Source organism: Vigna umbellata, chromosome 10 (assembly GCF_029865625.1).
Source record: "Vigna umbellata cultivar VRB3 chromosome 10, Vumbellata_1.0, whole genome shotgun sequence".
Lineage (NCBI taxonomy): Eukaryota > Viridiplantae > Streptophyta > Magnoliopsida > Fabales > Fabaceae > Vigna > Vigna umbellata.
The window spans coordinates 12,071,575-12,197,468 of NC_142174.1; the positions used below are offsets into that span (position 1 = coordinate 12,071,575).

General features: G+C 32.8%; 18 protein-coding genes, 1 long non-coding RNA gene and 1 pseudogene across 39 annotated transcripts in view; 10 read left to right on the plus strand and 10 right to left on the minus strand.

The window, feature by feature from the left end:
• LOC124839754 (RGPR-like protein) overlaps positions 1–1,130 on the minus strand; it is a 7,335-nt gene extending 6,205 nt beyond the window's left edge. Inside the window, exon 1 of the mRNA XM_047315665.2 lies at positions 1–1,130. This exon is cut by the window's left edge and continues 1,067 nt beyond it. Coding sequence (XP_047171621.1) covers positions 1–709 — 709 coding nt within the window. The 5' untranslated portion in view covers positions 710–1,130.
• A 6,230-nt stretch (positions 1,131–7,360) lies between these two features.
• Positions 7,361–12,375, plus strand: LOC124839730 (AP-5 complex subunit beta-like protein). Its single transcript, XM_047315632.2, has 5 exons — positions 7,361–9,048; positions 9,206–9,645; positions 9,794–11,331; positions 11,903–11,964; positions 12,060–12,375. Exons 1-3 carry the CDS (start codon positions 7,639–7,641, stop codon positions 11,262–11,264), a joined length of 3,321 nt encoding a protein of 1,106 aa, XP_047171588.1. The 5' UTR covers positions 7,361–7,638; the 3' UTR covers positions 11,265–11,331; positions 11,903–11,964; positions 12,060–12,375.
• Positions 12,376–13,237: 862 nt separating this feature from the next.
• Positions 13,238–14,147, minus strand: LOC148191920 (uncharacterized). The gene is made up of 2 exons (XR_015782593.1): positions 13,639–14,147; positions 13,238–13,529 (listed from the first exon to the last, which is right to left on the minus strand). It is a non-coding gene; the product is annotated as an uncharacterized LOC148191920 (long non-coding RNA).
• Positions 14,148–15,706: 1,559 nt separating this feature from the next.
• Positions 15,707–16,435, plus strand: LOC124839735 (small ribosomal subunit protein eS30z/eS30y/eS30x). The gene is made up of 3 exons (XM_047315642.2): positions 15,707–15,866; positions 15,956–16,093; positions 16,225–16,435. Exons 1-3 carry the CDS (start codon positions 15,863–15,865, stop codon positions 16,269–16,271), a joined length of 189 nt encoding a protein of 62 aa, XP_047171598.1. The 5' UTR covers positions 15,707–15,862; the 3' UTR covers positions 16,272–16,435.
• A 1,337-nt stretch (positions 16,436–17,772) lies between these two features.
• LOC124839732 (Pentatricopeptide repeat (PPR-like) superfamily protein) lies at positions 17,773–25,470 on the minus strand. 2 transcript variants are annotated; one of them, XM_047315635.2, is made up of 4 exons: positions 25,145–25,470; positions 21,006–21,182; positions 19,914–20,017; positions 17,773–19,603 (listed from the first exon to the last, which is right to left on the minus strand). In XM_047315635.2, exons 3-4 carry the CDS (start codon positions 19,945–19,947, stop codon positions 17,886–17,888), a joined length of 1,752 nt encoding a protein of 583 aa, XP_047171591.2. In that variant the 5' UTR covers positions 19,948–20,017; positions 21,006–21,182; positions 25,145–25,470; the 3' UTR covers positions 17,773–17,885. The 2 variants fall into 2 exon arrangements, with proteins under 2 accessions (XP_047171591.2, XP_087957177.1); XM_088101051.1 differs by having other exon boundaries at positions 19,914–20,027.
• Positions 25,471–25,516: 46 nt separating this feature from the next.
• Positions 25,517–26,021, plus strand: LOC124839753 (small ribosomal subunit protein eS30z/eS30y/eS30x pseudogene; annotated as a pseudogene). The gene is made up of 2 exons (XR_015782717.1): positions 25,517–25,702; positions 25,834–26,021. The product of XR_015782717.1 is annotated as a small ribosomal subunit protein eS30z/eS30y/eS30x pseudogene (transcript).
• Positions 25,993–31,370, plus strand: LOC124839733 (Ubiquitin-like superfamily protein). Of its 7 annotated transcripts, XR_015782716.1 has the most exons (7): positions 25,993–26,134; positions 28,985–29,219; positions 29,305–29,410; positions 29,649–29,748; positions 30,245–30,380; positions 30,459–30,543; positions 30,932–31,370. XR_015782716.1 is itself a non-coding variant. In XM_047315637.2 (6 exons), the coding sequence occupies exons 2-5, from the start codon at positions 29,030–29,032 to the stop codon at positions 30,338–30,340; spliced, it is 492 nt and encodes a 163-aa protein (XP_047171593.1). In that variant the 5' UTR covers positions 25,993–26,134; positions 28,985–29,029; the 3' UTR covers positions 30,341–30,380; positions 30,459–30,822. The 7 variants fall into 7 exon arrangements, 5 of the variants coding, with proteins under 5 accessions (XP_047171593.1, XP_087957179.1, XP_087957180.1 ...); XR_015782715.1 differs by having other exon boundaries at positions 30,245–30,543; XM_047315637.2 differs by lacking the exon at positions 30,932–31,370 and having other exon boundaries at positions 30,459–30,822.
• Positions 26,061–28,978, plus strand: LOC124839736 (pentatricopeptide repeat-containing protein At5g15300-like). 2 transcript variants are annotated; one of them, XM_088101052.1, is made up of 3 exons: positions 26,061–26,134; positions 26,476–26,522; positions 26,622–28,978. In XM_088101052.1, the coding sequence occupies exons 2-3, from the start codon at positions 26,497–26,499 to the stop codon at positions 28,099–28,101; spliced, it is 1,506 nt and encodes a 501-aa protein (XP_087957178.1). In that variant the 5' UTR covers positions 26,061–26,134; positions 26,476–26,496; the 3' UTR covers positions 28,102–28,978. The 2 variants fall into 2 exon arrangements, with proteins under 2 accessions (XP_087957178.1, XP_047171599.1); XM_047315643.2 differs by lacking the exon at positions 26,061–26,134 and having other exon boundaries at positions 26,497–28,978.
• A 3,637-nt stretch (positions 31,371–35,007) lies between the features above and the next one.
• LOC124839764 (zinc finger protein ZAT9-like) lies at positions 35,008–36,151 on the minus strand. The gene has a single exon (XM_047315679.2). The coding sequence runs from the start codon at positions 36,128–36,130 to the stop codon at positions 35,156–35,158; it is 975 nt and encodes a 324-aa protein (XP_047171635.1). The 5' UTR covers positions 36,131–36,151; the 3' UTR covers positions 35,008–35,155.
• A 13,692-nt stretch (positions 36,152–49,843) lies between these two features.
• On the minus strand, positions 49,844–51,841 carry LOC124839755 (WAT1-related protein At5g47470-like). Its single transcript, XM_047315667.2, has 7 exons — positions 51,647–51,841; positions 51,476–51,541; positions 51,243–51,356; positions 50,798–51,020; positions 50,557–50,718; positions 50,183–50,334; positions 49,844–50,074 (listed from the first exon to the last, which is right to left on the minus strand). Exons 1-7 carry the CDS (start codon positions 51,832–51,834, stop codon positions 49,948–49,950), a joined length of 1,032 nt encoding a protein of 343 aa, XP_047171623.1. The 5' UTR covers positions 51,835–51,841; the 3' UTR covers positions 49,844–49,947.
• A 1,018-nt stretch (positions 51,842–52,859) lies between these two features.
• Positions 52,860–54,944, plus strand: LOC124839746 (Pentatricopeptide repeat (PPR) superfamily protein). Its single transcript, XM_047315656.2, has one exon. It carries the CDS (start codon positions 52,940–52,942, stop codon positions 54,683–54,685), a length of 1,746 nt encoding a protein of 581 aa, XP_047171612.1. The 5' UTR covers positions 52,860–52,939; the 3' UTR covers positions 54,686–54,944.
• A 1,195-nt stretch (positions 54,945–56,139) lies between these two features.
• LOC124839729 (Matrixin family protein) lies at positions 56,140–57,771 on the minus strand. Its single transcript, XM_047315631.2, has one exon. It carries the CDS (start codon positions 57,339–57,341, stop codon positions 56,256–56,258), a length of 1,086 nt encoding a protein of 361 aa, XP_047171587.1. The 5' UTR covers positions 57,342–57,771; the 3' UTR covers positions 56,140–56,255.
• An 8,075-nt stretch (positions 57,772–65,846) lies between these two features.
• LOC124839744 (O-fucosyltransferase 29-like) lies at positions 65,847–70,825 on the plus strand. The gene is made up of 9 exons (XM_047315654.2): positions 65,847–66,545; positions 66,629–66,719; positions 67,032–67,108; positions 67,317–67,405; positions 67,489–67,678; positions 67,836–68,017; positions 68,253–68,355; positions 68,586–68,914; positions 70,281–70,825. The coding sequence occupies exons 1-9, from the start codon at positions 66,282–66,284 to the stop codon at positions 70,564–70,566; spliced, it is 1,611 nt and encodes a 536-aa protein (XP_047171610.1). The 5' UTR covers positions 65,847–66,281; the 3' UTR covers positions 70,567–70,825.
• A 673-nt stretch (positions 70,826–71,498) lies between these two features.
• LOC124839741 (protein SWOLLEN 1) lies at positions 71,499–84,076 on the minus strand. 7 transcript variants are annotated; one of them, XM_088100975.1, is made up of 17 exons: positions 83,887–84,076; positions 83,725–83,789; positions 83,613–83,644; positions 80,575–82,688; positions 79,698–80,201; positions 77,612–78,015; positions 76,907–77,382; positions 76,508–76,560; positions 76,312–76,419; positions 74,536–76,235; positions 74,205–74,313; positions 73,754–73,934; positions 73,311–73,378; positions 73,077–73,192; positions 72,147–72,992; positions 71,915–71,987; positions 71,499–71,833 (listed from the first exon to the last, which is right to left on the minus strand). In XM_088100975.1, exons 4-17 carry the CDS (start codon positions 82,676–82,678, stop codon positions 71,826–71,828), a joined length of 6,750 nt encoding a protein of 2,249 aa, XP_087957101.1. In that variant the 5' UTR covers positions 82,679–82,688; positions 83,613–83,644; positions 83,725–83,789; positions 83,887–84,076; the 3' UTR covers positions 71,499–71,825. The 7 variants fall into 7 exon arrangements, with proteins under 7 accessions (XP_087957101.1, XP_087957098.1, XP_087957103.1 ...); XM_088100972.1 differs by having other exon boundaries at positions 83,725–83,796; XM_088100977.1 differs by lacking the exon at positions 83,613–83,644 and having other exon boundaries at positions 72,147–72,460; positions 72,554–72,992; positions 83,698–83,796; positions 83,887–84,074.
• Positions 84,077–86,013: 1,937 nt separating this feature from the next.
• On the plus strand, positions 86,014–92,587 carry LOC124839757 (SNARE-like superfamily protein). Of its 4 annotated transcripts, XM_088100418.1 has the most exons (6): positions 86,034–86,172; positions 86,312–86,447; positions 88,134–88,409; positions 89,305–89,422; positions 90,493–90,611; positions 92,137–92,587. In XM_088100418.1, the coding sequence occupies exons 3-6, from the start codon at positions 88,186–88,188 to the stop codon at positions 92,186–92,188; spliced, it is 513 nt and encodes a 170-aa protein (XP_087956544.1). In that variant the 5' UTR covers positions 86,034–86,172; positions 86,312–86,447; positions 88,134–88,185; the 3' UTR covers positions 92,189–92,587. The 4 variants fall into 4 exon arrangements, with proteins under 4 accessions (XP_047171626.1, XP_087956544.1, XP_047171625.1 ...); XM_047315670.2 differs by lacking the exon at positions 86,312–86,447 and having other exon boundaries at positions 86,014–86,172; XM_047315669.2 differs by lacking the exons at positions 86,034–86,172; positions 86,312–86,447 and adding an exon at positions 86,799–86,955.
• A 1,249-nt stretch (positions 92,588–93,836) lies between these two features.
• Positions 93,837–100,956, minus strand: LOC124839737 (uncharacterized). Its single transcript, XM_088100417.1, has 11 exons — positions 100,568–100,956; positions 100,062–100,140; positions 99,822–99,929; positions 98,978–99,094; positions 98,153–98,500; positions 97,699–98,006; positions 96,692–96,791; positions 96,554–96,613; positions 95,879–95,965; positions 94,670–94,810; positions 93,837–94,396 (listed from the first exon to the last, which is right to left on the minus strand). Exons 1-11 carry the CDS (start codon positions 100,678–100,680, stop codon positions 94,067–94,069), a joined length of 1,791 nt encoding a protein of 596 aa, XP_087956543.1. The 5' UTR covers positions 100,681–100,956; the 3' UTR covers positions 93,837–94,066.
• A 3,325-nt stretch (positions 100,957–104,281) lies between these two features.
• On the plus strand, positions 104,282–106,466 carry LOC124839752 (putative aquaporin TIP2-2). The gene is made up of 3 exons (XM_047315664.2): positions 104,282–104,486; positions 105,608–105,855; positions 105,948–106,466. The coding sequence occupies exons 1-3, from the start codon at positions 104,360–104,362 to the stop codon at positions 106,320–106,322; spliced, it is 750 nt and encodes a 249-aa protein (XP_047171620.1). The 5' UTR covers positions 104,282–104,359; the 3' UTR covers positions 106,323–106,466.
• Positions 106,467–107,247: 781 nt separating this feature from the next.
• LOC124839759 (ATP binding/leucine-tRNA ligases/aminoacyl-tRNA ligase) lies at positions 107,248–113,233 on the minus strand. 2 transcript variants are annotated; one of them, XM_047315671.2, is made up of 4 exons: positions 113,077–113,233; positions 111,450–112,981; positions 107,945–109,693; positions 107,248–107,581 (listed from the first exon to the last, which is right to left on the minus strand). In XM_047315671.2, exons 1-3 carry the CDS (start codon positions 113,148–113,150, stop codon positions 107,952–107,954), a joined length of 3,348 nt encoding a protein of 1,115 aa, XP_047171627.2. In that variant the 5' UTR covers positions 113,151–113,233; the 3' UTR covers positions 107,248–107,581; positions 107,945–107,951. The 2 variants fall into 2 exon arrangements, with proteins under 2 accessions (XP_047171627.2, XP_087956618.1); XM_088100492.1 differs by having other exon boundaries at positions 111,450–112,964; positions 113,077–113,155.
• Positions 113,234–115,248: 2,015 nt separating this feature from the next.
• Positions 115,249–117,362, plus strand: LOC124839738 (formyltetrahydrofolate deformylase 1, mitochondrial-like). Its single transcript, XM_088100737.1, has 8 exons — positions 115,249–115,472; positions 115,581–115,693; positions 115,777–115,927; positions 116,027–116,100; positions 116,180–116,339; positions 116,528–116,626; positions 116,716–116,802; positions 117,115–117,362. The coding sequence occupies exons 1-8, from the start codon at positions 115,296–115,298 to the stop codon at positions 117,259–117,261; spliced, it is 1,008 nt and encodes a 335-aa protein (XP_087956863.1). The 5' UTR covers positions 115,249–115,295; the 3' UTR covers positions 117,262–117,362.
• Positions 117,363–118,068: 706 nt separating this feature from the next.
• Positions 118,069–121,007, minus strand: LOC124839760 (VAN3-binding protein-like). Of its 2 annotated transcripts, XM_047315673.2 has the most exons (8): positions 120,875–121,007; positions 120,657–120,787; positions 120,242–120,535; positions 119,578–119,965; positions 119,272–119,448; positions 118,917–118,963; positions 118,761–118,818; positions 118,069–118,535 (listed from the first exon to the last, which is right to left on the minus strand). In XM_047315673.2, the coding sequence occupies exons 3-8, from the start codon at positions 120,512–120,514 to the stop codon at positions 118,297–118,299; spliced, it is 1,182 nt and encodes a 393-aa protein (XP_047171629.1). In that variant the 5' UTR covers positions 120,515–120,535; positions 120,657–120,787; positions 120,875–121,007; the 3' UTR covers positions 118,069–118,296. The 2 variants fall into 2 exon arrangements, with proteins under 2 accessions (XP_047171629.1, XP_047171628.1); XM_047315672.2 differs by lacking the exon at positions 120,875–121,007 and having other exon boundaries at positions 120,657–120,856.
• Positions 121,008–125,894: the final 4,887 nt, after the last annotated feature.

Sequence of the window (125,894 nt, forward strand, 5' to 3'; positions counted from 1 at the left end):
GATTCTGATCCTCTTGATATTGTACATGATTTACTGAAGCATTTAAGTCATCACCTTGCCTATTTGAGTGGCTTTCTAAGGATGCTTCATAACCTTCACCCTCCTGATATTGCACATAATTACCTGAGGAATTTAAGCCAACATTTTGAACTTCATTACCTGGCTTCACCTCACTACTTAAATTATCATACACGCTCCCTTGAAAATTTCCAGACTGATCTCCCAACTCACTGAAAAAGTCAGAATACGATCCAAACCCATCACCTCCATTCAAATCAGCATGAAAAGAATTCCAACCCACCTCCTTAACCCCAGAACTACCAACGTTATCACTTGTGCCAACAGCTGAAGAAGACGTAATTTCCGATCTCACCCCAATCCCATCATGACTGGGATCCACCTTACTATCAAATCCAGCTGAACTAGAGGAGGGTACAGAATTCCCCTCCTGTTCAAGTCTCACATCGGATTCCACAGTACCCAATTCCCCTTTGACTTCTACCCCACTCTCACCAACATCAGAACTCTCAAATACAGTAGTAGCATCAACATCACTGATTCCCAGATTTGCAAATGCTTTAGCCTCATCCGAATCATCATCCCCTTCATCATGGACAGAATTAATAGGCTCCATGTCATCCTCAACCAGTTTATCAAAGAAATCCTCATCCGTCTGATCCTCCAAGTGAAATGGAGGATTCGAAGCCATCGACCTAAAACCCTAACCCTTCACAGATTATCCTCGATCCCACACAAACACGCTCAATCAACCTCAGATTTCACCTCTCGCAATTCCTAACCTCAACGCCAAGCTAAACCTCGAGATCCAGAACAAAAACTCTCGAAGCTACTACTCCCTTGAAAGCTAAACCTCCAGTACAAGGTTCAATAACCAAAACAGAAAACAAGATCTGGGAATTCTGAAACGCACGCAATCCAATGACGATAAATCGATGAAAACGTACCCGGAAACTGCAAAAACCTACGAGCCTCAATACAACAATACAACTCCGCGATCCATGTTTTCAATCTTGCAGGAAACCGTATAGAGAGTATTTGGAGAGAGAGGAAAAGCCCTCGATTTCGCAATTCCCACTCACCACCAAGAACACAATACAACTATGTTTTTTCAATTTTAGATTATTTATTTTTTATCTATGATAAACAGTTTATACTCTATTCTCTAATATAAAATTTTATCTGTCTACTTAACAGATTTTTATAGGGTATCAAGAGATAATATAAAGTTTTAAAAAACGTCATTACTGAAAATTTATCCAGTAAAAATTGTTATTTAATTTATATATACAATTAGAGAATAGGAAATGTGTATCTGTATTTTAAAAAAAAATCGTAACACGATAATTATTTTTATTTTTTAATTTTAAATTATAGTTAAAAGTAAAATAAATATATGAAATGTGTAAAGTACATGGGATCATTTTTTATATATTGCTATATAAAAAAACAAAAGATTGTTGAGTTAATTTTTTATAATATTTGACTCACCTCACGTAATTCTTCTGCTCGTTCTTTTTCTTTCTTTTTTTTTTTAATTTGGGGAACAGACTTTTTGTGTATGAATTTAAACAAATTATAACTTTTGGGTAATTTACAAAACAATGTTGGTGACAAATTCTCTGTGTACCGTTGTTGAAAAAAAAAAGAAGATAATGACAAAAAGTGGCATGAAAAATGTGCAAATCTACCCCCACGTACTATTTTGTCACTTCACTTCTGTCTTGAGGGTGTGTGGTGGAGTCAAAAGGCCTTCTCCTGTGCCATGTATTATCCAAAGGCAATGATCAGAAAATCAAACTTTGGAAAGATATAGCCAGATAACTCTTCGAAAATTTCTGCAATAGGTTTCAACAGAAAGGAGTATTTAATTTTAATTTCAAGATAGCCATATAAAAATTACAATCGTAAATTATAATTTCACTCTCTTTAAATTTAACAACCATTGTTATATAAATATATAACAATAAAATATTTAAATGAAATTTAAAACTGTAATATTGTGATTGTTTCTATATATTTATTGAATACGCATGTGGACAAATGAGTGTAGTGCATTTGTTTATAGTGACGGGCATGGATAGATAAATTTGAAGGAGATATTGAAAATGTGATCATTGCTTTGACGAGAAGATTTGAAGAGAAAGTTGTATCATTATATATTTATTTATCTAATTATTTTTTGTTTTTTTCTTTTTCCAATTTCAAATGTTTCCACTTTAGTGTTCATCTATATATTTGTGCATGTAAAGATTTCTTCGCACAATTATCCATATTAGTTTATAGGTTTTGATGCAAATTGTGTTTGTTGGTGAGATAAATTGTTGGGAATCTAAGTGTAAGTCTAAGTTTCACCTTGGATAGAAATGTGTTAATAAAAACTGATTTTATATTAAGTGAGAAAAATACTGAAAAAATAATTCCGATGGTTGAGAATATCATTTCTATTGTATTGCATGAAACTAGTTACAAGATCCATGAAAATCAATTTTTCTAGGATTTTGAATAAACTTTCATTACATTATAATAAGAATAATTATTATTATTATATTAATGATCATTATAATTATTATTATTAAATAATAATTACCCCTATTAATTTTTTTATTTAAGTTAATCATTTATATTTTATGTTAAATTAAATTAAATTTATTTTATATTAATCTTAATCATAAGGACAAAATTATAATAATGAATTTTAATTTATTAAAGCATTTATTATTTATCACATTCATCAAATTATTCATAAACATCCACGATTTTTTCTACACATTTTTACACTTTCATTTTTTATATTCCTTAAAACAAACAATCACATTTTATTCTCTCCATTCCATTAAATTAATCCATTCACTATTTTTTACACACATCTTCAAAACCAAGCAAACAAAATAACTTGTATAATGACTTTTATTGTTGATAAGTTATAATCTGACTTTTATTCACTTAGAATGATATAAGTGATTTAATGTTTTATTTTTATATATTTATTTGTGTTTTTCTTTTCATAATAAGCAAAGTGTGAAATGTAATTTTCATCATGTGTTTGATGTGATCATCTATACTTTGTATTGATTTTTTAACAAATTTTCATGCGGACAGATGCGTTTTAAGGCATTAACATAGTTAGGATGATGAAATTCATACTAATAACTAACATATTTATTAAAAAAATGATTATTTTGATTATTTGTGAATATTTTAAAGTTTCCAATGTTGTAATTACTATATGATTAATGTAATCGATAACTTATTTAAATAGTAATTTGAACAATTGAAAAAACTGAGTTGATGTGATGCATGAACAATAATTTAGATATGTAATATAAATATTGAACATGTAAAGATAAAAGATACCACAGTGTCTCGCCAAGTACTATTACAACTTATTATTGAAAGAAGATACATTTATGTAATTTAAATCACAATTTAAAACACTAAAAAAAATAGAAAATTTAAGTATATTATTTATGCAATTAACTTATTATAATATGTAGACAAATAATTTATAACGAAAAATATAATAAGTTTTGTTTTATACATATTTAATATGGTGGCATGATTGTAATTATGATAATAACTTTGGTTGATATTTGAACTAATGTAATAAAAAAATATTTTAAATGTTGTTTCTCATACTGATTTTAAATATTCTTTCTTTTAGAAAAATATAAAAAAAAAGTTATAAATACTACATCGTTTGGTACGGGGAATTGATGTAGTATGTTTTTTAAGATTTAAAAATTAAAGAAAAATATACCATTGAAACTATGAATCAGTGTAGTATAATTTATTTTCATATTGTGATTATATATATATATAAATTTTTTTTTTTTTTGCATTTTCTATTCTTTTTGTTTTGTCTTTGCTATTATCATATTAAAGTTTATTACACTCCTTTAGTATATTTGTTTCTTTTATCTTTCAATTTGAACTTAGATTTATATAGGTTTTAGGATTTACACCGTTGTTAAGCTGTCAAGTTTGGGGTGTCATGTTGTCAAGTTATCAAGTTCGGAGTATTGTGTTCCTAAGCTCTCGAGTTCAAGTGTGATGCTGCTAAGTTGCCTAATTATCGAGTTTGAGGTGTTGTATTACTAAGCTACCAAGTTCGGGGTGTCGTGTTGTTAAGTTATTGAGTTTCAGTTGTCGTGTTCCTAAATTGTTGATATTGGTTTGTCAGGTTCACTTGAAATTGTTGAAGAAGGTCGGCCTTGAGAGTTTAGTAGGCAGCCAAGATAAAGTCCGAGAAGGACGAAGTGTCAAACTTGTGTAAGAAGGTAAGCCAAAAGTTGTCAATTAAATACTAGGAGCTGATACAAATTTCAAATCATGTTGTTTTGTTGTCTTCTAAGCTCAGGCAACTAAGAGAAGCTTGACCGTCAAAAGAGAAACTCAGTCAATAGAAAAGAAATCTAGCCACCTGGGGAAAAGCTCGGTCTAGACAAAGATTTTTACTCAACTTTCGGTGCAAGTGCCCAAACAGAATTAAAATAGGGTTTTGCAATGTCATATTAGCAGATAAAACATAAACCAATTATGTTATGACAACAACACACACTCTCATGCAAAAAGAGGACAAAATAACTTTTTTTTTGCAGTTTTTTAGATTTTTGTTGAGAAGAATTGTGATTTTAAGGCGAGTGATATTAATTATGAGATGCAAAAGTTTTTTTTTTCTTTGCATATTGAATGAATGTAATAGTCAAGGAAGATTAGCTTTAATTTTTGTAAGTGTTGAGAGGAGGAGACGTATGAGACTCCTCTATTTTGGCATGTTTTATTTTCCAAGTTTAACAATGTTATCGTATTGATTTGAGATTAGTTTTTGGATTCCATACGTTTTAAGTTTTTCTTTTTACTGTTCTATTTCTTCTTATTTTATATTTCCTTCCATCGGTTTTAGTTTTTGGTTTATAAATGACATGTTTTAGTTAGGAGGATTTATTTGGTGCAAGTATGTCTAGTTTTACGCACCCACTGAACTTCCCATCTGGCTTTTGATCACAAGTATGTCTAGTTTTAAGCACCAACTAAACCATTTATTCCATTTTAGCTTTTGTTCCTTACTTTGATAGTCAGTTTACTTGCTTTGGTTTATAGTTTTTAAAGATCTCTTTCATTTCCAAGTTTCATAATCATTAGTTCATTTTCCCTTTTTAATTAACCTTATTGTATATTAGTTTAGTTAATACTCCTTTAATTTATGTTCCATGGTTTTAATTTAAGTTTAACACATTGCATTTTACTAGTTGTTTACTCCATCCCATTTTTACAATTGCTGTGTACTTCTAAAAACAAAAAGAAAATGTTTTTTTTTTTGCATTCAATCCAACTTTAGAGTGACTTGAGTAGAACCTTATGTTACACTAATAAGAGTGATTAATTCAGATTTTTTTGGGATAGTTTTGGCGACAAAGGACTGTCTACCACTTACCCCCAGGATAGTTTTGACACCGACGTTGAGCATTTCACCAAGTAATTTTTCTGCCTTACTTGATTCATTGTCTTTGCAACATCCATCTATTAAGATGTTATATGCTATAACATAAGCTTTCAGGCCATAGGTCAGCATTTCATTAAGAAGATCCTTTGCAGCTCTCCCGTTCTGGTTCCTGCACAAACCTGCAATTAAGGTATTATAGGTTGAAACATTTGGAATAATCCCTTCTTCTAGCATCGATTTATGCATTGCAAATGCCTCTTCCACCATCCCGTCTTTGCAGAATGCATCAATCAATGTATTAAATATTAAATGTTGTCAAGTTAGGCAGAATTCTCCTCTTTACCATTTCCTTGTACACGTATTCCATTTCTCCTGTTTCATTCTCCTTCTCCAGACCACTCAGCAACGAATTGCATGAAATCAGTGATAACTTATATCCATAATCATGAGATCGCCTAAATGTTTCACTGGCAGCACGAATTTGCAAATTTCTTTCATATGCTAGGATCAACATATCAATTATTAGATCATTTGTACACGGAAGGTTTAAAAAAAATAATCAAATCCTAAGCATCACAAGGATTATTTACTATTTTATAGATATATGTTGAAGCACAGTTACAACTTATGGATGGAAAAAGTTTTCTTACCTTTAACAGATCCAGTAAATTTGTCTATAACCATTGCTCACTGAATCCTTCCCTTGAAGGTCAGTTAATAAATACTAGAGATCATCATTGATGGCAAACATAAACTGCAATGAGCTGTGTTTGTATTAGAAACAGAATAATACATCAGACAGAACTAATAAAAAAAGCATAGTTAATTGGTATATGTCGTCACAAATCAAATTATGCATATTTTTTATTCACTAGAAATGATTGAATTTGTTTTCTATGATCAGTGTTTCATTAATGTTTTCTTGTTTAATGGTTTAGTACACTTTGTATAGAGTTGAACCTTTATCAGTATTGCCAAGGTTGTCAAACACCATAATTTACATAAACTCTTAACTAAAAGTAAAGGAAATTACATCATACTGTGTCATACACGTATAACACACCATGAATAATATGGCATTGAGGTTATATAATAATTTAAAGCCCGTTACTCATACAGCAAAACACGGATTATATCTCATAATCGTTTAAAGACGTAATATAAAACCAAATTGTACCAAAAACAACGATACGTGAATGGAGGAGAATGACATCACATAGCCAAAAAAAAATAGAAAATATAAATTATTATAGCATCACACAACAAATGAAAGAAGATAAATTTAAAAAAAAAAAAATTATATCAGAGCGCACACACCCAAGAGGATGAAACTGTGAACAGTCTGCAGTGGCTTGCCCTGGTACCGAGAATGGATAGTTTTGAACATCGCTCCTAGTGGCTTTGAGGAACAAAGCAATTGTGTGCCCTAATTTTCTCTGATTTAGTGTGCCTCAAAACGGAGCTACAGGTGTTGTTTTGGACAACAAAAAATGGTGTCCATAATTTATAAGACAAGCACACAAGTTGTTGAATATAACAAAAACCAGAATATAACAAAAACCATGATATCTTAAAAACTTTTGTTAATAACTTTTTGACAATACACTCTTCGTATATTTAAAATGGACCATCGAGCTGTAAAAAAGTTATTATTGTTAAAAAATTATTTTCCATAACAAAAATGGTTAGTAACTAAGGTTTTTTCTGGACTATAACATGTTAACAATATTTTTTAACAACTTTTTCACATATTTTATTTGCTCGAATATTTGACAATCACATACTAACACTCGTAAAAAAATTGTTATTTCTTTTCCTGCATGCCTGCCCAGAGAGTTTTTTTTTTTCTTTTTTTAAAATTACTTGACTAACCTTGCGTTATGTGTGATTTGGTGTGCACGAGAAAGAAACACTGTCATACCTCATTTTCAAAAGGAGCCATAACTAAACTCACCCATCACAGCGACGATGAATTTCTCTTCTGATTACTCTATTTTCGCTTCGATCACTTGCTGCGGCAGACCCGAATGCTGAGGGAGTTATGGTATTAGTATTGTTAGGATTTAGGATTGGGTCGCGGGTTCAAATATCCAAAGTAACCAGAGTCCAGGTCCAGTTTTTCTTTTTAATGGGTAAAGTGACGAGATAAGCAGCTACGCCGAAGCGTGAACGGCATGGCGGAGAAAGCGGCAGCGCCACCACCACCGTCGAAGCCTCTGACATCTCAAGAGTGGGAAACCCTAATCGAGGACTTCCAGAATGGCGTCCAGCACAAATGGACCTCTCTGGATCCTCTCTTCGATCTTCTCCTCTCCTCTCTTCTCCGCAAGGACTTCCCTCTCTTTCTCAAGCTCCAACTCCTTGTCTTCCTCGACGAATTCTCTCTCTCCTTCCTCACATCCCACCACCATCTCCATCGCCTCGTCGAAGCGCTCAAAGCCGTTGTCCATGCGCCGCTCGACGTTGCCGCTTCCGCTTTCAAAGACCAGTTCATGGTCTCCGCTACCTCGATTCTCATCTGCACATCGGAAAACGTTGCCGTCGAGGCCGAAACGGAGACTAACCTGGTCGAGCTGCTGCTGACAGTTGTAAACCGGCCTAATTTCGGTTCGGACCGGCAAACGCGCGGCGTGGCGTGCGAATGCCTGAGGGAATTGGAGCGATGGAAACCGGGATTGCTCTCCGATGTGGTTGGACACCTGTGGAGTTTGTGCCAGAGCGAACGAACTCACGCTTCGCAGTGTTACCTCTTGCTCTTTACATCGGTGATTCACAGCATCGTCGCTCGGAAACTCAGTGTTTCGATTCTCAACACATCGGTTCCGATGATCCCTTTCTACGCGCCGAACTGTGTGACGGATTCGGGTTCAGGTTCGGAGTCAGGTTCGGGATTGAATGTGAAGGAGTTGAGGAGGGCGTTGTCATTTTTGCTGGAGTGGCCGCATGTGATGACTCCTTTCGGGATTATGGAGTTTGTGTCTATGATAGTTCCCGTGGCCTTGGCATTGGAATTGCAACCTTCCATGCTGAAGGTGCAGGTGTTCGGGATGATTCATTCCTTTGACCCTGTTCTGTGCCATGCTGTTTTGAGCATGTATGTGCATTTCTTGGAGGCCTTTGAAGGTCAAGAGGGAGAGGTTTCTCGCAGGATCTTGTTGATTTCGAGAGAATCTCAGCATTTTTTGGTGTTTCGCTTGTTGGCTATCCACTGGTTGTTGGGTCTCAATCAGTTCATTTTCGAGAAGACGAAGCCCACCATCGAATTGTGCTCCACTTTTTATCCCGCTTTGTTTGATCCTCTGGCTTTGAAAGCCTTGAAGCTTGACCTTCTTGCGTTTTCCTCGGTTTGTGCTAATGTGTTGAGGCTGAAAAGTGGTTCTGATGAGTTGATTGATCCAGTGAAGCTGTTTGAAAATGGTCTTGTTTGTGTCTCTTCTTTCAAATGGCTGCCTCCCACGAGCACCGAGACTGCTGTTGCATTCCGCACCTTCCATAAGTTTCTGATTGCTTCTTCTTCTCATTCTGACAATGATCCTTCCACAGCCAGAAATCTGTTGGACTCTGCCATTTTTCGCACTTTGCAGGTGCTAATAATGTTTCTATTTTAGAAGTTGCGTCCACGTGTATGTTAGTAACTGAAAAGTTCAGATTCCATGGTTAATTGCTGATGCTGACTCATTTCTTTTATCACTGCTGTGGTTTAGGCATGATGTATTCAAGTTTCTTTGTTTTGTTTTCCAGGGGTTTCTTGTGAACATGATGTTGGAAAGTAGAAGACTGGTTCCTGTTGTCGTAGCATTTGTTGACCGGTTACTCTCCTGTCAAAAGCATTCTTGGTTGGGTGAGTGCTTACTTCAGAAATTTGATGAGCACTTGCTTCCCAAAGTGAGAATGGATTATAAGTTGGTTTATTGCTTCCCCATATTTGATAGAATTGCTGAAAATCAGACTATACCCCCTCGTGGATTGTTAGAGCTGCTTACGAATTTCATGATTTTCCTTGTGGAGAAACATGGCCCAGATACAGGGATGAAATCTTGGTCCCAGGGAAGCAGAGCTCTTGGAATTTGCCGAACTATGCTTATGCGCCACCATAGCTCTAGATTGTTCCTTAGATTGTCTCGGCTGCTTGCATTTACATGTCTATGTTTTCCTGATCTGGAGGTCCGTGATAATTCAAGGTATTGCATAGTGCTGCCTTTGACATAACATATTTTCTAGTTTTCTCCTCTGGCTTATGAATTATATCTTGAAATTGAAGATAACTGGAAGGTTTAGAGGGTCTGTAAAAGTTATTGCCTGCCTGTGCTGATGTACGGTATTTTTCAGGATTTACTTGCGTATGCTGGTCTGTATTCCAGGGAAGAAGCTTAGAGACATCCTGAACCTCGGGGACATGATTCTTGGAATTTCGCCATCTTCACATCCAACCTCATTTTTTAACGTTCAGTCTCCTCGACCTTCTCAGAAATTCAAGTCATTTAAAAACTTATCATCCTGCATTCACCTTGAGCGTTTGCGCCCATTGCTAGTCAAACAATTTTGGTCTCTGTCGTTGTCAAATTTAGTTGTTAGTAACTCCAATCCTACTTATCTGGAGAGCATCAGAGATTTCAAAGCTCCTGGTGAGGAAAAGGAAATTTCTGACAGTTCCAATACACAGATCATTCAGGAAACTAGAAGGATAAATCAGCCACAAGAGCCACTCCGTGTTATGGATTCTAAAGTCGCAGAAATTTTGAATACATTAAGGAAGTATTTTTCCTGCATTCCCGACTTCAGATATATGCCAGGTCTCAAAGTCAGAATATCATGCAGTTTGAGATTTGAATCTGATACTTTTAATCGCATGTTGGGAATTGATAAAACTGTCCCATCCTCGGAAGAGATAGACACACTTCCAGCTATATATGCTACTGTGTTAAATTTCTCGTCATCTGCACCATATGGATCAATTCCATCCTGTCGTATACCTTTTCTTCTTGGTGAACCTTACAATAAAGATTCTGCATCTCAAAATGTCTCCCTAAGTATTGTTCCTGTTGGTGTCAACGATTCCAGAGAAGAGGAAAAATATAGAGCTACTGTTGTAGTTGATTTGGAACCCAGGGAACCCACACCAGGTATAGTTGATGTTCACATTGAAACAAATGCAGAAAATGGTCAAATCATCCAAGGTCAACTTCAAGGAATCACAGTAGGCATAGAAGACATGTTTCTCAAGGCTATTGTCCCATCAGATATTCCAGAAGATGAAACACCTCGATACAACTTTAACCTGTTCAATACTTTGTGGGAGGCATGTGGCTCATCCTCCAGCACTGGCCGGGAGACCTTTCAGTTGAAAGGGGGTAAAGGGATTGCTGCCATCGGTGGAACTCAATCTGTCAAGCTTCTTGATGTCCCTGCAGCATCTTTGATCCAGGCAACTGAGCGCCATTTGGCACGCTTTGTTGTGGGTGTGAGTGGGGAGCCACTTATTGATGCTGTATGGGAAGGGGGAATCATTCAAAATGTCATTTTGGAAGATGCTTCTCCTGATGCTAGTTCTGTTTCTCATCAGGATACAGGTCCACTCCGTCTTACTTACAATGATGAAGAGTATGAGAAGGGGGTTATTAGCAATACTAGGAAAAGAAACCTAGGTTGTTTTTATGTTCTAATATTCCTTCCACCGCGGTTCCATCTCCTTTTCCAAATGGAAGTTGGAGATGTTTCAACTTTAGTTCGTATGCGTACAGATCATTGGCCGAGCTTAGCGTACATTGATGATTATTTAGAAGCTTTGTATCTATCATAAGAGGTCATGTCTCACCCTCATGGACGAATGCAGAAAGATGAGTAATCATGAATCAGCTTGTCGTAATGTATGTTCTTTTATCTTTTGCTTTGCAAAACACAGTTTGTTTATCAGTGGACTGTAGCTATGCTGTACGATAAGAAACCATTTTTGCTTCTATTCATTTTAAGAATCCATATTGGGTGATTTTTGTTCTCATGAGACAAATATATAATTGTATCATCAAGATTTGTTTTTCCCATGATGACAATTGGGAACATGTTTTTCGCATGATGACAATTGAAAACAATTTTTCACCTGATATGGAATTACTATTACACTCCAACTTGGTTTTCTATGTGTAATATGCTAGCAAACTGGACCTTTGGAGCTATAGCATATATTCCTTGTACAAAATAAATGAGTTTGCAGTTCTATAAAAATAAAGCTTTTTTATTCATGAAGCCAAACCCACCTGGTAGAAAAAAGGCATTTGTTGTGCTTAAACTCTATTTTAGCTTCATATCTTGCAGTTCAAAAAATACAGTCACTTGAGTAATATTATTATTATATTGGAAAGCTTTAAATCCGCATAGACTGAAACTAGAATTTCTAAGATTGCTTTGAAATTCAATGATAACATACAATTTTTCTTGCAGGTTTTGTGAAGATTTTTTCCAGCCTTTGCAAGGGTCTTCCTCGTTTCAAACTTTGCCTGAAGGTACTCTCTCCTTTTCCCTCTGTTTGATGTTTGTTGCCATTTCTGTTATGCCTTGCACCACTTGTTGCATAAATCATGCTTTATTTCTTGTACAGGTAGCACACTGTTTGGTAATTTCCTTGCCACAGACATATAATCGATAAAGTTGTGGTTCATTTCTTCTTGGGGAACAATATCAGAGTTTTTAGATGGTATGGATTTGTTAGTTGTACATGGTCTTGTAACTCTTCTTAATGGTACCGGTATTTTTGGGTATGCAAAGGATAGGACAACTCTCCTACAGCATTCCATTCTTTTCCTCCTCTTTTTGTATTATCTTTGTTGAGGCTTGAGGGTTGCTTATCCTTCAATCATTTGTACTATAATACTTTTTTTTCTGTAATAAAATTATTTTTTCTGTTCAAAGAAAAACCATTACTTTGAAAGTAGAAGTCGTTGCTGTTTAATATTTCTTCAAATTTTTGTCGCAGACCAGTACTTCGAAAACACAAGAAACTCTAACCTTGTTCTGTTACTTGGAAGTAATGAATTGTTATTATAACATTGTAAATGTAATTTTTTTAATAAAATTGTTCTTATGCAATGACATGATATTATTTAATAAGCATCATGTTAAAACTTAGTCTTTAGTATGGTGTAAAGAAACCTAATCTCTAGCAAAGGATAGGAGATCAATGATAAAAAAAATTATCTCGTCTCGAGCGACGACTTGAATCCAATGGAAGTTTTATATGGACTCCATTTTACTACTCTTCTCTTCGACCCTGAGGCCGTCCTTGAGTATTTTCTATGCATACTGGATTGCAGCCCAGGCTTCTCTTTCTGTTATTGGAACCATGTTCTTGGTCATTTCATTTTCTTGTATGCACGCTTTTCCATCCGCTATCGTGCTAAGAGAACCCTAAATCGTGAGCACCGAGTGTTATTCAGAAATTATGACTCGGCAAGATGGGCTGGTGTCATTAGATTCGAAGGATAGGGAAAGTGAGGTTAAAAAGGCACCCGTTTAAGGTGAGAGAAAATGAAGAAATATATGGTAAAGTGGATAACAGAAAACTACGGTAAAATATTTTGTAGTATCTTTTGTCTTCGGAGTGCCTTTGGGAGCTTTCTCTTTTCATAGTCTTCATTAGAAATTTCCTTATGTGCTACCAGCATATCTTGGAATATTGATTGTATTGTTTTGTTTTTTACGTAATACAATTTATTTGTGATTTTCACTAAACCCATTTTATGTCCATTACTGTTAGTTTTTTAAGATCAAACACCGTGCTGGCCAAATCACACACAATACTCATGCTGTTATTGAACCCTCTCCGTATTCAATTGTCATTGTTACAATTATCAGTTAAGAACATAATTATAAAGCACAAGTAACACTAGCAAAAGAAAATATCCCAGAAGTTATTTATCTCTTAGCACTTATTGACAACACACATACCCTGTATCAACGCGAGTTAAAAGATATATCTCCCAGCTCTCAAAGCAGTGACTTAAAACTGGCTGCTGCAGCTGCACGCATTGCCTGAATCTTTTCTTCAGCAGCTTTCTTCAAAGGAATCACTCTGAAACATAAATAGGAACCACATCAACAAGCATTTTGTAAACACCGGATCTGATAAAAAAAAGAAACCGAAATGCGACAAGCATGTCTTGATTCCTTCGTCTTTATACCTATTTGTCATAAAGAAACTGAGCTGCAGTAAAATATATTTCCCACCCTTGGCCATCATCCTTGGAAGAGAAGGTAGAATGTCAAGAGGGTTAGCAGAAAAGGTTGTAGGGTCAACGCCAAGAGGGTGGGACTTACGACATTTATGGGTGCTATTATTATCTGTGTAACAAAAATCCAGTTTCCTTGTTTGAATAATGCTTTGACTTGTAGGTAGAAAAAGTTGTAGCTGATGCCATGCAGAATTATCTCCTATTTTAACATCCTTCTACAAGTTCATGGAGCATGTTCATCCAAGATTGTTAAGTTATATTAATCTTATCCATATCTATTTCCCATCGATTCATTACATGTTTTGTCCTTCATTACATCTCTTATATAAATCATCATTTTCTATATTTAACTAAAATAATAAAAATTATAAAACTCAAAATTACATTGACTCTGAAGATCATATCATTATCTAGCTCAATGGATAATCAAGCATCCCAGCTTGATGTTAATAATTTGATTCTCAGTATAATGTTGTTTCTTGATGTTGTAATTCCAGGAAAGAACCCTGGTATAGCGCAAGAAGTTGGTGGAGAGAATTCCAAAGCGTGACCAAAATTGACGTAAAAGGATAGATCATTATGCATCTTTCGTTTTGACGACTTAGTGGGTGATCCGTTTCATTTTCTTGAAAATATGGTTTTTCTGTATACCTTGAAAATTATGACACTGCTGACCATGTTAGAAGGGTTCAGAAGATATTGCTGTTTTAAGATTTTTAGTATTAATGATGATTTTTGCAATTTGAAACTTAATTTTGAAACTTTGTATTGTCAAATATTCACTAGTTTTTCAAGCATCTCCTTATCACTTTCACCTTAAGAAGCCGTGTTTACTTCCAATTTAGGATGAATTTAGTCAAAAATCTCTAAAATTTCATAACATGGTTTATTTTTTTAATCTTGAAGAGACATCAATACAAACACTTCAAATAGGTAACATAAGAGAGGACTTTCAACCTTTATCAATAATGCTATTGTCGTTACAGAAGAACTTATTACCATAAAGTTTGAGGTGATGATAGAATCTTTGGTTAAAAACTGACTTCGTTTTACTAACCTAAGACCTTTTTTTAATCTGAAAGTTGTATCTTACAAACATATGGAAATGTTGCTTAATCAGAATTAGAAAAAGTAATAAATGCATTGATAAACTAGTTAAAATTATAGACTCTAAGGTTTACATAGTTTTCCTACCAACATCTTACTTGCCAAAAAGACTTCTTTAAAAATATATTTAAATTATTGAAATATAGATCTATTTAGGAATAAAAAAATACAAGTACATGCAAGTAAGTATTTGTGAATTAAATTCCCGATAGTTGATACCCTGTGTATATATTGTCTACAAATAAGAGATATTTTAATATATGTTTATAAACAAGTTGGATGCATACTACTCGTAATCATTACCTACAAAAAGTTAAAATAATTTATATTTTATTAGTTTTAATTTAATTAAAATTAAAATTATATTTACATTTTATTTAATTATATTATATATGTATATATTTATTTATGTATTTTTAATTTATTTAGTTTTTATTTTAAAATTTTTATAAAATATAATTTTTTGAATGAATAACTTTTTTTTGTTATGAATGAGATCTTTGTCCGATCAGATTTATTGTCATAGATAATTTTTGTTATTTGTTCTTTTCTAATATTATTACATGAATTTTAATCTAATATTTCTATATGTCTTTCTTTATATATAACTCTAAATTCAAAAGATAAATTTTTTTAAAAACATTGCCTATATTTATTAATACTAAAACAAATTCAAAGATTTAGTCAAACATTACCCATATCAATTTATTTAACACGGATAAAATAGAATCGATTAACCCATAGATTAAAGTGGGTGACAAGCAGTTTGATAGTCCCAAGTATATGAAACCTATCTATGGAGAATTAAAAATATACATTTATTTACCAGTATTAAATAATTAATATAAAATCAGGCCCTCTCTTTTTTGTCTCTCTGTTTTTTTTTTATTAATTGGACCAATGAACAAGCAAGGGCCAGGCCCATCTACTTTAGATATTTGAACCCGCGACCCAACCCTAAATCCTAACAATACTAATAGCATAACTCCCTCAGGATTCGGGTCTGCCGCAGCAAGTGATCAAAGCGAAAATAGAGTAATCAGAAGAGAAATTCATCGTCGCTGTGATGGGTGAGTTTAGTTATGGCTCCTTTTTGAAAATGAGGTATGATTGTGTTTCTTTCTCGTGCACAACGAATCACACATAACGCAATTTGCAGGTAAGGTTCACGGATCACTTGCACGTGCCGGCAAAGTCAGAGGCCAAACCCCCAAAGTAGCTAAGCAGGACAAAAAGAAGAAGCCACGTGGACGCGCCCACAAGAGGATGCAATACAATCGCCGATTCGTCACCGCCGGTATTTTCTCAAACCCTAATTTTCGTTTCAATTCCCATTTCGTACTATTGAGTGGTATTTTGTGTGCTACGAAAGTAGAAGATGGATAATTGTGCGTTCTCTGACGAGGGGTTCGATTTATGTTGTTGTAGTGGTGGGATTTGGCAAGAAGAGGGGTCCCAACTCGTCTGAGAAGTGAGGTTGAGGCTTGAAGAATATGTGACTACTTTCTTATTTGATTTATCTTTGTTTTCCTTTTTGTTTTATGTTTTTTTATCATGTTGTGTGAACAGTTCTATTGTTAGCTTATCAAACTTCAAGCCAGATTTTTCGTATACAATTTTAATATTCTATTTTAGTTTATTGATCCTTCATGGTGGAAGCAAATAACTGCTTTTGGGTTGGGCTTTAGCAATCAATCACATTGATGCTCTACAGCGAAAGCCTTTGAACTTGCATTACCTGTTAATTTTTCTGCCTTAAGATTTTTGCACCAATGTGGTAACAAGTTTGAGAATTTTTATCAAGTTGGAATTTACATGGTAAATAAGCATGGAGTAACCCTATAATTAGAGTAAAAACCCGAGAATTTTGATCGATATTTTTCATTTATGCGCTTAAGCCTCTGTATCTCATTTGATTCTCCTCTGCCTTTTCTATTTGGAAGTTCGTAAATATGACTATTCTATTTAGGCTTTCAGCAGTATAATTGGATGCCTAAAATGTTGATGTCCATTGGTGTGTTTCGATTCATATTAAGTAATGTTCTGTAGAGGCCTAAAAAGATGTCTTGGTTATATTGTATGAACGGTTCTATTTTTAAATGAATTGAAAAAAACTATTTTGTAACCCGACGTTCTCTGGTATAACGATTTAACAACTCCAACGAATAATAAAATATTGAGTTAAGTTATTTAATTAAAATGTTAATTAAATTATTAAATAAAAAATTAACGAAAAATGATTGTAAGATGGGAGTATAAATCTTGAAAGGTTTCATGTATTACTTCTCAATTGTCAGTGGTTGGTGCATGGATGTATGAGATGTCATAGTGCTAGAAGTGGAAACTAGGGAACTTACGTGGGTGTCAAGTTGTGGTTTCTCTTGTGGGTTATGTCAAACGAGGGTGTGGTTTCTCAGACGTGGGAGTGGGAGCTGAGCTGTTGAAATCCTTACCTCAATAAAAATCATTAAAGTAAATTATAATATTTTTTTTTTCTGTTAATGCAGTAACAGAAATATCTTTTACATAGAGGTATTTTGTAACTCCAATACGTTACTAACAAAATATGTTGCTAACCAAACACATTTTAATTATTCTGGAAATAAAAAAACATCCGCAAATACTTTATTTTTTCAATAGAGCATCTTTTAAATTTTTTTATAAAGTTATTCCTAATGTTCTACATAGGAATAAAATTAGATAACTTGAAACAAACCCTCTAACGCCTTCTTCCATTATGTGGCCGAACGATTGATGTTCTACCCAGGAAGTTGTTCACATCATAGTTAAAGTTACAGGTCTAACTATAACATTATTTCACCGTTCAAACAAACATTACTAACAAAAATCAGTCTTTTTCAATGTAAATGATGTAAATGCATGTCCATTCATGCTGTCAAAATCGTAACATTAACGCCAAGTTGCCAACATTCAACTTTATTACTGGACAAGGTAACGCGGTATAACACTTATCCAAGAGAGAAAAAGGCCGAAAATAAGATTTGTAAACTTTCTAAATATATACCAATTCAGTAAATTTTTTTCATGAAGCCCAACTCTAATAGACTAAAAATGAAATTTCTTTCATGTCAAGACATGCTAGAAATATTATATAAATGCCCTTCTATGTCTGGAATAAAACCTTTATCCAACATTTCCAATCTTACAATATCGTAGGTAACTCGATTCGGATTCAAACCTTTTTCCAACATCTCATTAAGAAGCCTGTTTGCATCCTCTAGCTTACCTGTTCTACAAAATCCTTTAATCAGTACATTATAAGTAACAACATTTGCCCACTTCCCTTCTTTCTCCATCTGGGTCCTGACCTTCAATGCTGCCTTCACATTTCCCTCAATGCAATATCCATCCATCAAAGTATTATACGTTATATGATTAGGTTTGACACCGACGTTGAGCATTTCACCAAGTAATTTTTCTGCCTTACTTGATTCATTGTCTTTGCAACATCCATCTATTAAGATGTTATATGTTATAACATCAGCTTTCAGGCCACAGGTCAGCATTTCATTAAGAAGATCCTTTGCAGCTCTCCCGTTCTGGTTCCTGCACAAACCTGCAATTAAGGTATTATAGGTTGAAACATTTGGAATAATCCCTTCTTCTAGCATCGATTTATGCAGAGCAAATGCCTCTTCCACCATCCCGTCTTTGCAGAATGCATCAATCAATGTATTAAATGTTATTGCATTGGGTACCAAACCTTGTTTAGCTATATCATCAAAGAGTTTTCTTGCTTCCCACGTCATCTTCCTCTTACAAAGCCCGTTAATAAGAACATTATAAGTAACAATATTTGGCTTCAAACCTAGGTCATCCATCTTATCCCACAAAGCAATGGCCTCATCTAGCTTCCCGTTATTAGATAAACCATTTATCAGCGAATTATAAGTAACTAAATTAGGTTTCAGTCCCAGTCTTTGCATCTCTTCTAAAGCCTTTTTTGCAGCCAACACATTCTCATCCTTACAAAAACCATCAATAAGAGAATTAAAGGATCTCTCATTTGGGGAAATTTTGTTAGCAAGCATTTCCTTCAAAATGGCATCAGCTCTGTACATTTTTCCAGCACTGCCCTTCTTGCAATGCCCATGAATCAGAGTATTATAAGTAACTACATTTGGAGAAAATCCCCAGGCTTTAATGTCTTCAATGACATCCTCTGCCTTATTCAACTTACCAGCTTTACAGAGACCATTGATATAAATATTAAATGTTGTCAAGTTAGGCAGAATTCTCCTCTTTACCATTTCCTTGTACACGTATTCCATTTCTCCTGTTTCATTCTCCTTCACCAGACCACTCAACAACGAATTGCATGAAATCAGTGATAACTTATATCCATAATCATGAGATCGCCTAAATGTTTCACAGGCAGCACGAATTTTCAAATTTCTTGCATATGCTAGGATCAACATATCAATTATTAGAGCATTTGTATACGGCCGGACACTGACAGACAAGATAGAGTGAAAAATAGAAGAAACTGCATGTTTCTCGTTCTTCACAAATTTATCCAAAAAGGACCTGACTTTAGAGTACCTTTTTGAATTTGCTAGAAGATGTAAAATTTTGGCAGTAGTTTCAAGACCATATGAAATTCTAAACTCTTTCTGAGACCACTGAAAGAACCTTAAAACAAGCTCTGAATCAACCCCCGCATTGAACAATTGGTCAATGCATATTGCAGGTTTAGTTGTTCTAAAAAGGGGTCTGAGCTCTGACCAGTGTTGTTTACTCAACAGCTCGGAAATTGTAGATATGTTCAACGACTGAAAGGCTAAACCTGTGAGTTAAAAAAGAATATAGAGCACAAGATGGATAACTAAATTATATGCTGATGAGGAGAGATATTGAGTAGTTAATGATATTGAGTAATTAATGATATTGTCAGTTATCAAGAGTTGATGGAAACAAAGAGAGCACAGTCAAAAGAAAACGTCAAGCAGATAAAATTTTGATGTAATAATAACAATAAAAAAATATGAAGGTTTAAAAAAATAAATCAAATCCTAAGCATCACAAGGATTATTTACTATTTTATAGATATATGTTGAAGCACAGTTACAACTTATGGATGGAAAAAGTTTTCTTACCTTTAACAGATCCAGTAAATTTGTCTATAACCATTGCTCACTGAATCCTTCCCTTGAAGGTCAGTTAATAAATACTAGAGATCATCATTGATGGCAAACATAAACTGCAATGAGCTGTGTTGTATTAGAAACAGAATAATACATCAGACAGAACTAATAAAAAAAGCACAGTTAATTGGTATATATCGTCAGAGCAAATCAAATTATGCATATTTTTTATTCACTAGAAATGATTGAATTTGTTTTCGATAATCAGTGTTTCATTAATGTTTTCTTGTTTAGTACACTTTGAATAGTTGAACCTTTATCAGTATTGCCAAGGTTGTCAAACACCATAATTTACATAAACTCGTAACTAAAATTAAAGGAAATTACATCATACTGTGTCATACACGTATAACACACCATCAATAATATGGCATTGAGGTTATATAATAATTTAAAGCCCATTACTCATACAACAAAACACATTATATCTCATAATCGTTTCAAGACGCAATATAAAACCAAATTGTACCAAAAACAAAGATACGTGAATGGAGGAGAATGACATAACATATCCAACAAATTAGAAAATATAAATTATTATAGCATCACACAACAAATGAAAGAAGATAAATTTAGAAAAAACAAATTATATCAGAGCACACACACCCAAGAGGATGAAATTGTGAACCGTCTGCAGTGGCTTGCCTTGGTACCAAGAATTAGGGGTGGGCAAAGTGCACTATACTGCACTGTAAAAATTTATAGTTAACTATAAAATAGTTTAGGTAACCAAAAAGTAGTTTAGATGAACTGAACTGAACTATTTTTTAGTTCACTTATAGTGCAGTGTAGTTTAGTGAACTAATTTTTAGTTTACTATAGTACAGTTCAGTGAACTACATGATAACATGTGGTTTAATATCATGTACAAGCTTAAACCCACAACTACAATAGATCATGCTTTCTTGGTAACAGTTTTTCTCATCCAACCAGTTTCACAGACATATAAGTATTAAGTAAGGTAATTAACATTGTAGCAAACCAGAAATTTACGATTACATCAAGTCAAAAGTAAGGTTTTTCTTAAATCTGGACACACAATACCTTCCATAAAGTCTGGCCCAAGCAAATATTTGGCTATGTCCGGTGAAATCACCCTACCAAACCATATAATGAACCGAAACGGTCATCATACAAATAAAGGCCCCTAGAATCTAAGCTCTCCCCTGTCAAAGGGAAACTTCTCTCAAAACTCTTTAAGTCATCAGCCTGCACAGATGCCTGAAACATGAAGAAATAATTCATGCGTTTTCAGTTGAACCATATTATTTGTAACATTTCAAGATAAGCAACGTATACCTTCATAAGATATTGATCAAGTCGAATCAAACTAGGATAGCATAATAAAATGTCAATTGAAAAAAATTATGCAGTAAACCCGAATTTATCAGAGATAACATAACAACTCTGATGTTGCTCAATTACTATAAATTGATGATTGGCCTAGTAACAATACAAATTAACTGCTAAGACAATTTATCGAACAAAATTTACCATATAGCAGATATGAGAAGAGTGCAAGTAATAATTAAAGTGCTTAAAGTACTATTGGCCTACATAGAAGCTATGAGCAGAAAAAAAAAAAGGTTTGGAATATAAGGTTTAACTTTCCAAGGCAATGAATATAAGGTCTCCACTATTTAATAAGTTAAATAGAATAAGATGAGAATGAATATTAAGACAGTATGAAAACAGACATGTAAGTATTCATTCTAGTTTTCATATCCAACTAAAATAATTGAATATTAAACTTGCCAGTCCAAGTATTATATATTACAAGAGAAGTTTCCAGATTCAGTCGAATGCACTGTTCAAAAATAAACAGGAACAAAAAACCCTCTTGCATTAAATTGTTCATATCATAGTATAAATTCTAGTTACCAGTAATCATGAAATAAAATCTGCAGAAAGCAATGCTATGAGCCTATGACATAAGCTAGAAGTATCAATTATGTGAGTAAATACTAATTCCAAAGAAAATGTCCAGAGTTCAACATCATTTCACGGTCAAGTGTACCACAAAGAGATTCAAATCGCGGATCACGTACAAACTGACATTATTAACGGTATAGAAACTCAGACTAATATACAGACATATAAAATGAAAAGAACAGTAATCATCAGTTTTAAAATCTAGTGAACAACTAGCAAACATTCACTTCATCTCTAAGATGACCAATGATCAATTCTATAGCAAGCTGAATACATTTGACTTATATATTCTAACTTGAAGGAGAGTGTTATAATTACAGATATCAAAATCATATCTTCATAAAAAAAATATCAAGATTATATATGTATTACTATAGGATCATATCTTTATTATTAGAGGATATCAAATACCCTTCATGTATTGTACTGATTTCTTTCTCTCAATATAAATAAATGATAAGTGTGAAAAATACTTGTTTTCATACTTATAAATGAGCTCAAAGTTGTAATTATTCATGTGTTTCCTCATTGAAAAGTTGTAATTAGAAGTAAGGAAAGTTGTGTAATAAATTGTACAGGAATCTATACATTATTTGGAGTGTTGACAGCACTGTCTCGCTAAGCGCATGCCAATTGTCGCTCAACCAAAATGAAGACTTCCGCTTAGCGCACCAGAACTATGCGTTGAGCAAATGGCATCAGTTGGAGGTGTGCAGTTGAGATTTTCGCTCAGTGCATGCATAGTTGTGCGCTGAGTGAATTAATTAAAGGAAGTTGGTTTTAAAAGTCGAGACAGAAAGAAATATTGGATCTTCTGACAAACATAGCACGAAAAATACTAGAGAATTTCAGGAAACGATCAAGAGACCACTTCAAGGCATTCAAACAACATTGTATGCAAGGGGTTGCAAAACTGTGTACGTTCTAGATGCTTGGAGTAGCTAATTCTTTCTTTCGTTGGAATTGAATGTAATGAATAACATTTGATGTAATCTTCTTGTTTAATATATATTTGTGTTCATATGCTTTTCTTGTTTTACTTGTCATTATACGGGAGTATGATATATTTTATATATTCAAGTTGTACTGGGAAGTAAATTTGAGTATGAACATAAGAAAAGCAACCAAAAGGAACCATGCTAGGAATAGTCTCAATTCTTTTGGTCATTTATAAACATCAGATTTTAATGCAAGGGTTATGTTTAATTACTTAAGGAATTAATAATTGAACATATATCTTTAGAACTTGTTTTAAGGGATTAAACCAAGATACAGTGATGTTAATGTTTGAACACATATTTTATTGTTCATAAGTTACCGTAATGTTAGTCATGAACTCAATTCCAACGAAGCTTACTTTCAACTTTAAATTCAAATTTTAATATTTTGTTAATTTCATTACTTTTAGTTTACATGAATCAAATTTCCATTGTCACTAAATTGATTTTGATGAACAACTCGATTAGATAACGTAACTCAAATTTCCTTGGGAGACGATATTGGTACTTATTCACTTTATTACTTGGAACGATTTGGTATACTTGCCAAAGAGCTATCAATAAACCACACAACATTTCAGTTCAATGTTTCTCTTCATCTTTATAGTTTAACACTTCCAATGAGCACTCCCATGGCAAAAACCATTGCAGTAACTCACTTAACCCATCTCATACCCTAAATCTACAACACACCACCCAAAGTCTTAATAGTGTGTGTCAGCTTAATGCTTCTATATTTTAATACTTCTAACAATGACTTACATGACTCCAGAGTCCAATAATGTGTGTTAATGTGTGAGACAATCAAGTAAGCAATTGATGTTCCTAATCTACATAAGCTTGCAAATGGCACTACAAGGTAGTAGCTTAGTATAGTAGGTCTAAAATATTAAAATGTTAATCAAGCTACTACAGGGCCTCACTATACTTTGAGGAGTTAAACTAACTACTCAATGAATTCCATGAAAGGCACTAACATAAATTTAAAAAATAAATAAATAGAGCATTACACTCTTTACAAGGAACAAATAAATCTTAATCTACCTTGGATGGAGCTTGTATGACCTCTCTAAAAGCAGAAACTGCCTTCTTGCTACTGGCCTCCATAGGCCTAGCCAAACATTAAAGATTTATATCCAAGAGGTTTCATGGACAAAAGAATCAGAAATAAACTCCAATAATTCAATGTTTTGTTTCAATTTCTTCTGTTTATCCTCTTTTCAAAATGTAAGATATCATCACATTGCACATTTGTAAGTCAATTCCTCCTCACATTGCCTTCTCTTCCTTCTCTACCCGCTGTTAAACTACTTTTTAGCAGTTTAAAGCAGAACAAAATTGGTCCCCACTAATGTAGCATAGGGCAACCAAGATGTCAATCTTAGGACTCAACTAAAATTAAGTTTAAGGTGTAGAGTTAAGATCTTTTATTATTTACTAATTATCTAAACTAGGTGGGGACAATTAATATGAATGGAACTAAAAAGGAAAGAGAAAATCTAAAATCTTTACTGTTTAAAAGAAGAAAGAAATATGAAATGAAATAAAAGAAAAGAAAATAAAAGTCTAAACTACCTAAAACAGAAACAGAACCTAATACTAACTGGATCTAATGATATGGAAGGAAATGAAACATGCATGATATAATCTAAAAAACACAAGTGCTAATCAGATTAATCAAATAGCTAAAGAACCTGTAAAATGGAAATGTAAACAGAAGCAGGACTTGATTTAAAAGAACACATTCAACATAATAGGAGATCTATCTAAACTAAAACTAACCTACAAATCATTCAACAAATGTAAAGAAATTAAAGAATGAAGCTAAAGACATACACAGAAATGATTTCATGGGTAAATGCACATTGAATTGGATGAAAGTGTGCTAAGAGTGTTCAGGAAGAAATCCTGTTAAGTTTGAAACCCACCTTGGGGTGTTCTTGTTCAATTTTCAGAACATGTTTTGACTCTTTCCACTTATTCATTCAATCCATGTTCATAAAACCTATTCTACACTACAATCTCCAAAATTCTTAACAAAAACCAAAATATGCAGAACAATACCTAAACTCTAACCATTACAATCAAAATCAAAATCAAATGACCTAAGCTACTTTCAATCAAAACAATGGATTCTAATAGCAACTACTTAAAGAAACTATATACTCCATCAATTCATAAAAGTACCTAAAATTACATCAAAGTAAATGCCAAAACATAAAAGCAATGCATGAAAATTAGAATTAACATCACCTTCTCTCTGGGTAAGTGGCACACGAGCACAAGCCAAGCTTCTTCCTCCCTCGTTCTCTTCTTTCTAACCCTTGCTGCTGGGTTTTCCTTCTCTTCCAAATGTGACGCGCCGTCTGGACCCCTTCAAAGGCAGCAAAGTCATTTGCCAAAACGCACAGGTTCAATTAAACGCAGGCCCAAACTCAAAATCAGCCCATTTCCAGCGGCCACTTAATCAGCCCAATTTTTTAATAGATTCAGCCCTGCAGCTCAATAGATTCAATTTAATCAGCCCAATTTTTCAATGTAGAGCCCAATTTAATCAGAAGAGAAATTCATCGTCGCTGTGATGGGTGAGTTAAGTTATGGCTCCTGTTTGAAAATGAGGTATGATTGTGTTTCTTTCTCGTGCACAACGAATCACACATAACGCAATTTGCAGGTAAGGTTCACGGATCACTTGCACGTGCCGGCAAAGTCAGAGGCCAAACCCCAAAGTAGCTAAGCAGGACAAAAAGAAGAAGCCTCGTGGACGCGCCCACGAGAGGATGCAGTACAATCGCCGATTCGTCACCGCCGGTATTTTCTCAAACCCTAATTTTCGCTTCAATTCCCATTTCGTACTATTGAGTGATATGAAGTGTGTTACGAAAGTAGAAGATGGATAATTGTGCGGTCTCTGACGAGGGGTTCGGTTTATGTTGTTGTAGTGGTGGGATTTGGCAAGAAGAGGTGTCCCAACTCGTCTGAGAAGTGAGGTTGAGGCTTGAAGAATATGTGACTACTTTCTTATTTGATTTATCTTTGTTTTCCTTTTTGTTTTATGTTTTTTTATCATGTTGTGTGAACGGTTCTATTGCTAGCTTATCAAACATCAAGCCAGATTTTTCGTATACAATTTTAATATTATTGCTCCTTCATGCTGGAAGGAAATCAGTGCTTTTGGGTTGGGCTTTAGCAATCAATCACATTGATGCTCTACAACGAAAGCCTTTGAACTTGCATTGCCTGGTAATTTCTCTGCCTTAAGATTTTTGCACCAATGTGGTAAAAAGTTTGAGAATTTTTAACAAGGTGGAATTTGATATCATCTGTTACATGGTAGATAATGGAGTAACCCTATAATTAGAGTAAAAACCCGAGAATTATGATCGATATTTCTCATATAACTGAAGCCTCTGCTATATTATTTCTCATATCTAGTTCAAATCCATAGTAATTTGGATTTTCAGCTTTCCACATCCTCAACCTTGACGATGCTCGGTCTTGTTTATAGAATCTTTTTTTTTTCATATAAATACCACTCAATTTTCATATGAATACTTATAGTTTATTTATATGAATACTTGTAGTGACAGCGAGACACAGCACGAATGTTAGGAACATATTCACGCATAAGGTATGTGCTTGAGCACCTCTGTTCCATGTTGGAACTGACACAAGTCCAAGCCATTATCACCAAAGCAGGCTTTCAAACCCATACTCCTTTCATTGATAGGTTAATATTCTTCTCCGCACTTTCTCCTACGGGAGACCTCTCCCATGCTCATTCCCTCTTCCTACAAACTTCTATGAACAACTCCTTCCTTTGCAACACTATGATTCGAGCCTTTGCCAAGTCTTCCTTCCCTCTTCAAGCTCTATACATATACAGCCACATGCAGACCTCAGATGTTGTATCTGACCATTTCACCTACAACTTTGTGCTCAAGGCTTGCTCTAGAGCATACAAGTTTGTCCAAGAATTTGGTGAGTGCGATGAGATCACTATTGTTTCCAAAGGGGGTGAAGTTCACTGTACTGTTATCAAACTGGGGTTTGATCAAGACCCCTCAATTCAGAACTCTTTGCTCTATATGTACTCTCAATGTGGATTGGTCCATGTTGCCCAACACTTGTTTGATGAAATCAGTAACAGAAGTTTGGTTTCTTGGAATATCATGATATCGGCATACCATCGTGTCAACAATTCTAAGTCAGCTGATTACCTTCTTGAATCAATGCCACTCAAGAATGTTGTTTCATGGAACACTGTCATTGGAAGGTACATCAGGTCAGGTGATATTGAGGGTGCAAGAAGGGTGTTCCAAGTTATGCCCGAGAGGGATGTTGTGTCCTGGAATTCTATGATTGCTGGTTTTGTGTCCGTTAAGGATTATGCAGGAGCGTTGACACTGTTTTCTGAGATGCAAAACGCTAAAATAAGACCCACCGAAGTGACGTTTATTTCAGTTCTGGGTGCCTGTGCCGAAACTGGTGCACTAGAAATGGGAAGCAAAATACACGAGTCTCTCAAAGCGTCTGAGCATAAGATTGAAGGGTATTTGGGAAACGCCCTTCTGAATATGTATTCTAAATGTGGAAATTTGAGTTCAGCTTGGGAGGTATTTAGAGGGATGGGGATAAAAACTACGAGTTGTTGGAATGCTATGATTGTTGGTTTGGCTGTCCACGGTTACTGTGAGGAAGCTCTGACGTTGTTTTCAGAGATGGAATGCGGGCTTGGTACTGTTAGGCCGAATCGAGTAACATTTATTGGTGTTTTGATTGCTTGTAGTCATAAGGGTTGGGTAGATAAAGCAAGATGGTATTTTGATCATATGGTGAAGTATAAAATTGTGCCCGAAATCAAGCATTATGGTTGCATGATTGATCTTTTTAGTAGATTTGGTTTGCTGGAAGAGGCACATCAGATGATCAGGACTTCTCCTTTCCAAAATAGATCCATTTTATGGAGAACGTTGCTGGGTGCTTGTAGGACACAAGGGAACATGGAGCTGGCTAAGGTGTCATTCCTACAACTTGCCAAATTGAAAAGTCTATCAGACGGAGATTATGTGTTGTTATCTAACATTTATGCTGAAGCTGAGAGATGGGATGAGGTTGAGCGATTAAGGAGTGAAATGATTGACTTGCATGTCTCTAAGCAAGTTGGACACAGCCAAATTGATATGACTGAATGTGATAAGCTTTCCTAAATAAACTATTTAACCCCTTTTTTATACTGGATATTTCTTAGCTTTCTCGTAGTTATAATATTTTTTTAATAGAATTGTAGTGCTAAAGCATCATAGTGTTAATTGACATCCTAACTATGTTGATGCCACAATTAGCAAAAATCATCTGCTGCTGCCCAATCTATAAAATAAAGGAGAAAAAAAATGGGAGACTAAACCAAAACCAACTAGAAAGACTTATAACAAGGAAGTTGAAGTCTATTTCTGAAAAAATAATAATTTAAAAAGAAGGTACGTTATCTCAACATGTACGGCACTGCAAACTAATTCCAAAATTTGTTAGATGATGATATTTATAGGTTATTATTATTCAATTGGTATATTTTGGGTTATAAAAGTGTATTTCTCTTTACAAAGAGGAAGGAATGAAAAAGATCAATATTTATCTTTTAGCTTCTTCATAGCTTTAATGGCAGTTTGAGATATTTTAGAGCAGTGTAGCTTTTAGCTTCCTAACAAAACCCATGTGGATTTTGGCGTTCAGTGATATCATATTATCCTTTATTGTTCTGGGTAAATAAGAAAGAATATCCTGAACACCATTTGAAGTTGTGTACTTAGAATAATTGGTACTCTTCAAATAACCTGTGTGTTTGTAGTAATTATTTTTCATGATATAATTCAAGAAATGGAGAGACTGAGAAACTATTCTTTCGATTCAATTTGGAGGAAAGGTTGATGTGTTGTTGCATTATGCTGGTGTTTTTTTTTAAATAATTTGTAGCCAGATTTATTTGGTAATAAAGGATATTCATTTTACTATGTCTAGGTCAAACAGAATATGTATTGCTGGATTTGAATACATGTATTTAAAGGACTAGTGTGTTCCCTCAATTATATGCAGGCTGACCAGAAAGATAGTTCCTTAGGGAAGCTTGAGAGAAGATAAATGGAAGAATATAACAAGAGCAGCATAAAGAAGGCAAGGCTGAACTCGTTGCTGACAAACTTGCTAGATGACCCTATACTTTCTGATGTTCCCAAGAACCCAACTTTGGCAGATGTTGACACTCTCATTAGCCTTGAATTGGGTAGTGCCATGCGCATTTCTGTCTTGAAATTGGATGGGTCTACTCTTGGTAATATTCACATTACTAATATGTTTTGAAAATTTTAAATGACGTGTTTAAATTTCTGATTAACTAGTTATTTTGGTGGTATAAGACGTGATCGTGATGAATTCAGCAACAGTCAAGGATTTGAAACTTGCCATCAAGAGGAAGGTAAATGACATGGAACAATCTGGCATGGGTCACCGCCACATTTCTTGGTGAGTTACAGTCTTCCTTTTCTCTCTAGTCCACAATCATTTCTCCTTTCTCAAAATGATAAAAATAGTTAGTGAACTTCTTTACTGTATTCCAGAAGTTATTGCTCATAGCAATATCGCTTTAGTCATTGTGAGTAATTTTGTTAACAATGGTGTAATACTTGATTAGATTGCAAAAGTTCATCTTAGGAAATCCTGATTTTGTGTCCCTCTATTTAAAAAACTTATGCATTTGCAGGAAACATGTATGGGCAAATTATTGTTTGTCATACCATAACAACAAGCTCCTAGATGATAATGATGCACTCCAAAATTTTGGTGTACGAAATAATTCTCAGGTATGTTCTTTGCATTATTCTGTGTTCAAATTTATTTTGTATCTCTTCTCTCCTAACTTCTTTATATTTTCTTTTTCCAATATATGAATTTAAGTATTACATATCCTTAAAAGACTCGTTCTTTCTGTTGCATTTTTTTATTATGCTGATTCTCATTATGTTTATGTTCAAATCAGTCTTAAGAAAAGCTTTGATAACCTTTTTTTTGTGTGAAAAATGATACGGTTTCCTTGCATCCTACTTTTTTGCATTATGTTAGTTTTTGGTGCATGCCATTTCATATAGAAATATTTGCTTAGTTTGTCCTACCCATTCTTTTTATCAATGTAGAATTTGACTACAAGAAGTTTCTGTTTATGCAGCTCTTTTTGTTATTTTGTATTGTTATTTCTTTGTTGAAAGTTATTTACAAAAATTCCTTTGCTTTTCATCCCTTGTCCACTAATTGGATGATATCTTTAACAGTGTAATTTAATGGTAATTTATTCCTGTATAGGTTCAATTTGCACCCTTTGTCATGACAAAACAATCACGGAGGCATTCGAAGAGGAGAAAACACCGTTTTTTTCATGGCCTTAATAAGCGTTCCTGATCAAACAAGGCCATGTTCTAAGAGACTGAAATCTTTGTTGGTACGTGTTGGACTAACAGAACTTCAACATTTAATGTTGTTTCACCTTGCAATGTCAGCCATTAGCCTTTTCTTGCAGACAAGCCAGTCTCACACAAAGTTCTCTTTGAATCTTTACTACATGGAAAATGTTGTCTAAAACCAGCACCCGCTGCTATGTTGTGGTAAGCTACTACGGGTTGTAGGATTCTTTGGCCTATCCTCCTGCTCATGCTTATTGCTGCTGTCAGCTAAAATGCCTTCATATAATTGTACCTAACGTCCATCCAAATCATTTTTCAATCTTTTGCAAACAATTCGAAAATATGTAAATAAAGTTACCCCCAAAAAACATCATTGGCTTATCTGTTGTTGATGTTGGTAAGTAGGTGATATGTCCCAGTACAAATACAAGTAATCAGTGTTTTATTTTGTTAAAGTAATTAACTTTTTTATTATTGCAACTTTTCAGAGTTATTGTTTTAGTTTGCTTTTAATGAATTTAATGTCATAATTATTCCATTTTCGTCAGTAAGGAATATCTCATTTTCTTAAGTTTCAATGAATCTGCAGAGAAGTAATCTCCGCATCAGCATTGATAGAACGCTTCAATGCTTCTCCAGTATGTTCAAAGCTTCATATCATATCCTCTAAAGATAAAATCTTCGGCAACTTTGAAAACCAAGAAATCCTCTTGCTAGTCTATAGTAATTTTGTTTGTTCCAAGTTTATTGAGGAAATAAAAAGAAAATTTCATTTCATAGTTGTCAAGGGAACCTAAGACATTCTTATTGGATTGGGCCTGACAAATGACAAATGGAAACAGAATAGCCCATGTACTGCACTGCCATTGTCAATGATCTTTTTCCCCTCAAAATATTACGTTTCTTATTCTTGATATGTATGGGAGATTTATTTTCTTTGTATATACTTAATTTATAACACTATTAGCAACCACCTTAATTTGTAATTATTCCTTTTTCATGCTAATACCACTATTTACAATACTTTATTTTCTTTGTATATACTTAATTTATAACACTATTAGCAACCACCTTAATTTGTAATTATTCCTTTTTCCATGCTGATACCACTATTTACAATATAAATTTGAAGAAAAATCGAGTGCACAGTAATGTTTATAGATTCCTAAGAATATTTTAATTTTAGTTTCAGTAAGATGATTTTTTTTAAATCCATTTTTAATCTTAATAAAACCATAGTTCATTGTGAAGTTATTATTAAAAAGATGGCTTTTTTTATATTGCAAGTTCAGTATATTTACTTTATTTATTTAAAACTAAAATGAAAGTATTTTAGAAAGAAAAGTTTAACCATATGAATATATATATATATATATATATATATATATATATATATATATATATATATATATATATATATATATATATATATATATATATATGAATGTTTTACATAAAATTTTACATTTTGTCCTTCTTGAAGTAAAAAAGTAAAGGGAAATTTATTTAAAACATTAATATAAACTAAACGTTGAAAAAAAAACTAAATAATTATCCTAAACAAAAGAAAAAACTAGTGCAAATGGTGATCTCTATACAAGAGGTACTCACAAAAGTTCCCATATTGTAAGAGCAAATGCAAACCGAATGACAAACATAAAAATACAACACAAATGACAAGAAAAATAAGATTATTATTATTATTATTATTATTATTATTATTATTATTATTATTATATATATATATATATATATATATATATATAATTATTTTATCTTTTTATCGTAATTAAATAATTTAATTTCCACCATAGATAATTCAATCTCTTATTATGACATTCAAACAAATTTTCACATAAAAATTAATATAACACAAGAAAAGATAAGAAAATATGTAAATTAAATTATTGAAACTCAATTTTGGATTTAATGCCTCCATATTAGCCAGTGAGATTCAATATTATTATTATTATTATTATTATTATTATTATTAAAAACTGTAATTGTAATTAAATTTAATCTTTGTTAACTATATATTTTATTCTATCCTAGTTTATGCCTGCCTTTTTTTTAACTAATACTACCAATATATAAATATTCTGTAAAGAGTCAAATCCTTGTTTTAGCTAAAACAATAATAAATTCGTTTTTTTTCGTACAATTTTGTTTTTTATAAATTGTAATTGCATCTTTCATCACTAAATTTTTAAATTTAATCTGACTTTTTTAAGTAATCACTTATTTAAGGAATAGATGGAATTTGATTATATTAAAATAACAAAAAATTACTTATTTTAAAAATAAGCATATCAGATAAATACATAAAAAAAGCTTAAATTTGTTTTTTAATATGATATCAAATTTTTAACACTAAATGATTTTTTTTTAGAAATAAAATTATTCATTACTAAATCATACAATAAGATTCAGCAATAAAATATAAAAATGTTATCCAAATAAATATGCTAATATTTTCTATAAAACGGGTGATATATTAACTGTGAAAAAAAATCAAATTTATATATTAACTGCGAAAAAAAATCAAATTTAATATATAATTAAAATTTTATAAGAATCAAAACAAGAAATTAACAAAAACATATGGATAAAAAAGTTATGAAATTCTAAAATAATTGAAAACGTGACAGTAAAATTTGCTCAGACTCTGAAAATAATACTTAATGTTATGTTTGGATAAGAGAATTCTTTACAATTCTTTAAACAAATAATTGAATTTTTATTTGAAAACAAAATTAAAACATATTTTATTTATTTATAAAATAACTGAAATTTTCTTTTAAGATAAAATTCTATTTTAAAAACTTAAAATAATATTAGTTAAATTTGAATATTCAAATAATAATTAATATTTTCTTTAATGTATATGTATGTATAGAGAAAGTAAGAAATTTTAATTTTTTTAAGTGAGTTTTAAATTTTATTGTTTTAATTATTTAAAGTATTATCTTAAAATTCTTTAATTTTAATTTATTCATTCAAATAACTCATTTTACTCTATACAATTTTAAATTCATAAAAATACATTTTTTTTTAATTATCTCATTCAAATAAACTATAAATATTTTTTAATATGAAAAATGAATAAGGAATTCTAATGAAATAAAGATAAGCGTGAAGAACTTTTCTTTTAGAAATTTTGCGACTTTTAACCCAGATATTAAATAAAGTTGCATTTAAATAAATATTATAACTTGGTCAAACTTTAACTAAATTTTTCTTAAATAAATATTTTTTAAACAACAAATTATTTAAAAAGTAGATAGACTTTTATTCATTAAAAAAATGGCTTATTTTTAAAATAAGTAGATTGGACAAACATACAAAGAATAAAATCTGATTATTTTATTAAAAAAACACACAAACAAAATCATCCTGTTTTAACTTAATCAATTGTTAGGTTGTAAAAAAAATATTTTTGTAAAAGAAATATTTTACACTTAATTTTACAAGCTTTTTAAACGAGTCATATTATTACAAGTTAAAAATGAAGTTGTTTATCTTGATACATAAACCCATAAAGTAATAAAATGAAATATTTTTTATCTAATATGGTTTGACGATAAGCATTTTGTAAGAGATATAATGAAAACATAGTACACTTTTGTAACGGAAATTTTGTCGATTCCCTTTTGATGTTTTGTGACGGCAAACTACACATCTTTTCAATCTTTCATTAGTTGAACTTCAAACCTCTTCTTATTCATCTGTAACAAACCATTACCACTTTCCACTCAAAATATCAAATAACACTGTTACTATTCTCGTTAAGTTTTTATGAAGCAAGATCACATGATCAACAAAAGCCCACTGCTTTTTTTTTTTATTCCATTCTAACTGTCATAAAGTAAAAATATACACCAACTCGTTCTTCATCTACCAAAAACTGAATTCAATCTTTTAAATAACATTTTAAATCTAAATATATAGATAAAAAATAACCCAGGAATAAAATCTTACTGCAAGTATTCTAACTGTAAATACATATGATTCTCTTGTTCTGTTAATCTGACTATTTCTTAGATAAAATCAGTAAACTGCGGGGCATCCCTCTGTACCTTGGATTCTTCGTTTTTGTTCAACCACGAAGTTAAGTCTTTGATAATAAAACAAAAATATAGCTATTATTTCCAACCAAAAGAACTAAAAAGAAGAGAGAAATAACAGGAGCAATTGTTTTCCCCCAATATATCCTTCCGGTCATCACGCAACTAACTCCAGATTCACGTAAAGGAAACATATTGCAGCGTTTACATTGCTGTCATTTAACTCTTCTTCTCCAAATCCATTTCACCCAAAAGACAATGACCAAGAAAACCAAATGATTTATATTATTTTTTTCATCTGGAAGGACAGGTGAAACAGAACCAGAGCACAATAATGGAATTTAACTCTTTAGTACTTTCAAACCCCAAAGCTGTTGGTCCACAACCAATGAACCAAATCCCAAAAAACACTCCCAACTGGGTTTCTTTTGCAACTTCTAACTCAATACAGATACTTAACAGTGTTACTTAGCAACTCATCATGACCTTGAACAATGCTAAGACTGGTGTTAAATGTCATGTTAGTTGATGATCAGATTTTAATGGTTAGCCAGCACAATTCAGTGGCATGTATAACTCCAGAGTTAGGCACAACAGACAGTTGGTGAAAACATAAATTATGAGCTATCATTGTACCATCGAAAGCATTTGATCTAACAATGAACCCAATGTAATATTAATTCTCACCTACTATAAAAAAATCAAAATAATATACCAAAAGAGAAGACTTTACCCATGTAATGAGTTCATCAGTCATCAAATTGGGCATCTGAAACAACGCTGAGGTCGTCTTCTTCTTCCGGTGGAGCAGGGAAGTTGAGATCTATGAAGCTTTCTTTGAGACGGGTGGAATCATTGGCAGTGGAGGAGGAAGAAGGTACCATGTGAGATCTCTTGTGGCCACCCAGAGCTTGACCAGACCCAAATACCTTAGAACAAAAGGGGCATTCGAAGATTTTACTATCGTTGCCCGAACCTTCGCAAATGGTTCGGTGACTGCCCAATGCGCGCGAAGATCGAAACGTCTTCTGGCAACTCTGGCACTGGTGCTTCCGGCGAACTCTTCTGAACTTGATCTCTTCCGGTGATCTCTCTTCTTCGTCTTCCACGGGGTTGTTGTTGTCGACAGCAGCGTGGGTGTTCTTGCTCCAACGGTCTCTGGACAGCATCATGAGACACATGGCCACGTCTTCTTCGGGGGAAGTGTCGGAGACGGAGCTCACGGGCTCGGGGGACTCCATGAAGCTGAGTTTGGGCCGGGCCTTGGGTTGGGAATTGGCGGGCCTGCGTGGGCGCTTGGATCGTCGGCGGGTTGGGTTCTTTGACTCGGTCTCGCTCTCCCTGTCTTGCACGACGGCGCCGGAGTCGAACTCGGGATCTGCGAGCCTGAAACATTTCTTGGGATTCTCTCGCAAGGCGTAGTTGACGAGAGCCTTTTGTTGTTGTTCATTATGAGGGTCTTCTTCTATGTCTTGACGTGAAGATGAATTGGAAGAGAAAGTGTTAATAGATTGAGGAAGAGGTTGGGGTTTGGGAGGAAGAGGAAGAGTGGCTAAGTGAGCCTTCATGTGGCCACCGAGGGCTCTGCCATTGGCGAATGTTCTCGAACAGAGCTTGCATTTGTGGCGCTCCATCTCAATGCTCTCAGAGATACGTTTCGTTCGGTTTGGTTTGGTTTGGTTTTGGGGTATTTGGGAACTTAAAAAGGAGTAGGTAACAAGCATTCTTCCACCAATAGGACACACACGACCCAAAAGTTATGCTTCTGCATATGTGTCTATTATTATTCAATTAATAATATTTATATACACCTATATATATATATATATACATACATATACTGCGTATTTATATGAGCTGTGATTTGTGAAGCGTCAACACAACAAATTCCAACAGTGACATTCATTATTCGGTGGCAAAAACTAACAAAGTGTGATCGTGAACAGTGAAAAGAGCAGCAGCGAACATGCAAACCTTGCCCCTATGGAATAACTTTTTTTTTTCATTTACTGCTTTCTGTTTCTCAATCTCAAGAGGAACGTTTTTTTAGCTGCTAATACAAATTCACATAACTGTTATCAAACATATATTCATATATATTAATTTCAGAAAAAATAGGTTATGTGTGATATGCAACTCTCTGTAAATGGTTGGTATTCTGTTCCAAATTATAATAAATATTAGAAAAATATAATTTTAACAACTTTTTTACTACTAATTATTATGAGTCCCTTTCAAATATATATATATATATATATATATATATATATATATATATATATCAATAAAAAAATAATGATACATAATCTATGGTTAAAAAATTATTAATATATCGTGATCCTAAATATTATTATAATTGGTGCTTGGGACACTGTATCACTGTGCTTATGGAAACTTTTTCCTTTTTGTATATTTCACCGATTAGATATAAATGATCACTAATTATCAAAATCAGTTCGGCATACTTTTTTAAATATATATCAACAAACAATAAATCAAAATTAATTTGCATCTTAGAGGAATTTGGTCCAGTTTCTTAAATTTCAACCCATGTATTGCATCCTAATATTTGAAGTGGTAGAGTAGTTCTTTTGAAAAACAAATCGTATAAAATCAAATTATAAATGAGTTCACATTCACTTTATATGGTAAGTTTATTTTGTTTACAATCTATGTAAAATATTAACACATTTAAATTGGTGACATGGTAGACCTAATCGATAAATCTCATTATTATATTAGACTTATAAAGTGGATTTTAAACTTAAATTAATCCTATAATCAATATGTAAAACAATATTTATATCTTATTATATATTATAATTCTACCTTATATCTTATATATAATATCTACATAAAAAAACACTTTTTATAATAACATTCAATCACTTTTTTTAACATGCTACATTCATCAATTCTTACAACAATTATTTTAAATTTAACCGGTTGATGATATAATTTTGTTCACGAAAAGCTTGAGATTTCTAAACATATTTTAAAATTTTGATTATATATATATATATATATATATATATATATATATATATATATATATATATATATATATATATATATTATATTAAAGACTACTAATTTTTATATTTTTAACAACGTCTATATACATGGCAAAATATAATTTCAAAGGTTTACCTTAAAAACGGAATATCAAAAATTTCATTTATCCGCACTTTAAATTTTTTATGAAATGTATTTTAAAGCTATAATTAAAAAAAATACATGTATACAGATAATGACATTGGAATATCTATAAAAAAAAAACATTTTTTAGTAAATTTAGAAAAAAAATCAAAATAAAAGAAATGGAATAAATTAAAATAGCTAATTTCATAACTATTACTATTATTTAGTACTAGTGCAATATGTGTAAGACGCATGTGTTTTTTATTTTTTATTAAATTATACAATAATTTTTATTAAAAATAATTATGAAAATAAATAATTTGTATATTTTTTATTAAACAGTTCTTTATTATAAATAATTATTTAAAATTAAAAATATAGTTATTAAAAGGATACAATAGTAAAATAATGATTTTAATTTATAAAATAATTAAATATATATTAAAAATATAAATGTAATTATTTTAATTTAAAATAATAATTACTTCAAGGATAGGATTTTTAAAAATTGTGTAAACGAAAAAATGATTTTTTTATATAGGTATAGATATAGATTGTAAAATTAAATATAAATAATCTTTATAATTTTATAGTAAATGGTGTTTATTTATTTTGTAGGAAATTTTTTAATTAAAATGGTTAAAATTTAAAAACAGTAAAAATGATCAAGTAATTAATTTAACTTAGTTTTTTATTTAGAAAATAAAATTAGAAAACATGGATATAAAAAGACCAATTCCCTTTATATATACATAGGTATAAATTATTTTTATTTGTTTATTTGTCATTAATATCCTTTTATTTGTATTTAATACTTTATCATTCACAATCAATTATACAATAAAACATAATAGACCTTGGCAACAGACCAGACATTCATTAAAGAAGGAAGTTACACGGGTTTTTGCTTGGTTGTCTTTTACAAATATTATTCAAAAGTTGTTTTATTAAAAAAAGTTTATTTATATAGATGAAATTTACTATATGTTTGTTTACAATAAAAAAATAATAAAAAGATACATACATACATATATATATATATATATATATATATATATATATATATATATATATATATATATATATATTAATTTATTTATTTGTATCGCGAACTCAATTAGAGCACCTCGATGTTTAGAGTGATGATTAATTGCTCTCTCTGTGTATATATTATTCAGGAAAGAATGACTTATGAATATGTCTACATATTTTTTTTTTTCAAATTTATATGTTCTTCTCGTTCTGGATAAAGTAATTTTTAACATTTCAACTTGTCATGATTACCAAATATATGATTTATATATAACTCATTATTTTAGTGAAATGCATAATTTTAGATATGTCATGTCTTAAAGATTTCAAACTTAAAAATAATAATAAATAATTACTTTTTGAAAAAAAATTAAAAGAATTATTAAATAAAATACTCTTGCAAGAAATCATATTTTTTAAAACATTATTTATTTTTTCTATCATTCTAAATAACCATTCTTCCTTCTGATTCTGTGGGACAAATCAAAGGAAGATGAGTAATTTGAATTTCTTGGCATAGCATGATTAATTAATGAATTACGTGTCATAAAAATTTGTCTTAGTGTGAGCATCTGATACGTGAGCCTTTACTTAGCATGCCATGCATAGGCCATTGTTGATTGACACGTGTCTTGTTGACGTCACAATTCATCATACCCACAACATCTATAGCCACGAGGCATATCACTTTCTTTTTGAATAATATGATGCCACGTCTTTCCATAAATTAATTCTTTAAAATAATAAAAGTATTGATTTCTCCATTAGAAGATGTATTTTAACTCACCTATTTAAAAAAAGAAGATTAACATTAACATCAAACAACTGATGCTCATAACTCAAACATTTGTATCTTTGTAATCTTACATTCAACACGCTTATAAAAGCAACTTCAGGTATTACTTACTTTAGTCAACTTCATTTTTTGCACAATAAATTTCACTGTTAACTTTTTTTTTTCCTTTTAATCTTTGAACTAAAAAAAATACAATTTAGCAATAAAAATTAGTGATTGGAAAAAGTTGATCACAAATTGTTACGAGTAAATCGTAAATTGTAACCGAAATAACTATTAAATAGTAGTAGCAAATTAATGAATAAAATAACGATTGAATCAGTATATATTAACATATATATATATATATATATATATATATATATATATATATATATATATATGACTGAAAATATGATTAAAATATATTTAATATGACAATTACTAATTGATATCTAAGTCGAACGTTTAACATCCAAGACTGATCGGTCTATCTACTATAGCAGCGCTGTGTGCCCTGTCAACCAGGTCAAACCGGAACCGTGCTCGTCAAACTATGTATTATACATAGTAGAGACTGAACGGTCATACATTCAGTACCGTTCGGTCACCACTGTGGCCAACGAGGGCAAAAGGTTCTATTAAAGCTGGGCCACAATTAGGCCAGCGCTTATATTATTATTGGGCCCGATATCCCGCAGATGATAAAATAATCAAAGATATCTGATTAAAGATGTTGATAAACGGTTTAAAAATAAATGTTTTAACCATCAACAACCAAAATAAATATTATATTAGTCATCGAAAAGTTATTGTCGCTTTAAAAATATTTCCATTTTATTTTTATATTAAATCAGGTAATATGTACATTTTTTATTTTTATACTACTCCTTGTTACATTACATATTTGAATTTATTATTATTTAACATAATCAAATTTATAGTAGTTATAAACAGGTTACAAAATTATTTACAAACATATCAAAATATTGTATATAATAAGCAAGTAAAATTATGTACATATAAAAGTAGTCACCATAATATACTTATTGTTAATTTTTTTTTGTCAGTCGTTTAGCTATTGAAATACAGTAGGCACTAAATCTATTTATTTTTTTCTACCACCACCAAAAGATATTTTAATTAAAATAGAAAAATTACTTACTTGACAGGCCAAATCTATATTATTTCATGGGACCGAATATTTTTCTAAATTTAATAATATATTTTCAAATTAACGACCAAAAAAATTGTTAAATGTTTTTATTTTTGTAATTGAATTAGTCAAGGATTAGCGACTGAAATTTCGCTAATTATTCAAGGATCAACTTTTAATTCGATCACTTTGCAATTAGAATTTCGCTACCTCATATTTTTTTTGTTATTCTTTAAAATGCTAAAAGATTTGTGATCGATTTTAATCTTTTTAATGACTGAAAAAGGTGTTCGCTATTTTATTTTTTATTTTTATTTTGCTTTCCGTTGGTTTATTAGTGTGATTTGTCCATTAAAAGGGTTGTAAGAAAGCAAAAAATTAGGAGCAATGACGAAGGAAAAAAGTGGGTGGAGACTATATAATATACACCTTTGTTGAAATTGGTTCTTCCCTTTAAAAAAAATGGTGGTCCAAACCAGGTTGTGCTATAAATTATAATCTTACGATTTCTTTTAACAGCAATTAGCAATATACAAATAAATAAGATTGTTGTGTATGGCATGTAAGTGAAATAGAAAAGTATTTATAATTGGCGTGAGGGTGATGGTGGAAGCATTGCATTTGCATGCGAAACGTAGGGTTGAATTGAATGAAGAGGGACCATGATTTGGTGCAATGGAGTAAACTTGAAAGACATAGAACGAGATTATGGAATGGCCTACATGCCTACAACAAAACACGACTCACTTAAACCCATTTTACCATTGCTTCTTCTCTTGTCTGCTCCAACTATCACAAACTTTGCTATAACCAGATAAGCTCTTAGATGTGCCCTACATACCCACTCACTTTTCCTATCCCATCATGCCAAAACAAACCAAATCTTCCACCATTTTATTATAACTATTTTCCATTACATCAATTAAATATCTTTTACATGAAAAATAATAACTTATGTACAAAAAGATACTGATCTTACTTGAATATTAAGAATACTGTAAACAGAGATAACAAAATCCTAACGATAATTTCATTGTTAATAGAATCTTTTGTATAATTAAATCTATCAATGTTTATGATAGATTGAAATAATAAGTATTTTTTGAATAATACTAATTATATTTATATGAGTAATATGAAGGGTGAATTTATGTTTTTATTGAAACAATACATAGGAAGTATAATAACAATATTATAAACTATCACACAAAATTATCGAGATTTAATTATAATATATAAATATGATTCATATAAATTTAAATTTGGATTATTCCATAATTAAAAGACTTAAAAGATCTTATTAAATCACACTTTTTAATATATTTATTAAACCAAATACAAATATATGTTATATCATAACTAGAGATCACAAAAAAATCTGCTATCCGGGAATAAACTCCGTGATGGATATAGATATCCGCAGATATTTGCTACCCGCAAGTTGCGCGTAGTGAGTATTTTAAGACCCACGGGTACAGATATTATATTATCCGTATCCGCGGATATTCGTTATCCGTAAAAAATACAAAATAAAAATTTAATTTATATTTTATTAAGTTAAATTTAATTAAAATTAAAATTAATTTATATTTTATAAGGTTATATTTAATTATATTATATTTTAATTTATATTATATTTTAATTTTATATTTAATTAAAATTAATTCATATTTTAATTTATATTATATTATATATATATTTTGTAATTTTGTTAAAATTTTATTTTAATAATTTATAAAAATATTTTTTTTAAGATATTTGTGAGTATTCCCAGGTTTTAAAATATTCGCGGATACTTTTTAAATGAGTATCCGTGTGGGTAACAGGTGAATTCTTTTTTGAGTCAAGTGCGAGTAGGTACTATCCGTGTTCAATCCATTGTCGTCCCTAATCGTAACACTAATATTTCGTTTTCATGTATAGTTGAAAGTTTTTTTAGTAAATATAAACACAATTCATAAATTAGTAAAGTCAATGAACAACTCTTTAGAAATAAATTAGAATCAATCTTTTTAGAAATAAATTAGAATCAATAATACATATAAGAAAAAAAAATCACTAAAATGAATGAAGTGTATTATAAAAAGAATTGATTTTTTAAATTTAATTCCATAAAAGATACTTGAGCTTAAATTTCTTAAGAAAACAATAAACACTTTCTTGATGATCACATAAACACCACATTTTCTATTATATCAGAATATTCAAAATTGATATTTACTTTTCAAAACACTTTTTAAAAAAAATCCCTAAAATTAGTTACATGGAAGAATAATATTGAAAACATATATAAAGCAAAGGAAGAATGAAGGCTGGAACTTGAGAGAATATACATTTTCATTTATTGTTGTGCTATGAAATGTCAGCGTTTGGCGAGAAAAGAATATTGACAGCATTATATAAACAAATAGAAAGCGATGCACATATAGTTGGCGGGTCAACTAGAAATTGATATTTCATATGTAATGCATCTTCTTCTGCTTTGGAGTTTAACCAAATCCCCATAGATTACATGGCTTTTCTTGCAAAAGTAAATGAGTTTTCTGCTGCCTATTGCAATTTTGGTTTTGGAAAGAAAATCTAAATAAAACCAACTGAATCATGACACGATGGTGAATCAAAATTATATTTATTTTAAAAAAATAGTCAATGTCATAGTTTATAATGAAAAATAGTAAAGATAAAAACTTGATATATGAAATCAAATTTTGAGTCTTTCCATTACATAGATAGAAAATATTAACATTCTACTACTTTGTTTCGAAGAAAATATATTAAACATTCTACTTATTCTATCGCTCAGACATGACAACGAACCATGTTACATGACTTATCTCGTATTGACCTGTCACATATTTACATACCTATTTTGTAGTTTGGTCAGATTTTTGTTTTTTCTTTGTTCTCCGACGTAGTTGGATGAAAATTAGAATTTGTTATGAAGATCATAAAATTGACTTGGCTTTGAATAGAGGATTAATACAATTTTTCTTACAAGATAATATTTGTATTTTTATTTCATACATACATGACCAGGTGAGGTTTGGTCTATACATTTTATCTTAGGTATACTATTCTTACACGACAATGTTTTTATTTTTATTTCATACATGACCAGGTGAGCTTTGGTCTCTAGAAGAATTTTATTTTATTTGAATATAATTGTTTTTCAGACACATTTGATTTCCATACAAAATTTATAACTTAAAAAAGTGAACTTTTTTTATCCACGTATACAGAGGATTAACTAATAATTATATATATGACTTCTATTGGTTATGTCAAATTTAAAACTTTACATTTAACAATTATAAATGTATAGTTAAACTGTTTATTTATATATATATATATGGTTTGCTAACGTGTATACGCCTATTTTTTAGTTTTACATTTTGCTAACATGTGCGTGTCTGTTTTTTCGTTCATACATTTTAACAATGTGTTTCGCGTTTTAGTAGACAAAAATATTCTTATATATATATCATGGATTCTAAGTTTTAAGGTTAATGATATTTTAATAATTTTCATTATCAAAACTAAAAAAAAGAAACTCCCAAACCCTTACTCACCTCTCTCATTCCTCTCAACACTTTCTCTTAAAAATAAGGCTTTAATAAAAATAAAAATTATTAAAATATCCTTAACCTTCAAATTTAGATCATGCACGTTTTCAAATTTCTCTTAATATATATATATATATATATATATATATATATATATATAATAATGTATATTAAAAATTTTAAATATTTTACATTAATATAATAACTTTTAATATACTTCAACATAACCTGAATTTTTTTTATGAAAAATTATTCGATAAAAAATACAAAATGAAAGGGTAATAAATTTTTAGAATTTAAACAGTATAACAATAATTTCAGTTACGAAATTATCTTTTTAAAGATTCTTTCATTCACTACATTGTTGTTATTTGTTGGTAAGTTATACCTTATTCTTGTAGAGATTTTGTCAACAACTTTGTTCACGGAATATTGAAGATGGATTAAATTTTCAGGAGACTAATTCTGGACAAGAGTGTTGAAGACTTAAAACAAAATAACTTAAATTTTAAAGGACTATAATTTGATTGTTACATTTCTTTTAAATATTTTTTTTCTAAATTTATTTATTATATATTTTTAAAAGTTTTTTTAATTATTATAAAAAATTATGTTTTGCTCATAAATTAAATTGTAAAATATTTAACTTTTACATTTATTAAGATTATATAAAACATTTTTCTTGTGAAATGCTTTTTACTTTTAAATATCATTTAAAAAATATTACGTGTTTAAACGCGAAGAGTTGAATAATTCACTGATCAAATGAAGTTAAAGTTGTTGGATTAGACAAAAAAGAATAAATTCATTATTTCTTAAATATAAGAACTCAAGATAATCAAACTTTAAAATAGAACTGAAAACAAAATTCGAGTTATACTTTAAAAATAGAAAACAAACTTAACCTTTTTTTTTGGCATCTCAATGATTTTTTTAATAAATTTTACATTAATTAAGTATTTTTTTATAAATATAAACAATGTTTTCCAACTTTTATTAAAAATAATATTTTAACCACGAGTTATACGATTAGTTATTAACTTCGGTTAATTCAAATTTTCGTTATTAACATTGACAAGATATATGATTCTTTTATAAATACTAATTATATTATCTTTTTGTTAATATAAGTCATTTTTTAATATACATTGTATAAACAATTTTATAATTAATATTGTTAAAATTATTTATTCATCAATATAAGTTTTAGTTCTTTTTAAATTGATGTTTGATAGAGTTTCTCATACAATATTAGTGAAACCATATTTTTAGTAGATGTCAACCGTATTATTTTTTTTTATCGAAATCTGTACTTGCTATTTATTTTGTTAAATGTATAGTTCGAAGTACTATTTTTTGTATTTGATGATAATTGAAACATTTTATTCAAATAATAAAATTAAAATCAAATAAATGTAAATTATTTGATTGTGATATTTTTTAAAATTAAACAATTTATAATAAAAATAGATATAATAAATATCTGTTTGATAAGAATGATTAATACACGTATTTAAGTACACAACTTCACTCATACCCTCAACTATACAAATATATTTATTTAATTAAATATTTTCATATATATACTAATTATTTAAATGTAACATTTAAAAACCAATTTAAATACAATACAATATCAAATTAATATAATTCGATTCAATTCGATTAAAATGTACTTTACATTTAAAAAAATACCTTTTCTGAAAATTAAATAAAAAAAATGTTAGTTTCCACTTTTTCCATAAATTATGTGCATGTGAATTAAACTCTTGAAATTTAGGTGGAATAGAAACTGAACTATAAACGTAACCATGTTTTTTATAGACAAAATAAAAGAAGGGTCAGTCACATGCTGATTACCTAAAAGAACAAGGATTCAGGATGAAGAAGGAAAAGAAAAATAAAAAGGAGTTATCCTAACTTAAACGGACATAAATGGCCTCAACAACGAGTTTATATTTCGAAAAAATGATATTCAAAAAATTTTCTATTCATTAGACACTAATTTTTATTTTTTAATTTTTTATAAATACAAGAGTTTATTTTTTTTTCATTATTACTTTTATTCTTATAATAGATTATTGTCAGACCCATTAAAATCCACTCAAAACCAGTCTTAGTGGATTACATGTATCAAGGAAGGGGATCCGAAAATCAGATAGTGGAAGACAGGTGTGAGCAGCTGAGTGGCTGTTCGGCTTTGACGGTGGAAGAAAAACTCAAAGTTTTCAAAATTTCACGCCACTTTCTGCATGCACTCTTCTTCCCCAGATTTCTGAAACTTCCATTCTCTCCTCCTTCTCTCTAAAAAGCTCTTACTTCTCTCTAAGGATTCTCATAGTTTCTTCTTCCGATGATCACTCAGGCACCATTTCCACTCTTCCGGTGACAAGGGCTTTCGATTGAACCGATCGGTTTGTGAAGCTGAGCTGGTAAGTTCATTCCTCCCTCAGCCGTGTGGTTTCCTGGTACATGCAAACCTAGTTTATGGGTTGCATGAATCAATCATCTTGTTTTGAGAGTTTCTGGATTTTCTGTTTGGTTTAGTTTCGGAAGTTGTCGAGCGTTGAGGGTAGAAGGATTTGTAGAGGTGAACCAGTAATCATATTTATGAGCGTTCGGTCACGTTAGAGGTAAGGAAAGCTTATATAATTTGATTTTTATTCTCGTTCTTGAATGCTGGCATGCTTGTTTGATTGTTGGATGAAATATGAAGTATGATTATTACTATGTTTTGGCTGTATGAATGTATGAAGATAAATGCGAAGGAATGTATTAATAAGAGTATGAATTCTAAGTCTGTATTTCTATGTGAAAATTGATGTTCGTCACTGAAGGTCTTTGACCGTTCGATTTTCTTGTGGACTCGGTTGGAACTGGATTCTTTCATTTCGATGGAATTCCAGTTGAGGACCGAGCGTCTTCGTTTAATAATATTTGTATATAAGCCTTCAACCAAGGATATTCATTCCTTGGTATTTTGTTATCAATTTAAGTATATCTATATGTATTTGTATATTTCGTTTGTTCTTGAACATTAGTTAAATGATATCTTATATTTATCAAGCCTTTATTCTATAAATTAAGTAGTGCTCGGTCTTACACCAAGCACTCGTACTAAGTAGTGCTAGGTCTTACACCAAGCGCTCGTATTAAGTAAGTGTTAGGTCTTACACCAAGCGCTCGTTCTCCTTTCCGTAATCTATCTTGATAATAAGAACGTTCGTCCAAACTCAATAGTGTTCGCTCTCTACCGTGCTCGGTCTTCGACCATCACTCGTTTTCCTTGATGTTAAACTCATAAATAAGCTAAGTATTTATTGTTACCAATGAGGAGCATTGGTATCTTGAAAGCTACTGTAAAGTTTTGATGATGATAAAAGCTGAAGAATTGAAGACTCTAAATGCATCTTTGTTAAACGCATTTTGTAGAAAAAAATGTATAGGATAAAATGTAATGATGTAAAAACTCTTAGAAGTTTTCGTATTTAGTAAGTCATTGCACAAATAATCGATTATCAAAGGTCGGAGCGGTTCTCTTCAAGTTGGCTGAGCAAGTTCTTCCGTTCGTTTGTCGAAGGAAGGTGTTTTCTATTCTTTGCTTATTTTGATTATCTGATTGTAATCTTCAAACCATATTTTAGTGAAAAAAGGTTAATCACTATTCATAGTGATTAACGACTGGACGTAGAATCTTTTGATTCGAACCAGGATAAATTTTGTGTTAATTTTCTTGAACTCTACACTCTTTAAACTTTTAGCACATCAACTATTAGATAAAAGTTCACTAAGAAAAATCAATTTTTGAAACCGACTATTTTAACTTGAGTTGTGACCGTTACACACTTTCCGCTTTATTAATTTATTCCGCTGCGCGACTCTATAACGGTACCGATTGTTCCGACATTTATAGCGTTCGGTTTCTTCATATGATTCCTTCAAGTATCATTTGATGTCTTACAGTGTCTGTCTCCATTAGTTTCGGCCTAAAGTCTTAGTACTCAGCCTAGGCTTACGGTATTCGGTCTAAATGCTCATGAGTCAGTTCATTAAATTGGCTTACTTTGTAAATAACATTCGCTTCTATTAGTCTTTGTGAAATATTATTGTAATCGGTCTCTTCCCAACCCCGATAGTAACTCTCTCAGTTTTGATCTGTTTTGGAACTGGAGACCTCTCGGTCTCACTCCAATTGTTCGGTCTCGTTCGGGGTTGAAGATTTACGTTCGGTATTTGATATCCTACGGGATCTGTATTCAAATTGGTTAAGTTGAAGTTTTAATGGTGAAAGATGATGGAATATGATATGGGTGAAAGGACTTTGAGTATGAAAGAGTATTCCGGGGAGGAATATCTCATGAATGGATATTGGAATTGGTAAAGTATGAATGTGGGCATGCTAAGCTGGCGGTTCATCCTAATATTCCGTGATTACTCGTTCTCACGTAGAGAAGGGTAAGTCATGTGTGGGAATGGCAGGAGGTCCTAGTTCTTATGGTTAATTTGGACAGATAGGACTAACCTCAGGTGGCAGTTGTTGAGGGCATCCCAGTTACTACATCACCCGGATGCACGAACGTCGTAGCTACACAAAATTCATACAGTCCGGACAGTCAAAGTCTAGTATTAGACTTTGCATGTAAAAGTGAATGAACTATCTCGTTTATTTGAATTGTGTGAAACTTATGTTGATACTTGAATTGAATTACATAAGCTTACCATATTTTCCTGTCTTGTCCGTTTTGTACGTTCGGTTCCTGTCGCAATGATCATCCGTGTGGATGTGAGTAAAAGGAGAAGAGCTGCTGGGAGAAGTGCTGGAAGAAGAAAGTTTGGTCGAGGTAAAAGTTAAGACTGAACAGTAGAACCGTTCGGTCAATAGTTAATTTATTTGTACGATGACCGTTCGATCATCTTTTGCCCTTTTTCTTTTGTATAGCCGTTCGGTATAGGTCTTTTGTAAACCGTTCGGTCTATATTGCTTATTTGTACAATTTTAACTTTCTCGTTATTCTATAAGGCCTTTTGGTCATAAGCGTACGTACTATCTTTTGTAAGATTGATCTGTAGTATTATTAACATGTGATTATTCTATTATATAGTTTTATACTGTATTTTTGGGATGTTACAATTATGGTTGTTTTTTGTATCAAAGAATTTTTTCCTTATATTCCTTTTCCTATTTCTCACTCTCATCAGAAAATGCCAAACCTCAGCAAACCATGGAACAGAATGTGACCTAGCTATTTTCTCACAACATATTTTTTCAAATATATAAATTTCATCTAACAACACCAACATATTTTTGCATGTAGCAAGGGACTAATTTTGCATCCATTGCATCTTAAAATGTTGCACCTATCCGATCCAGGAGTTTCAAAAAGACCAAAACAAACTTCGGGATCTACATTTTAAATGTAACAAAATAGAAGGTGTTCACAGTAGCATAACTTGAATATGAATTACGAAAGTATGTTTGGTTGATCCAACGTGAAAAACTAAGTATATATTTTTTTCAAACCCAAGAGACTTCTGCCTTTTTACAGTATGCTCTTGGGAATTCTCTGTCACCACTACGTGAAGGAAGCAGCTGTTTCAACGTTCTGCAAAAGAGGGAAAAAAAGTTGAAAATGTTGAGAGCATTGTTTCCTTAATGAATAGTTTAGTTAATAGATGCTGGTTGCATATTGAGTTGAGTATGGACACTATTAATCTTGTTTAAGCGCAGTACTTGTTTAGGAGTTGAATTATATTAACCACGTTAAAGCAATTCATTGTTATTATCTCAACCGACTTAACCAAACCTCGTTTTTTTGCTCTGCTTCTAGTGGGATGAGACAAGTACATTTTACAAGTTGTCATTTGAAAAACACGTTAACACAAAAGAGGCCTCTCTATGTCAAACTCACTCTCTAAGCTATCTCCATTTGGCAGTCCTTCTTCCCCTTTGGCCCAGAGAACCAAGTAGAGTCCAGTGAACATGAGAAACATGCCTCCAAGACTGCAATGAAAGTGTTTGTGAAAAGGAACAAATGAGACACTATAAATGGGAATGCCATTTGCAAAAGTCAGAAGCCACACACACTAGCTGGGAATCTTAGCAATGCACCTTCCGGCACTCATACTTTCTCCAAGTTTAATAACCGCGAAAATGACAGAGCACACTGTACCAATGGGGCTGAACATGGAGACAAAAACTGGCCCTTTTTTCTTCAGTGCCCACCCGTTGAAACTCAGGCATATTCCACTCACAGCACCTGCCTGTGCATTCACAATGAAAATACACTAAGTTTCATACATGGTTGGTAGAAATTTGTAATGCGATTTAGTGTTGCTTTTCAATGAAAATGGAAGTTTTATTTCTAAATTTCACGCAACAAAGGTTTGTGTTAAATATCAATGTGAATCGTCAAGGTAAAATTCTATTTGGAGATAAAACACTTGCAAACCATTCCTATGAAACGATGAGAGAAAGGGAATTACCATAATAAAATAGCCAATTAAATTTCCAGACCTCAGAAGTAGCCGCCCAGTTTTCAGCCTGTGTTTTTCAAGCACCTGAACGGTTGCAGTCATGAATGCGCTCAACAAGGACGTTATTGCACCCAAGGACATCGGTGCCGGAAAATCTCCAAGAGTAAAAGCCTTCAAGAACAACAGTTTTTGTTGAGTTACGAAATTAAGTAGATTTGTGTCCTCTCCAACATTTTATAAAACAATTTACCTGCAGAACGACGTTGCTCGACAAAATCACGACTGCAACCACGAGATAGAAGCAACCGATCATCTTTTGTGTGTTGAAGACAAAACCTGATGGAGTCTTTTGCTCGGGTGCACCAGTCGAAATGCTTTGCATTATACTCATTGTGAGAGCTCCCAAGACACAAAGCAATGTTCCCATGATTTTTACTTTGCTATACTGATTGTTTAAGTTCACTTTCTCTAACCTGCCCAATACAGAATTTCCATTTGAGTACCAAAGGTAATTAGTTGAAGCTCCATTTTTGGAAGATTAAGCATTTTCTTTGTTAACAATTTTTCTTTTCTAACAAAATAGTTGTTTTTGCAATAAACCCGTTTCACTTCCTGGCTTACCTACTACATTCACCAATTTGGTGATGATTTAAAGTTAGAATAAAAGTACCAAAAGTCAAGTAAAATAAGATTACCCAGAAATCCATGCAATGATGAAGATAAGACCTGGGGCAATGTTTGGCATAGCAGTTCCCATTGCTGGCGAAGTTAGATCGAGTCCCTTGAGGAATAAATACTGGAACAACAGTCTGCATAACAATGCCAGTGTAAAGAAAAACAAGAATGTTTTATCAAATTTTAGAAATCGAAAGAACCCAACAAAAAAACCCGATACGTGACAAAAGGAAATTAAATTACATTTTCTTACCCTCCAAACGATAGACACAATAGCTGTTTAATCAACTTGAAATCACAATTCTTCGGCCACTTGCTCCTGCAATAGATGCAACATAAATTAATCTTCAAGAAATTCAATCCAAGCAAAAAAGCAGAAGCCTTTTTATGATTTATATAGAAGTTGGAAGCAGAGAGAAAGAACCTTTCAAAGAAAAATGAAACGGGGAACAGAACAAGGAATGTAGCCAAAGAAGTCAAAATGATAATGGTGAGAGAGCTGAAGCCTAATGATAATGCATAACCCATGAACACAGCATTCCCTGCATAGATAAATTGGACTCCAACCAATCCTCCTATAATTGCCACATCTTCTATAGTTCCCCTACTCATCTTTTCCTCCAAACAAACTGATCAAAAGGGTTCTTCGATTTCTGTTACCGAGAGAGGAACTTATCCTCTCTTCAGTCTCTCTTTTCGTTTTCTCAACACCACCACCTTTTTTCTGACTCCTCTTCAATTCTGTTTCCAATGTCAGATTGCATTTGCTTGTTTCAGGAAATAGTAATGCGTATGCTAACTGTTATGATTATGATTCCTCTGCATTTGCCTCTTTTGGTAAATCTTCGGTTCATAACATACTTGAACCAACCAACCTTCACGATGGTTGTGTCCATACCAACCATGGCCAGACCTGTTTTACTATTGCTCCGTTTTCCGGTACATAAATAGTGATGATTGGTTGGTTGGCGTTGATATGGTTCTTTTTTCTAAATCTAGATTTTTTCCTTTACAATAATAGAAGATTATCATCCCTCCCTTTTTGCTACTCAACAGATGAAAGAGAAATTTTGACGGATATTTCGAAAAGTTCGACTAACTCTATATGTGGATTCAATCAACGGTGTGGAAGTGAGTTCGAATAATCTAGTCCTCACCTGCAAACAATTTTTTACCCTTGAAGGGCAGAATCTGAAAAGTCAAAACTTTTGTAAAAGAACAGAGTGAGAATATATTAGAAAAAGGTTGTTCTATCCTAATTCACAGATCGCAAGAAAATCATAGCAGATTTTTTCTAATTTCAACAAACTGCTTTAACTCAACTATATTTTTGTTGGTTTGATTTAGTCATTAGGTGGATTGATTTTTAAGAAACCTAATTATAATTATTATAAAATATCTAATTCGATTAACATTTTTCTCTTAAAAGTTCATTTTTTAAATTATTTAATCAAATATTTCAATCTTTCCAATCATAATTGAATTAAATCTCTCAATAAAAAATTTATGTCCAACCTAATTAAATTTAATTGATTAAATTATATTGGCTTTAAATATTATTTTTCAGATGGGGAAGTGTAATACAGTTAGAATAATGATAAGTATATGAAAGTATCTAAGTAATATAAGAGCAAGTACAAAATAAAGTTAACAATACATATGTAGTGTTTAATCTACTTACAGTTTTATATTGTAAACACTGATCACAACCTAGGGCATGCGAAGGTTTGTATGCAATGAAGCACGCAAATTCCCATTACTATATAGTGCCAACACCTTCAATCATATCGGTAACATCGGACGAGGTAATTTTCATTTGGTTGATGTTGCTGCGGTGCATTCCGAATGTGGAACAAATGCTGAGTTAGCGTTATTTGAGGCTCTTCGTGGAATTAAACCAAATTCTTTTGCACTTGTTAACCTAATTGGACTTGCCAGTGAACTGAAGCGTCCCTCGTTCGGAAAACAACTCCACAGTTACGTTTCACGTTCCGGCTATTTTTCCCACATCCATGTCTCCACCTCCCTCGTCAAATTTTACGTCAGAATGCGTTCTTTTAGTGACGCACACGCACTGTTCGATGAAATTTCTGAACCGAATGTCGTTACTTGGAACACTATGATATCTGGGTACGTTCACGCTGGCCAGTTTCGAAGCGCTTTGACGTTTTTCACGCGCCTATACAGGTCCCACGTTCGTGCCGATGCGTTTTCGTTCACGTCTGTGTTGTTTGCTTGTTCCCAACTGAGTCTCTTCAAACTTGGAAGCTCAATTCATTGCAAGACAGTGAAACTGGGCATGGATGATAGCACTGTGGTTGCAAACTGCTTGATTGACATGTATGGGAAATGCGGGCCTGTGGAACAAGCTGTAAAGGTGTTCTCCGAAACTGTTGAGAAGGACGATATTTCTTGGAACTCAATCATAGCGGCAAGTGCTAACAACGGATACATTGAACTTGCTTACAGGCTTTTGCACCTTATGCCCAACCCTGATACCGTTTCCTATAATGGCCTCATAAATGGAATTGCTCAGGTGGGGAACATGGAAGATGCTGTTCGGGTTTTGTCAAGTCTGCCAAATCCAAATTCTTCTTCATGGAATTCTGTAATTACGGGATTTGTGAATAGGAATCGAACTTGGGAAGCTTTGAACATGTTCTGTAAAATGCACTTGAGAAATGTACAGAAAGATGAGTTCACATTTTCAATCATTTTAAGTGGAATTGCCGGTCTGGCTGCCTTAAAGTGGGGAATGTTGATTCATTGCTGCACGGTAAAGTGCGGTTTAGATGTTTCTGTAGTTGTTGGGAGTGCCCTTATTGACATGTACTCGAAATGTGGGCAAGTTAAGAATGCTGAATCAATCTTCCATTCACTGCATAACAAGAATTTGGTGAGCTGGAATGCAATGATATCTGGCTATGCTCGCAATGGTGATTCTGGATGTGTTATCCGTCTCTTCAAGTTGCTGAAAATGGAAAGAGATATAAAACCTGATGGTATCACGTTTCTTAACCTCATATCCGCTTGTTCCCATGATGAAATACCATTAGAAGTTGCACTTGCTTACTTTCAATATATGATTGATGAATATAAGATTGCGCCATCCATTGAGCATTGTTGCTCAATGATACGGCTCATGGGGCAAAAAGGTGAGCTGCGGAGAGCAGAAAGGATGATACATGAATTTGGTTTTGAGTCGTGTGGAGTGGTTTGGAGGGCTTTGCTTGGTGCTTGTGGAACTCAGGAAGATTTACAAGTAGCAGAGATTGCAGCTGCCAAGGTGATTGAATTGCAGAGGGATGAAGATTATGTTTATGTGATGATGTCTAACATGTATGCATCTTTTGGGAGATGGGAAGATGTAAATTTAATTAGGGGACTCATGAGCAGGAAAAGACTTAAGAAAGAAGCGGGTTTTAGTTGGATAGAAATAGATAGCTCAGTCTCGTCTCTGTGAACGTAAAGTAAGGGAGCTGTGTTCTCGAAGCCAGGAATCAACAAAATATTGAAACAGCCAGCATTGTCAAAAGTACAGTTCTGATTACCTCACCCCGAAGAGGATCAACTAAGCATTAACCATTGGTGATGACAATGGGTAAGAAAATGTGCAAGAGAAAAAAGTATTGAGGGAAGAGAGAGAGAGAGCGGTTAACCATACAACATTATTATATATACTATTCACATTATTTATTTAATCCTTTTATTTATTTTCAAAATTCTATTTGATGCCATTATAAATACAAGGTTGGCATAAATAATTTTAAAAAAATCTATGTTATAATTTCTGTTCAAATGAAGCTAGCAGTGATAGTTAAAGATGCAGTGATAGTTAAAGATGCAGTGATTGATTTCAGTACAATTTCCACATATTCTTGTGTCGTTAGCTAAATTTTGACGGAAACAGAGAACATTGAATTTTTTTTAGAAGATCAAAGGAGCAAAATAAGCATTTTAAAAACAGAATCCTCAAATTGAATTTCCTGAAGAGATTAAAAAGTACTTTAACTTATAATATTAAATTTTGTTTTTACATAAATCCTGAAAATACTGTATTATACTTTTATATAAAACCTTACAATACTATATTATACTTTTATATAATACACTTACCATCCCTGTACTCTTTTTTTTTTGTTTAATTAAATAATTTATTTCATTGGGTGAACTATGTACGTACTGGATAATATTTCAATATCTGTGTCTTTCCTATTATAGCTTATTTGTACTTCACCTTGGAGAGGCAAAACATAACAGTCGTTATGTGGGGCAATTTAAAAATATATAACTTTAGTGTCAAGTACTTTGGAGAAGGATTCTGGAAAAATCTGACTCTAATGACCTACGAAGAAACTCATGTTTTTATATAATTTTCATATAAACTAGAGCGTAGTCTATAGAGTGTGCTTTGATATAACATTACTTTCCGTCTCTAACTTCCGAACCTGATGGGCAAGGGATGTGGAACAATTAGAAATTGTGAAGTTGGACCAATCCACACTGGAAAGCAAATTCGACCCCAAATAGCAAAATAAGAGAAGCCTTGGGCGGGAATGTTAGTTAAGATTGATACCTTTTACGACCATGAGACAGTTATACTTCTGTCTATCTTCAATACATATAGAATCCTTAGTTCCTCCCACTACAGAGGTTAGGTTAGCCATTAACTTACGGAATCTTATTCTATCCTCTTACATCAACTTCCTCATTTTTCATTGCCTTCTTTTTTTATTCCACAAACCTTTTCATTTCAATCTTTCCTTTTCCATCGGTCTTGTACTGCAAATTTTCCTCAAATCCAATCAAAAGTGTACTCACCTTTCCCCTCAGAAAAGTTCTGTGGTGCATCTCATTTTCTATGTAGGGAAATTAAACAAATATCTATTGTACCAAAAAAAAATCAAAGGTCCCATATAAGATGAATCACAAGGGCTTCGCCCACGTGAATGAACTTTACTTTCTGTGCTTTCTTTTCCTTTTTACATACACATATATATGATCAAAGAATTAAAATACAAGTAATGAAAAAATCAAACACATAAAAATAATACGACCAGGGAAAGAGAAAGGGTGGTCCATCTGAAGAAACGGGCTTCCAAGCCAATTGCAGCGTTTAATGAATTTTGGGACTGCAACAAAGAACTAAAAGTGAAGTTTGGGTTAGAGCCATAGAGAGATTGGACTCCTGCCACGTCATCAATCTTCAAGTCAACCTTCTTTCTCCTGGGGCTCAGGCTTGGGTACATGACTGCTTCTTTCACCGATGAGTGACCCAACCCAAGCACGTGACCTATCTCGTGCGTGACCACGGATTCCAAATCAACGGCCACCCTCGAATCTTCGCGCTCGAAATCCACGGACCACATTTCCGCCGCATCCAAATGGAATCTCCCGTTCTGAGGGGAGAACGCGTGAGCCAGAACCCCCAAAACTCCATCAAACGGTTCTCCATCGCCGTGATCCCCGAGATAAAACCCAATCGTTATGTCCGCCTTATCGTACTCCGGCGTCTCCCGGAAGCTCACCGGGATCACCGACGCCCACCGCGAAAACGCGCGCTCGAACACCGCTCGAATTTCCGGCACGCTCACCCTATCGATCATGTTATACGGCGAGAACGCATACGTGAGAGTCATCGGAGTTCCACGCGTCCACCGCGGCTTCCCATTGAAGTAAGCGTAGTGACGCGTGGCGTGGATTCCATGCGTGGCGGCGTCGGAGACGCCGCACCTCGGCGCCATGATGGCGGATATAGTATCGGAGTCAAGTTTTCCGGTGACCGGCAGGCCGAGGCGCTTCTGGTAACGGAAGACGGCGGTCTCGAACTGGGAATCGAAGGTGTCCGTGAAGTTCGGCGTTGTTTCGGGGAGAGCGAGGTAACCGAAACGGTGGAAGTACTTTTTCAGTTCCGACATGCCGCTGACGTGGCTGCCTCGCTCGGCGTACAAGAACTTGGAGAAATCGTGCCACGTGGCGTTGTGCGTTTGTGTTTTTTGGGATTCGGAGGTTATTACGGTTACGGATTCTGGTACGATCCTGGCGGGAAAACAAGGGTGACAAAGGAAGATGGCCACACCGAGGAAGAACAAGTTAAAGTAACTGAAAAACAGAAACATAACTATTCGCTATGGTAGTTATGTTGTTACGGGGGAACAATCGAAAGAGCACAGAGCTGAATTATTAAACCCCGAATAAAAAGAGAGGTTATTGAAAAACAGAATATGTGACAGGCGGTATTATCATAACTGTGAGTTTAGAATCATATATGCGTATGGAGTTTGTCTTTGGTGATGGAAGTAAATTAGGGTTATAAAGATAAGAAGATTCTGCCTTTTTGGATGGGGGATCGTGACATCTTTTCATGAGTGACCATGGTGGGTAAACTCTACTTTCTGTTTCTAATTAAATAAATATTACTTCAAATTTTACCTCTTGTTGTTGGTGATTGAATTCGCAGTTGATACGGTTAGTTCCAGTTTAGTTGGTTGACGGAGAACAAGACTTATGTTTGTTGACCCAATTTGGTTTGAGGAAAACGTTTTTAGGTTGTGATATGTTTGAGAAATAACTAGGAAATGGTGACAAATAAGACTTAAATTCCTGAATTAAAACTCCTTTTTTTTTTATATGGTGCCCTACAATACGTTGATCTTCCAAATAATTATATGGCCCATAATTGAATTTGTGTATTGGGTTCTTTTCCATTTCATAGGTCAGATAGTGCTGCGAGTTTGGTCCGAAGAACAGAATTCTACGTTCAACAAAAGGCGATCGTAGTTCGGGTGGTTTCTATTCCATCTCTTGTCCTCCTCATTTGCGTCTCCTTTTCACCCGCACACTGTCGTATTTTAAGATGAAATTTCTCAAACCAAATTCAATTCAAATTCATAAAAGTAATAATTGAAAACATAATGAGTGGATATTGTATTTTATTGTAGCGAGTATAATTAAAATCAGACTGTTAGTTGAAACAGTAAAAAACAGGAGGGAAAGGGTCAACGCAAGAGTAGTGTTAATATATACTTTAACAAATAGTTTACAGCACGCAAACACTCTTTAAACCTTTTCAAAACAATGAAGTTGGGAAGATGACCAAAACTAGAGACATGGTTAAGGATTTTGGTTCTTTTGCTGTTGACTTGAGTTAATGTTTTATTGTATGGGGACGGTTAAGATCGTAGTGATGTATGCATTAGGTTTGAATACGCCATTAATTAGGTTTATCTAGATGATGGAAGTGGCACTAGCATTCATGAATTATTTCGTAATGGGGTTGCTTTCTCAGTCCCCACATTTCCCAATTTTATTTTTCATTCCATTAAAAATGTCTCAAACGTTGTTGTTACTGTGACGAAACTCTGAAAACTGAAACCCTGTTCAATTAATTATAAACAAACAGAAGCAGTGTAGAAACGCAAAATTTATGAACCTGCGAAAGGTTATGGAATTGGTCTCACAATTTCACTGTATTATTCAAAGCTTGACTCCGATTTTCTATATCTCAAAAGCAGCGACTTTAACCCTTTTTTTTCCTGTCCTGTGTTTGGTTCAATATTTGAAGAATAACACTTATATATTTATTATTATTTAATATATCTTGAAAAAACATCAAACTATATGTCTGAAGTAACAAACACGTAACAGATAACACGTGCGACGTCGGAATCAATTGCACAGTAGAATCTTAGCCCTTGAATCAAACAATATTTCCAATAATTTCTAACACATTTGTGAAGGAATAATTCATTGTTTTTATGTTATTTTAAATTTATTATTTTGTTTATCCCTATAAAGTATTGTGAGTTTTTGTGTCGATGAATTAAGTGAGAAGAACACTTTAAAAATCATTCGCAGTCAAGATTAATTAATATATTAGTAATATTTAAAAAAAAATTGGTGAATGTGCAATGAATTGGTAGAACATAATGGAAACACAAAGGTGGGTGTGGTAAACCTGCCATGATTTTGAAAACCACCTTCTAAAATGTAACTTTCAATTGCCTAATTATTAGATATTAGATTTGAGGGCTTGTGCTTGTTTTTGTTGATTTACCGCGGGAAATTTTGTCTATTCATTTTCCTCTCCTTTAACTAAAAATTATCTAAACTATTTCAAAATTAACATCTGTTACATGTTCTTAAAAATATATTACCTTCGATAAAATTATTATAAAGAAATATTGATTTTTCACAGTACAAATAATATGCTTTTTAAAATACAAATAAATACATCCTACGAAATTTTGATGGCCCGGTCAACCTATTCACCTGATTTAATGTATATTGATAGTTGATATACATTAAATTAGTTTTACTTTCAATAAATTTTGGAGTAAATTTTTGTCAGAATAAATTCTTATTTAAACGCGCACTAAAAGTTTCGTGGTGAATGGATTTTCTCTCTAATGTTAGACGTAGATGGCTTGAAATTCACATAATGAGTGAATATTAGAAAACTTGTAGACTTGTACCACTCAATAATTTTTTTTATGGATAATCCAATTTTAATTTCAGTAAGCCCATTTCAGTAGTTCGATTTGGATAAGCTTAACATATTTCAATGAGTGTTTCATCCTACACCTCCAAGATCTCATCCTGCACCTCCAAAAATTTCACTTTTAACCTTCTGACATTTCATCATTATCCTACACCTTTAACTTTATAGAAAATTTTATTTTTAATTTTAATAAATATATTCTTATTTTTTTCTTTTTCTTATTAAAAAGATTCTATATCACCTTAATAATAACTAAATTTAAAATTCAAATATTATTTAATATAATTTTATATTTTAATAATTATTAAAATATAATTTATGTTATAATAATAATTATATTAAAAATATAAAAATAAAATAATTAAAAATAAAAATAATAACAAAAAAGTAAATTATATTAAATAAAACATTTAATATATTTAAATATATTAAATTATATTAAAATATTAAATTACATTAAATAATTATTAAAATTTAAATAATAAACAAAATTTTAAAACAGTTATTTATCAAATAATAAATAAAATTATATTAAATAAAATATTTAAATATACTAAATTATATTAAAATATTAAATTAAATTAAATAATTATTAAAATTTATATATAAAATAAAATTTTAAAAACATTCTTTATCGGATATGGATATCCGATTTATAGCTTATCGGATATCTATATCCGATTAACAAATTTTTCAAAATTTTGTTTTTTTAAAATTTTAATAATTATTAAATTAAATTTAATATTTTAATATAATTTAATATATTTAAATATATTAAATATGATTTTAAGTGTGGTTTTTATTTTTATTTTTATTCTTATTTTAGTTATTATTTTTTAATTTTCTTAATAGAACTATTTTAAAAATATAAATTATATTTTATTAATTATTAAAATATAAAAATATAATAAATAATATTATAATTTTATTTAAGTTTAATATTTATTAAATTTTAAATAAAAAGCAATGTATTAACATATTTTATAGATTTTAATATATAAATAAGCTTTTTAAAATTTTTATTTTTATTTAAAATTTAATAATTATTTAATTTATTTTAATATTTTATTATAATTTAATATATTTGAATATATTAAATCAAACTTATTTTTATTATTATTTATTATTATTATTACTATTTTTATTATTATTATTATTATTTTATTTTTATGTTTTTAATATAACTATTATTATAATATAAATTATATTTTAATAATTATTAAAATACAAAATTATTTTAAATAATATTTAAATTTTAAAATAAATTAAATTAAATTATTATTAAGGTAGTGAAGATTGTTTTTAATAAAAAAGAAAAGAAAATGAAAAAATATTTATTAAAGTTAAAAATAAAGTTTTGAAAAAGTTGGAGGTGCAGGATGATGATGAGATGTCAGAAGGATAAAATTGGAATTTTTGGAGGTGCAGGATGAGATCTTGGAGGTGTAGGATGAAACACTCTATTTCAATTTAGTGGTCTTCCATCATGGGCCCCTTTAGAAGAACAAAAAAAAACCTGGGATTTTGGAATTAAAAAAAAAAATTGTAACTTGCGTTTTTGGAGCCATCAAAATTCAATTCATCCTCATCCTTGGAAAAGACATTTCTTCCCACATCATTTCATTAAAATTTAAATAATAAGAGTATAAAGACATGTAAAATATTTTTAAATTTGAATATTTAATTTTATTTTTATTATTTTTTAAAACATATTTTTAAATTTTATCAACTTTGTTTTGTTTTATTAATATTTGTAATTTTAATAAATATTTTGATTCTTATGAAATTTTATTTGAATACTTAATTTGGAATAATTAATATTAAATACTTAATAATACGATGTTTTCTTTGCAATTTTTAAAGTATGTGATTCTCAAAATACAGATTGTTATATAAATCTTTGTATTTCACATTATATATATTTCAGAAATTTGAAATGAATTTTTTCATAAATAAACTTCTAAAAAGAGACAGTAAACCATTGAGAGCAGTGATTGAAAGAAAAGTTTGTTGGTTTTAATTCGTGTAAGGAAATACACTCGCAGAGGAAGATATCACTCCAGGAATGCAACTCCTTTGATAAACTTGCAAAGGACTTACGGGTGTACGAGGGTGAACTGGTTAGTTCTTGGGGTGCAGAAAGAAATGTTTTTTAATAGAAATAACGGAATGAATTTAGGCCCAAAGATTTTTTAAAATCTGATAAATGATTTTTGGGTGTTGCTCCCTCCACCCCCACACATCTCTTCCTCCACCTCCCCTTTACTATTTTACCCCTTCCTCCACCTTTCCTTTACTATTTTGCCCCTCAGTAAAATTTTATTTTTAAAATTGTTGTTTTTTAATTTTATTCATTTATAACATATTTCACTGATAACCTACGTAGTTTCTTGTATGAGTAAAATATTTTTCTACAAAGCTTGGTGATCGTGAAAAGAATTATCAAACAATCTTCTTCTTGTTCTCGGTGCAGTGCGTTTATGGTGTAGTGTCCTTGTCGTGGTTACTCTCCAGGTACGTAGTCATAATCCTTCCAATAATCCTAAACCCTAAATCCTTCCCATACTTCCAATAATCCTTTTAATATCCAAGCCTATAATCCTTGCATGAGCCGCAAAACGTAGTAAAATAAAAACGAAACGTAAAAGGAACACTGCCTATGGACGGATGACATCCTTCAACGGATGTCAACATCCGTTTAAGGCAAAACGGATGTCGACATCCGTTTAAGGCAAAACGGATGTCGACATCCGTTTTGCCTTCAACGGATGTTGACATCCGTTGAAGGATGTCATCCGTCCAGAGGCAGTGTTCCTTTTACGTTTCGTTTTTATTTTATTTGTTTATTTTATTTACAGTAATTTATATTTAAATTTATAATTTTAAATGTTATATATGGTTAGTTTTTAAACGTAATAATTTTGTTAAAATATGAATTTGTTAAAATATGAATTTGTTATAGGTGGAGAAGAAGCTTAACGGAAGAGAGAAAGGTAAACGAAAATGGAAGAGAGGAAGAGGTGCAGAGGGAAGTAAATCAGAAGTTTTAAATAAATTAAAATATTAAAATAATAAAAATAAAAAATTTTAACTTTTAAGGATATAGTTGTCATTTTAGAAGGATATAATTGGCATTTTAAAAAATTGGGGAGGTGGAGGAAGAGACGTGTGGGGGTGGAGGGAGTAACACCCATGATTTTTTAGAGTTATTTTGAGAAATTGGAGACACAGGATAAAATCATTGAAAACAGTCCGCCGATTATACTGCAGTGATTTATGTGGACTGAATATATTTTATTTTCGTTTAAATGTTTTAGATTAGATAAAAAAATTAAAAATATTAGTTCAAATTGACTGGGTTAAAAATTTTTGGATCACTTTTCATATGCAGATATTTACATTTTCTAACATGATTATTACATTTTTTTTTTCTAGAGTTATTAGACAGGTTACCAACTAGTTATTTGTCAAACGATCTAGATTAACTTTTAAAACAACTTTTTTAACATGTTGCTACGAAAATACTTTTCATTTTTAGCTTAAATTTGCTAAAACTCATAAAATATTTTGAATTTCACTCTTGCGTAAAACACAACAATTATATATTTTAAATAAAATTTAAATAATCAAACTTTAATTCTGTAATCCAAAAAAAAGAAATACATAAAATATATATCAGAACATATATATTAAAAAAGAATTGCACCTTAAATTTCAGTTGACAAAGAGTATTTATAATCAACAATTTAAAACTACGGTAAAACCAAATATATATTTAACAAAAGTTAAAATTAATAAAATAACAATTATTACACTTTATCCTATAAATAAAATGGGTTATTCTTATACTAGAAAAATCAAACTTGTTAGAAAAAACATTGACAGCACCCTCTCGTAAATGATTCCACCAGTCCTTCAAAGAGGTTAGTTACATATTTAATTTAATTAGGGTTAAATATGTTTTTAGTCCCTAAACTATTGGCCGTTTCTGGTTTTCGTCCTCTTTCAAAGTAAGGTACAATTTGGTCCTCGTTCTTTTCGAAACGTTCGTTTTAGTTCTCGGAATTTTGGTTTCATTTGTTGCTAAATGAAAACCAAATTTTTAAACAGTGTTTAGTTTCCGAGGATTAAAACGAACGTTTCGAAAATAATGAGGACCAAATTGTACCTTACTTTAAAAGAGGGACGAAAACCAGAAACGACCAATAATTTAGGGACTAAAAACATATTTAACCAATTTAATTATTATTAGTTTCCAATCGTTACTGTTTTTCTATTTCATTCTTTGCTTTTTGCTTTAGACTAAACAAGTAACTTTATTCGCGGCAGCATCGAGTAGCATGCATGGGTCCATTTTTGCGTTTGAAATCACACGATTAAGAAGGGTCTTGAATCCAGAATATGGTACTTTTCCATACACTACGTAAACTTTTACAGTTTAAAACACTTTGGAGACGATGGAAGTGGAACATTTCAGTTTTCTTTATCCAACTTTCTCTCCTTTTTAGCAAAGGATTCACCACATTTTACGTGTTATACAGATCAAGGAATTTTTCATTTCTAGTGTTATAGCTCAAAAGGCTGTAACTTCACACGTGTAACTCACTAACCATTACGTTAACTTTCGATACCCTCAAAATAATTAATTAATCATCAAAACCAGTTTTTAGATTTTTTTTAAGTCGAATTTGAGACTTAAAGACCATTTAATTTAATTGTTTTTTCCTTTCTTTTACTTATAGAGATATATTTTACAGAAAAACCGAGTTTCAAAAAGAATAATATTTCTAGTATTGTGAAAATATATTCAAACATATTGGGTTGGATTGAAAAAAAAATTAAAATTTTAATATTAATTAATTTTGAGTTCGATTCAAACTATCTAATTTTGTTTTTTATATTTGTTTTTTTATTATATTTAAAGTTTAAGTTAATTTTAAACTATATTATACTCTTTTATTTTAAATTGTCTTTAAAATTTATTTAGTTTTAAAACAGAAAAAAATTATGATTTTTTTAATTAAAAAAATTATCATTAAATGAGTCATTTAATACACCAATTCCTAATAAGTTAAACCAAGTTAAAATTTTTTCGCCCGATTAACAAGTCAGACTGAGTTAAAATGTGAGATGATTTATTTTCACATCACTAAATACTTCTGATGTATAACAATTAATTTTAATTATATCATGAATTTGGAATCGAAATATTATTTAATTACATGAATTAGTGGTCCTGTTAGAAGAATAAGATTTTTGTTTATTTTAAATGGAAATTATATAAAGTACCTCCTTAAACTGTCTTGTAGCTGCTACTCTGTTTTTGTCCCTTACCAGGTTTCAATATCTGTCTCCTTCCTTTAGCAATTGTTTCTGTTCCATTCCACCGATTCAAATTCAACCCCATTCTTTTTCTTTGGGACAGAGTACTCACTCACCAAAAACCCAAAAATAATAACTGCTACCACAGAGTTCTTTTCTCCTTTTCACATGGACAAACTCAAAACATAGTTTGCATCTCATTGGTATATTATAAATTTATCTTATCTATACTCAAAGTTAAAAACCACTTTTTAATAAAACACGCCTTCAAAATAAGTTTTCTTAATTATTAACAGAGTAAACTGGGACAATTTTTTTACAGGTAAGGTTCAGAATTTAATTTCCCATGTAATGGGTGTAATAGTTGAAGTGGAATAATATATTTAATTACATTTCCAAAATCTTTGTTCCTAATGATTTTTTTTTCGTCTTGTATAGAAGTATTCTTTTATCGAAAGAAAGAAATTGCAACTCACATGGCAGAGCAGAAATTCAGTAACTTTCATATATGGCGTTCCAGCAGCTGGTAGTGGTACGATACACCATAACTCCCAATAAATAACAGCCAGCGAATTTCAATAAATTACAGAGAGGTTTCTTTAATTTTTGGCACAAGAATTCTTTTCCATATATATATATATATGGGTACTGTATAAATATTCTTTATTGAAATTTGATTTTAGTTTTTTTTCTTACGCAAGTACCACCGCTATGCTATTTTCAGTATTTTGGCAGTCTAGTAACATATTTAATGATCATGGTAAAAATGTATTAATATAAAAAGTGGTTTTTAACAGAATGGAATCTGAAGTAGGAAAAAGGAGTGTGGTGGTGTTTTCTTGAAAGGGGGATAAACATGGTTGATTTTCTGCAAATTACTTAATCAATTCATAAACCTAATCTATCAGAATTTGTTTTGTTGGATGATTGGGATGAGATCCGTTGTTTGTTCGTAGGGCAACCTTGGCGCTGAAAGAGTATAAAAAAGCAATCGTAGTTTTTCAATTTTATTTGAAACGTTGTGATATTCCGGGTTTCCGTTTGAGGAAAGGACAAATCGGCATTGCTTCTGCTTTCTCTTTCCATCCCCATCGATTATAATAAAAAAAAAAGTGAGAAAGAAAGGCCCTACTTATTTAGGGTTCCTCTCCCTACACAGCGACATTTTGGAGTTCTTTGTAGGAGAGGATGTGAGGGTTTGGGGTTAGTTGGTTTGGTTGTTTATGTAAGAAAGAGAATGGGTGTGGGTGTGGGGAAGTTGAGCTTGTTATCGACGACCGACCTGGCTGTGTTAGCGGAAAGCAACGGCAAATGCAAGAAGCATGTGTGTTGGAGATCCAATGCGACGCCGTTTCGGCACCGGAAGCCGACTTCTTGGTCTGTGCTCTGCGTTTTCATGCTTGTCGTGCTGGGCTTTATTTCCCTCTTGACGGGCCACATGGCCTCTGATCTTGAATGGTACTCTCAGCGATTGGTCCGTCGCACACTCTACTCTTCTGTGGTTCGTCATTTTTCTCATTCTCTCTCTTTTTCGGTTTCGCTGTAATCGCAATATGCGGGGTTCTGACGTGAATGTTTTGTTAGGAGGGGAACTATCGCGCGCCAATCGATGTTTGGAAATCACAGTATTCTAAATATTACTACGGATGCAGTGAAAGGGGACGCGGTTATGCTCGTGAGTTTCCTCCTCGCAATTCCGTTTGAATGCGTCTTATTTCGTGAATTGCACTCCGGTGTTTTCTTGTGCCTTGGCATTCAATGTTTTCACTTTGTTTTGAATACTCGCACATGGTTCTCGCTGACCTATGCACGTGAATGAGGGTTGGAGTAAAAAAATTTAGGTTATGCGAGAACAGACTGAAGGGTTTTTGTTTTAAATTTGATTAGGTTGGGCATGAATGAATCCTAAAGAGTTGATGAGAAATATGTATACTAACTTTTTTTCATGTGTCTTATTCTCTCTTGTTTTGGTATCCGGATAATGCAGCTGCTGTGCTTGAGCGGTGGTCAAATGGATACTTGCTTATTGGAACTAGCGGAGGACTGAACCAACAAAGAACTGGGGTGAGTGGGACATAGCGATCCTGATATGGTACATTCTGATCATTTGAACGTTGTATGTGATGATCTGCCGTCTTAGTTGCTTAAGCAACTAAGATGACCGTTGTTTGCAGAGAAGTTCTCTTTCCTAGTCAGGCATATAAGCTATTTTTTTTAAACAATGAGTATGTTCTTTCCGTGGACATGACCGCTATCATGTTCCTGCGTCCAGATAACAGATGCTGTTGTTGTTGCGCGAATTCTCAATGCCACACTAGTTGTACCTGAGTTGGATCATAATTCTTTTTGGAAGGATGACAGGTAATTTGCAGTTCCTTTCATAGATTCACAATCAGAAAAAGTTTGTTGGTTCATTTAATAAAGACATTCTTGTTTGGATACAGTGACTTTGTCCATATTTTTGATGTTGACTGGTTCATTTCTCATCTCGCAAAAGATGTTACCATTGTCAAAAGAGTTCCTGATAAGTTTATGCGGTCGATGGAGAAACCACCATATACAATGCGTGTCCCAAGGAAATCAGAGCCTGATTATTATCTTGATCAAGTTTTGCCCATACTTTTGAGACGGCAGGTATGTGGCCACTATGTATTTGAAATTTCTCAATTCATTAAAACATATTTAGATTTATTAAATAACTGTCAAGTTGAAACATTAGTAACCGGGTTTGTCAATTTAGTGAATAATTCTGAATTTAGCCCAGGTAATAAACATGTAGGAGATTTTGCAGGTTGTTCAATTGACAAAATTTGACTACAGACTTGCAAATAACCTCGATGGTGAGCTACAGAAACTACGTTGCCGTGTCAATTTTCATGCTTTGAGATTTACAAAACCTATACAAGAACTTGGTCAAAGAATTGTTATGAGAATGCAGAAGATGGCACGGCGTTTCATTGCTGTCCATTTGAGGTTTGTTTCATGAACCCTGCGCACAATTTCCTTATAGTGCTCTGAAATTTGAAGGTATTTGTTTAATTATACTGTGTGCTAAAGAAAGAACTTCTCAAATTCAATATATTATTCCCTAATATCAAGTTCAACTTCTTGTTCTCTCAAAATTATTAAATATTATAAATGACACAAGTTTGGGATGCAAAGAGCAACCTTGCCACTGACAACAGTGTTCATGACTGATTTATGACAGGTTTGAACCGGATATGCTAGCATTTTCACGTTGTTATTTTGGTGGGGGAGAAAAGGAGAGACGTGAGCTTGGTGAAATCAGAAAAAGGTGGACAACATTACCTGTAAGACTACACAATCCATGGACTTCTAAATATAAAATCTGATTCATTCAACTAACAAGATTATAACATTCCATCTGAAGGCATTGAGACCAATATTTTATTCCAGACGCATTGCTTGATGTGCTTTCTAATTACAAATTTAAGCATTCCATATAAGACTTCTAAAAGTTGAAGCTAATTATTTTTACACTGAAATGATATGAATGAATTATTTTCACGTGATAAAACAGGATTTGAGCCCAGATGGAGAGCGAAAGCGAGGGAAATGCCCTCTCACTCCTCATGAAGTGGGTTTGATGTTACGGGCACTTGGCTTTTCAAATGACACATATCTCTATGTTGCATCGGGAGAAATATATGGGGGAGATGAAACCATGCAGCCTCTCAAAGATCTTTTCCCCAACATCTATACAAAGGAGATGCTAGCTGATGAAGAGCTGAAACCATTCCTTCCATTCTCTTCACGCCTTGCTGCTATTGACTACATTGTTTGTGATGAAAGTGATGTATTTGTCACTAACAACAATGGTAACATGGCCAAGATTCTTGCAGGTCGAAGGTAAGTGCATATAATTTCTCTACTGTCCTCCTTTTGTTTGTTTAGTGCATCAGTGAACTTATCTCTTAAACTCAAACAAAGACAATGAATAAATGGTTCTCCAGATGTAATGGAAACACCGGAATCATAATTATGATTTTTCTGTTATGGAATGTAGCAACTATGTTGGATTAATAACTCTTGAATTATATTCATAATATTGATTTTACTTGGATTTATGAAAGCATATCACTCCTTTGAATTGAAATAATAGCAAAATTAACTAAAGTTTACTTAAATTAAACAACTTATTTAATATCATAATTTTACAAGTCTCATTTAAAATATAACTTATTTTCCTAAAGTACCCTTGTTTATCAAGAATTAAGATTACTGAAAGTATCTTAAATAATTAGAGGGTACTTTTGGAATGGTATCATTAAATAAGATGAAAGTAGTTAAAAATTTACTTATATTTGAGTCCATCAAACCTTTTTTTTATTGTGTTGCTTATGGTTGAGTCTGGAAGGAGTGTATCGCAATTTGTAGAAAGAAAATGAATAAATTATACATTTAGCATCTGGAGTCCTGAACTTCAAAATTATCAGAAGGTACAGGGTATAGTAAGCAGATCGGGTTGAAAATACCCTAGGTGATAATAATTCAATCAATTCAGACTTCAAATAAGATGAGATCTCTATCTTATTACTTTCCCACTTCTATTGTTGATCATTGTACTATCTCTCGCAACATGAAAATGCTGGAGAGGAGTTGATTTTGTACTGGGAAATCACATTTTTATTGAGATGTTTGGAGTTAGAAAAATCTGCCAAACCATAGGGACTATTTTGAAAACTTCAAGAAAAATTACTGCTGTATTTTATATTTAGCTTAATTGATGATGTCCTTCGCTAAGGACCATTTTCCTAGTGTGGTTTAGAACATTGGCACTTTGATTTAACTGAAAATAACAACCTATTGAGAAGCCAAATCTTTGCTTATATATTCAAGCATTTAAACTAACTTGATTAATGTATACTGTCACTAATTATGTTTTCAAAGGGTCAATAATTAAGGGGATTCGGACGTCCTCGTTTATAGATAAGCAGTCATGTAGTTGATTTCAGTTATCTTTTTGTAATGCAAAAATGCTCTTGGAAAAAGCATAACTTGTTTCTGTAGGTTTCCAGTAAAGCCTTTGCTTTTTACAACTATTTTTATAAGCCTTTTGCTATTAACAATTCTTTCAGAGGCTCTTTATTGTCATGGGCATTATGGTTTTTTTTTTTTTTGCTGCTACGTTATGCTTGCTAGTGACTCGCATTTTCTCTCTTTTTTTTTGGCTGATTTGCCTCCTGCTGATAACCATTCATTTTGTTTACAACAGGAGATATATGGGCCACAAAAGAACAATTAGACCAAATGCAAAGAAGCTTAGCACGCTATTTGAAGCAAGGCATCAAATGGACTGGGATACCTTTTGTAGAAGGGTTAAGTCATGTCAGAGAGGATTCATGGGAGAACCGGATGAGATGAGGCCTGGACGGGGAGAATTTCATGAATTTCCTAGCTCTTGCATCTGCAAGAGACCATACATTGAAGAACTCGGTGCCATAAACCTGACAAAAACTGATTCCTCGTTGAATGGAATTAGAAGAAGAGGCAGTACGTGAAGTTACTTTGAATCAGAGCTGTTATCGTCTGGTCGGGGGCAATCAGAGTTGCCACTCTCTCTGTTTAATGCCAACTGAACGTCAATTGAAAATTGAATGCTATGGCAATGCGTCCATTTTCGCACGATCGATCCTTGTAAATCATGAGGGGTCCAGTTCTTAGGAAGGTGGCTCAGTTTAGATCCTAAGGACGTCGATGCGTTGCAAACTGTAGATATATACATACATATATATGAATATATATGCTTAGTTTAGTTCAGATATTCCTTCCTATCTTTTTTCCCGCCTTGTCTCCTCTCGGAATTGGGTAACACATTTTCTCTCATTCTGTTCACCTATTCTCTATCCTCAACGATCAAACCGATTCAAATACTTGAAACCATTCACTGCTCAGGTGCAATTACAAATGGAAAAATTAAAATTGAAAAACTAGAGTGCGAGTGGCATGTATGTATGTATATATTTTACGTGTGTGGGCGTAGGCAAATATGTATATATTTTCTAATGTATATATATATATATATCATGAGAACTCCGAATGTAAAATATAAAAATAACAAATTGTTACATTTAAAAAGTAAGAGCTAAGCGATTGATTTTCTCGAGTAAACTTTCCAAGTAACGGGATTGATGTATAGTACAAATTTGAAATACCAATAATTGAGAAGCATTCATATAGTTAGACTAGTTTCCAAATTAATAACCAAACATTTTTAAAAATACTCAAGAGTTCACGTTACTTAACCTTTTAATTCTGATTTAAACTTAAAATTTTAAAAACAATCAATACCTTAATTTAATAAAGTATAAATTTATCGTAATAAAATAATTACTTATAATATAGATATGTTGAAAAAATATTTATTATGAAAACAAACATTCCATTACTCTGGATAAGTTGTAAAAAAAATAATTAGAACAAGAGGTGGAAAGGCGATGCAACGATTGGCATGCAGAGCATGACGTTATGATTTGATGAACAAACCTCTACACACAAGGTAGATGATGAGATGGAGAAATTTCCATATACAGCACAGCCTACGGATCAAATCACATTAAAATAAATACTAAAATCAACATGACCGACCGTCTACTGAGCTATAGTCTGCCTAAACATATGAAGCAAGAATTTCCATTCCTAAGTTGGTTGGTTGGTTGGTTCTCTATTATAAATATACACATCTATGCTAGCTAGCTATGTCACAGCCCGCTCCTTTTCACTGTACCCCATCATTGCAATTCCCAGCTCCTTCTTCCATTTAACCTGCTGTTGCAACTAAGTCACTAAAACAGTCCCACCATACACACATATTAACCTCACAAGAGTCAAATAGATGATGATACTCACCCTTAGTATTACGATTGTGTGAAACCGACGGAATCTTAGATATGATCAAAGAGCTTTGCAATCCTTCTAATAGCTGCAACCCAGCCACCAGCCACCAGCCACCAGCCACCACACCAGATCAGATTCAAAAACATAAGGTCATATATATATTTAAAATGGATTTCTACTTCGAAGAGAGAGAATAAAATAGATTACACAACAGAAAAAGAACCACTCAGTTATTGAAACTTACTCTTGACGTTGGCTGGATTCTGCGATTGGATCTGCGGGGCTCAATGACATCAGATGCTGATTTGATAGGATTGTCATTTAAAGCCTTATCGGTGTCACCTTTACCCATCTTATCCCGGGCAGGCGCAAGTTTTCCTTTGCTTGCCCTTGATGAGGATGCCCTTTTAGGTGGAAGGATCTCAACCAGTGATGAATACAAAATTGGTACTTGAGTTGTTCCATCGGTCGTGGAGTGGGGTGCTCTCTCCACCTTACTTTCGCTCTGGGAAGCATTCTTTAAGTGACTTGAATAATCCTTTATCCTTTCCGTCGTACCTGTCAGCAAAATGGCATGAGAAAACGAATTTGATAAAGAAATGTTTTTTGCTGGAATTACTACCCAAAAACACAGTGGTTTTCCAGACTCACTTGTCTTGGCCTTGGAATCGGCTCCATGTTTCTCTTTGGAGCCATTTTTCCAACCTCTGGCCCCTGAACTAGGAGGCATCAAGAAATTTGCTAGTTTAACCGAATCACTTGTATCATTGGCCTTGCTGCTTTCATGTGCCACGTAATGCTTGCTTACTTCCATAAACTTTCTCTTCTTCCCGGGTTTAGGAACACCAAAAATTACTTTTGATTCTTTTTGAAGACCGTTCCTCACCGTTCTGTGTGCATCCAGTTTATTTTGATTCTTGCTGTTCTTACCAATGTTAAAAACTTTATCGTTTTCAGTCAAATTAAGTAATGTCATTTCATCAGGTTTTGCCGACTCCACAGCATCAAAGCCTTTCGGCATTTTGTCTTTTCCTTTTACCTCTACCGCATGAGTACCCAGTTTAGGTCGTTTTTCTTGCGGTGTATCACCCTGTATTAGAAAACTTGAAAGCTGGTAAAGAGAAACATAAATTGGGGTACTAGAACACTCTAGAAGAACCTAAAAATAAAGTACCTCATGTGTAGAACTATTATTTGCTCCCACTTTGGAAGATTCAATCCATTTACCATCCTTCCAAACAAGGGATGGACGGAGATGCCAAGCTCTGACAACCAATGTTTCTCTAAAAGCTGGATAAAACCAACATTATAAAACATTTTCCAAGAATACGGAACTAATGTGCTTTATACCTCAGTAATAATTAAGAACCACAGAATACCAAAATGTTTAATTAAATAACGTACATACCAGGAAAGTGAACAGTATATGTTGTTTCATCCTTTTTATTCTTCTCTGTGACTACTCCTTCCCACCAGCTGATGACAAAAACTAACATGAGAGAACTTTAACAGATATTTATCTTGTTCAGTTTTAATTTCATAAATATTTATGCTTTAAAAAAAATATTGGAATAGTCATTTGTTCATAAATACAATATCTAATTGAACCATCATACCTAATATATTTAAATTACTTGGACAGAAAGAATGAGAAATGATATAACTAAATTAGAGGAGAAGATGAATAAAAAATATCCTAATTTCATATGACAACAAAACCAACACCATCTCCATGACGATGCAAATCAGATGAGAAAATATCATATATCCATACACAATAAGTTAAGTTGATACTGAAGAAATGGCCATCATTAATAGATAGCTACTTAAAAGAACTATGTATTAGCAAACCTTTCTCGTAACCATGCATCAACTCTATCCCCAACTGACCAAGCATAATCTCCCATAGCAGCTCTGCGTCTCTTTCTCGTTCCTTCATATTGTAAAGCAGTAACAGGGCGAGCAGTGCGTATTCTGGGGGGTTTGTCTCCATCACATTCAAGTGATACCCATTCTTTCAAGGGTCCTGCACCTAAAAGATAGCAATATTTTTAAGCACAATAATGAATAAATACACTAATAATACAAAATTGAGTAAAATGTAAATGAAAATAGCTCACAAGTCATTGTCATCTAGATGTACGAAGGCCCACAAGACATCAAAACCATCTCAATTTTTTTTTCATGATTTATCCAAAATTAATTCTAGCCTAAAGTATGAATTAATTTATGAACTTTGCCAACTAATGAATAAGATGCTTCTGTTCTAATCAAAGTACAGGCATAAAGATACTTGACCAACCTTCAGCAGCTACAAGTGAATTGTAGCATACATATGCTTTACCATCCTTCAAACTCAAAATATTGGCTGGAAACCATGCGGCTTTAAACCCTTCATCATCCCTAAAAACCTGAAACATATAATAGCTTCAGTTTATTAGGATTATAAAAATGAAAGAGTAATATATTTTTCAAAATGAAAAGAATGCATTCCAATTTAAATAAATAAACTAATGCCACGGCTCACAAAAGCAAACATTATAAAATGAAACAATGACCATTAATCTGGTTACTTTCACTACCTCTATATAAAAGAAAATAAAAAATAAACAATAAATAAAAATGAAAGCAACCTCTATGAGTAAGCCTTCCTTGATGCTACTTCTATCCAGATTCTCAAATCCATCACTAACATTAAAAGGAGCCTCAGTTTCAGGCGTAGATACATGAACCTTATCAACAGGCTTGATTACATCAGAAATAACCTTGCGCCCCTTTGATCCTCTTGATTTCTTTTCATTGACCTTAATGGAAGACGAAATTCCACCACTAGATAAAATGTCTCTGTTTTGAGCAAAAGAAGTTTCAGGAATATCTATTACATTGGCAATGTTCGCCATATCTCTGGTACTGTCTTTGAAATTTCCAAATTGCTGAGAAGAGTCCCGGGCTGATTTCAAACATCCCTCTGGGCCAGCTTCTACTAACTGGCTTAATGTCAAAGGATCACCCATACTTACAATCTTTCCTGCTTGAGATACAGCTTCCGCTGCCAGCTCAGCAGCCTTAACAATGGCATCCATATTTTCAGCTCTTTTAGTGGCAGCTGAAGCAGCATCCACTCTCCTTTTAACAGCTTCTTTGGCAGCAATAATGATAGAACCAGGACTGCTAGTTCCATTAGCACCATTCAAGATGGAAGCAGGGGTAGCTTTACCCAAGTTATTGGTACCGTCAGAAAGAGAAATTTGATTACTTTGACTTGAATTATCATAACCAGAAGAAAGTAATGCTTCATCAGCCATTAATTTTGCTTGAAGAGCAGCATTTGATGCAACATTGGCAGCTGCAGCTGCTGCCTTTGCAATGGCAGCTGCTGCCGCAGCTGCAACTGCTGCAGAAGCTAATTTAGCCTCAATATCTGGCATCAAGCCAGAATTTTTATGCTTATCCAACTGATTCCATAACTCTATGCTATGATTCACTGCAGCAGCAGACAGGGCAGCAGCCTCCTCGGCATGATCTTTTGCCTCCTTAACTTTCATAAGAGACTCATCTGACATAATTCTTTTCTCAACATTTTGATCATTTTTTGATTGATCAACAAGAGGAGATACAGACACAACTGATTTTTCAACAGTAGTTATTGGCACATTCCCACCAGGGGCCACAACTGCAACAGAAGTAGATGTATGGCTACCAACAGCAGGAGCCAATGATTGCAAATCCCTCTGGCCAAAATCCTCAGATACCACAACTTTTTTCCTTTTTTTGGGCTTTGGATCTGAAGAATGTTGAGCAGGTGATACTGCCATATTGTTTGCATCAATCAAAGAGGCAGCTCCTGCAAAGATACTTTGAAAAGCTGCACCAGAAGTAGGGAGAGCAGAAGTAACATTCTTTATGCCAGAGGAAGGAGGCTGAGATATTTTGATTGGGCCTAGCTTAATTGTATCTGAGACAGGTGATGCAGAAATATGGGTGCTATTGTCAGGTACAGGAGTTGGAGAAGCAACCCATGTTCCTCGGAGGGGTGTCTGGGATATCCAAGGTGTGTTAGGTCCAAGAAAGTTCCTTACAGGAGTAGTTTGATAAGGATGCAATGGAGTAATTGCCTGTGGATAATCCAAAACAGAACCTCTTGCAAGGGCACTAGACTGCAGAGAATCACCACCTAAACCCAGAGTTGATAGACTCCAAAGGGGGGATGAAAGAGGTATTAAGGGGTTTACAATTGGTGGAGTAGCCTTGTTGCTGGTTCGACCAAGTGGTGAAGAGATACTTTTCCCTTGAATAGCACTTTGCTTAGGCAGCAAATCAGAGCTTCTAGCAACTGCAGATCTCAATTTCCAGGAGTTAATCAAACAAGTCAAATAACATCAAAGAACAAGCTATATAACAAAAAATACCAGATCGTGGTTGCACAGGTGTTTCTGGGTTAGCAGGATGAGATTTTTGACCATGTTGCCTTTCCATGCAGGCACGCCAAGCATTCTCCCAAAGGTTCCTACCACCATCTAAACACAATGTCTAGGAACTCAATATTTATTTTGATCAAACAACAGTAAAGAACATGTCAGGGAGTCATGAAAACAAAAAAATAACCTGATCCCCCAAAGGCTGATATCATGTAAGCCTCATCCGGTACCGTGCCTTGACTACAGCAACATAAATAAGATAAATAAATAGCAAGTTATTTGTTATTCCACAAGATGCAGAACATTAATAACAATATCATGCAGATCTAAATGGACATGGTGACCTAAGCCTCAAATATCTTTTTATCAAATAAGGAATAGGTTTAAGTTCTACACAGCAATTAAAAGAAAAGGGAAAAGTATACAAAGAACCAAGATTTTCCAACTTTTCAATTAACCATAGGAGTGTGGATGTTATGTGAAGTCTTAAGAAGATAGTAAGCGAAAAAATGCAGATTTTGGATCCATAATCACATGCACACATATCATCCATAACAATTAAGATCTATACAATATTTGAACTCACATCAAAGCTCCATAGACAAAGATCTGTGCACGTAATTGTACTTGCTGCACATCTGTGAAAGGCTGATGAAATAAAACAGGAGGAGAAGCAGAAGTGTTCAAATCTGGAAGGCTAGATGTTGAAATATTTACAAGAGCAAATGCCTTTGTACTATTTGGCTCAATGTGCCCATACTGCTGCACCTCATTTGACTGCATCATCTGGAAACCTGGAGGCGGGCTCAGGGAAACTTTGGTTGGTTTATCACCTCTGTCTGACTGTCTAGCCAGAGTAGTGTCCTTTGCATGACTTCCTCTTCTAGAAGATTCTTTTCCAGCACTCTTATTAGATACTCGCCTAGTTTTGCGCTCAGGTGTAGCTTTAGAAGCACTGTGTACAATTCCTACATCTGATATTTGTTGATTTCCATGAGATGATTTTCTAACGGCTTTGGTTTTTGAAGGACCTATCCCAGAAGTAGGAAATCCCTCCATAGCCTTCAACAATAGTGCAAAGAGAGAAAAAAAACATGAAAAGTATAAGATCATTTGTCATTCATAATGTACACAACAGATCATACCGGCCACACATTACACATAAATAAGCTTTTAAGAAGTCACCTTATACGTTCAGGAAGATGCACAATGGGGGAAGAAAAGACAATAAAAATAATAACAATAAGAAAGAAATCCCTTAGTTTGGATTGTAAACTGCAACAAGACTTACTGATGATATTTTTACTGTTTCAGTAACAGGAATTGATTGCATCTGGTCAGCACCTTCTGTATTCACATCTGCAACATCCTTTTTGGACAAATCAGTCACTGAATTTACCTCAGGAGTTGAGCTTCTTTCATTTTTAGATGAATTGTTCTCCTTTAAATCTTGAGCAGTAGACAATGTATCTTTTGAACTACCATTTATTATCTCAGAAACTTGGGTGTTCTGTTTAGCAGAAGCCTTGATTTGATTTTTATCTTTTCCAGTGTGAGAAGGACTTCCAGGTGTGCTAGAAGGATCACAACTACTGTTTGCAAGAAAGCTTCCACCTCCAGTCTCACGTAAATCAATGCAAGAGATCGGTACAGATGCAGAAGATATAGAATCTTGGTTTCCAGGTGCAATGTCATCTACAAAGTTCACATTGTAATGGGTATGAAAACATTTGAAGAGATCTTAAAATAGAAAAAACATACAATGAACATAATAAACTAAGACTCAAACTACAAAAAATAAAACTACCATTATGACATGGTTATTTATCACCCCTGTTACAGATATAATAGTGTAGCATCTTTATGGAAACTATATATAACATAAAGCTATGGATTAAAAACAGTGGTCATCATTATCATTACAAAGCCAAGACTGACACATAACACACATGAAACCTAGAAGAATAAATTCTTCTTAGGGTCAACACATTTTTTTCTACTATTTACTTTTTATGCCTGAAGATTCTCCTTGTGGAAGGATTTGTGGTCAATATCTATTTTCAAATAAAATTTCTGGCTTTTAAACTTTCTACGGCACAAAGCTCCAATTGCTCCGTTCTTTGTACACAGGATTCCTCCAGTGCAAACTCAACTTCTTCAGATCTGTTCGCTGCGGCATTTTTTTTTTCTCCACAATGTACCGTTTATTGACAGGCAGTTGTGTATGTATGTTTCTTGAAACTTATGGATGACCAATCCTGTCCATTTAGATATCTCTATCTTCCAATTTATTTGACTTTTTAGGAGAAGCAGTGAACAATGATAGTGTCCATGCTTTAGTTTATTAAATTTTCTATCCTTCCATGGGTTTCATCTTAAGGTAGGACTTTACTTCATCATGTATCCAAAGGAATTGGATAATTCTCTTAACACCATGGTAATGCTGTCATCTTGTTACCCTGCTACCTATTATTTTTTCTTCTTTTAAGTGAGACTCTTTATTATCTTAATAAATTCTTCGGTTTAGTGTAATACCATCACAAAACAAGGGGCTTTCTAGTGTGCACCATGATGGTATTAGGCATGAGTGAAACAATAGAAATTTCAATAGAAACAAAAGTACCTTGCAAGAACCCAAAAACACATTAGTGTTGCCCATGTAACCCGTAAGTTTGAGTGTTACAAGCTCATAAAGTTTACTATCATATTCTAAATCGCATGGGATAAGAGATTTAGAAATTTAGTTATAATTTTTCTTTGCACAATTGGTACATAATATGAGTACAAGTTTATCAATCTATTAGCTGAGAAACTGGATCATGCAAAGTCATAATTTATCATTACAAAAAAAATATTTACACAAAGTTGTTTAGAACTCATGAGGTGATCTTTAACCTAACATTTAGTGCACATACACATACAATCATACTCTTTCTAGAAATTGTATGACATAAATAGAAAGGAAGGATGAACACAATCGGAATTTTGAGAAATATTTAGGCCATCTTCAACATAAAATTTAACAAAAAACATAAACTACAATCAAAATCATTGTGAGAGTTGTAATGCACACTGTTTCTAGAAATTGTAAGACATAAATAGAAAGGAAGGATGAACACAATTGGAATTTTGAGAGATCTTCAATATAAAATTTAACAAAAAAAATAAACTACAACCAAAATCATTTTGAGAGTTGTAATGCATGATTAGATAGAGTTAATTCATGATGAATACATAAAAAAAGAATCAATGACAAAGTCACTAAATTTAGACAAAACTAAAATGACTTGCCACCATGTAATATATATATGTTTTGTCCATGTTTTATAGCTGATAAGGAAGTTATAAGTGGACAAAAAAAATGGATTAAAGATTACCTAATTTTTCTGAGGAAGGCTTATCAGGATTCTCCTGCACAGTCTCCTTTTCATCTTTAATCGAAGAGACTGCAACACCTTCACTCTTGTTGTCCGAAGATGCACATATAACTTGAGGAATACTAATCTCTTTTGCACATTCTGGAATAACTTTATCATTTTTTGTTCCTTGAGGTTCACCAATCTTTACAGCACTAATAGTTCCTAAATTCTCTGATAACAGTTGACTAGAAATATCAAAAGATTGGGTTTTTTCAGCTCCTGTGACAACAGGACAAGGAGCAGTTTCCCTTTCAGAAGATCCAATAATGGTAGCTGGGCATGCTTCCCCAGCTTCTTTTCCTGCAGATTCTTCATTTCCCTTGGCAGAAGAATATCCAACAGGAGTTATCCCTTGAAAATCATTGTGACTAGTAACTTCATGACTGGAAACAACTTCGCTAAGAGGTGGAATGTCTGCTTCATGTGATGTCAAGCTACTATTTTGCAAAACAACTTGTGAAACTGAAATAATGATGAAAATAAACCTTTTAAGTTAATGAGTTACTAGGAATCTGATCCAAGATTAGTGTAGGACCTTTTACTATATCAGTTAACAAGTGACACATCATTGTGGTACCTAAAGCATTGTTTAGTTTAAAAAAAAACAATTTTTGCATATCTAATTTTCGCTAATAATTATTAGGCGTTACACTGTTTCATAGTTTTCAATGATTTACACAAGAAATTGTGAAAACAACATAGTAGTATTTATTAGTGAAAACTGGAAATGACATTTTCTCAACCCCAACAGGCCTAAGATTTTCACCTGTAGTGCAAGGATTTTAAAATATTCATTTTGATTTGCAAATACAAAGATTGAATACCTATACCGTACCTGATTTGTTGACAGGTGTAGAATGGGTTGATATTGAGGAAGTCATCAATTCAGTTTCCAAGCTACTTTCACTAAGACATGATGAAACCACCCCCTTATCCACAAGATGGGATTGATCAACATCACAATCCATTTGGCTAGAATCAGTAGGAACTCTTTTACTTTCATCACTGTCATTCTGTCTGTCAGATTGATTGCTCACACACATTTGAGTAGAATCACCCAAAATGGAAGATTTTGTTGAAACAGTCAACACACCACTGCCTGAAAAACCTCCTGCCCTATTATCACTAATTCCTTCACTGATAATAGAAATGTTATTTTCCTCCGCTGTAAAGACAGATGTCTCCAATTTGCTTGACAAAATATTTGTATCCACATGATTAGCAGTGTTCAGCAGCTGATCCTGATCATTGACAGAGACAACTTGTTCGGATTTTTCATATTCATTCTGTCTGTGAGGATCATTGTTTTCACATAGTTGAGTAGACTCACCCAAAATGGAAGATTTCGTTGAAAGGTCGGTCACACTGCTATTTGTAAAACCTACACTATTGTCATCATTTCCTTCACTAGTATTGGAAATGTTGTTTTCCTCTGCAGTGACCATAGATGCCTCAACCTGGCTTGATAAAATCACTGTGTTCACATTACCACTAGTGTTCAACAGCTCAACTTCCTTAGTAACACTGCTCCCATCATATATCATCTTAGTGACATCCATATTTTGCTGCATATTGGGAAGATTTTCACAAGTGGAATTACTAACCTCAACCACTTGCCCCTCAGAGATTGAATCATCTTTAATTGATATTTCTGGCAAATCATGTGTATTTGGTACAGACTGATCAGTCATTACCACATCTTTAACCAACAATAAGTCTTCATTTGCATTGTTCTGAGACTGATCACCACCTTCACTGCTTTTTTCAGCTTTCTGCAAGTCAGACACAGCAACAGATTCCATTCTCCTGGAATTCTCTAAACTACCTAATCCACTCTGAAGACCATCAACTACAACCCCACCCTCCAAAGTCACTACTGCAGGGATTGATTGAAGGGATTTATCCAGATGGTGCACATCACCCCCAACAACATCTCTTTCCTGAGTCTGTGTGTCTACCAAAACAGCTTCATCCATCACAGAAGAATGAAGGGATTTATCCAGATGGTGCACATCACCCCCAACAGCATCTTTTTCCTGAGTCTGTGTGTCTACCAAAACAGCTTCATCCATCACAGAAGATTCCAAATCTTGATTATTAGTATGTTCTTGAATAGGACCTTGCTTCTCATCATGCATATTATTCATAGAAGATTCAGCAAAATTAGTATGCACGGAAGATGAATCACCTTGAGTTTTGATAGGAGATGAATCATCATTAACTATCTCAACTTCTGTTTGACTTGAATTTTTATTTTTGTCATTAATATAGGGAGACAAACTCCCTTCAGACAGAGGCAAGTCATAATTTCTACTGATATTACTTAGTTCAGGATTACTTGAAGTTCCATCAAAGGATAATTCCCCTTCACAGCCTTGGGACAATCCATCCCGAGGCTTATCCATTCCTACGTCTTCTTTCAATTCAGAAAAACTTGTATGAGTACCACCAGCTGGATGTATATCTGAAATACTGTCTTTAAATTCATTTCTGTCCTCAAATTTGGGATTGGTGTCCATTTGCTTAGCTAAGCAAGCCAGTTCATCACAGGCATCTGATTCCTGAATAACTGTTTGTCTAGGAATATAGTCTTCCTGTCCAACAGATTTTAAAAGCATTTCAACAGATTCTGAGGAAGTGGCCTCTGACCAAACATTACCATGCCTTGATATAGTGCAAGATTCAGCTGCAGTTGAACTGAACTCTATTCCACTACCACCTCGAGAGAATGCGTCAATCCACTGGTTATCTTCGTTGCTTTCAATGCCAAGGAAAACTTCAGTTTCTACTAAACTATCAAATCTTAAATTTGCTTGAAGGCTTTCATCAAAATCAAACTTGGGAAGAGCATATGGCCTTAATACTGGAGGAAACTTGGCACTACCTTCACCAGCTAAATGGAGATTCTGGTTTTGAAAATCATTGTCATCATAATCCATGGGTGAATTCCTAAAACAAATATGCACATAAGAATAAGAGAAACAACAGTGATAGAGACCTTAAACCTGATAAAAGTATGTGTATGCATTGACAGAAAGACATCCAAAGATACAAATTCATAAAAGTAGACAGAGGTACATACAAGATCCATCAAATTCATCATCCAAGAATAAGCAATAAATTACACATTCCACAAGTATGCACAAGTATGGAAGCAAAAAATGCATAGAAATTAAAGAATAATTGTTGTCAAGTTTTCAGCAAATTACAGCACCAACATAAAGCAAAAAAAACATAGAAACTCAAATTAAAAGAGCAAGAAAATAGCACAAGTTAAAACATATAATCACAACCCTATAATTCAAAGTTTCAAGGCTGCCACACTACCTAATATAGCCAAATAAAAAAAAAACAAATACCATGGTACTGTTAATTTAGGTTCTGCCATTGTAATGATCCACTTTGAAGGGTGAGGAAGTAGAAAACAATCCCTAAGATTTAAAGGTTGCCTACTGATTAGAAAAGTGATTTTAAATGTGGAAGATAGACCTGTATAACTAAGTACCAAATTAAGATTCCATAAATGATTCCTACAGGTTAATCTTTACTGTCATACCGTGAGAAACTTCTTATGCAAGGGCCTTAGTTGCATCACCAACCTATTTATTAGTCTTATTAAAAACATGGCAAGGTCAAACATGCATACATCAGATAATTTTTTTCAACAATCAAGAGTACAAAATAAAATAAAATTTGGATCCAATTGAATTGTTTCCTTGTTCCGACTGACTATGAGAAGAAAAATAGAAAAAAAAAATTACACACAGGATTTAACTATTGTAAAGTACCAGGTAGTTGAAAATTTCTTTTATGCCTGAATTAGCCCATTAGAACAGTTAAGTAGAAAGTAATAATTTTTCAAACGAGACTCACCATTTCAAAGCAAAGGAAGCAAAAGTCTTAACCTAATCACAGCAAAGGAGAAGATTAAGAACCCAAAGTTGGACATGAACAGTACCAGAACAAGTAAGTCTAGAGACGCTACCTCCCTCCATCCGGCGAGGAAATCCAACCCTCGTGATCTCACCTATTCCCCAATCGTACAGTCATCTACTCCCTTCAACACAGAAATCTGAGTGTGAATGCAATTTCACTGCAGAAAAAAAAAACAAAAAAAGGAACACTGACAGAGTCAATTGAACCTCACCCGTGGATTTCCGGCAGATCAAATTAGGGTTCCGGCTATGATGGTGAGAGTTACGAGGAAGAACGCAAAGGAAACTGAAAAGGTGTGGGAGTGGATTTGTTTTGTTGTTCTTTGGGTGTGGCTGTGGAGAAAGCAGTGAGTGGAGAATTTTGTTTTTTTCCCAATGAAGAGAAAATAAGTGTCAGCAATGGGAATCCAAATTAAAAAAAAATGGGTTTGTACGTAAATAGTGAAGATAGATGGCCAAAGAAGGTGAAATTTGACACGTGGATGGTCTCTATTGGCGAATGTAAAGTATCTAGTTTCTAGGGTTAAGCATGGAACCGCTGTCCCTGAAAAACAGTGTCACTTCTTAGGATGGCTGATTCGTTATTGAATAAGATAAGAGGGGCAAATAAGTGTCGCTCAAATTCGGATGCTCTGATCCAACCGTTCCAGGAGGAGATTTAAATAAATGATCAGAGATCCGCAGTTCATCCACGGTGGTTTTTTCAATTTTAATCCAGTTATTAGTTCAATTAAAGGCAAATGGAAAGTACTACTGACATATTATTATGGATTATTATTATTATTATTTACAATTATAAGTCATCCTGAACTTAATTTAATTGGATCCAGTTTAATTAGTGATTATTTAAAAGTATATGAGTTGAATTGAATACTTAAAGCTTATTAATTATAATAATAATAATGTTAATAATAATAATGTGATGTTATTAATTTTTTTACCCTTCAAAGTACCATTTTAGTTAAATTTAACTGTTTTTTAAAAAATTAATTATTTATACCCATATATTTATACTTATATATTTATATATAAAAATGATTTCTTCTGTACACTTTTCTTCAACTTTTGTACTTCAAATTATTGTTTAATTTAAATTTAACAGTTTTTTTTTAAATTTAAGTATTTTTTAAATTAAATAAATATAAATCATCATAAAATAAATAAAATTATCTATAATTAAATTGTGCTTATTTTTGTAATTATAATTTTATTGTTTTCTTATTATAAGTGCACGTTCACTAATTTATTCTAAAAAATTCTATTTATCCGAGAAAAAAATCATAATTTAAAAGGATATATTTTATTTGTCTTTGTTTTAAAATAATAAAAGAAAATTTAGTGTTTTTTTAAGATGAAAAAATAAAGGAAATGATTTTCCATATATAAACAAAGTTATTGAATGAGTATAAATATATAAATATATTTACATAAGTTGTTGAATGTGTATAATTTTCCATATGTAGATGAAAAAGTGTGATTGAAGTATAGGGATGTAAATATTTAGACTCCTCTAACAGTTATTTGTGAGTGTGCTTATTTTAAAAAATAGTTATTCATTACAAATTTCAATATGTCTTGTATGTTTATTTCAAAAATAAAAATAGAGAAAAAAGGTTTTCAAAAAATAACTTCTACCTGCCTTCCAAGAAAAAAAAATATGTGAAAGAAAAGATAAAAACTTTTTCTTAAAAATACACAAATTAATAAAAAAAAGTTATTCTCTTTCATAGTCCTTAAATAAAATATCTTAGTTTGTTTTGTGAATTTAAAATGATGACCCTAATTTGTTTATAAATCATAAAACTATATGGATTTTCCAGTCAACTGTCAAACACAATATTTTTGTTATGATAATAAAAAAAATATAATTAAAAATAATTACGATAATAAAAATAATTTTAAAATCAGTAAAAGTTATATTAAAATTAAAAAATATATAAACATAAAACCGATCTAAACCTAATATTTAATTAATTGTTTATAATAGTATATTTATATAAAAGGTAAAATTGTAATAAAATATGGGATAAAAAAGTATAAATAAAAAAGATCATTTTATATGGGTGATTTATTTGGATAATAAAAATGATTCTATAAATATAGAAATATAAAAGATACAAGAGGTAGAATAAATAAATTGTTATTTAAATTATTACAAATAAAATAAACTATTTGCTTGTAAAGTTTAAATACGTTCAATATTTTTTTATTAGAGACTATTTACATAAAATACACAAATTTAACTTGTTTATTATAATTTCATTAGATTAAATAAAAGTTTAATCAAATTTAATTTATCTCAGATTTTACAAACACTTACAACTTTATTTACATAAATTATATAATCAGTCACCACTGTTGAGATGAGCTTCAGGTTGTCCGTTGGAGAGGAAAAAAAAAAAGCCAAACTAATCCCACCCATCACTTCTTCTCAGAAACCCATCTTCTCAGAACGGAGTAGAGGAAGCACGGCGGAGCCGGAGTAGCGGCACAAGCAGGTTAGTCTTCTGGGCTTGAAATGTGTGAATTAGGGCTTGAAATTGGGGACTTTGGGATTTCCTTTTTGTATTTACTCTCTCCATCACATCTGTCCTCTCTCTCCCAATCTCCGGGTGTCGACCTTCGTGTAAAGTGCAGACAACCCATGCCAGAATAGAACCGAATGGTTGGAAGGGTCTTGATGGTTGCGGTCTCGGTAGGCCGGACCATCAACAGTATCGATCTGAGAGTTTATGAATACTAGAAGGTGTGTTTCGAATCTCGGAGGAAGAAGGTGAGATTGGATGGTTTGTGACAAACCCGTTTAGTCTTCAAAATATATTATAAAAAACTGAACAAAAACATTTAGGTCTATTTAACAATAAAAAAGTAAAAAAATTGAAAAACTAATAGGTCAGTTCGCCGGCCTGATTAGTGAGTGGACGGGTTGGATATCTTGACCCATTTTGTAATGTTGAGCTTATCCCATCCGACCATTTGGCCAACCTATTTGTTAGTTTAGTGAGATGACCATAATGTATGAAATTAAGACATTTTTAAAGTACATAAGACTAAACTTTTTTATTGAGAAAACTATATTTTTTTTATAAAGAAACCTAATGTCTAGTTTACCCTTTGTCATTGGTGGAACCACTTGCTCTGATCTATAATTTTTCACTGTCTTAGATCTGGTCTCTCTCTCTCTCTTTCCTATTTCTTTACACTTGATTGTTGCCTATAGCTTCAGGCTACACAGCCGGTGCCATTCTTGCCCTCTATGTCTCTCACAGAACACTGAAAAAGTAAATCTTTCCAATAAGTTCATATTCTTTTTAATTTGTCAGTCTCCATTCTTCATTTTATTTGTTCAGTTGGTTCTTTATTTATTTATTTATTTTTTAATTTTTCACTGGAACTACACAAGAGAGCACAGTGTTCCACAAAAGTGATATAACCTTACTTACAATTAAGATTTTTTTTTTTTACCTTCATGATTGACAGGTTAGATAGAAAATTAATGTTTAATTAGTTGGAGCACCCCTACCACTAAAGTTTGCATTTTAGATTTTGAGTGTTTATGATTCTTGAGATCCTTTGAAGCAAATATATTATTCATTTTCATATCATGCATTACCTTGATTTAATAATAGTAAATGTAAGTATTTAGTTTTTGGAATTGGTGATATGTCTTTTGGTCCAGTGTCTAAATAAAGAATGCAGCTCGGTTTAAGGTGATTCTGACTGTTCTACTTTTTTTCCACACCTGGACACTGAAAATGTATACATTGCATGGCTGTATTAAACTATTATTTTGGCTATTGTGTTGTTAATCATTATGCATTTAATGGTTATCCTTCCCAATTTTTCTCAGCTCCATTACCCACCTCTGCCGGGTAATTTGACACCTTATTCAGTTTGATCCCAAACCGGATCCAGCCCAAGTTAAACCCCAATTTGAAGTGAATGTGGTAGATTCAAATATGAAAAGAATCCATGCTTATATTTGACCAAACCTTAGGGGCACAGCTTGGCAGCTGCTTATCACCAGCAATCTCTGAATGTACTTCTAGTTCTACTTTTCATTTACCATGAATTTCTCTTTCCTTCTTTTTATTTTGGACTTTGAAGAAATCTTGTCCATTGGTAATTTTGAAACTGCAATTTTGGATGTCACACAATTGATTTGGGACTGACCTTTGATTTTAGAGCTCTATAATCTTATTCTGTTTGAAATTGCTGACAATACTATCAGTATTATGGTACTTCTTAATGAATCAGTAAGTTGCTTAAATTGACAATGGCAGCTAACAATGACTGTGCTCCAAACAAATGATGTTTGGAGTGTGCTAATGCTATTGTTAATTGTGTCGAATCCAATTCTGTGTAATTTTTCCATCCAACTAACAACAGTTCCTCATATATATGGTGGTTATTGGCCAATTATGAAGGTGTATTAATGTGATTAACATACATGTGTTAGGGTTTGGTTTTTCGGTGATTGTCAATCTATTCTCCATCCCTGTTGATCAAGAATGCAATTCTTTGGGGGTTCTGAGATCAGTCCTTCACCTCCTGCTCCAGCAGCTCCAGGAAACAATGGCCATATGATGTATGTGTTTAATAGGAATGGTGTGTGCCTGCTCTATAGGGAGTGGAATCGCCCCTTGCGGACATTGGATGCCCAACAAGACCATAAGTTAATGTTTGGTCTGCTTTTCTCTCTGAAGTCTTTAACTGCCAAGATGGATCCCACCAGGTATGTTTGTCTTGTGGATTTCGAATAAGTGCCAAATCATCCTTCCAGCTATTCTAATCCTATGTTTACTGTTTAATTTTACTTCCACGATTAATTTCTGAGTACAAAAAAGCAACGTATCTCCTTAAAAGTAATTTGAAGATTGCATATACTAGTAAAGTTTGAAATGAAATGAACTTTATGTCTGTTGCAAAATTTGCCATGTTGCCTAGCAAGATATTTTGATATTTCTGGTGAAGTAATCACTGTTCTTCAATGGCTTTCTTGGAAAGACGGCATAAATGAACAATTATTTCTTCAAAATAAGATAAATCAAACATGTGCTAACTCTTCTAGCTGCTGTTCTTATTCTCTGAAGAACTGTTTTGCAGCATATATTATTTTCTTATGTGTTGCATTCAAATTGCTTTTAGGTGTAAAATATAAAAGTGGTAAGAGATGACAAACCTGCTATTTAAAATGTATACTTGCTTCTTTCTCCAAATAGCAAAATAAACATGTGAATAATACTTATTTACTGTAGACCTTGCTAACATATGTAAGTTGATGTTGTTTGATGGTGCTTTCCTTCATAGTAACCAAGCTTGGTTAGTTTGATCACCAGTAATTTAATAGGATATTTGTTTGTTCCAATGCTCTTTTATTCTTTATCCTTATTTTAATATGTTTCCCATGTTCCTTATCCTTATACCCTTATACCACATCTTATCTCTTGAATATTTTATGCTTTGCATGATTATAATTGATTATGTTAATATTTTTACTGAATTACTACCAGAGTAAAGATCAACAAGTCATGGATTGTATGGTGGACTTTTGGTGTAATCAATAAAGGAATACATGTTGCATGTTGCACTGGCAAGTTTAATTAATTATGCTCCATATTGTTGTGCAGTGCTGCTGAGAAAGGAAACCTTGGTATGCCTCAGTTACCTGGCCAAGGTTGTTCATTTCACAGTTTCCGCACTAATACATACAAACTTAATTTCATGGAAAGTCCTTCTGGAATAAAGGTCAGCTACAATAAATCTTGGGTTTTATTTGTATGTTTGTTAGAGAGCCTTATGGATGAAGTTACTTCTGGTCCTGAGGTCTAGTGCGGAAATGTTTTGCACCTTGGCTTTTGTTCATTTGTTCATTGATAATTGTAGCTATTTGACACTTATTCTCTATTTGTATGTTATATTCATATATTAATCTCTTTTTGGCCAGAAAAATAGGTTTATTGACATAATTTTAAATGAAAACTGAAGTGGCATAGAACTGGAAAAAAAGAGAACAGGATAGAGTGAAAGAAATATTATACACCATGATATAATCTTTGGATTTACGAATTTTGGCCTGATCTAATTTTTTGAGTTACTTACAAATCCCATGTATATTTGATCAATTGTGAGGATGATTAGCTTCTGTCCCACTTCATTGTTTTTAAAGCGTGTTTGTTAAAATCAAGAACAATAAACTTGCTTATAAGATGCATAGGTTAGTGTTTACCATGCCGCGTAGGTGATAAAATGGTTTAGAAACTTCAGATATGGGTATAAATAGTAGTGAATTTTAGTTTAGTAGATTTCACTAAATTTATCCTTTACACGTTGTTTGGTTGTGAGTGTCCTCAGGACGAAATTAAGATAGGGTGTTTGGTGGGTGAGAAAGAGAAGGGAATAATTTGAAAAACGGTAGGAGTTACTGTACTATTTCTCTCTTTATTTTTAGTCAAACTCTGCATCTATCTTCTGATCGCTTCTCTATTTCTCTTTCAATCAAGCACTTTTAATTTTAACTTTATTTTCCATTTATTTCCACTCTACCAACTTATTTTTATCCATCCTTTTTCTCTCATCTTTACCAAAGAGAGCATTAGTAGTTGTCTTAAGAAGTTGTGCAAAGTAAGATGGACCGCTTAACACCAGCCACAGTGGTATCTATTTTTGCAATTAAAGAGACGTATTACAGCACTGATAAATATTACTTAATCATGTTATACTCTCTGGAAAATAAATTAATGTAGTGATCTTCATAATTTCATATATAGGTGATTCTTATAACGTACCTATTGTGACTCTGTTCTTGCTTTATACAGATAATCTTGGTGACTCATCCTAGAACTGGTGATCTACGGGAATCCTTAAAGCGTATCTACAATTTGTATGTTGATTATGTTGTCAAGAACCCGCTTTATACACCTGGATCTCCTATTAGGTAACATAATTTATTCTTCCCTCTAAATGACATATTTGTCCTCTTATCAGAAGAACGACATATCTGTTCTGTGAACGTGGTTTCATAGTGTCATCCGCGGACAATATCATCATTAGTTGACATCGTTCTATGTCTCATTTGGTTTTGAGGAAAAAAAATGGAGGGGATGAAAGAAAACTTGAAAAAATAGGTAAAAAGTAAAATTGAATGTTTAATGGTTTGATAGGGCAGAAATAGGTGAAAAATAAAGTGTTTTTGAAGGTTATCTAATTTGATTGATTTGATAGAAAATAAGGTGAGAGATAGAGACATCAATAAAAGTAAATGAGAAAAAAGATACAGTGCTTCCCTCTATTTTATTATTATTGTTTTCATATTCTCCCTCACCAAGCAAACAAAAAATACTTTGTCCCTCACTCTTCTCTGTACCAAACAAAAAGTTAATGTCGAGGTTCAATACTGATGAAGGTGAGCACGTGATACGTGGTTAGGCACACTGTTGACAGATTCAAACCCAAACTTTGCTTAATGTATGGAGTTAGGCCAGTGAGAGTCTAATGTAGATTGTCTGTTCAAGGAGGTAGACTAGTTGAAATGTTTGTAAGCTGGCATAGGTACCACTTGAGTTAATACTAGACATCGAAAAAGAAAAGTAGGGCAGGGCCATAATCATTCAATCTTTATAATTATTCCCAGTAAGTTCAGAGCTATCAATGTGGGTTGCCAGCTAGGGTCAGAAAGCTCGCTTGATAAATTTGCCACCGAAACCTTGATCCTAATCCTAACCAACCCCATGTTTGCATGGAGTTCAGCTCACCAACTACAAAAAAGTATATTTAAATTTTAAATGAACTCAATCCATAAATTTCAGAAAGTCATAATCTTTTCCTAGATCCTATATAGTAAAGTCAAACAAACTACGAACAATTTATATTGATTAATACAGTAAATAAGAATAGAACCTACCCCCTCTCATTAGTATCTACTGTCATCTAACTAGGCCACTACTAGTCGTGGCCACACCATTTTCTGCAGTACGGCTATGCTCAATAGATTGCCGTATATCAATTAAGGCCACACCGATACTACTGGTGCGACCATAATTGAATTCAGTGCTTTGGCTAGTGATGTGTTCGACCTTAATTGAGTTCAGTGCTTTGGCTAGTGATGTGTTCATCCACGACAGAATATCGGCTTACAGCCTATCCACCTGCACATTTTGCTATGATTTAATATGTTGTATTTCGTGATTTTAACTAATACAACATCATATAACCTGAGAACATGGAGTAGATTTATATGTAATTAATGTCTAACTTGTTATCATATTTTGTCAATAAGTGTAACACTTGTTTTCTGTTTATAATCTGATATATTTTTGTTTTTTATCTAAGCTAATTTGTTGCTAGTTAATTATTTTCCCTATTAGCTAAAATGGTCTGAGGAATTATTTTATGGTTTCATAGATTTCCTTGTTGCCACGAAAAGCTTTTTGACTGGATAAACTTTTAATGGGTATTCATAGGTGTGAGCTGTTCAATACAACTTTGGATCAATATGTGCGAGGCATTGCGTAGAAGCTGAGTTGTCTTCATTCAACACTGTATATGACTATTGAGGTATAACGCCTTGTTTTGCATGGTGTATGTTGGAGGCATTGTGCATAGAAGCCGAGTTGTTTGACTTGTTTCCATCAAACACTGTTCATTTCATTGATTTTATTGAATCCTACAATTTATGTTACCCTGTATTTCTCTTCAAATATATATAACAAACTCAAGATACCTAGTGTGACACATGATTAGGTAGGATCTCCAATTTTGTCCTCAACGCTAAGATTGGGAGCATTTTTGGATTAAAATCTGCCTTCTTAAGTTTGAACTGTGTTTGACAAAAATCTGTTTGGATATTTTCTGTTCAAAAGTATATTGATGAGCATTTATTTGGATAATACTAATCAAAGTACTTTTAGTTGATGTTATAGTTGAATAAATATTGCCATCATGAAAAATGAAATTTCAAAAGCAGCTCGGACTCTTATTTTTCTGTTTGGGGTGCCTCAAACTCAGATTGGAGAGTGAATTAGTTTGGTAGCATGTTTGGCTACTCTTAAAATTACCCTTGCACGTTAAAATTTTGTTTGAAATGGTACTTAGAGACAACTAAATACTTGCTTTGGTTTGATGTGCATCAATCTTCTCTCAACGTGCAACTAAACACATTCTAAAATAACTTCTCTTGTTTAAACTCTTCCGAAATTTAGAGTACTAAAGTTCGTATAATTTTTACGAAAGACTTTCATTTTATTTTCTTTTTTCAACGTCATAGATCTTATGCAACTGAGTTAAAGATAATTATTTTCGGTAACTTCTACAATTGAAATGTTAAAATGAGTTTATTGGTAACTTCTACATTCCTATAAATATGCATTTTATTATTTATTAAAATTTATTGAAAACAAAGTTGAAAGATTCATACAAAAAAGTAAGAACTGCATTTATTTTAAATTTTTAACTGTTTTCATCTAATAACACTGTTTAAACATTATCAAACATTGTAATGAGATAGGGCTTTGTAGATGATTGATAGGTCAAATACAAGTCTGATCAATGAGAATATACATACTTTTTTAAATGACAGCGAAATATCAGGAATAAAAGAGAATTAAGAGGGTTTGTACGAACTCTCTCTAGGTCCTTAAATTTGCTACTCCTAGTACCATTTTCTCATTCTGACTATGGATCTATGTGCATACATAACATGCATATGTCATCTCGTCAAAACTTCATGCAAAAAATGAAAAACTGCTGCATGCTACTCGTAGCCCCTTCACTTTTTTATAATCTTTTTTATAAACAGAAAACCTTAATACGAAGCATAAGTTATAAAATTAAAACTCTCAATTTAAGAACTAAGATTCTTTTATTAGATATGCTTTTATTAGATATTCTTCCTTTATTCATCAATAAAGTCAAATTTTTAGCACTAATTCTAAACAACTAAAAGGAGCGATGTCCAAACAAATTTTCAGCCCTTTAATCCAAGTACTTATTTATATTTTATATTGTCGACAAAAAATAAATAAATCCAAGTATGCTTTATGTGACACTGAAGTTGCCAGAGCAAAACAATTAGATATACTTGACCTTACGATTTTAGGATAGAAAAAATTAACCATATATGGTAGTAGTGTGATCAACATTTCTATACTTATGCTCACCTACATCCACCAAGAACGTATTACCGTTTATTATTATATTCTACAACTTCCAAGTTAGGCGGCTACATTTATAAAAATATTTAGATAGTAAGTACCAAATCTAACACAAGAAAAAATTAGTGTTAAAATGTACAAGAAATTTCTATGAACACCTACAATTAGCTTCCTCGCTTTCCTCAGAACAGTGAAGTCTAAAAGAAGTAAATGACCTCTTCATTGCAGTAAGATGTCATAATCATACCCACCATGGCTTGTCTATTAGATCCTTCGACAACATGTACCTGAACCGAGAACTATAAGGTATCCATTCGATGATCTGAGATGACTTTTTATTGGATTTACGACCAAGGCACTTCTGTATTGAATCATGGAGTTTCTTGTCAACACTTTCCATTGCCCATCCAAGGAGATCATCTAGACTGATTGACGCTTCTCTAGAAAATCTTTCCACCAATTTAGGGAGAAAAACTTTGCTTGACTTCTTTACAATTACATTTGCTTGAAGAAACTCCCTTTTGGCAAAATTCAGCTGTTCTCTTATATTTGATGCAGTGTAGACCTTTAGCTGCAGCTCAGTAACAAGAAGAGTCTTGATCAACAATTTAAAATTAGGTTATAAGGGAGCAGGAACTGATATGGATGCAAATTTGAATATCATACCCTATATTTTTGGAATTTCTCTTATTTACTACCTTTTTTTTACTTACTATGCTTCATCAATCCATCAAACATTGATTAGGATGCAGACTCAAGAAGATCAAAGCCCTAACTAACATTACATTTTGCCATCGATATTAAAACTGCAATTCTTGGAAAAAAGTAAATAAAAGAAAATTACCACAGGATCAGACAAAGCCCCGGTGCAAAGGGCAAAACAAACAAGGGGTTGAAAATCATTAATATACAATTTTGAGCTGATAAACTGCTTTTCGTCACCATTTTTCTTCCTCAGAGCTGCAGCCACAAAGCTTTCGAGCCACTGTGCTTGATAAAAAAAAATAATAATCAGATGAAACATGAGAAGCCATCCTAACATCAAAATTTGGTATTAAAATTTTTCACTTCAAATTCTCTTAAAAAGATCATTATAATACAAGGAAAATAAGATTCTAATGGAGTTCTAAGCATCTTGCTCAGAAAATAATTATATTAAAACTTCTTGTGGAGTCATGGTCTTCTCTTTCCAAATGAAAAGCAAACCCTAGAGCCCTTCTGGTTTAGGATAAGTACTAGAGGAAACAGTCCAATTCTGCTTTCTTCCCTCTAGTGAGCTAATCAAACAGGACAAACTCATCCTATTCTGTTCATTAAGTTAAATTTATATAGAAAAGTAGGGTTAGGAAAAGTAATTACATAGATAAACAATGTTTTCCCCTTTCAACCTCATCTCCAGAGAACCAAAATCACATGTCTTGTCGCTTTCTCACAACAAAAATAACAATTTATCAACGAAGACTATAACTATCATGAGTGTTACTATTTGAACTATTGCTCAATTGTTTTTCCTTTTCTGTTGCTGTCCCCAGTACTTCCACCAGCACCACTATTGTCCCACATCTACTGCCACTACCATCCCTCTCCTGATTACCACCATCACTGTCACCCGTCCTTTCGCGAGGAGAATTTTGTTATTTGTGCACAATTTATATTATTATCTACCATACTGTATGACACCTATCAAACACTAGATTAGATTATCTTATCTAGCTTATATCTTTGCCTACATTGACATAACTTTCTTATCCGCCCTTGTCTAATCCTGTCCAGAAAACAACCGTATTACTTTAGAAGATCATTGGTGATGGGGATTGTTAAACCATAGCAGTGCAATACCAATTTAATGATATCCACGTTCAAACGGATTCATTAATGACCTTCTAAAAAAATATATGCTTGCAAGCAGCAGATGCAAATCAAGGGAAGAATCTGTGATTTGTAATAACCCTTGGGTCAAAACAGAAAGGCATATATACATACACATAGAGTTACACTATTTGGATCAATCAAAATATTCCACCATTTAAATGCACAAGGGTCAGAGGAGTACCCGTCCAATGCGGGGGGTTCGAAAGCCAAATATTGCTTGTTCAATGGCATTTGCACTTATGATATGACCACCAATATTGTAAGCAGCCTGCACTACACAATTGCACTTATCATTTCATATTTTCCACAACGTATCAATTAAAAAATAATTAAGAACAATATTGTACCGGTGAGAAATTGGAAGGCCTAAAGGTGTATCTCAATGATATTATGTGTTAACTAACGTAAGTTACTACCCATCGGAATCTAAATGCCTCCAAATAGCGAAGCATATTTAGATGATATGCCTTTTGACAACTTAATCCATGTAAATGATAACAAGTAATCAAGAGTAGGTGAATTGGAGTTTCTTTTTCTTCCTCCTACAAAGACAGAATTTAGTTTATGTTCCATGTAGACGTGACTGTTTCTTTGTAATTTGTTGGATTAAAAAAAATGAAATAAACATTATTCGGACATGGTTTCTTTATAATTTGTTGGATTAAAAAAAATTGAAATAAACATTATTTAGATATGGTTCCTGGTCTAGGCACAGCAGTGAACCCAACAAAGATTGGCTGATGGAAGACACTTCAGGAAAGTATTATCCTTCGTAAGTTTTAATAAACATTCTTAAAGTGTTAATAACTTGGAGCTGACTAAGTAGAATATCCAATTGAATAAAGAAATACACTACCTTGTGAAACAAGGCCAGCCTCTTCAGAGAACCCTGGGGAATTCCATATGCTAAATATGCCTATTATCAGTAAAATAAAGTTATACATTCTGAAAGTTGGCTAAATAAAAATCATAGTCATGTGAGCGTGAATATTACATGCATCACAAGAGCATTATGCACATTGATCCAGAACGCAATCTGTCCATCATGTTCCATTTGACTGATATTCACCCTTTCGAGCTGTTCAACTAGTACTCTGAAGGAAGTGAGGAAGGAACGGGTTATGTCCACAATTTAATCATTATAATCTAGGGAGTGGTTGGACAAAAATAACAATTACACAGAAAACTAAAACTGAAATTTTTTCCCTTAATAGACTGTCAGTTAAGCAGATTAAGCAAACTTTTTGTGTTCTCTAAAAGATTAAACTGTAAGGAATTACATTACGTTTATATAAAGGTTTCAAATAGTTTCTTTAAGAGATATTATTGATGTTTTCCTATTTTATTTATTGGCTCATCCTTCATATGATGAACTACATTTAGCAGGACCTTTATGAGGCAAAATTTTGCCATTTATTTCTTAAGATTGTTGCTCTCGCATACTTTCCAATTTATTCATATATGATATTATCTTTTTCTGTATTAACACTTATGTGCTGCATTATTAAGTCAGCACACACCTAATAAAATAAAGTGCATTATGAACCAATAAAGTCATTTGACTAGCTTTAACTGTTAAGCCCATTGTACATTCTACAATATAAAGATTTTGTATGAAAAATTGTGTGAAATTTAAGTAAACTTTAGAATCTATTAACGGCCTTCCAGTAGTCAGAATTTCTTTTTTGGCCGCAGTACTATAAACATAAATCACAGAAGATTAATGCATTTTGTAAGTGTCAATCAAATAACAGAAATTGTCTCGCAAATCATTATACAGACGACGATAAACATATAATAGAGGGTAATTGTAAATAACTCTTACTAAAATTGCCAGAGAACTATTAGTTGTCGAGTTTCTATTTTTTCAATCAACACAAAATATTTCATGGTATGCCACTGCATTAAGAAGACTCTTTGTAAGTGCATGAGAAGCACCTTCTTGGTATTCACACTTTTAATATAGCATCATCTTAAACTCATCAATTTTAAAGAACGGACCTGTAGTTGTCAATGGCGTAAGAAGCATGTGAAGAATGACGTTTACGTGTAGCAATCCAAGATATTTCCACCACTGATTTGTAAGAACAGTCCCGATCCTCTACAAAAATACCATGTCTTGGCCGTACAGCATGAGTGGATGACCTACTCTTTTCAGTATTTACAGAGGTTGCACTACGGAGCCAGCAATATACAGTTGCCATACACTTTACCATCTCCTCAGAAAGCCTGTTCGGGCACAAGTTTAGATGATCCTTTAAAGTTCGCAATACTGGAGTTTTCTCCATTTTGGTAAACTTCTCATGAACCTGACATGATTAAGGTCAAAATGTCGGAACGAAAATCAGAAGAGAATTTTTAGTACATTGGGTTCTTCTTTTGGATGGTATTACTTATAAGCTTTTTCTGTTCACAGAAAAGACAGAAAACGGGTAACTGTAGTAATATATTATACCTTAGTGGAATCAGGACAAGTCTTCCCAAAATAAACTTTGCCCTTGCCACAAGATAAAGGAGGATAACTTGACCCAAAGATTCTGTTCTTCAAGTCATTGTTAGAAACCAGAGCTTGCAAGGGTCTCATGGGAAACTTTTTTGACGAACAGAAAGCACTTGAAATTATACTTGGATGCCTCCTAGATTCATGCTTTGTGTGAGCAGGTGAAGCCACCCCAGAATTTTGTTCAGAAGGTGGCCGGCTAACACAATGTTCAAAAATACTTCTATACATGGCAAGCACGTGTTTCTCTCTGCTTGTAACTTCTTCTTCAAGTAACTCAATTTCAGCAATTAAATCTTTTGTCTAAAAAGGGGGAAGAAAAGAAAAAGAGTTCATTTCTATAAAACTGATGATTACTTTTTACTTATGGCCATATCTTGAATGAGAAAAATAACATAGCGCATTATACATGTCAATCAAAGTTTGCAATTCAAGCATAGTGTCCCTTTATGCTTATCACAAGTTACAGTTCTTTTGCAAGTGAATAAACTCCTCTTGTCCTAATAATTTATAATCCTAAATAGCTTATTCTATGTTTTGTCGTGATTGTTTAAACTTGAACACTTCAGTAACATAACATGTAACAATACTTCAGTCTGAAGACTACACATACACAGAATTGCACATTATAATAGTTAATAACCAAATTAACCTGAAAGCAGTTGTTGGTGGGTGTCCAATGTCCATGAATGGTTTATTTGTCTACCATGTCCACTACTATCTTGACAGATATAGAAAGTGTGAATAGAACACAGGCCTGAGTATCAAATGTCAAATTACCTGAGCAGCAAAGTGCCTGTGTCCAGGTGATAAAGTACTTGAGGCACGGCCCATTGCTTTCTCAAGCAAGATACGCATAGATTTTTCCTGCTGTAGGCGTAGCTGTAGCTGCTCAACCTTCAAATAAATACATCATATGGTTCGGGCTTCAATGAACTACCAAGCTACAGCCATCTTACAGGAAAATAAAAACCCACAAATCTGGTATTGCCTTTCAATAATGTAAGTCCTTCATGTTTCCCATATGTGTTTTCATAAAAAGAGATAAAATACAAAAGATGCATTTCCCCAAAGACACAATATGTTTTCTTAAGCTTAGCTTATATCCATATGAATATTTTCTACAATTCTTTTCCATTGTAATTTATTGATCTTAAGATGCTTCTAAGTTTCTCATTATTGACAACGATCTTTTCAGAATAATTGTACCTCTGCTCCCACAATAAAGTATTTTTAAACTTATTATCAAAAAAGAGTATGTCAAATACTAATCATATTACTTTATATCAACTAGTGCCAGGATCATATACTCAATTTCTTTCCTTTTAAAGGTCTCTTCAATGTTTATACTCCTGTGTAGTTGGAACTTGGAAATTCAAAATTTCAACTTCTAAACAAAACTTCTACTATACATTAAAGGTAAGAGAAAAAACATTAACTCAATTTCGGGGGAAAGGTGGGAAAACCTAGAAGCAGTAGTGTCTTTCTGAGTCATCTCAGCTTCGTAAACTTGAAAGAATAGTCACACAAGAAATACCTAAGAATCTAGGTATCCAGAGATTCCTCCAAACCAAAATGGGAGGGAGATCCACTGTGATTATATACAAATACAAATATAACTTACATCTTTTTCCAATGATGATCTATGATTTGAAAAAGTTTTATTGTTACAGGTGAGGTTGTCATGTAAAGGACTTGGTACCCTGGAAGTCGACACTGAAGTTGGTGAAACCTGTTCAAGTAATAGCAAATGAATTACTTTAATTTCAAAATTACGATACTCTATAACCATTGTTTCCTCCATAGGATTATAAGATATGACTTAAGTAAAAGATCAAATTTATACTTCAATCTCACAACTCACAAGATATTCATCATGGCCTTTCTCTAAAGGATGCAAAACTACACCTCTTGAAAATTTCAGGTTCCTGTCAGAAGAAGCACTGAGAAGTGCACAACAAATCACATAAATGAAGCAGCTCAAAACGATTATAGCAATTTGTCAAAAAAAAGCATCAACATTTACCCTAAAACCTTTTACCACAATCCACAAAGTACCCCACCCAAACCAAGTTTTCTTAAATCGTTACTTCATCAATATATTCAGTCGGAACCTATCATTCTCTCCGCTTTTTATTTTTATAATGCTCTTGAATTCAAATTAACAAAAAAAGGGAAAGAATTACAATTTTCATTTAAAAAGCCAAATAGTTAAACTTCTTCACACAAGTGGAGATTCATTAACCAATGTTTATTTATTTCATAAGAAAATCCTTAGCTTAAAAAAGTTATTCATTATTTTCTCAGAAAGTTATTATAAGCAAAGTACAAGGAGGCACGACTGAGTTTCAGTTTAAGCAAAAACAAAACCTGTTAGAGCGCCTGTGCACCCTAGAACTTGCACCCTGAGGCTCAGCATATGCACCCACTTGTGCATCACCGTCTTTGTCAAATACACTATGAAAGTAAAACTCACCCATCATTAATTCTTAACTAATCTAGAAACCCTCTCGAGTTCTTCTTCATCTATCTATCCATCCATCCATCAACAACACTATCAAATCCCACACACTGTATTTACTACACAACGGAACACCAGGGACCGAGTTTCAAATGCAAGGGCGAGTGTGGGCCTCGAATAATTAATTGAGCATAACACAAACAAGGATGCTTCGCATAGAAGAAGAATCAAATTGAAAAAGAAAAAAATAAATAAAACAAAAATGCGAAACAGTGAAACCGTTTTTTGGGCAAAGGAGAATGTGAAGTGAAATAAATAGCAATAGTTACCGAAAGACTGCGATGATCAGAGAAAGTGGCTGGCTGCACTGATCGGAATTGAATTGGATGGGCACTGAGTTGTTGAACGCATTCAATGTTGCGATTTAATTCGCGTACAGCTTCATCACCCTCTCTTTCTCTCTCTTACACATGCATCGATGTTGAGTTGGTAATGGAAATGGAAAGCATTTCTACTATGAGTAATGCAGATTCTTTGATGATGCTTTGAATTTGAAGTGGAAGTGTTGGTCACACACATTCTTCACCCGCCAATTTCTTTTTGCCCTTTTCGCTTCTGTTTTCCACTTTTCCCTTTCTCATCCTTCACACTTTTGGATTTTAGCTTTTAATTTTACCTCTTTTTGATCTTCTCAACTTTTGCCACTACTATCAAGTGTTAGCCTCTTTCCTTGTAATCCTTATTCATAATAAACAAATAATAATCTTTTTGAAATGGAGGACCCAAAAGCAATTACAGTGACTTTAAAAGTACTTTTAGAACGTGAAAAACTTAACCGAACAGATAACGGTACCCACTGACGCGATTCCTGATTCCTGAGCTATGTTACTTCACTGTAAAATTGTGTCCATGGATTCATAATATGTTAATAGGTGGAAGAAGTGGATTGACTTTAATTTTATTGTTTTATTTTAAAGACTAAAATATTGTAATATATTACATTTTTAAATGTAATTTTTACATTAATTTATTTTACAAATTAAAATTGAAAATTATTATTTATTATATACATCAATTAAATCACCCATAATTCTCCACTTAGTTTCCTTATCTTGTTATTGTTTTTTTTCTCTCGATAAAGATGATTTTATCTTTTATTCTTTTTATTTTATTTTTCCTTCCTTTAATCTAAACAAAACATATAAAAACTGAGTTAAAACACTGATTATTTGCTATTTATTTGAAAGAAAAATAAGAAATGATAAAAATTACTTCCTGGAATTTGCAATGAAATGTTTTCTTCCATATTTATATGAAATGAGATAAAATTATACTTCTGTTTTTTATTGTTTAATTTAAATTTTTAAGTTAAATAAACTTATCATAAAATATCAATTTTGAATTTTGCAATAAATTACTTATGATAATGAAATATTGAAAGAAAAGAAAATAATTAGTGTAAAAAAATTCTAAAATTTGGTATCAGACTAGAATTAGAAGTAAAATAGAAAGAAAAGGTTAAAAAGGATATAAATAATAAGGGAAAAATAAGAGAAAATCACTCTATTATGCAAATGATTAAAAGGGTGAGTTAAGAAAATAAAATTATCTCTTTTTTTATTTCTATCTATTCAAATTTCCTTTTTACTGTGGTATAATCTTATTCAGTTTGGTCCAAAAATAAGTCTTGGCATTTAATATCTTAGATCAGTTGAACTTCACAACATCTTAAGAAGAATTTTTAACTTAATTGATAGTGTTTTTGCTACGTATAGTATAATAATTATATAATAATTATAATAATTATAATAATCATAATAATTTATAATTATATAATTTATCTCAAAATCCATCAATTCATTTCATATATTTCATGTTAAGAATGTTTCATATATATATATATATACAATTATATAATGGTTCGTCCTTAATGCATGTGCTTTTAAAAACACAAAAGTAAATTAATTTTTAATTTTAACAAAATTTGATTAAAGGATTGTATGATTATAACTTAACAGTTTGATTGACACAAAATACTTATTTTGTATAAACTTGTAATGGTTATACTTTTACTTACTAAAGCAAAAGCTACTAATAAACTTCGACTTATTTTAGAAGAAACATTACAACTTGAATTTGGTAAGAATTTTGTTAAAAAACAATACATTTGTTAATCCTATCTCGACACTCATGTTCACAACAATTAATCATATCTAAACAGAGAAATCAATCATCAATAAATAATTTTTTCAAGTCATAACAATTATACTATATATTTTCTACGAAACTGATGTTGATTGATGTTATTTTCTACCAAAGGATTGTACCAAGAGAAATTGACTTCAATTAATAGGTATAATACACACTCCAGAATGTTCATATGATAAAAGTCTGTACAAAAATAGAAGACAGAGAAAACATAAACAAAAACTGTTCTTATAGCCGTCCAACCACTACTTATCAGTTACCATAGTTATGGCATTAAAAAACTTCAGATCCTACAATAAACTGACGTTGATTTGTTTAAATAATCTAAAATTCAAGTGTTGAATATGTAAAATTAGATATAAAAAAATATAATTTATTATATATTGTTCTTCTACCCTTTAGATCGGATTCAGACCTAAATTAGATGCATACAAATCGATTCAACATAACCTACTAACGTTAAATATATAAATATTAACTATTCTGAAAAAATCGTGATCACAAAATATAGAGAAAAAAAAACATACACTAACGAGAGCCATTAACAACACATACAAATTCTATGAAATTTTCTAACTCAACCATATAACATAAAAACAAATAATATGGTACAAAGAGTCCTAACTCTAGTGCATCCTTACAATCACTATATTTGAAAAATTGTTTACTTTAAAGTTTGATATATCTCTATCAAAACTTTACCTAATTTAAATAAAATCACTGTCAAAAAAGATAGCTGCAGCAAAACAATATCAAATTGGCAACTATTTTAAATGTCTGTTTTTTACTATTTATTGATAAGAAAAAGAAACATTGGCATTATTAATAAGTAGTCAATGAATAAAAACGTGAACATATATGTCAATTGTACCATCATGGGAGTTTATGAGCCACAAATATATATATATATATATATATATATATATATATATATATATATATATATATATATATAAATATATTATGCATATGTATAGAATTCTCTCTAACATGTTCTTGCCACCATTGTTATCATTAACATTTAATTTTGGCCACCTTTAGTTGATTTGGCTACAATGAAAAGGACGAGTAACAGATGATTTTTTAAGTGCAAGTGGAGTTTCCTATAATAATATTCCCCTAGGATGCTTATCCATCCAATTTTCTTTTAAAGTGTTCCTCCTTTATTGTTGAATATTATTGAAAACTATTGAGCTTATGACTAAAAAAACAAAGATGAAAACAAATGATAGGAGTTTTAAAATGGAGAAAAGAGTGAGGTATGGGATTAGTTAGGTTTTAGATTATTAATGAAAGCCTTATCCAACCACTGACGTGGGCCATGGTCGGTGCCGTGACAGCCAACAATGGCTGTCCCTTGGTAATCATGTGTAATATAATTATTTGAATTGTTGTTATATAAACCTAAGCAAAGATTTATGAGGCAAAGCAGTAGCAGTAGTTAATAATAGAAAGATAGGTTGTTTGGTTTTGAAGTAAGGGAGGTTCCAAAAATGGTGAAGATCACTCTTGGTAGCTTTGAAGACTCTTTTAGCGCTGCCTCTCTCAAGGCCTATTTTGCAGAGCTTCATGCCACTCTAATTTTCGTCTTCGCTGGTGTTGGATCAGCCATTGCTTACAGTAAGTCTTCAACCGCCACTAATTATCTATATACTGTCTTTCTTTTTCTGTTAAAAAACCTACCCGAGACCAACACTCTCAAACCAGAACAGTAACTTCATACTTCTCATAACACTGTCTCTCGGTCACGTAAATGAAAAGAAAGAAAAAAAAAACATTTGTGCGTGTACGTAAAACAATTACAATTATCACTAAGCTTGCTGGAGATCTAACAGTTAGTCAAAATTAAAACCGTTTGTGTATGTAACAGATAAATGTAACTCTCAAGCAGGATGTTAAGATTGAGTAAACTCAATTTCTAGAAAACATTTTCCATTAACTAAAGTCTCGGGTCTCAAATATGAACAAGGACAAAACTAAATTTTATTTAATTGGAGAGCAATAGATACCTGCCTGGAATATAGCATATATAAGTTTTCTCATTATGTATGCAAGTGAAAGAATATGATTATACTTAATTTGAACTAAACACCTCTTATTCTTAATTTTAAATATTATATGTATACTTCAGAAAAGCTTGAAATGTTATTTTTAGCTCCACTATTTTTGTGATTCTTGTATATTCCAACCGAAAGTTCAATGATAACTCCAAATAACTAATGAGTGATGATGCACAAACAATCCATTGTTTATTAAATACTTTTTAAAACAGTATTTAGAAGAAGAAAAATTAAGGATTTAGTTTTAATGAATTAAAATAAAAAATTATTTTACAAGTGTTACTTTTATAAGAATTAATGACAATAATTTCTATTCGAGGGAGATGATAAAGAAAAAAAAAGCTAAAAGGAAAAAAATGAAAACCCTTATTTTGTGAAGATTAAAAAATGAATTAAATATTTTTAAAAAGATTGTCAATTTCTAATATTCCAGTCTAACAATATGAACGTGCTAATCACGGATTAAGTTTTATTTAATTAAACCATTGAAATAAATGCAAGTAAATTAAATAACAGCAAGTGTTTCATATAGGTATATGTACTACGATGACTATAAAACAATGTTGGTGAAAGTATCCATAAAGAAGGAATATAGTATAATAGTTTTATGGTAGTGCATGCATGTTAGTGTTGGCAGAAGTAACACATAATGAAGTGGTTGGTTGTGTTTGTTTTACATAGACGAGGTCACGAAAGATGCTGCATTGGATCCAACGGGGCTGGTGGCAGTAGCGGTGGCACACGCATTCGCACTGTTTGTAGGTGTGTCTGTTGCAGCCAACAGCTCAGGTGGACATTTGAACCCAGCTGTCACATTTGGATTGGCTGTCGGAGGAAACATCACCCTCCTAACTGGTTTCTTGTACTGGGTTGCTCAATTGCTGGGTTCTATCCTTGCATGTCTCCTCCTCAATTTGGTTACCGCCAAGGTACATTAATATTTCCAAATGATATTATTTTATTTTCACAATAATCGAATATATCTTCAACTTCTAATGCTGTTTTGGTTGATGTCACACAGAGCATTCCAACCCATGGACTGGCTTATGGTGTGAACGCTTTCCAAGGTGTGGTGTTTGAAATTATTATCACTTTTGCGTTGGTTTACACAGTGTATGCAACTGCAGCTGACCCTAAAAAGGGCTCATTGGGCACCATTGCACCCATTGCTATTGGGTTCATTGTGGGTGCCAACATCCTAGCTGCTGGCCCATTCAGTGGTGGGTCCATGAACCCGGCCCGCTCATTTGGCCCAGCTGTGATTAGTGGAAACTTCGCTGATAACTGGATCTACTGGGTTGGCCCATTGATTGGAGGAGGTTTGGCTGGGCTCATTTATGGAGATGTCTTCATTGGTTCCTATGCCGCTGTCCCAGCCTCCGAAACCTATCCTTAAAAAACATATCTTATTGTTCTCCTTTGTTCCTTCAAGCTTTTTCTCTTTCTTCAACGTTTGCTGTCCTGTACCTTCAATTTTCCTTTCACCGCTTGTAATAATTCTGTAAATTTTAAATTGAACTCGAAGCATGCCTTGTTGGAACTCCCGTTATTTTTCCGTTTTCATCCTAACGGTAATAACAACCGCGAGCGAATAACTTTTTTGACACAGTCAAACTGACCAGTGGCTTTATTGCCTCTGTAATCTAAAACGTTGCTATATTCTGAAACATAACTACTAACAAAACTTTTCCTCGGATCTGTAATCCTTGTCCTAATTCTAAATGTTGAGATCATTAATATCTATTTTAATTCTTATATACGAATAAGATAGAATATTTACTTAAATAACTTTATGATTTCTCACACGCTTCTATATTTTCGTATGATTTTCAATAGAAAATTATTTTGGATCTTATACATCAATTCCACACTAACTTTTTCGCAGTAAAAACAAAGACCCTTATAAATTAGATAATCCATCTTAAACTAACCTTTCACGAAAGAAAAAAAAATGGCGGGTGAAATTACAATGAAAATAATAAGATCCAAAATAGGCATGTCCAACCCAACGCCATGCCACAAAGAAATGCTTGAAACAGACATTTTACTACATTCATTATTAGTAGTTGAAATGTATTTAAATTTTCAAATAGTGGGTCTTATCTCATTTAATTAGTACGTCACCTAAATCTATAATTTTCAATACATTTCAATCGATAATAGACTATGATTTATTAAGAGTATTTACTAGTTTGATCTCCACTATTAAAATAAATTAAAACAAGGAATTTTAGCAATTAATCTAAGTCAGAGACTTTCGATTATGTTCAATCTAAACAGTAAAATGTCAGGAAATGAACTCCTAAATCCAGCAACTATAATTTGAACAACATTTTAGTATGATTGAATGGTATTATAAAATAAAATAATCCATCACCATAAGAACATTATGGTACAAAATGTACTTTTCTCAATAATCAGAAAATTGACAACTTGGCCAAAAAGATGTAGAGCAAAACAAAGGATGTGTAATAGAATTAAAAGCTGAGACGATATAGGGCACAGAACAGGAGGACGAGCCAAACTGAATTCCACATGGTAATTTCAACCAAAATCTTGTTATCCACAAAATTGTTCAAGCTCCCCCAACCACAACAAAGAACAATTTAGATCAGGTTAATCATGCTATATCATCTCGGTAATATCAGTGGCAACCTGCAAAAGACATAACAGATGAGCACGTTTGAGCAAGACAATAGTAATATTAACACTTTGCTAACAATTTCTAAAACAGGAAACTAGAGCAATATCAGTGGAGCAATTATATTTTCAGATATAACGAGAATGCTGACTTTCTAACTTGCTAACAAACATTCTCGAACAACTACACAAAAGAATATTTTTTAATAGAAAGAATTTTAAATTCTGACTCGAATAGAATTAGTTAACACACTCTAAAGGTTTAATAATTTGAAAGATTAAATTTTCCAAATAAAAATAAATAAAGTTCTTGTCTAGATTACAGGAACAAAGAGGAAAGTATGAAAATAGTATAATGGAAATTTTCTAGAACCTCACCCAGTAGCTACTGAGTTAAAAAGATGGCAGTTGGATTTCCAGGGGATGGAGGATTTTGATTTAGTAAAGTAGCATATTTTCCAGCTCTAGCCAAGGAATCCGCATCTGCTGCTGATAAAATTTCCACATCTTCTAGACCTATCTGTCTCTTGATCAAGTCCAAGTTTTCCTTAAGAACCTCAATTTCACCAAATGGCAATCTCAAATCCAGGGCTTGTGCGCCGATTGAAATTGCTTCCTCTTTCTTAAACCTCAAGAAAGGCATACAAAGCTTTTGGGTTTGTTTAAAATTAGAAGACTGACCTACAGAACTCTGTTGTAAGGCCTCCATTATGTCTGAATCGGGTGCAAAAGTTCGAGTATCTCTATTAAATTTTTTCTGAAGAATACTGAGGCACTCAGCTTTCCAACCATCAAACTGTTCATTTACATATATCAAGCCTGTCACCTTGTTTTCTGTCACTGATGTGACTGGAGGACCTTTCTTGTTACCCTTCTTTGAGCCCGAAAGTTGCTTCTGAAGCAACTTCCTCATCATAACAATCGAGTCCTGCAGATATTTATTAGCACTCTTCAGTGTGAGATCAGGTGTATCACCTGTTGGCCAGCCAGCATTCACCACGAAACCATCCTTCTTCAAAAGCTCTCTCCAAATAAATTCTGCATAATGTGGACAGATGGGTGCTAAAAGACGTGTCTGCACATCCATAAAGCGCCACACTAAGTCACGATTGCAACCCCCGACCCCACACGAGAACCTGTACTCATCTCTAGCGGCCTGAAGATCATAAAAGCCAGTCTTGAGAGCTTCACGAAACATATAGTTGGAGTAATTTTGCTCAGTTGTCTTGATAGCTATGTTAATCTCATTGGCAAATACACGATCAGGATAAGTAGATGGCGGACCAGTTCTCATGGAAGATTCTGCTGCCAGATTATCTTCGTACCATGCAATCTCTTTAGTGAGCCGTAGAATTGCAGCATTTGCAGTCTCAAAGACAAAATTTGCATCATCAACACCGTCACCAGCATCGGCCAAAGAGAACCGTGTAGCATCGGCAGAAAATTCTTCAATTGCCTGACGCAATGTCCTAAAATTTCCAGTGGACTTTGACATTTTCTCTGAATTGAGCATAATGTGACCATTGCATCTGAAACCACGAGGCCAGTGATGCTTGGCCATAATTGCTGTATGGTTATAAATCGAGAAGGTAAGATGATTCTGGATGAGGTCCTTACCAGAGACTCGAAGATCAAATGGATACCAATACTCAAACTCCCGCTTCATTTTGTCCAAAAGGGATGATGAAATATCAGTTGACTTGGGATATGATCCATCACAGAAAATATAATCCCATACATCATCAGTAAGTTGTTGTGGTTTAATGGCAGACTGGCTGGATCCATACATGTCACCATTTTGCAAATGGTGTGCAACAGTGTAATAAGCCATGTAAATGGTGGAATCTGATAAAGACTCAACCAAGAACTGTTCATCCCAGGGTATGCGTGTCCCGAGACCAAACGATCGTGAACAGGCCCACTGGTTTAACCAGCCTAAAGTGTGCTCAAATCCATGTCGTGTCTCGTCTGAGTAGAGGCTCATATTAGCAAGGCACTCCTCTGCCAACTTCTTCCATTCTGATTCTCCGTATGTAATGTACCACTGATCTGTAAGGGCTACAACGCATTCATCACCAGATCTTGACATCACCCGTTTCTCTGGTTCACTGTAGACAATAGCCTGACCTGGAAGGTGGAGCCAGAAAAATTAGTAGTGGTGGCAAGATTACAGAGAACAATACAGACACGACATTGAAAAAAACGCAAAAAACTTCAGAACAATTCAACAATCTCAAAATAGTAAAAAGAAAACTACAAAACAGTTTTGCTGGGGACATTATCAACTCAAATTTGAAGGTAAACACTATTCCAAAAGACATGCATGTCGTTAGCCTCAGCAACGAAGTTTACATGATACAGTATTCATAAATAATTGTTCGTAGATGTTTTGTAATACAAAAACAAATTTAAATATTTTTTACATTACCCAAATTTAATTATACTTTTAAATTCATATACTTTAGAATTAAGATGAATATTTATTTGTCAAAAAAGGCAGAATGAATAAATGCGAGATAGAACTCAATGTATTTAGTAAACCAAAAAAAATCTCAATTTTTTATTCAATCGTTTAGCTGCTATCCCTTGAAAACACTAATAATGTAACAAATAAAATTTTGAAAATATCCCAATTTATTGTACCCTTGTGGGTAATCTGGTAATCTACAAATCGACTATGGCCCATACAGCCCCCTTCAGAAGCTTACATATTTATAATACATGGACAGGCAGCATGAGTCCATATCTTGACCACCGTCACCTCATCCTCTAAGCTTAAGATCAAGGAGAAGAGACTGGTCTGAGATACAGGGAAAAGAGATGGGGGACACACCCTACCAAAAATGCATAGCCCAAGGACAATCTAGGTCTTCTAGGACAGGTTACAAACTCAAACGCACAAACTTGATTAAGTTTTGTGAGATTAAATTATGTTGGAAGTCTCACATTGACTAGAAATAAGGCCAATCTATAATATATAAGTAGGTGCAAACCTCACCTTACAAGCTGGTTTTGTGAGATTGAGTTAGGTTTAAAATTCACTTCTTAACATGGTATCAGAAACAGGTTAAAACCTATCCTAGCGAGAATTGTGTGGGTCATGTTGTTCCACTCGCTATCGGACCACTTATTAATATCCAGTCTCACGCTTGAAATGATGTCTATACCTCGGCGTGATGGGGTGTTGGAAGTTCCACATCGACATCCTAGCGAGAATTGTGTGGGTCATGTTGTTTCACTCGCTATCGGACCACTTATTAATATCCAGTCTCACGTTTGAAATGATGTCTATACCTCGGCGTGAGAGGGGTGTTGGAAGTTCCACATCGACTAAAGATAAGACCAATTTATAATATATAAGTGGGTGCAAACCTAACCTTACAAACCGATTTTGTGGAGTTGAGTTAGGCTTAAAGTCCACTTCTTAACAAGTTAAGATTAGAATTCACTTTCTAATATCATATCAAAGCACGAATGTCTATTCTAACAAGATTTGATGAGGCTATTGAACTCCTATCAAACAACTTACAGATATCTAGACTCACTCAATATGACTAATTCTCAACACGAGGAGATGTATTGAAGATTCTACTATAACTTATGAGTAACGAACAAGTTTTGCCTTTTTAAGCCGATTTTGTGAGGTTAAAATAATCTCGTGTTCCATTTTCTTAAGAGAACTTCAAAAACGTTACACAAAGTTTAGAATAGAGAAGTCCTTGCTAACCAATGGGTGATGTTTCCGGTTAAAAATTTATACTTCGATTTTTGTTCTATTAAGCATAAAGGAAGTGAGTGGCAATGTTTATAAATTCTGAGATATACAAGAACAACAATACTACACAATATTAAAAAATAAAAATAAGAGTAAGTAAATGCTGACCTGTTTCCAAAAGCTTGGTCCTAATCAAGGGTTTAGCTTCCTGAACCTTTCTCCCGGCATATTCCCCCACAATCATCGTCCCTTCAGTGAACCCTTTCAAGTAAGTTTGCTTCTTGGCTTCTGCAAGCTTTTCTTTATCATTCTGGCTTTTGATTTTCATCTGCAAGCAAACTGTCTCTGCACATTTGTTCCCAAACTGTGGAATCTCAATGATTGGCACAATCTCAATCGGCATCACCCACTCATCCTTAATCCCATACTTCTCTCTGAAAGCAGGTTTTGCTTTCAAATCATGCAAAGCCATGTAATCATCAGGAGCATCACTGGGCACACTGGTGACGATCCCAGTACCCTTATCCATCAAAATAGACAACATGGGAAGCGCATAAATAACCTCACTAAAAGAAAGTGGAGACTTCAATGGAAGTCCAATCAAGTCACGACCAGTGAGCTCAAGCAAGCAAGACGGTTTCTCCGGAACCCGAGAGTAGTTCTGGTAGGCAAGATTGAGCGCTGCCTTGTGAGCAAGAACAAATACTTCACTATCATTGATTTCAAAAGCCCCGTACTTCCCATCCGGTAACACCCAAGCATTGGTTTGACCATACATAGTCTCAGGTCTCAAAGTTGCAGCCGCAAGAAACACCTTCTTTCCCTCCAACACCTTAAATTTGTCGGGAAAAGGAGCAACCAACTCCATCTTGATAATAGTGTACTCTTGAGGCTGAACTCCTTCACCACTGGCTCTATCATGATCCGCACAAGGTTGACCATCCAATGGAGAAAAAATAGTATACCTCACATCCTTCACAACCTTCCCCATGGACTTCAACTTCCTCATCTGCCACCTCACAAAGGAATCATAATAAGGGTTCATATCGGTAGTAATAAACGACCTTCTCCAATCACAACCTAATCCAAAAGCCTTAAGGTCTTCAACAGCCAAAGGTGGAAAGTAAGAAAGCCACTTATAAGGATCCTGAAACTTGGATATCTCAGCATCAGAAATCCCTACACTTCGCATGATCTCCCACTGGTAAACCTGTCCCGTTGACTTCGCAGCAGCCTTTGACTTTTTCCCTTTGAATTTATCAGGAGGAGCACCATCTCCAGAAGGTTCATCTTCTTGTTGCTGTTCTTCTTCTTCGATTTGGGTGGGGAAGACGGGCGGGTCACCGAAATTGCGGATCTCGCGAGCGAGTTTGTCGGCGGATGCTTTGATTGGCATGCCGGTGCAGTGGAAGGCGAAGGGGAGGAGGACATTGGCACCGCGGAGGCGGTGGAATGCGGCTGCAAACTCGAGTTTGGAGAGGGAGAAGGCGTGGCCAAGGTGAAGGTAACCGTTCATGTAAGGGAATGGGAAGTTGCCAAAGAATTTCTCGCCCGGTTTAGGGTTTACCTCGCCCGGTTCGGCTCTGAAGACCTCTTTCTCTTCCCACCATTTCTGAACCTTCACCTCGATCTCGCGAAGACGGTCCCGGCGCGCGAAGCTCTTCCCGCCATCGCTCGCCATGTCTGTCAGGTAACGGAAGCTACAAGCACCGAAAACAATGAGTTTCAGATCGAAAACAAGAACAGAGAAATGGGAAAAATGGAAGTTTAAACGGCGTTTTTAGATGAATGTAACCTGTGTACAGCCGAAGTTTGAACACGGATAACAGAGTGAGCGAGGCGAGACTGTGTGCGACAAAGCAACAACATGCAGAGTAGAAAACCAGGCGCGGGATAGAAATGAAGAGCGAGGGTTTTGCTTGCTTCTCCAATTTCGGGTCGGGTTTCTCGGCCCGCTTATTTGGGCTTACACGCCCATTTATATCTATATTTGGGCTATTACTTCCTGCATCATAATAGATTCATCTACACTTCAAATATTGGTGAAAGAACAAAACTGCAGAAATGGGGTTGTGGAGTTGTGAAAACGAAGCTTTCAAATGGGATTCTTGAACAACATTCCAGAAAACGAACCCTTTTGAAATCACCAATTTGGAACATGAATTTTCTAATTCGGATTAGGAATTCCCAGATATTTAACTGCACTTACCCCAATACAAGAATCATAAAATTCACTACTCCAACGATTTCTGAGGCTCTTCAGCGACCAATTTCGAGACTACAAAGTTACGAGAACAGTCTTGGTATTTGAATTTGTCGCCGGTGTAACAAGAAAAAGTCATGTTGCAGAAAGCAACAACATACAAAATCAGTTATAAATTTTAGGGTGAAATAGTTTTTTCATCACCAAATTCTAAAGAAACTTTTACTTCTAACTGAGAAATGTGTACATGGTATTTACTAATACTTATACTATATAATTTATATTAGAAAAAAACGACAGTTTTCTTTAGTCCACCACCTTGTCTTCTGACCCGGAATTTTTTTATAATATTGACTGAATAAACTTAATTATATGTAATAAGTAATATATTACATCATAGTATCTGAAATTTTTATGTTAAAAAAATAATGAAGCTAGTTGAAGAAAGGGTGAACGAATATGGGCCAACTCAATTTATTGGGATCTCACGTAAAATTGATTTGTACAGGATATATCAATGCATGTTTATATTTATTATTATAAAATTTAAGTATAAATAATTGTAAAATCGATATGTTGTAGTGTAGATTAAAGTTTATTCCATTTTTTCTTACTTATTTTATATCTAAATCGTATTGTGTTTGAGCATAATTTAATAAATATATTTTTGGGGCGATAGATATCATGTTACTTTTGAATTAATGCAAATCTTTGTAGTGTTTTATTTCTGTGTACCAACACACATTACACCAAGATGCTTGCAGTTTTGAAACTACAATAATCTTATTTAACTATTTTTTTATCTGTCTTATTTTGATCCCCCTAAATAGTAATTACATCTTTTTGTTTTCACGTTTTTTCTCAATTTTTAAAATCGAATCCTTAACCGCAACTTTATTTAATAATCAATAGTTTATATGGCTAGTAAATTCAAATATTTTTTTTCAAATTAACTAGTATGAGACCGGACGTCCTTTTTTTTTTAATTATGTATTAAAAAGATTAATATATTTAATTCAATAATTTATTTATATAATTATATTTAAGTGTTATAATTATGTATAATCATAAATATAATATTTAAATAAAGATTTAGATAATATGAAAAGAATTAAATAACTAATTATTAGTTTTTTTATAATAAATTAACTATAAATAAATAATATATTTTAATATTTATTTTTTATGGTAAAATAATAGATTATAAAAGGTACAACAAATAATAAGAAGTATATATTATACTAATAATATTTTTTTTTGTGATTTTTTTAGTATATAACTTTATTCGTTAATTTTTTTGTTAAGATTAAGGCTAAGAGTGGTAAAATAAAATTGAATATAATTAAACTTTAGATTAAATATTTAATTTACATGTAAGAGTTTTGTTTTGGCGGGGAAGCAATAAAGCGAGGTTTTTATACTTTTATTTGTTTGTAGTTTTCTCTGTTAAGTATGTGTATTTAATGGGAAATTTTCTTAGCCTTCTACCAATGACCATCTTCTGCGTATTAAAAGAAATAAATCAGTTATCACCTATAAAAATCCATAATAATAATAATAAATAAATAGAAAGAATTAGAGTGGCTGTGTCTGGAAACCGCTACTATTTTAGACCACAAATGTATGCAAAGTTCTAATTTGGAGAATAATTTTTTAATTGTTTCAGACCACGTTTATGCAGGTTATTGAAGTCGTTTTCCATTGTTCTAGACCACGTATATCTTTTCCTATTATTCTTGGTCCATAAAGCTAATACATGCGGAATGAGAAAACAAGCACACCAAATACCTTAGTTTGGATAACCAAATGAAATGGGCATCGTCCGAAAACTGTGTTCTACTTTGAACAACCTCAAAGTTTTCAGATTGAGCAACAGGAACAGTTACGGTTATAATAATTTCATCACCTGTAATATATCCGTTGACCCCTTAAACCCATCGTCTTCCAATTCCTTCCTCACTCATGGAATCCATGTCTTTCAATGCCCGGTAAGCTGCATTCTCCGTCTCTTTATAATATTTCTAAGTTCATTTTTACACTATTACCATTATGAGTCTCCTTTCACAATTTTTTCTAATATTATGTCTTTCTGATAGGATACGGTTGGAATTGTAGCCAAGCTATCTGATTGCATTGCCACTAGGGGTGGCAACATTCTCTCTGCTGATGTTTTTGTACCTCAAAATAAACAAGTCTTCTACTCTAGAAAGTATTCTCAGTATCATGTTTTATACATGTATGTAGTGTTCTGTGCACAGAATCGAATTTATTTACAGTGTTCAATATTTGCAGTGTTTTTGTTTTTGATCCTGCTATGTGGCCACGAATGCAAATGGAGGAGGATTTCCTGAGGATCTCTAAAACATTCAATGCCATGAGATCTGTTATAAGGGTGCCAGCTTTGGATCCTAAATATAAGGTTGCTATTCTTGCATCAAAGCAGGTATGCAGTAATGTTTACAACAAAGAAACATTTTTTAATGTAGATATATTTATGTGATGCAACGTCTGTCGAAGAAAAGGTTTGTTTCTATTGTTGCAGGACCACTGTTTGATTGATTTGCTGCATGGATGGCAGGATGGAAGACTCTCAGTGGATATTACTTGTGTGATTAGGTGGAGTTTCAGAATTATGTAGCTAAATTGATTTTGTGTCTGTTTAATTAATTGGTTTATTTTGAATTACTTTCAACAGTAACCATTACAGAGCTCCAGAAAGTGAGGTGATTCGTTTTCTTGAAATGCACGGTGTTCCATATCATTATTTAGGAGCAACAGCAGAGAATAAAAGGGAAGATGAGATCTTGGAGCTGGTTCAGAACACTGATTTTTTAGTACTTGCGAGGTATATTCGGGTAAATAACTTGATTACAGATTGTTGTAATTGGTTTTAAAATCTTCAAATTACAAGTCTTTTTTCTCAGAACACGAGTTTTAGTAACGATTATCATCTGCAGTATATGTTCTGTTACTGTTTGATTGCATTGATGGTGAGTATTATTAAATTGAACGTGAACATGAGTTTATTAAGTTATTATTGTAGATACTATCCAACACCTTTTTAAGGAGTTATGGGAAGGATATAATTAACATCCACCATGGCTTGCTACCATCATTTAAGGGTATCAATTCATCTAAACAGGTAGCGTTTCATTGCTTAAATTATATGTTCATCATGCTTCCTTCCTAATCAACTGTGAAACGTTTAATATGATTGATTGTCTTGGCAAGGCCGTTGATGCAGGTGTGAAATTAATCGGTGCAACAAGTTACCTTGTGACTGAAGGACTTGATCCTGGACCTATTATTGAACAGATGGTGAACACAATTTTTAGTACTTATTTATCTCTTGTATATACATGCCATTACCAAGAATTATCATAGCCATAAGATGGAAAGAAGCAAGTATCAGTTCTTCTTTTCATATTTGGAAAAGAAATATTGTGCTAGCTAAATCTCATAGCAGTTCAGTTTCTGTTGAATTTCCTTACAGATAATAATAGAATAGAATTTTGGTGTTGTCTGATTCTAAGATAAAGAACATTTACATTTAGTCAATTACTTATCGTAGAGATTCAATTTTTTTTTTCAGTTTATTTTCTGAGTTGATGTGGCTGAATTGAATTGCAGGTTGAAAGAGTTTCCCATAGAGATGATTTGCAGAGCTTTGTGCAGAAATCAGAGAACCTTGAGAAACAGTGTCTGACAAGTGCTATCAGGTCTTATTGTGAGCTTCGAATAATGCCATACGAAGAAAACAAAACTGTCGTATTTTGACGGCAAATCAATTATACTATGTAATCCCTCTAAATCCATACAAAGCCAAAGTCATGACCATGCGATAAATCTCTCCATAAATATTTCTTTTGATTTTTTTATTGTCGTAATTAAAATTAGTTTTTCAAGAAATTAAGTGAAAGAATTTTTATAAACTACTCTATATATAACTTGATTTTAATCTATGAGAGAAATTTAATATAATTATTTTACCTTTAGAATGTTTTTCTTTAATATTATTGAGAAGTTTACTTAAGCAAAACTTATATAAACTTTGGTTGCAGTGATAAAGTAGCGAAACCAAAAGATAAAAACTTTAAAAACAGAGCAAAAAGCCAACTTTATAGTTTCTATCTTATGCCTATGCAAATATTAGTTATAATTTCCATATTCAATTTAGTTAAAAAGTTATTATTAATCAACTAAAAAATGAAAAAAAAAATAGAAAGAATGAAATAAACTACATGCATCAAATACTTACATATATGCAATTTAAGAAGGGGTATCTATTACCACATCTAAACCTACATGTTGTATTTATGAATTTTTAAAAGTTATTACCCATGACCGAACTAGTTTTACACTCAATAGAGGCTGTTTGGGAGATCTAAATGCATTTTATATCTGTAACTTTCACTTTCTCTTACATATAGTTTGTCCCCTCGCTCAAGTCATTTAATAAATGTGGCTTATTAAAAAAGAATATTCAACAGAGACTACTCCAATTAGTACTTAATTTGTGCTGCTAGAAAGCATTTGCGTTCTAAACATAATAAATCTGTAAGCTCTTTAATTAAATAATTTGAATGAAATAAGGATTGTCTGAGGTAGTAGTTTTTATATCTTAAACAGGGTTTTAACACTTATCAATTTGGTATTGCTATTAACAAGGATGGTCACATGCAACCCCTGCTGCACATAACAGGAGTGCTTCTTTGCTTCTGTAATATTGTAGGCTTGTAGAGGTAGCATTTTTTTGACAAAATTTTTTTGTTCACTCTTCTAGATCCTAGAGGAATATACAATTCAAACAAATCATGTACTGCTACTAATACTTAAAAATTCTAGAGAATGCTCTGTTGCTTCAACAGAGTTCACCCTACGAAGTAACATCTCTATCCCATCAACCCATTTTTGCTTATGGAGTTTGTTCTGGCACTTGAATTCTAGAAGACCTTGTGCAGTTTTGAGTCCAAAATATAGCTCTTCCGATGCTTCCCTTTCTTTTCTATATGGCCATGCATTATCTTTATCACACACTCCATACACCACACCTGGTATACAACGCATATGTTACCCAGAATTAGGGAATAACTATCAGCAATTTGAGCCAGAAGAAAAATCACAACATAAGAAAATAATCCATAATTTTTAATAATATGACAATTCGTAATTAGATGACATATTTGCAGCATCTTGTTCTTATTGTAGTTGAAATAAATAACTACAAAAGAATAGGTGCGTGGTTGTTGAGAGCTTTTAATGTTAGAAGGACTTACATTTATTCTTTTTGGAGAAGGCTCCTCCAACGTGCTTACTTTTGATCTTAATTTTGACCTGAGAACACGATAAATCAGATTGCTGTCTAGAATCTATAAGAAAGAACTTGCCACCCCACCAGAAAAATGTTTGTAGGTCAGCTTTTAAAATGGTACCTGGCATTTCTTGATATAAACATGGACATGTCTCCATCGTAAAGTCCCTGAAGAAAAGAACACTTATCAAACATGGAAACTATGTCAACCTGATAAGTATTGCAATTAAAGTAGGCCAATGTCAGGAATTCAATTCTTCAAGATATTAAAACTTAAAAAGGGACAAAGCATTGATTATTGAGGGATGGAAATGGCTATCAGGTATCAGAAATGCTTGTCTTTCATTAATGTGAGGACTAAACTAAGATTTTCGAAGCTCTAAAATCCAAATCAACCAATATTCATAATCTGAGAAACAAGTTTCACATACAGTAAAAGAATCCAATGCTATGAACTGATATAAACCAAGAATTACCTTTTTCTGTCAGCTGCAACAAATCACCCAAACATGGTGGATGACGTTCCAACATCTGACCGTCAAACGCACGAAGCCATTGCGTTTCCGCTATCACTTTATCGTACGGACTTATTGACGCATTCTTCTTTGCTTCTTTTGGCAATCTAGCTGTAAGAGCTGCTTCTCCTCGCAAAGCTGATATATGTACACATAATGTACCGAACCAATCATCAGTATTTCAACATACTGTTGAATATTCCACACTCACAATTCCACAAACACTTTTCAAGCATAGCGATAGAACAATTGGTAATAATTAATTACCTGTTGCAGCTGCAGCCGTGAGAGTCATTAGATCACCGGGGGTCTGAATATCCACCGCGGACCTGACGGTGGCGGCCACACGCTCCCGATCCGCGCCGGCTAACTCCGCCATCTCAACGCAATAAGAAGCCAAGAGTTGCGTGGCGGAAGCGAGAGCAATGTCCAATTTAGAACGACAGCCACCGCGAGGGTCCTCTGTTGCGGCCACCGCAGCCACCGCAGAGGCCAACCCCGCAATGGAAAGCGCCGAATGCACACGCGCGTTCTCCGCACGCGCCCGATCTTTCTTCTTAACGGAAACGTTCGTGCTCCCATACTGCTTCTGATGTAACCACTTTCCAATAGCACCCATCCTTCGGCAGTTTCCAGAAACCATCATTTTCCCTCCCTGCCATCAGAACCAAGAACATCTACTATTTTATTTCGCATTTATGAAAATAAGTTTTTTATTGAATAAGAAAACATCAAACGGGAGACATAAATTTGATTGAATTAGTTAGAATAACAACACAGCTGTATTATCAAAACTCAAACTAGGTAACTGGAAACAAACTCTGCAGCAGTCGATTTATATATACATTTCCTGATACATAGCATATAGAACAATGTTCTCTTCGAGTTTAATCAGATTTGATTAGTATTGTGTTGAAACTGTGTGACTTACTGCTAAATGAGGTGCAGAAATAGGTTCTTGCAATGTGTCGGGGCCCGTATCGAGAAAAGTTTGCTTTTGTTTCTCAGAGAGAGCCTTTGAGATTTCTGAGGCAGAGAGACTCCAAGACCTGGACAAGAACTCCATGGGTTCACGCGGTGTCGGTGGCTCAGCCAACGGTGGCAAGGATGATACCAGTTTGAACTGCTCATTCTCCTGCACATCCTCTGAAGCTAACTCCAGCCATGACCCATTTTTCCAAGGTGGAAAAAATCCACCTTCCATGTTTCTTTTCTTCTGTAAAACCTTTTCCAAAACAACAAAAGACGAACTTAATTAACCCAGTTAGCCTCAACAATCGAAAAGAAGAAAATTTGATGAACCAATTTGTGTTTTTCAATATCCAAATTGAAATGAAAAAAGATACCTGCTTGGGCTGTGAAGCACCACAAATTCAGGTGTGAGTGAGTATTCGCTACTCCGCTCAAAAACCACGTTTGGTGTAAATGCTAAGAAGACATAATCCTGAAGAAGCGGGTATTGGTTCGTGGAGAGACACTGTTGTCGATAACAGAAAGATTATTGATAATTTAGAAAAAAAAAGTACGATGATAGAGTTAGAATTAAAGGTGAGGAATACATTACCTGATATATAGATACAGATATAGATAGACGAGTGATGTGTCGTTTTACAACGTGGATTTAATTAATGCGCTACGTAAGTACTTTCGGTTGTTGGAGATTGGAATGAAATTAGTGCAGTGCAAGACTATATAGTCAATGACGGTGGAGGTCGGTGTTGTCATATATATTCTTAATTTCTCTCTTTCGCTATGTAAGTGAGAATACTCATCATCACCACACGCAATTTATGATAATGAAAGGGGCAAAATCACAATGTTATGTTCTCTAATTCTTCGTATAATTGTAATGCGCCAAAAACAAATATTATGAGTCTTTCGCCAAACACCATTAAGTTTTAGGTTTCAAGGTTTCAAGGTTACAACGCATGTTTGGTATTTTGGCGTATGCATTGGTTAGGAAGCCATGCAAACCCCAACAATTTGAAGTTTTAAACTATTCGATTGGGATATATAAGACTCCAATCCAATGAAGTACTGATAAGGATTTCTGATGCAAACATAAATAACTAAACCTAAGTGTCTCCGAGTGTACAATCCAATACAAACCACATCATACGTTTGCACAAATTCAGAATGTTTATCATTTGGATGAAAACAGCTTTTTTGTTATTTTAAGCACAGTAAAAAAGAAACAACGCTTGTTTTGGTTTTCTTCGACCTGTTGCTGTCATTCATCTGAGTAATAGTATTTAAAACCATGGACTCTGACATACGGATCCAACGTAAGCAGAAACAAAAGCGACCATGCTGAAGGGTAGCTGCATTTTGCATGTCTCGAGAATGGCGGAGAGAAACTATACGAATATACTAGTAGACCTGTCCAATTTCGATTGCTTACACGTGATGTTCATGCATGAATAAACTTGGATTTCTGTGACAGTCAAACGCAGTGTGCCAATTAGTCAACCTCCTGATTCTAATACAATTAATTAATCGTAAGAGTTTAGATGAAAAATATGCATAACATTTTCCCATAAGTAATATAAATTTAAAGACAAATGCTTTGGAGTTACAACACAGTCGTGTCTGTAAATGTATAAATAATATATTTTATTTTCTTTTTTTAACTATAGGATTTTATTTTCATTTATAAATTACATTAGTCATTAATTAATAAATTGTATAATTAATTTATTAATAATAACAAATCAATGTGTTTCTTTGTCTATCATTTATTTTTCATGATTCTATAAATACACTTACAAAGAGAAGGGATTTCACATTAGTTATTTTCAGGGTTCTAATTGGTTGTACAATGACAAAACGAAATAAAAAAAAAAATGAAGGTTTTGGTTATTAGAAAGCATATTCTTCAAATATAGGTTTATATTCTGAAGAACGAAAGCTTATATGGGACATAAAAATTTAAAATTATTTAAATACATAAATGAGAATGTGTTTGAATAATTGAATATAATGAACAATGTTTAAACAATGAAAGGAAAATACGTAAATAATGGACAAAGGTTTCAACAGTTAATGGAGCAAGACATGAACATGCAACAAAGAACAAAACGTGTTGTGTATCTCTTCATTGTAAACAAACATTAATTGACTCAAACAAATACAAGAAAGAGGAAATTGAAAATAGAGAGGAGAGAAGAACAATTTTATTTTTTTTTTTGCAAGGAGAGGAGACGAGAATAAAATGTTTTACAACAACCAATAATGATAATAAAGAAGATCTCATAATAACCTATTTAGTTGCAACGGAGAACAAAAACAGTTTTTACAGCTTCAATGTAGAATGTTCTACAATAACACAATATTGTGACAAAAAAAAGTATTTTTTATAAAAATTTAATCCTAAATAGAAGAATATCAAGGTACATTGTAGAAGCAAAGTCTATATAGGTTTCAATTATTTTAAAATTAAAGTTTATATTATTATAGGTTTTGTTTTTTCTTGAACAAAGTTTGTTTATTAGACTATTTGGAACGCGTTTTCTGCATTAAAAATACTTTTACAAATTGTCACAAGAAAAAAAAAATTATTTGATATAATTTTATTTTAGCATCTAACAACTTTTTAGTCACATTTTATATTTACTATTTTTTAGTCACTCTTCAATTTTTGTTTCTTGAACTAATTTCTTATAATTAAAAATATCTTTAAAAATAGATTATCAAGCCTTTATAGTGTCAACAAGTATTTTCCTTTTATTTAATTGAGTAACTATGTATATATGTGAAGGAATCTCAATAAATCTTACCTAAACTGTACTATATATTAATTTTGTAGTGTATGTTTCTCTGCATCGATCTTATCCAAACATCACAACGAGGTAGAAAGATGCTTGAAGCCTTTTTTTGTTGTGTGTGTTATAATATTAAGGTGTATATTTGTTGAACATATATATGAAGTATGCGTCTTTTCAATTTGCCTTTTTTATAAAGCAAAAGTATATGCAAAGGTGAGTTTGAATGAGAAGAGGAAGCACTCGCTTTCAATGGGCCAGCGTGAAAGGTGAGTGTTGAGCGAAATGGTAGAAGAAGAATGTGTGATGTTACGACAGAGGTTATATCGTGCAAGTTAGGCACACAAATACACATTCATGTGACAATGTCTTCAACCACGTACCACTGTTACTTCTTCACCCCCGAATAACTGAAAGTTACGTCTTACCTACCCTTCTTCACTTTTCAAATCAAAAAATACTTGTATAAAATTTATAATAATATTTTGATAACATTTTTTTACGACATTTTAACACCATTTACGTATTATTATATTATTGATTCCTGTTGATGTTTATGATTATTATTATTGATTATAGAGTAATTTTAGACCAATCACAGAATGACATGTAAATGATATTAAAATGTTATAAATAAAATATTGTTAAACTATCATTATCCAAATTTTTAAGTTTATTTCATACTATTTTTTTTCTCTAAAAATATTAAATTTACTTTTCAAAATTATTTTATCTTGTAATATGTATCGCATGAATAAAAATGTATATCATCCTATCGTTTATAAATATAATAAAATATTATACTCGAAATTTAAAACTTAAAGTTCTGTCAGATTGAATTTGAAACGAATGCCGTCATGTCAAACTCATTAATGGATTCATTTCTATACTAGTACAATCTAAAAATATATATTTATTGCCATTTTAACTCATGTAAGAACAACACAATTAACAGAGTTTATTTTGGAACGGGGAAAATATTTCTATCAACAACAGGTAACAGTTGAAGATATCAGTTCCATTACACTAATAGATAATAATAATAATAATAATAATAATAATAATAATAATAATAATAATAATAATAATAATAATAATAGAAGTATATGTACATTATTCAATTACTCAAGTTTTCTTACATATGCTATAAATGCCACAAACATTAATTTGTTTACTTGATTCAGCATACTCCACAGAGTTTTCTGAACGACAAACCATTTTTTAAAGTATTTAAATTTGTACTTTTAGTGATATCAAATCTATACAAGACATTAACATAATTTCTAATTAATGTTTTTAAGATAATATAAGTTTATAAGTTTTTTTTGTGTGCAATATTTACTTTTTCAAGTTAGTTTTTAAGATCGAATTAAATTTAAAATTAATTTTTTAATATAATATCATAATTATAGTTAGAGTTTTTTCAATAAAATTTATTGTTTATTTGATTTATTATTTCATTGATATTTTTAAAAAATTCATTAATGTTTAATTTTACACATGAAAAAATATGTTAGAAGTGATACATAAGTTAAAAATAACACTGATATAAAATGTATAACCGAGTGTAAATTTTATTTTACAAATTAATTAATTTTGTGATATTGAATTAAGTTTAAAATTTATTTCAAAACATAATATCTAAGTTTCATTTTTATTAACTCACGTTTAAATTTGCTGTGAGATGAACACATAATAAAATAATTGAATTTGGTGGATGAGAGGTAGGGTGATATGTATGTTGTTGAATGTGGTTGGAACATAGTGTAGTGATGAATGTATTGACATCAATGAAATCCAAGAAAAAGAAGGTTTATTGGAGCGTCTGAGGGTTTTGATTAGTTAGAAACATGAATAATGTTACAGAGATGAGATGGGATGTGTGAGAAGAAACCCTAATGATTAGGGTTTGGGAACTAAGTTGGTGAAGTTGTTCTTATAAGCAGTTACATTTTTTTTACAACTTAAAAAACAATTTTTTCTTATTTTTTCTTTCACATTTTTCTTATTAAGCAACCTTATTAAGATTTTATAAAATTTTGTTAACAAATTAAACCCTCTAACACAAAGGCATTATCATCTACATGTTTTTACATTTTAATTATATTATTTATTATTTCTCTGCAGTAAGAAGTCAAAATTAGAATAACTTGTGACATTGTTTAAACTCAAAAAATTTATAAACATTAAATTCTCAAACACAGTGGAAGCAGTGATCGCGTCAACGTAAATAGTAGTATAATATCATTTCCTTGATGACTGAGATATATCGTCGTCAAAAAATCTTATCTTTAGGTTCTTCAGAAAATACTTGACGGTGCTATAGTTTTTTTTTTCCTTTTAAGAAAAAGCTTATTAGGATAGTGACATTAATAACTAAATATTAAGTAAAATCATTACGAAGTATTATATTTAAATTAACTAAAATACAAGTAATTAAACATTAATTTATGTGTGTTTAAAAAATAAGAATATGGGTGAAAATATATGTACCTTTTTAGATATCGAGAAAAGAACATGGATACGAAAATAAAGTTCATAATACTTTAGATGAAAGTTCCACGATATTATTCCACTTCAACTACACGACAAATTGGCATGTCAACACAAACATATTACAGAAAAGAAAATTCCAATAAAAAGTATAAAGTAAATCACATAGAATAAATTCAATTTTTTTATGAAATGAATGCAAGTCGTGTCTTCTTCCTGGGAGATGCTGTAGTTCAAAATTTTAATAACGTTATAAGTGCATATTAGAGTAATAACTTGGATATAATTTAGCTGTTAAAGTTATAATTTTATCTGGATAATGCATATGAT

Excerpts from the sequence above, each read along its gene's own strand:
- LOC124839730 (XM_047315632.2), top strand. The coding sequence starts at position 7,639 with ATGGCGGAGAAAGCGGCAGCGCCACCACCACCGTCGAAGCCTCTGACA. Across the intron at positions 9,049-9,205 it reads CCATTTTTCGCACTTTGCAG|GGGTTTCTTGTGAACATGAT; the intron begins GTGCTAATAATG and ends TTTGTTTTCCAG. Across the intron at positions 9,646-9,793 it reads GAGGTCCGTGATAATTCAAG|GATTTACTTGCGTATGCTGG; the intron begins GTATTGCATAGT and ends GGTATTTTTCAG.
- LOC124839735 (XM_047315642.2), top strand. Across the intron at positions 16,094-16,224 it reads TCGCCGATTCGTCACCGCCG|TGGTGGGATTTGGCAAGAAG; the intron begins GTATTTTCTCAA and ends ATGTTGTTGTAG.
- LOC124839732 (XM_047315635.2), bottom strand. The coding sequence starts at position 19,947 with ATGGTTATAGACAAATTTACTGGATCTGTTAAAG. Across the intron at positions 19,604-19,913 it reads ATTTACTGGATCTGTTAAAG|GTTTAGCCTTTCAGTCGTTG; the intron begins GTAAGAAAACTT and ends TTTAACTCACAG.
- LOC124839736 (XM_047315643.2), top strand. The coding sequence starts at position 26,497 with ATGTTAGGAACATATTCACGCATAAGGTATGTGCTTGAGCACCTCTGT.
- LOC124839733 (XM_088101053.1), top strand. The coding sequence starts at position 29,030 with ATGGAAGAATATAACAAGAGCAGCATAAAGAAGGCAAGGCTGAACTCG. Across the intron at positions 29,220-29,304 it reads ATTGGATGGGTCTACTCTTG|ACGTGATCGTGATGAATTCA; the intron begins GTAATATTCACA and ends TGGTGGTATAAG. Across the intron at positions 29,411-29,648 it reads GGTCACCGCCACATTTCTTG|GAAACATGTATGGGCAAATT; the intron begins GTGAGTTACAGT and ends ATGCATTTGCAG.
- LOC124839764 (XM_047315679.2), bottom strand. The coding sequence starts at position 36,130 with ATGCTTGTTACCTACTCCTTTTTAAGTTCCCAAATACCCCAAAACCAA.
- LOC124839755 (XM_047315667.2), bottom strand. The coding sequence starts at position 51,834 with ATGAGTAGGGGAACTATAGAAGATGTGGCAATTATAGGAGGATTGGTT. Across the intron at positions 50,335-50,556 it reads TAATTGGCTATTTTATTATG|GCAGGTGCTGTGAGTGGAAT; the intron begins GTAATTCCCTTT and ends GTGAATGCACAG. Across the intron at positions 50,075-50,182 it reads GAAAGTATGAGTGCCGGAAG|TCTTGGAGGCATGTTTCTCA; the intron begins GTGCATTGCTAA and ends CTTTCATTGCAG.
- LOC124839746 (XM_047315656.2), top strand. The coding sequence starts at position 52,940 with ATGCGAAGGTTTGTATGCAATGAAGCACGCAAATTCCCATTACTATAT.
- LOC124839729 (XM_047315631.2), bottom strand. The coding sequence starts at position 57,341 with ATGTTTCTGTTTTTCAGTTACTTTAACTTGTTCTTCCTCGGTGTGGCC.
- LOC124839744 (XM_047315654.2), top strand. The coding sequence starts at position 66,282 with ATGGGTGTGGGTGTGGGGAAGTTGAGCTTGTTATCGACGACCGACCTG. Across the intron at positions 67,406-67,488 it reads TCTTTTTGGAAGGATGACAG|TGACTTTGTCCATATTTTTG; the intron begins GTAATTTGCAGT and ends GTTTGGATACAG. Across the intron at positions 68,915-70,280 it reads AAGATTCTTGCAGGTCGAAG|GAGATATATGGGCCACAAAA; the intron begins GTAAGTGCATAT and ends TGTTTACAACAG.
- LOC124839741 (XM_088100974.1), bottom strand. The coding sequence starts at position 82,678 with ATGGATTATGATGACAATGATTTTCAAAACCAGAATCTCCATTTAGCT. Across the intron at positions 77,383-77,611 it reads AAACAGTAAAAATATCATCA|GCTATGGAGGGATTTCCTAC; the intron begins GTAAGTCTTGTT and ends CTATTGTTGAAG. Across the intron at positions 73,935-74,204 it reads TTCACTTGTAGCTGCTGAAG|GTGCAGGACCCTTGAAAGAA; the intron begins GTTGGTCAAGTA and ends GCTATCTTTTAG.
- LOC124839757 (XM_047315670.2), top strand. The coding sequence starts at position 88,186 with ATGCAATTCTTTGGGGGTTCTGAGATCAGTCCTTCACCTCCTGCTCCA. Across the intron at positions 88,410-89,304 it reads GCCAAGATGGATCCCACCAG|TGCTGCTGAGAAAGGAAACC; the intron begins GTATGTTTGTCT and ends ATTGTTGTGCAG. Across the intron at positions 90,612-92,136 it reads ACACCTGGATCTCCTATTAG|GTGTGAGCTGTTCAATACAA; the intron begins GTAACATAATTT and ends GGGTATTCATAG.
- LOC124839737 (XM_088100417.1), bottom strand. The coding sequence starts at position 100,680 with ATGATGGGTGAGTTTTACTTTCATAGTGTATTTGACAAAGACGGTGAT. Across the intron at positions 96,792-97,698 it reads TACGCCATTGACAACTACAG|AGTACTAGTTGAACAGCTCG; the intron begins GTCCGTTCTTTA and ends CACTTCCTTCAG. Across the intron at positions 94,811-95,878 it reads GAACCCCCCGCATTGGACGG|TGGCTCGAAAGCTTTGTGGC; the intron begins GTACTCCTCTGA and ends TATCAAGCACAG.
- LOC124839752 (XM_047315664.2), top strand. The coding sequence starts at position 104,360 with ATGGTGAAGATCACTCTTGGTAGCTTTGAAGACTCTTTTAGCGCTGCC. Across the intron at positions 104,487-105,607 it reads TGGATCAGCCATTGCTTACA|ACGAGGTCACGAAAGATGCT; the intron begins GTAAGTCTTCAA and ends TGTTTTACATAG. Across the intron at positions 105,856-105,947 it reads TCAATTTGGTTACCGCCAAG|AGCATTCCAACCCATGGACT; the intron begins GTACATTAATAT and ends GATGTCACACAG.
- LOC124839759 (XM_047315671.2), bottom strand. The coding sequence starts at position 113,150 with ATGTTGTTGCTTTGTCGCACACAGTCTCGCCTCGCTCACTCTGTTATC. Across the intron at positions 112,982-113,076 it reads CAAACTTCGGCTGTACACAG|CTTCCGTTACCTGACAGACA; the intron begins GTTACATTCATC and ends CGGTGCTTGTAG. Across the intron at positions 109,694-111,449 it reads GACCAAGCTTTTGGAAACAG|GTCAGGCTATTGTCTACAGT; the intron begins GTCAGCATTTAC and ends TCCACCTTCCAG.
- LOC124839738 (XM_088100737.1), top strand. The coding sequence starts at position 115,296 with ATGGGCATCGTCCGAAAACTGTGTTCTACTTTGAACAACCTCAAAGTT. Across the intron at positions 115,473-115,580 it reads TCCATGTCTTTCAATGCCCG|GATACGGTTGGAATTGTAGC; the intron begins GTAAGCTGCATT and ends TCTTTCTGATAG. Across the intron at positions 116,340-116,527 it reads TACTTGCGAGGTATATTCGG|ATACTATCCAACACCTTTTT; the intron begins GTAAATAACTTG and ends TTATTATTGTAG.
- LOC124839760 (XM_047315673.2), bottom strand. The coding sequence starts at position 120,514 with ATGGAAGGTGGATTTTTTCCACCTTGGAAAAATGGGTCATGGCTGGAG. Across the intron at positions 119,449-119,577 it reads CACGGCTGCAGCTGCAACAG|CTTTGCGAGGAGAAGCAGCT; the intron begins GTAATTAATTAT and ends TACATATATCAG. Across the intron at positions 118,819-118,916 it reads TTTATATCAAGAAATGCCAG|GTCAAAATTAAGATCAAAAG; the intron begins GTACCATTTTAA and ends TCGTGTTCTCAG.